Source organism: Pelophylax lessonae, assembly GCF_965119305.1.
Source record: "Pelophylax lessonae genome assembly, chromosome: 3".
Classification (NCBI taxonomy): Eukaryota; Metazoa; Chordata; class Amphibia; order Anura; family Ranidae; genus Pelophylax; species Pelophylax lessonae.
The window spans coordinates 456,071,562-456,215,740 of NC_138770.1; the positions used below are offsets into that span (position 1 = coordinate 456,071,562).

Sequence of the window (144,179 nt, forward strand, 5' to 3'; positions counted from 1 at the left end):
GTTTCAGCTATTTCTGATGGAATACCCTGTAACCTTAAAGTCTCTTGAACAGATACAATGAGTGCGTTTACCAACGCTTCCTCTCGGGCTATGGCAGATGCCGAAACATCCTCCTCACTGTCTGAAGAGACAGGACCCGAGACACCAATACCAGATGAAGTACCTGCAACTGCAGAAATAGGCTCAGAGTCTGAATCTGAGGTTTCAGATAATAAGGGGTTAGGCGGGGGTCGCTTTCTTGCGCCCTGTCCCTGACAAGCCACTTCCACCCGGGACACAAAAGTTTCCATAATGGCTGACAAAGATTCAATTGTCAATGGGGTGCTGGAGGATCCCGCAGACCCCTCGAGGGGATCCGGAGGAGATACATGAGTGGCAGGGTCCATGTTAATACAGGACACTTTTGCCAGCAATAAACAAAAAAACTTTTTTTTTTTTTTTTTTGTGTGTCTCCCCCTAGCGCAATAGCGCCCCTCAGAGTACCTGCTTCTCGATCCCAGAGAGAGAGAGAGGGACCCCCAAGGCTCACCAACCGATGCAGTGCAGTTTCCAACAAACTGCAGCCAGCGTCTGTCTTACACAGACTGGAAGGAGCTGTTTGCTTTTTCCCGGGCAGAAGGCGTGGCTCCGCCCCCTGTGTACGCCTTCCGGCGTTTCCAGCCCTCCACGAGGAAGCTGGGCTCACAAAACATGGCCGCCCCCATAGAAGAGACATAAGACTCCAAAAACATGGCGGCCGGCGTGACCTGAGGACATACATGCATTCGGTCTACGGCAAAATGGCGGCGGACCGCCGATATCGTCTTCCCAGCACATCCACCTGCACTCTGCTGAGAGGTGACATATGGATCTACAGAGATACACTGCACATAAGGTAGGATTATACCTCCTATGTTTGCTGTAATGTTACAGTCTGCTGGGTAGAGTGTTAGCTCTTGAACCAAGTCCACTTCCCACAAACACATGCTGTATTACAAGGGGGACTTGTAAGTGTCAGATATATACTGACCATATATGGAGGGGCCCATAATATATACTGCCTCATAAATGAGGAAAAAAGGGAACGTTTTACTCACCATACCGAACCGACAGGCACCCTCTCTTCATAATACCCTCTCCACCGAGGTGGGGGTTTGTGGACGCCTCGACTCTCTGGTCCTGGCGTCCAAGCGAGCTTTTAACTCGCAAAGTCAGTCCCTTTACTGGGACTCCGTCGCGGCCGACTCAGCGCACTGGTCTGCACGCGCTTTTAGGCAGAAACCGGGGTGACCACTGGATCTCACATCCAGCCCGTCGCCCGGCCCCGCATACTTACTTGAATATGTCGCGGCCGACCAAGCGCAATGCCTGGTCTGCACGCGCTCGTAGGCCGGCTGGGGTGACCACAAGTGTCGCCCAGTCCGGCATTTTTGCTTGAAGATCTCACAGGAAAAAAACACTGGAGAAAACTACCTAAAAAATGTCTTTTTCTTAAAGAAAAAAAGTCTTGCCAGGACCAAAAGATCCCAGCAAGGAACTTAGGTCCTTACTCCTGACTAGACAGAAAAAAACTGATTCCCTGTAGCAGAGAGAGGGAGGATATACCCTCAGGGACTGCCCCCTAGGGTGGAGCCAGAATGTTTTTGTCATTCTGCCTAGTCCTACTCCTGCGGAGACAACATAACCCAGCTCTTGAGAATCAAGAAGACTACGTCTGTCAATGAGCGATAGAGAAAATGCAAAATGCACCAATCACAACCTGCATAGGTGTGAACCAGGTCTTCCTCCTGGGCTCTCCCTCCTGTGTATTCCCAGTACACCTAAGGAAGAACGAGCATTTGTCACAGTTTGCAGAAGCATTTGGACAAAAAAATAAATCAGTGATAGATAATTATATGCCCAGTACGGGCATATAATTATATGCTGTTTTTGAATGTGTAGCAATGATGGTTTAACTTTTGTCTATTTAAACAAACATTTTAAAATAATGCAAATAAAAAAAAAATAGAAATTTGTATTAAAAAAATATATTACGTTAATATTTTTGGAAAAAATTATTACAATAAAAAGTTATATTATTGCATCCTCTTGGTTTTTACTCTTTACATTTTTTTAATTTTGTCGGGGATATAAATAACAACAAAAAGGGTTATAGAAAATAATTATTGTGTTGGCAATATATTGCTGGTGTGTTCTGCTGCTGTTAGTTTTTTTTTCTTGGTAACATTTATGAATGATCAGTCTTTTATATATAAAAGTTCATTCACACAAACTTTTACATTTCGGGTTAAAGTTTTATCAGATATACGCCGTACAAAAAGTTTGATTTTTAATGGCCAGGAAACACTTTAACCCCTTCAATTTATTGTTTGTTCAACAGAAATTTTTGAACCTGTGCCTTAAATTTGGCTCTCAAAAGTCACACTAATTTTCTATTTGTGTCTATTTGTGCCCATCAACTGAATGAAAAACGAACAAAAAGGTCCAAATGACATACTATGGAACAATGTTTTGTCTAGTGTATGTATATGGGCAATAAGTCTGTACAATAAAAGTTTAAAAAAATTACGTAAATACATTTTTGTTTCATATTGTCCTGTTACCCAACCTCCAGCAGACGCACACATACTACCACCACTACCACCCGTGGGACTATAGTTATTACTGTAGTCCAGTTGAAAAAAGCATTGATTGAGTTTATCCCATGGAAAATGAAAAATGTAATATCAAATACGTATTTGATAAGTATTTGATATTCAAATTTCCATTTTCCTGGCAGCTCCATGTCTACCACTGGGAATGAATTAGCTAACCAGGGTGGGGATAATACAGAAACAAAATAGGGTTAATTATGGCCTTTGACTAACAAGATAACCTTTTTGCCAAAATTAACAGTTGTCAAAAATGACCTATCTATGCGATAATAACAATGAGGTTGTGTATGGATGACCACGTTGTCGCCTTGCATATTGACTCTATTGAGACTCCACAGGCGGCTGCCCAGGAGGTTGAGATGCCACTTGTGGAGTGGGTCGTTATTCCTTCCAAAAGGGCCAAACCCCCTATATCCTTATATGCAGGGCTTTTTTTCATAGAAAATAGGTGCAGGAACTCAACCACGACCCCCCCCAAATTCCACCTCCCTCCCCACACCCTCTAGACCGCACCAAATAGTGGGTGTGGTCCAATTTCACTAACAGTGAGAGGGTATTAAAGGGGCATTAAATACCAGGAGTGCATTATGTGCAGAGTTTGGGGGTGTGCTACGTGCAGAGTTTGGGGTGTGCTGCGTGCAGATTTTGGGGATGCGCTACAAAAGGAATATAAAGTTCAGCCTTCTTCCACAGCTGCTTACCTCTGCATCCCCCATCCACATCTCACTTTCCCCCTTTTTCAGCTCTGACCTCTGCATGAAACCCCCCCTCCCACTGACCCCCCCCCCCCCCCCAAAGCTCCACTATCTTCCACGTCTTACTTTTGTTGCTGTATTAAGCTGAAGCATGCATCCGGTTCTAGTACCTCCCCGCACATCGTAGGGCCTGAGTTCCACCAAGTTCCAGCTGAAAAAAAGTCCTGCTTATATGAAAGGGAGATCTGGGAACCACAAACAAGCAATCTGATGATCTGAAAATCAGGGTAGCATAGATATATCTTCAGAGTCTTCCCAACATCCAAAGGGCTAACTTTTTGTCCATCTTCCAGATGAAAAGTAGGCAACACAATTTTTTGAGGCCACTTGTGAAATAGAATCCAGGATTGGGAGCGGAATTATTCTGTCTGCCAAGAAGGACTTATAGGGTTCTATATACCCTAGAGCCACCAATTCAGAAACCTTCCTAGCAGAGGCCACAGCTACCAGGAAACCGTCTTTAACCGCTTGCCGACCGGCCACTGCATATATACGGTGGCAAACTGGCGCTATTGCGCAAAACAATGTATCTGTACGCCATTTTTTCAATAGCCACTAAGGATGTCAATCAACGAGTCCAGCGGACTCAATCTCCACTGGCCACCCACGATCATCCCCGGGAGAGGCAGAGCGGCGATCTACCTATGTAAACAAGGCAGATCGCCATTCTGCAAGGGGACAAGATGGAGATCTTGTGATCCTGCTAAGCAGGAACCAGGATCTCTGTCTTTCCCCAGTCAGTAACATCCCCTAGGGACAAACTTAACCCTTTGATCACCCCTGATGTTAAACCTTTCTTGCCAGTGTCATTAGTGCAGTGACAGTGCATTTTGTTTAGCAATGATCACTCTATTAGTGTCACTGGTCCCCACAGTGTCAAAAGTGTCAGTTAGATGTCCGATTTGTCTGCCGCAATATTGCAGTCCTGCTAAAAATCGCTGATCACCGGCGCCATTACTAGTAAAAAATTCCATAAAAATATTGCATTGTTTGTAGACGCTATAACATTTGCAAAGCAAACCAATCAATATCCGCTTATTGGCATTTTCTTACCAAAATTTATGAAAAAATTTGATTAAAATTTTTTTTATTTGCTGTGTTTTTTAGCAGAAAGTAAAAAATAATGTTTTTCTTTTTTCAAATTTGACATTTTTTTTTGTTTATAGCACAAAAAATAAAAACCACAAAGGTGATCACATACCACCAAAAGAAATCGCTATTTGTGGGAAAAAAGGACATTCCTTTTTTTTTGGGTACAGCGTCGCACCACCGCGCAATTGTCAGTTAGAGTAACGCAGTGCTTTATCGCAAAAAATGGCCTGGTCATTAAGGGTGGTAAAACCTTCCGGTCCAGAAGTAGTTAAAGACAATTCCTAAAGCGACAACAGCATCATGGATTTTTGGAGCAGACAGGTAGTTGAGTATGTATCTGGTAGCGGACTACAACTATCTGACACTGCAGACCTATTCCCTGCTCTTTCAGACTGTCTCTGTGCTCCCCTAGTGTTGGTCTCGGATTTCATGCATCATACTCCTAAAACTGGAAAAAAGCATTGTGGGAACTGGAAAGATCTTACTGCATTGCTGAAGTATTTATGAACTACACCTCCCATCAGACTTTTGCTCCAGGGGAGAATTGTGGGAGAGACTATAAAGGGATCTGCTGACCAGGCCCAAGCTCTCTTGCTTCCTGGGATCCATCGTGTGTGCATCGGTCCGCTGCAGAGAGGGAGGACTGAGGCCTACTGCATGCCACACAGCTGTCTGCAGATTCTGCCTAGGCGAGACAGATGACACAAGCTACCTCATGGACATTCCTGCAGCATCGCTGATCGAATCGGAGTCAGTGGGACTCACTAAATCGGCAGAGCTTGTTCTTCCAGAAGTTCTAAGTCCAGTTATCAATTGCCACAGCTTGTCTTGAACACTGTACACAAACACCCTACACTTGGATCAGTTAGTGGATCATCATTAATCAGAACCAGTTAAGAATAATAATAATAATAATGTAGCTGCTGACTTCAAATAGAAGGACACTTACCTGTCCAGGGATCTTGCAATGTCAGCACCCCAGGCATTTTCTCGGGTTTTCGGGTGCTGCCGTTAGCCATTCCTTGTGAGGGAAACCAGCAGTGAAGCCTTGCGGCTTCATAGCCAGTTCCCTACTGCGCCTGCATGAATCGCGCTGCACACTGTGAATGGCCCAGCAGCAAGGGAAGGAGGGGGGCTGAACTTCTGGGGGACCAGTGTCTTCACTCGTGTTCCTCACCTGTGTTTACACTCATCAGATATCAGTCCCCTTTGCAGGGGTATCCAACTTTGTATATCTGCCTTAAGAGCACCTCCTCATACTCCTATTTTCTTCCCCTTGCATCCAGGTAGTACCAGTCTCTCCCCATAGATTACTGCCCTCTCCAGTCATCCAGGAAGTGCTGTGTCCAGGCCTCTCTGACTATTCCTCTACCCCTTCTCCCCTTCCAGATATGGGTAGTGTACAGACAGCTCTCCCTTCCCTCCTACAGCCAGAGACACCATTCCCGCTGTATCAAAAGCCTGTTCACACATTTGGATTCCTCCCACTGTCCAATATGCCTCCCTATTGGACCAGTGTGAAACACTCTGCAGACAGAGTTGCACTTGAGCAAAATGAGCAGACCTCAGTAACAGATCCTGCTATCTGGTAAGCAGAGAACAATATGTATTTACCTGCAGTCCTTCTGGTAAGCAGACAGGACCCAAAATTATACTTTCTCTCTAGCACCTACCGAGGAGGGTGCTACAGAAGGAAAACTGGACCTTGCCAGAATAGATGACTCTTGCACAAGAGGAGTTAAAACAACTCATTAAAGCCCCGTACACACGTACCGATCGTCGGCCGACCAATCGGCCGTCTTTTCGGGCTGTCCTTTCCGCTGAAAAGTGCAAAAGACTGCACACAAATTTTGTCCGCCGACTGCAGAAGTGATGTCATGTGATGGTTAACTTTCCCTGTGTTTTTTCTTTTCTGAGCATGCCCAGTCTTGCAAATCTGCTGTCTGTCGGCCGAATTCTGTACTGACTGGCGAACAATCGGCCGTTCTGGTGTCGGCATACAAAAATTTTAATGCTTGCACGACAGATTCTGTTCGGCCGAAAGTGCGCTGTCGGCTGTCGGAAGCATCATACTAACAAGCCGAAAATCGGCCGATCGGTCGTCGGCCGAATCTTTTCGGCCGACAATCGGTATGTGTGTACGGGCCTTTAGAGTGTTTTGACCACATGCTTGATGAATTGTGACAACCTTTTTGGTCCTCGTCAGCTTCATCACTGACTGCTTGAACCACATGTTTAATGATTGTGATAGCCTGTTATGTGGTGTCATCTTTATCCTTGGCTGCTTGAACCAGCAGGATTCATACAGTCATTTTCATCTCTTTGGAAGAGTCTGAAGAGGATTGTTTGCCTGGGGAGACTTGGAGACTGCTCATTGCTAGAATAGCTAATGCCCCGTACACACGTGCAGATTATCTGAAGACTTTTGTCTGCAGACTTACCAAAACCATAGAATATGAGGTCAAACCTAAACACTTTCAATTTGTATGCAATCCGGCAGGCCCTTGCACTACATAGAAAAGGTAAATCTGAAGACAAAAGTCTGCAGATAATCTGCACGTGTGTACGGGGCATAACCCCTGCACAGAGTGAGTGGAAACACTCCATTAGAGTGTATTGACGGCGTGCTTAAGGAATGTGACAGTGTTAAGTGTCATCACCTTTATCCTGGGCTGCTTGAACCAGCAGGATTCATACGGTCATATTCATCTGCATCTTCTCTTTGGAAGTCTGGAGAAGGTTTTTTTGCCCACATGGTAAGTGGAAACAACTCCTTTAAAGTGTATTGCCCACATACATGGCCCAATTTAGGTGGTGCATGGTGCCTGCCAATCCGGAGGAACTAAATGGCAAGAGCCCATAGTTCTCTTCCCATACACCTGAAAGAAAAAATCATTACCTGAACAGTGCTGCTAATGCCCCGTACACACGTACCGATTGTCGGCCGTAAATATTCGGCCGACGACCGATCTGCCGATTGTAGGCTTGTTAGTATGATGCTTCCGACAGCCGACAGTGCACTTTCGGCCGAACAGAATCTGTCGTGCAGGCATTAAAATTTTTGTTGGCCAACACCAGAACGGCCGATTGTTCGCCAGTCAGTACAGAATTCGGCCGACAATCAGCAGATTTGCAAGACTGGGCATGCTCAGAGAAGAAAAAACACAGGGAAAGTTAACCATCACATTACATCACTTCTGCAGTCGGCGGACAAAATTCTTGTGCAGTCTTTTGCACTTTTCAGCGGACAGGACAGCCCTGGACAAAAGACGGCCGATCGGTCGGCCGACGATCGGTACGTGTGTACGAGGCATTACCTTCTTTGCAAGGACTGGCTACTAGGATGAGGTGACATACAGGGAGGTAACAGCACACAGTTTTACTGCTTGCTTCACAAGGACTTGTCTCAGTAAAAATCAATCCCTGGCAAGCAGGGATACAGGGCAAGTCTAAAGAAGAAATTCACATGAATAATGTTATAACATGTACAATGCTAATCAAGTTATCGGGTAACTTAAGACGTTTAAAAGTTACCCACCTACTTCATATTACAGCCCTGCAGATTAATAAAGCAGTAAAAAACAAAAAAAACCAAATTAAATGCAATAGGACTTTGTTTGTTTGGTAATAACCCTCTAAGGGGTTGACTACTGTTTAAGGAAGGCTGATACTGCAGCTTCCAAGACCAGAGCTCAGATATTTCACCAGGTGATTAATTGATCAAACCCAGTCATGGCAGCAGCATGACAATGAAAAGGTTTTGTTCAGGACAGAAACAAAAAGGTACTACTCTGTAACCGATTATAATAATATTCTGCAATGTACACGGATTACCCAAGGGGATTCTAAATATCATCATTGCACATTTTAACAAAAGTGAAGTACACTTCAATATCCCACAAGCAGGTGCCTTTATTCAACCCAAAGCTGCTGCGGAGCTCAAAAAGCATCCCAGCGGCCATATGGTGATCCATTCAATCTAGAGAAACATCACTGAATGAAGTAAAATGCAGTATGTATCACAGAGTCAAATGAAAAGGCAAGAAATCAGGCATAATTACATACCAGATAACTGCACAGCCATGGTGTCACCCATGGGAAAAGCCATGCATTTAGTGGGGCATCTTTCCCAAATGCCATCCATACCACACACCCAAAAAGCTTGTTTAACCACTGCCTGGCCACCCGCCGCTGTGTTACTGCGGCAGGGTGGCTCTCCTGCGCAAACCGATGTAGACCTACCTGGAAGCTAGGGGGCGAGCGTGCGCTGCTGACAGCGCACTCCCGCCCCCACTCGGCAGTGGGGAAGCCGATGCACGGGTCAGGCGGCTCTGATTGCTGCCTGACACCCGCGATTGCTCCCCGCTGAGAGAGAAGGACGGTCGGCTGTTGTAAACACAGCTGACCGTTCTTCTCCCTGAAATGATCACAGAGCTCATTTGATCCTTCTATATAGGATCACATGTCTCCATGGTCATTTCACAAGCCACGCCCCCCACAGTTAGAATCACTCCCCTAGGCTCACATTTAACCCCTTCCCTGCCAGTGTCATTATTACAGTAACAGTGCATATGTTTAGCACTGATTACTGTAGTAATGTCACTGGTACCCCCAAAAGTGTCAAAAATATCAGTTAAGGCCCGTACACACGTGCAGATTGTCGGCCGAAAAGATTCGGCCGACGACCGATCGGCCGATTTTCGGCTTGTTAGTATGATGCTTCTGACAGCCGACAGCGCACTTTCGGCCGAACAGAATCTGTCGTGCAAGCATTAAAAATTTTTGTATGCCGACACCAGAACGGCCGATTGTTCGCAAGTCAGTACAGATTTCGGCCGACAGACAGCAGATTTGCAAGACTGGGCATGTTTAGAAAAGAAAAAACACAGGGAAAGTTAACCATCACATGACATCACTTCTGCAGTCGGCTGTTGTTGGTGGACAAAATTCGTGTGCAGTCTTTTGCACTTTTCAGCGGACACGACAGCCCGGGGACAAAAGACGGCCGATCGTTTGGCCGACAATCTGCACGTGTGTACGGGGCTTTAGAGGTCGATCTGTCTGCCGCAATGTCGCAGTCTCGCAAAAAATCGCAGATCGCCGCCATTACTAGTAAAAAAAAATAGTAGTTAGTAGACGGGATACCTTTTGTGCAAACCAATCTAAACAAGCTTATTGAGATTTTTTTTTACCAAAAATATGTAGCAGAAAACAAATTGGCCTAAATTTTTAAAAATTTTGATTTTTAATTTTTTTTTTTTTTGAGAATGTCATATAGCAGAATGTGAAAAATATTATTATTTTTTTTTTTTCAAAATTGTCGCTCTTTTTTTGTTTATAGCGCAAAAAAAATCGCACAGGTGATCACACGAGCGCGCAATTGTCCGTTAAATTAACGCAGTGCCGAATCCCAAAATAGGGCCTGGACATTAACCACTTAAGCCCCGGAAGATTTTACCCCCTTCCTGACAAGGGCCTATTTTGCAATTCGGCACTGCGTGACTTTAACGGACAATTGCGCGGTCGTGCGACGCTGTACCTAAACGAATTTGACGTCCTTTTTTCCCACAAACAGAGCTTTCTTTTGGTGATATTTGGTCACTTGTGCGATTTTTTGATCATGCGCTATAAACAAAAAAAGAGCGACAATTTTGCAAAAATAACAATATTTTTCACATTTTTTATATGAAATTCCCCAAAAAAAATGTAAAAATCAAAATTTTTGAACATTTTCTGCCAATTTGTTTTATGCTACATATGTATGCAAAAAGCGTATTTTGATTGGTTTGCGCGTTTACTAACAAAGGGAAAGATTTTTGTCATTTTTGTTGTTTTTTTTTTTTTAACGCGTAATGGCGGCGATCTGCGATTTTATTTATTTTTTTTTTTTTTTGCGGTACTGCGACATTGCGGCGGACAGATTGGACCCTTGACTGACATTTTTGAAACTTTTGGGGTTAGCAGTGACATTACTACAGTAATCAGTGCTATAAATATGCACTGTTACTGTAAAATTACACTGGCAGTGAAGGGGTTAACTTTTTTTGAGAGGGAGGGGTTATGTGTGTCCCTAGGGGCGTGATTCTAACTGTGATTGGCTGTGGTTTGAGGTGTAGGAACAGTGATCAACGGTCCTACATAGTAGAACCGTATGATCACTATTCCTACACAGGGGAGAATGACAGGCGGCTTGTTTACATTAGCCGCCTGCCTTTCTCCCTCTCCACCAACGATCGCGAGTGACCGGCGGACGATCGGGTCCACCGGTCACATGCGCGGTGGGTCCGTGACCGCGCGGGAGCGTGCCCGCTCCTGAGACCCTCACAGGCTAGCGACGTAGTACTACGTCGCTTTGCCTGTGAGGGGCTGACCGCCGCAGTAAATAGTCGTGCAGCGGTAGGCAAGCGGTTAAGGGGGCAAATCCTTCCGGTCTTAAAGTGGCTAAGGGTTCGTACAGCAGGATCTACACCTGGAGAGCAACAGGTGGACAGCCACAAGTTTATTGCAGCCAGGTAAGGGGTGCTGCTTGGTGTTAAGAGGATGAAAAAATAGAAACATCGGGAGGGAGTCGTATTTATAAGTTAGGTCCTGCAGGTGGCATACCCAGTGCTAGGCTGACATGGAGCTGTCAGGAAAAACAAAAGTTAAGCAAAAGGAAGAAGGAAGCAAAAAAAAACTGTTAGGGCTCTTTCACGTAGGCTTTCTCAATTAGGTTAATCTGTTGCCAGTTTTTCAGGCAGACCTGATCGGAAGCTCCATGCAGCTTTATGGGCAGGCAGACTTGTGTCCGGTTGCACTTATCCATCTAGTCTGTTCAGGTCCTGAAAGAAAACAGAAAAAGGACTGCATCCTTTTTAATTTTTTCCAGACCTAAACGTAATGTATTGGAGGTAACCTGATGTAAATGGACACAAGTCTGTGTACATCGGCCTGCACATAGAGCTATCATGGGTTCACCCGTGTCTGCTGGGTATGGATGGAAAAAAAAAACCTGACATCCATCCCTTTCAGCTTTGATTTAGCAGAGGATCCTCTCACAGATCCCCTGTTGAACAGACAGATTCCCTGTGAAAGAGCCCTTATACAGCAAGGTAACTGGATATTCCCTGGATGAAGAATATGGTACTATTGCTTTTAAATATTAATAGCCAGTGCATTAGGAAACACTCTCAGCTTTATTTAAAAAAATAAATAAAAATCTATGTTGGTTACAAATATCCTGGGTTTGGGTTTTACTGCAAGAAAGAAAACGTTGCTTGGTGCTGCATGCTATTGTGAAAAATTATTGTAGCACTGCCCCCTTGAGGACTGCTGGATAATACTCTCTCGGGTCCCCCTGGGTCACAGTTAGCAACATCGCCATTCACAGACTAACACTTTACATCTTTGGCTCAGTCAATGATCAGTTCAGGGGTATGTAGTAGTTTTTGTTGTTTTATTTTAAATAGGGATGGGAGAAGGGAAGAGTGGGATACTCCAAATTGAAATATTCACAATAGATGAGGACTCCTGTCTAGAAATGCAGTCAGGCTGCAGATTCACCTTGCCACTAGATGAATTTAGGTCAAGTCTCCTTTTCAGATGACTTAGTTGGGTAGATTATCTTCAGGATACCTGCCTAGTATCCCCATTCACTCCACAGACTGACACCGTCCCCTGACTATCCTACACCGGGGTGGCCCCGCTGAGGTCAGGCTCCTAGACACGATCCCCTGTACTCACGATACTGTTTTTGTGGGGCTCCCGGAGAAGGTTGAAGGCAGGTATCATCGAAAATTAGCCATTGGATACTTTTGATAAAGAAGCCTTTATGCCTTTATTTGCAGTGGAGAGCCCCACCAAAGCCTTGCCCCCAGGCCAGTTCTTGCCTGCCTTCTTTTCTATCATGAGAGAGAAAAAGTGCTACGTCTGGCGAGAGATACAATGGGGTGTTGGTATCATTTTATCCAGGCTGTTTGGCCGAGGTGCAATGTCAACGTGCCAAGTTTATGAATGCCAAGCAAAGATTGAGGCTCTTGGGGTTGCCATACGCCATGCTTTACCCAGCTCACTTGCGAGTTACAGCCAGTGGACGGGCACACATTTTTGGTACAGCCATTGAAGCAGTGTATTGGCTGGATGTTAATGAACCCACTCTGCGGATGCAGCCACGGGAGGATGCTGACAAATGAAAACTGCCTTTTTCCTGTTCTGGCTACCATGATGCTGTCCACTAAGTAGAGCAGCCATTATTGCAAGTTTACCCTGGCTAGGAACATGTTATAATTGCCTTATGGTTTTCAAGCTGCCCCTAAAACTTTGTTTTTCTTCTATGAGACCAAGTACATGCTTGTTGAGACTACAACACTCTACCACCGCCTTCTCAAGATTCAGAGGGTTCATGGCACTCAGGGAACTATCACCCTGGACCCATACGTTGGAAGAGAGGTGGTAGATTCAGGGGCAATAGGGGAAGAAGTAATGGGGTCAGAGGGGGTGCATATACCACCTCTGACCATGGTTGGTATCAGAGGAATAATGATTATGGTACAGATACCCATTACAAAAATGATAGACAAATAAACGATACCCCTGAGGTCCCTTATGAGAAAGTAAATAGGAATTATCACATGCCATCGACCAGTAACAGATTTCTTCCCCTGGCTGGTTATAACGAAAGAAATTAGGAAGGTTTTTTAGGAACCCGACCTTCCAAATGGAAGGTCCTTTTCAGTACACCCCGAGGGGAAAAAGAAGGGATCGAGAGGGACCCGAGCAGGAAGAAGGGTCCTGAGGAAAACGGCCATGGTAGGAGGAGGTGGTATTTATAACCTAAGTGGAGTTGAGTTATGCCCGGATGAGATTAAAGTACTGGACAGAGGCCTGAAGTTTGCACCAGTTCGTAATTTGAATAAATTTCAGACTTATGTCCATATTCAAAAATACGTAAGAACACTGAACATTAAAACATATTTTTTATCCAAACCCGGAGATAGGAACCCTCCCCCACCCATTGTGGCACATTCAAATTCTGAAGGAAAAAGTTCTCCCTTAATTGCTGTAGCCCATTCCAACTTACATAACAAATGGGTATTAATCCACTTATTAAAGATAACCGACATATGGAAGTGTTTAAGAATATGGTGCTAAAAGACATGGAAGATTTAAAAATTAAGAAAGTCTCTGATCCCTCCTATATCAAGAAAGGTATCCAATCTCTAGAGAAAAAAACATGAACTTGTAATCCATCCTGCGGATAAAGGAGGGGGGCTGGTTGTGATGTCCAAAGAATACTACAGGGGTGAAATGGCCAGGTTGTTTAATGATAAGTCAACCTATAAGATATTGAGATCAGACCCAGTTTTTGAGTTTAAGGAGGAGTTTCATTGTCTGGTAGAAAAAGGGAAGGAGTTGGGTGTTCTTAACAAAAAGGAGGCATTATATCTAGACCCCATCTCTTGTCGGACCCCCATTATATACTTCCTTCCTAAAATTCACAAAGACGCCACGAGACCACCAGGGAGGCCCATTGTCAAAGGGATTGGGTCCATCACAGCACGGGTGGGACAATATATAGATCATTTCCTTAAACCCCTGGTCTTTGAGACTAAGGCTGGCCATACACCATACAATTTTCTTATTCAATTTCCTTTAGATTTACCTTCAACTATGTAGTGCAAGGGCCTGCCTGATTGCATACAAATTGAAAGTGTTCAGGTTTGAACTTATATTATATGGTTTTGGTAAATCTAAAGGAAAGTTGAACAAGAAAATTGTATAGTGTATGGCCAGCCTAAGGCTTATCTCAGAGACACTAAGCACATTATCCAAGTCCTTGGTGAACTGGAGTGCTCACCAGGTAGTATTTTGATAACTGCAGACGTCAGCTCTCTTTACACAATAATAGGCCATCAGGATGCCTTATCATCTGTAAAATGGGCCCTTGAAAGATCTCAATTGTCCCATACTCATAAGAGATATTTGGTGAGTTGTTTGAAATTTTGCCCGAATCGGAATTATTTCTGGTACAACCATCAATTCTTTTTGCAAACCATGGGAGTTGCAATGGACGCTCGCTTCGCTCCCAGTGTTGCCAATCTCTTTATGGCACACTGGGAGGAGGAGACAGTTTTCCAAAAGCGCCCTGAACAGCTCACATTTTATCGAAGGTACATAGATGACCTGTTCATGGTCTGGGAAGGGGACTATGCCAGCTTACAAGGTTTCATGGACAAACCTAATAGTAACCAGAGGAACATTTCCCTTTCATGGAACATTGACAAGGAAAGGATGGTATTTCTGGACCTTGAAATTTCCAAGGAAAGGGGGACCTTCCATACACGTAATCATTTTAAACCCACCAATAGGAATGGGTACATTCTGTTAGAGAGTTGTCATCACGCCTCGTGGTTGGCCAATATCCCCAAGGGGCAGTTTATCCGCCTTAGGAGGAATTGCTCCACGGAGGCTGATTTCATCTCTCAATCCCAGATTCTTACTGAAAGGTTCATAGTAGTCTGGAGGCCGAAATGGAGAAAGTGAGAGATTTGGATTTGAATGTTCTTATTACGGATTCAAAAAAGGAAAAAGGGTCAGGTAAACACGAATTTAAAATCATCCTTGACTACAATATTCAACACAAAAAAGTTGAGAAGATCATCTCTGAACATTGGGGAATTCTTCTTAGGGATCGTACACTGGGGCCTGTTTTACCTCCACGCCCACAGTTTATCTATTGGCGAGCGCCAAACTTGAGGGATATTATCGCGCCAGGGGTGGTTGACCCTCCTGTCCAAAAGGAGAATAAACTTTTTCCTTTCCTCTCTGTTTTTTTTGCGTGTGGAAGATGTTCCGCATGCAAACAGGTTAAACATAATAATAAAAACGGAAGGAGTTCACTGCTTATAGTACAAGCAAACAATATAACATCAGAGACCTTATCACATGCAATACGGAAGGGGTCGTATACATGCTGGAATGCAATTGTGGCTTCCAGTATGTGGGTAGGACGTCAAGGGTCCTGCATGTGAGATCAATACACTTCCGTATTCATCACAACAGAGATCCCAGAGAATTAAAATTCTGGAGCATAGAACGGGTTAAAAAACACTGGAGAGGGGGTCATTTTATCAGGAGGCTTAGTCAGCGAGAACCCTTTTGGATCTTTGAAACTGGGGTGTTATCTCCATTGGGGTTGAATGTTGAATTCAACCTCAATTGTTTAATTTCGGATAGGTAAAATCTTCTTATTTGTTTTAGATATTTTATGTATTCATAAATTTATTATGTCTTTTGTTATCATTTTGTTGTAATATGTATCTTATGGTTTGTCATGTGGGTGCGGGATCTATGGGGATGACGGTGGGTGATTATGAAGATTATGCCTTTATAAGTCCAGTATAATCTGGTTTATGGAAAAAGAGCAGATTTTTTATATGCAATTATTGTATCAGCCAGTAGATGGCGATGTGAAACATTGCAGTCTCAGCAATGCTCGCAATAATGATTGCTTAGTGCTATTTAAGGAAGTGGGTGACAGCTCAACTCCACCCCCACACGTATGGGAGGTGGAGCCGCTCGTCACCCGCCGCCATCCTTCCGATCAGCTGTACTCAGGAGCCGCGCTTCATGCAGCAGCACCGTGTCTCTCCGGTTTGGAGAGACACGGTGCTGATGGAGAGAGTGTTATGCTATATTATGCTTTTACCTCAAGTTTTTATGTAAGTGCAATACTTTCTTTTATGTCTGGAATAAAGTGTGTTACAGAGAGAACTTGGAGTATTTCTTTTTTACATGGTATGCACATTGATGAGTCCGGATCTGAGCAGCTAATAGAATCCCTTGTCTGAGCCGTGATTAATAAGGAGCGTTCCTGGTGATAAGCCCTTTGGGGAAAGCGCTATTTAACTTACCTTTCAGGTGAGCGCGGTGTGTTCACTGGTGGAGGGGACTGATCTGTTTCCACATTTCCTGCACCACTTGAAATGGATTGGGATCTTGCTGTATAGGGACTATCCTTTTATCTTGCGCTGCACTTTATTGTTTATATAAAAATTTTTGAGATAGCAGGGATTTATCTTTTGTGTTCAGCTTGCATAATTTTATTTTATGTATATCATCTGTCTGCGCTGATTGATTTTTTTTATTTTGAACACTGCAGTAAGTGCAGCTTTCTGGGAGCTAGGTGGTGCTTTAAATGCTCTCCACCTGCATTATTGGTTAACTTAGTTTGTCCAGTTACTCGACTGTTTAAAACGTTTACAGGCACCGTTGTGCCGTACAAGTTTGGATAATGTTCTTCTGTCCTTTTTCTACTGGAGATGTCACGTACCTACAGTTCACCTCAAGAACTATTAGCATTGCCTTGTTTGAGGCCTTCCATTATGAGAAGGTCCACCCCCCTTATTTGCTCATTAGTGGGATGATGCACCCTCTTTAGTATATTTACTTTCAATCGATCATGGCTGATGTGCCAGTGGTAACATGGAACGTGAGGGGTCGGGGTACACCTTTGAATCGAGCAATGATGAACTAAATTCTATGAAAATATATAGGTTCCCAATCATAGGTTTCCAAGAAACAAATTTTATAGGGGACTCCCTGTGTTGTTTGAGATACTCTTGGGTAGCCTATGCATTCCACTCACCTCATACATCCTGTTCTAGTGGGGAGAGTATGCTGGTACACAGGGCCAGACTTGTATAAAGTACTCGAAATTTCTACTTGAGTAAAAGTACAAGTGCTCGATCAAAAAGTTACTTAAGTAGAAGTGGAAGTGCTCGCAGAAAAAGTTACTTAAGTAGAAGTACTAAAGTATTCAACATTTTTTTTACTTAAGTATTGCAAGTAGTTTTTTCAAAAAATTTGCTACTTAAGTACTAAAAGTAAAAAGTACCAGTAGTTTTGAAAAAAAAATTCTACTCAAGTACTGAAAGTAGAAGTACAAGTACTGTGTTATGTAGTTATTAAAGAAAGAAGTCAAAAGTTTGAACATCATATTGTTTTTTATTATTTCAAATGATTTATTCAAATGATTAACCTGTGTTTGTTAGTAGTTTCTTGATGCACTTTAAGCGCTGTAGCACCATTTATTTGTTTGTTTCATATTTTCTTTTTATTGGAAAGATTTGGTATAGCAGCTTTTATTATACACAGCCTTTATTTTCGTATGCGCTGATTTACAAATGACATTATACACATTTTTTTGAGCTTTATGCAACCTGCCATCTACTGTTCTGGCAGTGGTAATTTTTTTAAAAGTAACGAGTAACTATGCAGCACAAAAAAAAAATACTTGAGTAGAAGTATCGAAATCATCGAAAAAATGTAGTGAAGTAAAAGTAGAAGTAGGAGAAAAAAATTATACTCTAGGAAAGTACAGATACCGCATTTCGGTACTTAAGTACAGTACTTAAGTAGTTCTACTTCGTTACTATACATCTCTGCACAGGGCCCTAGATTTACAGGAGTTCCATAGTGGATGATAAGGGCCCCTTTGTGATGTAGATATCAGCTAGAGCATGAAATAACCTTTTAAGAGCCCCATGGCACTTAAATGCGTTTTGGCTGAAGTTATTCTCGAGGGATAATCCCATATCACAACACATAGAGCATTTTTTTTTGTGAAAATGATCATTATGAGGACAAATTAATCTGTTGGGATGCATTCAAATGTTATCTTAGAGGCATCTTCATCTCAACTATTAATTCCAATAAAACTGACACCAAGGCCCATGAATTGCAGCTTACCCTGCTTGTCTGTAGGTTGGAGGAGGAATATCTAATCAGCTCTTCAGAGCAATTTAAAGATTCCTGGTATCAGCTCAGGATGCCCTAAGTTCAAAGGCAAAGAAAAAACGTTTCTTTTCCAAGGTCACTTTCTATGAGGAGGAAGAGCAGACCGGCTGCCTTCTCGCCAAAATTGTAAACACTAGACCCCCTGGCTCCTGCTATTGGGGCTCTTATATTATCTAATGGACGACAGGTCAATACACCTGATGCTGTCATGGCTGAGCTGGTCTGTTTTTATACAGACCTTTATTTCTCCAAGGCCTCTAACATGCAGGAAGAACTTACCTGCTTCTTATAATCTGTTACACTACCACAATTATTGGGCTCTCAGCAATTCCGTCTAGAGGCCCCTCTTACTCTGGAGGCACTATGGGAGGTGGCCGGGACGTTCCCTACTTCCGAAGTCTGAGGGGACAATGGGCTGCCAATAGAAGTGTACCAAATGTACTCTGAACTACTACTGCTATCGTTACTAAAGGTAACTAATGAAGCTAGGTCTAGAGTAGGGAAAAGTTAGAATGCCTGTCAGCTTTTATTATTGTCTTTATCCCTAAATTCTTGCCTGGTGAAACCGTTTTCAAGTAAGTGAGAGGAAATCCTCCCCCAGGTAAAAGCACAAACCAGGCAGAAGTTCTAACTATTCCCCACTCTAAAAAAAAAAAAAGAAAAAAACTACTTTTGTGTGTACTTGGGTGTACTCAATACCCACTTATTTTTTTACCATGTCAAATATTTGTAATGATCCAGTTTTTTATAAAACTATATTTCATTTTTAAGATTTGGGTTTAGAGTTAATGTTTTAGCGTTGCTTTTTACAATATACCGTACTGTATTTTAATAATGTATTCATGGTTTGCTAGCAATTATTGATCTGCATTTCTTTCCAACATTTTATCATTGTGTTAAATTTGGTGCTTATAGAGGTGCCATCTTGTGGCCATTTAGGTGTATAATTTGAACATTCAAATAGCAGTTTTTACATCCCTTAGAGGAGGAGAGATTGTCCTGTGTCACTTTACCCTGTTAAAGACTTATTCTTGCAGTTATATTCCCTTGTTAGACACAATAAAGAGGAGATACAGGCAGAGATTTTTAGCCTTTTTTGGCGCTACATTTATTTCCACTTTGTGTAATTACCATCAGAATACTGTAGTTTAAATTTGGTATATTTTGCTGTTACACATCTTCCCTTTCTGTTCTGTTGCCCATATGATTTTCAGTTAATCAACCATGCTATTTTAATTTAAATGATAACACATCTCGTTTTTTATTGAGTGGGCTGAAAACATTTCTTTGGAATTTCAATGCACCAGAGCCAGTGTTGTCAGGTCACTACAGAAAGTTAGAAGCTCATTGGTTTTCTGTCAGGATCAAAAAACATTCAAATGTACATTTTTTTTTAATATATGTACTGCATATGTTTTTTTTTCTCCACACATACACTTTGAGTTAATCCACTGTTTCATTTTTTTTTTTCTTTTAATTATGTATCTGTGTTTTTTCTTCATATAAACTCCCATGGTCATCACCATAGCTTTAATCAGCAAAATGGAGAATAGTTCCTGTAGGCAACTAAATGAACTACAGCTCCCATATTTGAATATTTGCAGATGCCACAGAGGTAGCAATTATGACTGTGCAATGCAGAAACAGAAGCAGGCAGTACTAGCCTTCTCAGGGAGAGGATCGTTTACTGGGAATAGCTTCAGTGCGTTGCAGTGTAATTCAGGGCTGGATGCAAGCAGGTGACAACACTAAGGGAATATTCCCCCACCATGGATTAACACTGACACTTATCAAGGTAGGATCACCAAGTATATTCTCAATCAAAAGATATCTGAAAAATACTATTTATTGCACCCTGTGAACATGTTTTTCACATTGCTTATTACCTATTATATAGACGCTGAAAGATTTCCATGCTTCATCTGCAAAACTTTGGTAAAGTATTTCATTCATTAATTAGCATACTTCTATCACATGTTTCCTAATGAATATATTCATTGAGATATTGATTAAAATCATACTTTTCAAGGGGTGTACGGTGTACTTATTTATGCTGAGCACTGTATATATGTAGCACCTTCTAGTGTGTGCTAGATGTAAGATAGATTTTTGTAGTACAGGTTTGTTAGTGTAGGAAAATTTAGTTCCGCTCAGAACTAAACCTGAGCTGTGAATCTGAGTCAGGGTTCAGTAAGTCAGGGGTGGATGACTCTTTCTGACAGCTCCTCTGGTGCCCCCCTCTGTCTAGAAGTCTGTAGAAACTTCTAAAGCTGGTGGGTGGAGGTGAGGAGGGGCTGTGTGGAAAATTTGAGGGCCTCAGCCATCCCCCAGTAAGGGGCTGGCAGAGGGCAAGGCTTACCTCATATATAGGCATGAGCCCTACCAGCAGGGGCATCCAGGTGAAAGATAGATATACAGTGGGTACGGAAAGTATTCAGACCCCCTTAAATTTTTCACTCTTTGTTATATTGCAGCCATTTGCTAAAATCATTTAGGTTCATTCTTCTTCCTCATGAATGTACACATAGCACCCCATACTGACAGAAAAACACAGAATTGTTGACATTGTTGCAGATTTATTAAAAAAGAAAAACTGAAATATCACATGGTCCTAAGTATTCAGACCCTTTGCTGTGACACTCATATATTTAACTCTGGTGCTTTCCATTTCTTCTGATCATCCTTGAGATGGTTCTACACCTTCATTTGAGTCCAGCTGTGTTTGATTATACTGATTGGACTTGATTAGGAAAGCCACACACCTGTCTATATAAGACCTTCCAGACCACAATGCATGTCAGAGCAAATGAGAATCATGAGGTCAAAGGAACTGCCTGAAGAGCTCAGAGACAGAATTGTGGCAAGGCACAGATCTGGCCAAGGTTACAAAACGATTTCTGCTGCACTTAAGGTTCCTAAGAGCACAGTGGCCTCCATAATCCTCAAATGGAAGACGTTTGGGGCGACCAGAACCCTTCCTAGAGCTGGCCGTCCGGCCAAACTGAGCTATCGGGGGAGAAGAGCCTTGGTGAGAGAGGTAAAGAAGAACCCAAAGATCACTGTGGCTGAGCTCCAGAGATGCACTCAGGAGATGGGAGAAGGTTGTAGAAAGTCAACCATCATTGCAGCCCTCCACCAGTCGGGGCTTTATGGCAGAGTGGCCCGACGGAAGCCTCTCCTCAGTGTAAGACACATGAAAGCCCGCATGGAGTTTGCTAAAAAACACCTGAAGGACTCCAAGATGGTGAGAAATAAGATTCTCTGGTCTGATGAGACCAAAATAGAACTTTTTGGCCTTAATTCTAAGCGGTATGTGTGGAGAAAGCCAGGCACTGCTCATCACCTGTCCAATACAGTCCCAACAGTGAAGCATGGTGGTGGCAGCATCATGCTGTGGGGGTGTTTTTCAGCTGCAGCGACAGGACGACTGGTTGCAATCGAGGGAAAGATGAATGCGGCCAAGTACAGGGATATCCTGGACAAAAACCTTCTCCAGAGTGCTCTGGACCTCAGACTGGGCCGAAGGTTTACCTTCCAACAAGACAATGACCCTAAGCACACAACTGAAATAACGAAGGAGTGGCTTCACAACTCCATGACTGTTCTTGAATGGCCCAGCCAGAGCCCTGACTTAAACCCAATTGAGCATCTCTGGAGAGACCTAAAAATGGCTGTCCACCAACGTTTACCATCCAACCTGACAGAACTGGAGAGGATCTGCAAGGAGGAATGGCAGAGGATCCCCAAATCCAGGTGTGAAAGACTTGTTGCATCTTTCCCAAAAAGACTCCTGGCTGTATTAGATCAAAAGGGGGCTTCTACTAAATACTGAGCAAAGGGTCTGAATACTTAGGACCATGTGATATTTCAGTTTTTCTTTTTTAATAAATCTGCAACAATGTCAACAATTCTGTGTTTTTCTGTCAGTATGTGGTGCTATGTGTACATTCATGAGGAAGAAGAATGAACGTAAATGATTTTAGCAAATGGCTGCAATATAACAAAGAGTGAAAAATTTAAGGGGGTCTGAATACTTTCCGTACCCACTGTATAGTGCTGTGGAAAGATCATTTAATAACACACGGAGGAAGCCATTCCTGGAGGCACGGGAGCAAGTGTGAGGACAGAGTAAGTACAGCAGCACTACTGGGGACCTACAAAGCAGGGGGGAGGGGGAGACTGCCACTTGTAGCCAGTTCTCCCAGAACACCGTGCCAAGTCTTTATCTCTTCCCTGGAAGATCTCCTGCAGAGTCAGCCCGGTAGGCTGGTGTGAGACAGTCAGGTGGACTCTGGAGGAAAATTAACCCGGAGGACTAGTGAAAAGGCAGGTGCAGCCAGGTGGGTTTGCAGTGCCTGAGGCAGTGGTGCTGGGACCAGTAGCCACAGGAGGAGTAATACAAGCTGATCACTGTAATTTGCTTCACAACAATGGGCTTCAAGTTCCTGCCTGCAATGGGCCATTGCTAAAATCTGACTGTGCCTGTTAGATCTACAAACAGTGATTCAGCTGAAACTGCAAGCAAGTGAAGTGCTGGAGCAGTGTATGTAAACTGTATATAGACTGTGTATAGGAAAAATGTCTACAGAAGTTGTTGCCACATTGTTTCTGAAATAAAGTAGGCCTCCCATAACTTCCCATTCCCATCCAAGTTATTAACCCTCAATAAACTACAAAAACAAATCTGCGGACTGTTCTCTGTCTCTGGAGTGCCTGTGAAAATTCGGTGTGCCTGGCTGTACAGGGTGGGGGATACCAGTTCATCTGTGGCTCCCTAGGTGGTGCACTACATACGGAGGCTCGTCCGGGATATAGTCAACGGCAACCTGCATAGCCGTTGCTCCTAGCATCTGGATTTCATCGAGCCAGAGGACTGTGCTTTGCTTCCAGCACCACTGTGGAAGTTAAAAAAGGGGAGCTGATTTGGTTGCCCTGCCAAAATATGACTGTGTTGCCTAAAGTCAAGTGTCGTTGTCCATAGCAACTGGCGGGAGCTGCTGATGAGCCAATACTGCACCACAGTTTCCCGAACGGCGGTTGGGATGAACCCTGTGCTGATAACCTGTTGTTTAGTGAGAACTGTGTTATGTGCTATCACCCATGGCTGTCACGATGGCCGATCGCACCCATGGATTACAAAATGTCCACTGGTCTGCTTAAACCTGGAAAAGTGACTGGATGCTGCAATGTCCTGTTGAGAACAGTGATGAGTGAACTGGTGTGTCTGCTGTTGCCCATGGTAATCGGAGTAAGCCAGTAAGTGTCTGTAGGAAGGGGTCCATCAGTTGCTCAACCACCACTGATTTGAAGGACTTTCCTAACCCTGCTAAAAACAGTGTGATGTGTGTTACAGACTTTGCCATTGCTAATCGTAAATGCTTGCTATCATTTGCTCCCAGTTGCTCGGGCACAGTTGGGGCCGAGCGGCATGTCCTGTCAACATAAATGGGGTGTACTCACTTATGCTGAGCACTATATACTGTGCGTGTGTGTGAGTGTGTATATATATATATATATATATATGATGTGAAGAAAAAAGTGCGCTGGTCTGTGATATGCTGCTACCAGATGAAAATGATAAGTGATAAAATAATGGGTGGTGCGCTATATCAATATATTGAGTGTATATTCCAAACAATAACAATCAATACAAAAAACAACCTCAAATATAAACAAAATGTATAGGTGCAAAAAGATAAATGGTGAAAAAGTCCCAAGACACAACTGTGTCAATAGTAGGACCACCAACAGTGGTGTGTTGGTGACAGGTGAATATGTATTCCAAACAATACCAATCAATACATAAATAAAATATATATAGGTGCAAAATTATATAGTGTAAGAAGTCTCAAGACACAACTGTGTCAATAGTAGGACCACCGACAGTGGTGTGTTGGTGACAGGTGATAGTTAATTCAATTGGTGAGTTGAAGTTCCCTCCACCTGCTGGAATTCCTCCTTACCGGACGGAATGGAATAAGTGCTTTTCTATGGTGAAAATAAACAATCCTGGTGCCCAAACTGAACGAAGTGCTCCCCACCGTGCATTCACAAGAGCCCGTCAGGCCTCTTACCGGATAAATAGGGTTATCATGCACTGCTCACTGCTCTCAGATCCAACCGATATTGGCAGCCACAATGGATGTAGAAGTCATATACCACTCCACTGTTCACAGTCGGGTAGATTTCTATCTTCAGACAGTACTCATGGCCACTTGTTATAGGTGATTAAGAGGATCGTTTCGCTCCAACATTACATGTAAAAGTCTTTTACATGTATATATAAATATATATTGTGACAGGAAGTCAGGTAAATCTGGGGATGTAGTCACAGAGAGGAGACACATTCCCACCTGGTTTGGAAAGTTCACCAATTACTATAGGTTGTCGGCTGCCAAAGGCAGCAGGAAGGTGTAAAGAAGTTGAAAGGCCTTCAGCTGTTCGGAATGAGGAAATGAAGGCCTCTATAATTTGTCCAGAGGAAGTCTATGGATTGCTGCCTCCTGTCGCCGTGTGGGCTGGGAGAGGAGGACAGACAGATGTGTGCCTCCCGACGCTGAGGAAGCCTGGGAGAAGGACTGCTGCCTCCTGTCGCCGTGTAGGCTGGGAGAGGAGGACAGACAGATGAGTGCCTCCCGACAAGCTGGTGAGCATGGGAAAAGACCCCCTGAAGTGATGTGTGCTAAGGAGGGTAAACAAGTGTGAAGACTACTCGAAGTGAGGTCTTGGATCGTCTCAAGGTGAGAAGAGAAACTATTTCTATGTGGAAAGAAATAAATGCACTGCTTGCTATGTGGAGAGACAAGACAATGAACTGTGTTCAATGTGAAGAGTGTGAAGAGACAAAGGGACATGTTCCATATGAAGAGCAAAAGGGACATTTGTGCTGTGTGAAGAGATTATAAATGAACTATTGATGGTCTGCTGTATGACCAGCCAAGTCTGCCCAACAGTATGTTGGGGACAGACTTCATTAGATAGGTTCCAGTGTGTGAGAAGGTAGCCGCCCACAGTGGCAAGGATTTATTTTGTTTTATTTTATTTTGGCTGTTTTGAGGCTTGCAATTGTGTGAAGTAAATTGCATGAATAAATCAGTGTTGTTTGCAACCACTGCTCGGCTATCTCTCTGTGAAAACACACCCCCAAAGGGGTCATCCACGCCTACCACCAAGCTAATCCCTCACAATATATATATATATATATATATATATATATATATATATATATATATATAGTGAACCCACTTAAAGGCACATAGAACCAAGTCCTGTTATAGGCTGTGGAAAGAAAGCTCTTGGTTCTGCTAGGGGACAACATAGGAAAGAGGGGGAGGGAGAGAGATGGCAGGAAGAGAGGGAAGTAGGAGGGGGGAGAGTCCAGTCACAGTGTTTAGCTGCTCACTCACTTCAGTCACCGGGGGCTAAGTCAGTGGCTTCATATTTACAATGTGGCTGCCGGCTGCTTTCCCACCCACACATCCTCTTCACACACACACAGCACACAAGCTGCATGGAGTGTGGGAGGCCACAAGGAGAGAGGGGCGGGAGGAGGCAATGCAGATACAACCTCTCCCATTCGTGTGGGGGGGCTGTGCTGTCTGGGCTCAGTGAGCATGGAAAACAGTCACTCAGCCATGTGACAGATGCAGCCAATATCCCTATATTTACAGAGGGGTGGCAACACTGATGGGGCCCTTGGGCAGTGCCCAAATGGTGAGTCCGCCCCTGCTTTCTACTTGGTGTCACCCCTCTGGCAAGTGTCACCCCCCCATAGCAATGCCAATTTTGATTGACTCCACACCAGTCCCAGTATCACCAGACCAGTGCAGCCAGCAACAGTGCTCCTGATCACCCCCACACCAAGGCCGTGTTGCCTCTGTCTGCTGCCTGTATTGGCCCTGGCCTGTTTAATGACAACGTTTCCTCTTGCTGTCTGGATTAATCCTTTCCCTGTTTGCTAATCCTGTCTCTGCCTGCTGCCTGAACTCACCCATCTGCATATCCCATTGACTACATTCCAGTGAGACACCAGTACCAGTCCCTGAGGACAACTTCACTCTTGGAACCATAGGAACTATTTTGTTCTTTCTTTCCTCAGCCTCCTGTACTTCCTGGCCAATAAATATGGCATTCCTGGGGGCAGCCACGTACCAGTAAGGTAGGCTTGCTTGGTTTATAGAAAAGGGGACTGCTACAGGTCATACTACACTAAGTTAGAATCCCTGACCACTTGTAGAGAGGTGACTTACAGTACAGTAAACAATTGGTTGATTTTTGTGATTTTTGTCTAAACATTTAATACTTTTTGCAATTTTTTTTGCACACGTATAAAAAATAATTTTAGGACTGAAGATTACATAAAACCCCCAATCATTATATATTTTTTGAAAGCAGACTCTGTAGAGATAAAAATAGTTGTAGTTGCAATTTTTTTATGTCACTTGATGATAAAAGTAAAAACACACTAAAGTGATCTTTTGGGCAAAAAAATGCAATAAACTATCCCAATTTTTGGTAAAATATAAGACTAGGTTGCACCGAGTAAATAGATACCCAACATGTCAAAGCTTAAATGTGTGTGCGCCTGTGAAATGGCGACAAATTTCAGTACCCTATATTTTCTATAGGCGACACTTCAAAAGCCCCCTATAGGTCATCAGTTTAGTGTTACGGAGGAGGTCCTGTGCTAGAATTATTGCTCTCACTAATTCCACGGCAATATGTAACGTGTATCCCAATCGACATTTTCATGTGTAGGTGCCCCTGATGCGTGCGTTTACTTGCGTACATGTGGGGGATTTTATGTGCTCAAGTCTAACTTCACTTATTTTTGCTTAACTTTTTTTTTCATCACAAAAAGTGATGATTTTTAGGTGACATCCCTGCCCCAGCCGGGGACGCTGAGAGGCTGGCCCGGAAGTGATGTCATACACGTCACTTTCCGGGTCACAGCAAAAAAGGGAGGAGAGCAGATGTGTGTTTGCTCTTTTCCCTCTACTCCACCTACCATGACATTCTCGGGCCCGCAGGTGGGCAAGCAGAGCCCAGAATACATGGTGGTGAGGGGGAGGTGCCAGCATCGGGGGTGTGTGGAGGCAATTGGTAGTGCAGCCACCCAAATGCATCCACCTGAAAGGCAGGAGTCTGCCTGTCAGTTTTACACACAATCCCAGTGGCTGTAGCCATCGCATTGTGTGTAATATGCCCTGGTGTCAGGTCTGTAAAATGTAGACACCTGGCAGCGAAACGGTTAAAATGTCTCACACTTGTGATATGCCCATACTTGGGAGGAGTGACAGAATGTGTTTTGGCTTAAATTCTAAGTATGGCAATGCTGTTTGTGAAAAGATCCTCTTAAATTTACAACTTTGTGTAAGAAATCATTTTCATTTTCATTCTGCATTTTCCAAAGACTTGTGGCAAAAAAATCTTGCCTTGGGGTGTTTGCTTTCCAAAATGTGGGCATTTTGTGTGTGTTTCCACAGTTCTGGTGCTCCAGGGCCTCCAAAAGTGTGATACGTAGTCAGAAAATTTGATGCTTAATTTATGCCCTTAGAAAGCCTGAAGGTGCTCTATGTGGCTTGGCTGTGAATAAGCCTCACACATGTGGTATCACCATACTTGGGAGGAGTAGTAGAATGTGTTTTACAGTGTAATTCTCAGTATTCATATGCTGTACTTTAGAAATATCTTATTCATTGACAACTTTGTGTAAAAAATAATATATTTTCATTTGTATTCCACATTTTCCAAAAACTTGTGGCAAAAAAAAAAAGGCCTTTAAAAGACTCACCATGCATCTCAAAAAATACCTTGGTATGTTTTCTCTCCACAACATGGTCATTGTGTTTCCACTGTCCTGGTGCTCTAGGGCTTCTAATATTGTGATAGGTCATCAGGAAATCGGATGCTTAATTTGTGCCCCCAGGAATGCCTAAAGGTGCTCCTTGAAATTAGGGCTCTCCATGTGGCTAAGTCTCACACATGTGGTGTTCCTATACTCGAAAGGAGTAGCAGAATGTTTTTTTTTTTTTGTAACTTTGTGTACAAAACACTTTTTCGCTTTCTTTCTGCATTTCCCAAAAACTTGTGGAAAAAATAGCTTTCAGAAAATACCTTGGTGTGTTTGTGTTCCAAAATGTGGAAAGGAACAAGGAAGAAACCCCTCTGTGGGACTTTAAGGGCTCTGGTATAGCAATATCTGATATAGTCTCAATTGGCTAAAAAATATATAAATTGTATTTAACACATAAAATGAAAATGACACATACAATGTAGTACATAATAAAAACAATGTGGTTGTGACAGTGAAGGCACATACAGTATACTGTTACTTATAAATGCAACAATCACATGAAACCCAACCCCTAAGGGTAGGGGGTTGGCAAGGCCCGACGAGTTTTGAATAACAGGAGGATAGTTCAACCTTCTTAGGGGGGAACAGGTGATTATAGCCTATTCTGTAAGTATACATATAAGCAGTACGTTTAATACATTTTATACATAGTTTACAATAACAATAAAGATGAATCAATCTGGAGGTGACTGACCCCATGCACTGTATGCAAAAAGTGCACGCACAACCAAAGATAAAAGGTGATGACCTAAAATATCTTGTTGCACAACCCTCACGAAGAGCCAAGAAGGCACCCATCAGCAGGGACAAAAGGTACATGCGACCTCTGACACACAAAGTGTCCAAGCCCAAAAGGCAGTATCAATAGAGGGATGCTCCATGGATAAAGCCTAAGGGATGTAATAGAAATAGGAATTTAATATATGAGGTCAAGAAATATCTATGTAGACTCAATGTGACATAGAAATAAAATTCAATATATTTGAAAGAGAAATTCTTCCATATATGTATATGCACACACATATATAGATACCCACACATATATATACAGAGGACTAATATAGTCTCCTCCGTGGGGACAGATACCATTATATAGGAATCCCATTAGCATGTCAATATCCCTAATATAAAGCATATGGCATTCAATTAACAAGCCTATGATTATGTATTTAAGCTATATGAAGGATGCAGCGATCCCTTGAGAATGCCCATGGCCAAAATAAAAAACATGGTAAACATGTAGGGCACACACTTCCTAAATTCCAAGTTCAGCAGTTTTTAAAATGGGTGTAGTTAAGCACCATAGAGAAGTATGCAAACACACTCCAAAAAGGTGCAGACATAAACCAAAGAGTAAAATTAGTGTCTAATCCCAAAAGGGGGTATCAGGTGTAGAAAAAGGTTGTCAAAGCTTAAGCTAACCAGGAAAGGTTCCCCATAGAAAAACAAACAAACAGAGAATCAAAACTCTTTTTCGTTTTCTTTCTGCATTTCCCAAAAACTTGTGGAAAAAATAGCTTTCAGAAAATACCTTGGTGTGTTTGTGTTCCAAAATGTGGTCATTTTGTGGGTGTTTCTTCCGTCATGGCACTTTAGGGACTCATTAAATATGATAGGTATTCAGAAAATTAGATGCATAATTTATGCTCCTTAAAAGTCCAAAGGTGGTCCTTGGATTTGTGGCCCCTCTCTGCGTCTAGACCATTAAAAAATTTTACGTGGTATCCTTATACTCAGGAAGAGTAGCAAAATGAGTTTTGGGGTGTAACTGTTGATATGCCTATGCTGTGTGTGAGAAATAACGTATTACAACTTCGTGGGGGAAAAAAAATAATTTTGTTTCTTAATTTTTCAAAGAATTGTAGCAAAAAACTACAAATTCACAAAATTCACCATGCCTCTTAATAATACCTTTAAATGTCTAGAAATAGATCAAATTACGGACCATTGGGAGGCACAATGGACATCCACTAACCCTACCAATACACCAGTGCCTCGTCCCAAATTCAAACCTTTTTGTGGTTTAAATACCTTTAACTGTCTACTTTCTAAAAAAGGTTTATTTATGGGATATTTGTACTGTCCTGACACTTTAGGGCCTCAAGAAATGGGATAGGCAGTCAGCACATAGGATTGATCAATTTTCAAATATATGGTATATACCATGGTTTGTAAAAGCTATAACACAGACTAAATAATATACATATACTGTATATTTGTTCTCTTTTCCACCAAAGAAATGTAGCAGAATACATTTTGGTTTAAATTTATGAAGAAAGAATATTTTTTTGAAATGTTTTATAACAGAGATGAAAACCTTGCATAGAAAACTCTATCTATCTCTAATAAATATGAAATAAAGTGTATAGTGCCTCATACAGTACAGCACAGTGATATATTCCTCGTAATAAAAACATCTGAAGTGATCCTAATAACAAAGTGTCAATGAAAACATAATAAAGATAAAATTACAATGGCGTCCTGTGCTTATACTGTACAAGAACAAATCCAATAGTGATACAAAATGTTCAATAAACAAATGTGAGAAGACACAAAGTGTCCACTAATTTCTCTGTTCTGTAAACAAATATAGTTCATATTGCAACAAAAAACATTCCACCCTGTAATAAATATCCTCCTGTGCACTGCCCAGAACAGTCCACAGTGACCCCTTTCACCACATTGATCAGATCTGCACTCACCAGAATAAAATGCCTTTCATTCTCAAGAAGTGGCACACAAGCTGAAGCTTTCTCAAAAGGAATCCTCTAACAGCTTGGATGGCTGCTTGTGCTCGGGACTCCAGACAGCAGTGTCTCCCCTCCTCAATAGAGTGAAACCAGGCTCAAGCTGTCTCAAAGAATCCTTCTCTGCCTATGTGGATGGCTGTTACAGGTGCCAAAGGAGGATGATTTGGCCACAGAATAGAAAATTTCACATCAAGTAATAAATTCTTAAAAAGTAATTTATTAAAACAGCTATTATACTCACAAGTAGCAAGTGCATAAAAGCAGGCATCAAGGCATAAGTCCGGTCTGGCCCCCAGTAAACTCTTTGATGAAGTTGCCATAAAATGAGTTGAGGCACAGTGAAAATGTGGACATAAGTACACGGAGCCAGTTTCTAGGAGTCCCAGTACACACAGAGCAAGCCAACTGTTGATTCCTGTGTACACCATGCTTTTAGTTTACAGGGGGCTAGACTAGATTTGTGTCCTGATGCCTGCTTTTATTTACTTGGTACTTGTGGACAGGGTTGGGCGAACGGTTCGGTCCAAGCATGAGTTTGGGCTGAACATTGGCTGTTCGCCCGTTCGGCAAACACCCACATTTACAGGGCGTTCGACCATTTGTTTGGCCTGCCTAATGCCCCACAATGCACTGCATGCTGCATAGTGCAATAGAAGCCCTGATTGGCTAAAGCAGTGTTTCTCAACTCCGGTCCTCAGGACACACTAACAGGCCAGGTTTGCAAGAAAACTGAAATACATCACAGGTGATATCATTTGCTGCTAAGCGATTGCATTATTCTAGTCTGCATCTCCCCAAGGTAATACTTAAAATCTGGCATGTTAGTATGCCCTGAGGACCGGAGTTGAGAAACACTGGGCTAAACAATGAATGCTTTGCCCAATCAGGGCAGATAGCACTGTCAGAGCCATGATCGGACACAGTCATGATGACTCTCCACAGTCATGGCTGATTGCTTATAGTCCCACCCCACACCAAAAAGGGTTTCTTCACAGAGAAGCCATTTGCAGTGTGCTTTTGGAGTGCAGATAGATAGAACAGGGCTCTGTTCATTGCTATTAGCGAGTCAGTGTGCTATAGTGTACTATTTTGATTCTATTGTGTGTGTAAAGCATCAGGGTGGTGTGAATATAGTGATAGTGCAGCGTTACTGTAGTGCGACCATTCATTTTTACTGTAGTGTGAATTTAGTGTGTCAGAGCAGTTTTACTGTAGTATATTGTAGTGTTTCAGGGCAGTTTTACTGCAGTTTATTGAAGTGCATTATTGCACTTTTTCTGCAGTATATTGAAGTGCATTAGTGCACTTTTACTGCAGTATATTGAAGTGTGTTAGTGTACTTTTCCTGCAGTATATTGAAATGTGTTAGTGCATATTTACTGCAGTATATTAAAGTGCGTTAGAGAGGCAGATGTTCCCATGGCACTGTGATGGGGCCAGCAGCATACGTGTTCACAGGCACAGGGCACCATTTCCTCTTAGTGATGTTGCCTGTGCTATCTAGCCACAGCATGCAGAGGAAGTGGTGAACTGGCTTACTAAATCATCCTCATCATCCTCATCCTCTATCACCCAAGCAGAGACTAGTGGGCAGTCCACCGCAGCTGCCAGAGTGGCTTATTTTGCCTCCTTGTCCACAGCTACTCCTGCCATAGCCCCAGCATAATGCATGGAGGAGTTAGCTGTGTTTTATGAACACACGGTCAGCAGCTTTTTCCTTGAGGATGCACGGGCATTACTTGATTCATCAACAGTACCTCTATAGGTACTGTGTGAAGGCACCACCAACACCCAAAGCCCAATTTTTCTGCACCTGTTACTTCTATCCAAAGTCTGCAAAACAGACACCAGAATATACCCAAAACATCTCTAATCTTCTGAGTGCACTAAATTGTGGCCTCCTCATACAGACTGGCTCCCCAAGTCATTGTTTATAAAAAAAGAAAGCTTGCAGGGAACGTAATTTTTTTGCCTTTATAAATGTAATTTTTGCTGCAGCAGGTAGACACAGTACAGGTGTGCCACTTTACAGGCAGACTAAGGGGACTCTCCAGGCACTATATTTAAAGGAATTTTTCATCTTTATTGTTTAAGCATCAGTAAATCACTGCTCATTTAAAAATTATGTTTTTTACAAACTTTTTTTCAGTAATACATGTCCCCCAGGGCAGAACCCCACACCCTTTGTATGCCCAATAACTTGCATCTAACCTCTAAAATGGGCACTTTTGATTTTCAGTTCAGGTCCCATAGACTTCAATATGGTTTGTTTTTCTGCTCCGAACTCTCGCCATGTTCTGGCACAAACCGAACCAGGGGGGGGAGTTAGGGGGGGGGCTTTGGCCCATCTCTACTTGTGGACAAGTTGATATTTATCCCAGGCTGCAAAGTTTTTTTTTGCAAGATGGATGATATTTTTTCACAGAAGAGAGCAATGAAAGTTTAAAGTGAACACTTTGTTTCTTTCCACATTTGTCTATTGAACATTTTGCATCACTATTGCATTTGTTTTTGTATGTAAGCACAGGACATCACTGTAATTTACATCTTTATTCTTGTTTTCATTGGCAGGGTGTTATTAGGATCACTTTAAATGTTTTTTTTTTTTATTGTGAGGTACATAGTCATTATAGACTTAATTTATTTAATATTTTTCAGGGATATTAGTCACAGCAGCGATTTTGGTTGTTGGTGTTTCATGGAGTGGGTATTGTTTTCCTTTTATCCCAAAAAGATGATATGAAATACATGTGAATACAGTGTTGCATCACTCAGTAATTGTCATTTAAAGTGTGACAGGGCTGAAAACTGGAAAATGGCCTGGGCAGGAAGGGGGTGAAACAGTCCGGTCTTCAGGTGGGTTACCTAAAAAAATGACACATGAAATCAGCAATATCTGTCATTGCCTCCATTCACGAATAACACTTTCTGGATTATCGTGTTTCCCCGAAAATAAGACCTACCCTGAAAATAAGACCTACTGTTATTTTCGGGGAGGGCTGCAATATAAGCCTTACCTCGGAGATAAGCCCTAATTTAGTGTTTGTAAAATCCTAGAATCCACTCTATTACTGTTTTATATAATGTCCAGTGTGTTTCTGTAATATAATAGTGGGAAATACCTTCGGTACAGCACCGCTTGGCGCTCAGCTGATCTCCCGCTGCTCTCCTTCTCTTCTTATAGCTGTCAGCGGGGGATCTCAGGCCCTCCCCTCTGCAGAGCTCAGAGCGGGTCATGGTAGCGCCGAGTATTATATTATAATTCTGTGGAATACCTTTGTTACAGCGCCGCTCGGTGCTTCCGTGACCCCCAGCTGTCAGCGGGGGAGAAGAGAAGGAGAGCACAGGGAGATCAGCTGATCGCCGAGCGGCGCTGTACTTTAGGTATTTCACACAATTATAATATTATACTCAGCGCTTCCGTGACCCGCTCTGAACACTGCAGAGGGGAGGGGCTGAGATCCCCTGCTGACAGCTATGAGAAGAGAAGGAGAGCAGGGGGAGATCAGCTGAGTGCCGAGCGGCACTGTACTGAAGGTATTTCACAATATTATATTACAGAAACACACTGGACATTATATAAAACAGCAATAGAGTGCATTCTAGGATTTTACAACCACTTTTACTAGGTTCACACAAGGGATTCCTGCTAGACAGGGAGGGAGAGAAGACAGCACATTACACGATAAGACTTACCTTGAAAATAAGCTCTACTGTGTCTTTTGGTGCCAAAATGAATATAAGGTCCGGTCTTATTTTCGGGGAAACACGGTATGTGGACATCATTGATGCGTACTTACAATACATGTCCCCCATTGTTTTCAGCGCATCAGCGTTTCTTTTGCTTTGCTGTGGGACCGGACCCTTGCATTACCAACTTGTGGTCCTACTCTTCGGCCACTCATCTTACTCATCTTTATCTTGGAGCTTCACAAAAGTGCTTTCCCAGTACTAGTTCTGTTGTGCTCTTGCAACATTTCCGTTGTGAGATAAGTTGGCACATGCTCTTTTGTCTACACCCTACAGTGGTTTGGATGAATTCAGAACCCCCAGAAACTGTTGCTGGAATTAAATCATCATTTGGAGTATCTGAATTTAGTCCTAGACACAGAGCAGATTAGAGTGTTTCTTACACAGGAGACACTTTAAACACTTTAAACTCAGACTTGATCTTTCAAGTCTAGTATTTGTTCAACTCTTACTTTTGCATGAGAGTCTTGGATCTGATGGTAGCCCCCTTCGAGGCAGTCCCCTTGGCCAGTTCCAGACATCTATAATGCAGCATACTGTCATTTTGGGATGTCAGTCAAGTCCCTTCACAAACTGCTTTGTTTGGGTCCCTGGCTAGGTAAATGAAGAATCCAGCTCTGAAATTGGGGAAGTCCTTCTTTCCCATCTCTTGGAGGATATTCTTGACATATGCCAGCCTGTTGGACTAATGGAGAGTCTTGAGCAAATTGTGGTGTAGGGGCCTTGGTGGAGTTTTATCTCCCAATGAACATTCTGGAGCTTTGGGCCATTTGGCTGTCTTTGCAGCATTGTACCACCCTGCATGTTCTTGAATTAAAGCTGGAAACACACTATACAACTTTGTTGTTCGATTTCCTTTAGATTTACCTTCAACTATGTAGTGCAAGGCCCTGCCTGATTGGATACAAATTAACAGTGTTTAGGTTTGACCTCTTATTATATGGTTTTGTAAATCTAAAGGAAAAAATGTAAAAAAAATTGTATAGTGTGTATGCAGCTTTACTCAGACAACACTACAGCAGTGGGGTACATCATCCATCTGGGGGGAACAAGAAGTATCACAGCAGCAAAAGAAGTACAGTGGATCCTGTCCTTGACAGAACTTAATGTTACAGTCTTGTCAGCTGTGTACATTTTAGGCATGGACATGACTAACTTACCTTTCCCAGAAACAAAGACTGTAATAGCCCACATTAACAGGATGGAGCATGGGGATGTGTTCAATGCAGTACAGAGCACTGCAAGGGGCATGTTCTTGACATACTGGGGAGAGATAAAGTGGTTGGAAGAAACTGGGTGCCAATAACCCAGAAAATGAGATGGAGAAATTGGGCAGGACCTTTTAAGGGACTTTTTAAGCTACTCATTTTGAAAAGCAAAGTAAGTATAGCAATGAATGCACATTTTAGTTATCAGCATGGCAAAGTGATTGAGATTTCAACAACTGGTGTTATGATCCACTTACCTTCTGATACAATGAGGAGCTCACTTATATGGGAGAGTGTATATTCTCCAATAAATTTGCATTACTACATCACACTGCAGCCAGCCCATCTATAAAATGTGGACCATAGTAGGCACACTGTGGTATCCTACAGAGTTTTCTTTGCCTAATACAGACTTTGACAGGTCAAATGACTAAGCTCTCATCCCAGCCTTTTATTTCTCAGCTTCTATTGACTTTCAAAGTTTAAAAGTCTTTCAAAATTGAAATGCAAAGCTAGTTTGTGGAGTCCTGAAACCAGGGGAGCTGCAAGCACATTTCTGAAGCACATTTTGTGCTTATTCACCCTAGTGCGGCTTTGAAATTGTGATACTTCAGTGCAATTTCAAAACAGCAGATCAAAACAATTTGCACCTCTGATTTCATTGGGGCTTGCGACTTTGTTTAACAGAAGTCTTATCAAGTTGCAATGAAATCAGAAGTAGTGCGGAAGCCTTTTTCAAAGTTGGTGCGACAATGCGACTACTTAATTGAGGGGTCACATTCCTTAAGGTGAAGAGAAAATTACTGGGGGGGAGCACCAGTGTGGTGACATTTTGATTTATGCTTTTGGAGCACTACTGCACAGAAAATCCAGATCATGGAGACCAATTTGGATTTTTTTTGTTGATGGACTCATGCTTTCACAAACATATATGAACTGTTTATTTAATGCATGTGCATATATATTTTTTCACAGTAGTACTATTTGTAATTTGTTTGTATCTACAGATCTACTCATTCCACGTATTCACTGAGTATTCATTTTTTCTTTAATGGTATAGCGTGGCATTTTATTTGATTTGACTTCACTTAGCACACACATATGGGATTGTGAACAGTGTCCGCAGTTGGCCAATATTTGGTGAACATGCATGGTAGCTCACAAAATCTCCTTTGAATTTAGACTCACTCACAGTCGTTTACTGCCAAACCACTACTAGAGGGAAATCTAGCTGACTGGGGACACACAGGCATGCAATCCGGTGCACTCTAAGGGCTGTATAGCAGTTAGGTGATTCCAACAGGCATCTTCTGAAATGTCCCATTCTATATTGTGAATGCTACTATACTAAAAATCCTGGCTTGATCACCTTACTGTCTACACACACACAAATCGCTTCTGCTGGCACTGAGATATGTCCCTGTCTATCTGTCTATGGGAGCTATACCTTTCACACACTGGTACTAAACTGCCTCATTCTCTTTCAGCTACCCGCTGCAAAAACAACATACAGAAAACACGATGGTGCATCCACACATTGCAGTCTCACACAGATTAGCAGCAAACTTACAAACCAAGTGTAATTGGTAATACAATACAATGGCCCTTTGTGAAGTTGTGGATTCTTTAGAGCATTCAAAGCCCAGCTTTTTGACTTTAAACATATTATTCCTAGGCAGGCAGTGCATAGAAAGTTACAAAAATTACTAAAAGCAGAAGTTCAAAAAGCAAGACACATATAAGCAAACAGTATTGAAACATAAAAATTATACAATTGATAGAAAAGGTATTTTTCATGCTCTTGATGTTGGAAGAAAGACACAGACCATAGCCCCCAATATAGATGGGAAAACCCCTAGAAATCATCCAGATTTGATTGTGGATAATAACCAGAAGACCCTGTGTGTCACACGATTGGCCTAAATATTTCTGAAAATGTTAAGGATAAAATCAAGCATAAACTACATGCTGCTGGGGATGTTGTTCAGTGGAGCAAGGAGTGTGACTAGTGGGAGAATAGCAAGGGGTGTAACCAAGAGGTAGAATAGCCTATAACTTGGTTTTAAAGAAGGACTCATGGCACCACTAAGAATGACATAAAACATTTTTTTAGGTACTAATTAAAATCCATACATACCAAATGTCCTGGATTTAGCAGCACAGTCCCGCTTATTGGTCCATTGTCCCGCGATGTCTTTATTCCTGCCTGGGTCCCAATTTCCAGTGTATGCCTCTTTCCCTTGGTCACTATGGTTACTTGACTCTGAGGCCTCGGCATTAGGAGGGGTTGGCTTTCTGGGTAGAAGACCGCAGGCAGACCGATTGTAAGCTTTAACGAGCAGGTCCCTCTTATTCCTCCTGTATTGAATTGTATTGTAACTGTATTGTCTTCCCTCATATTCAGGGCTCGAGTCCTGCGGGAACGCATGGGAACGACGTTCCTGTACTTATTCTACAACAGGAACGCCGTTCCCGTTACCCCCGAGCGCCCGCCACCCCCTGCTCTGGGATGGCGGGTCGGTAAGCCCAGATTGCGGGTTCCCGACCCGCCATCCCCGAGCAAACTGAGCCAGCGGCACTACAGGAAGCGGAGCCGATGCTTCCTGTATAGCGCCGGCTTCTGTCACAGGCGCCTGTGACAGGACACAGGAGGAACGACTCTGCAGATGATGAGAGGGAGGTAAGGAGCAGGGCCGCCAGTGATGTCATGGCACCGCTCGGCGCCTTTTATGAGCACGGCATGAGAGGATCCTTTTCACTGGAGCTCCGGTCCAACTGTAGATCTTCCTGGCTGCAATACCGCCTGCATATGCTGCTCCATCCTCTGCCAGTCTGCCTGTCCCACTGTGACCTCCGGTGCAGTCTCCTCCCACCAGCCCGACTGGATGACATCCTGAGGAGACTAAACCGGAGGTCACAGCGGGACAGGCAGACTGGCAGAGGATGAAGCAGCATATGCAGGCGGTATTGCAGCCAGGAAGAAGACTGTCTCTGTGGTCTGACTCTGTATAAGCCCAATGTGGAGGGTCTGCTAACACTGCACCCCAATGATCTGTACAGGCCCAGATCTATGTGCAGATGTGACAACTCACCCAGGTTCTCCCTGCTTCTGCAATGTGACCAGCCTGGCAGTGGCACGGTGGAAAGACACGGCGCCGGCTCAGCACTGGCACAGAGGACATACCACACTAAGAAGATGGACACAGTGAGCAAACAGGGCAAGTCTGCTAAACTAGTCTGAAAATCTCCTGTTCTATGTCCGCAGTCTCTGACAATCTCTTCCGCCATGTCCTATACAATATGTCTCTGACCGTCTTCTGAAGTATGCCCGCAGGCTCTGACCATCTCCTGTAGTATGCCCGCTGTCTCTGACCGTCTTCTGTAGTATGCCCGCTGTCTCTAACCATCTTCTGTAGTATGCCCGCAGTCTCTGACCATCTTCTGTAGTATGCCCGCTGTCTATGACTGTCTTCTGTAGTATGCCCGCAGTCTCTGACCGTCTTCTGTAGTATGCCCGCAGTCTCTGACCATCTTCTGTAGTATGCCCGCTGTCTATGACCGTCTTCTGTAGTATGCCCACAGTCTCTGACCGTCTTCTGTAGTATGCCTGCTGTCTCTGACCATCTTCTGTAGTATGCCCGCTGTCTATGACCGTCTTCTGTAGTATGCCCGCAGTCTCTGACCGTCTTCTGTAGTATGCCCGCAGTCTCTGACCATCTTCTGTAGTATGCCCGCAGTCTCTGACCGTCTTCTGTAGTATGCCCGCAGTCTCTGACCATCTTCTGTAGTATGCCCGCTGTCTATGACCATCTTCTGTAGTATGCCCGCTGTCTCTGACCATCTTCTGTAGTATGCCTGCTGTCTCTGACCATCTTCTGTAGTATGCCTGCAGTCTCTGACTGTCTACTGTAGTATGTCTGCAGTCTCTGACTGTCTCCTGTAGTATGCCCGCTGTCTCTGTCCGTCTCCTGTAGTATATCTAATGGGATAGAGGCAACCCTACTCAGACATGGCAGGGAAAAGTTCTGTCAGGGGAGAGGGGGCTGAGGGGATAGAGGCTATGGGGAGATATGAGGGACAGAGACTGCCTGCGAAAAGATGGAAGCTCCTGAGGCGACATAGTTTTTGTAAAGCAGTGTGTCCTCCCCACAATATCCTCCTCTCTCTGAAGGTGAGTGCACTGAAGGACTCAGTGGGACAGCCAGAGGGCAGGCCCTGGGGAATGTTAGTGGTCAGCCCAGGGGGGCCCAGGCCTAAAGCTGTGTAAGGGGCCCCAAAATTTCTGATGGCTGCCCTGGTAAGGAGAGACATGAGAGGAGGGAGAGAGACATATGAGAGAGAGAGAGAGAGAGACATGAGAGAGAGAGACATGAGAGAGAGAGACGCATGAGAGAGACGCATGAGAGAGAGAGAGAGTCACATGAGAGAGACATATATGAGAGAGAGAGGCGCATAAGAGAGAGAGACACATGAGAGAGACACACATGAGAGAGAGAGACACATGAGAGAGATGCATGAGAGAGAGAAAGACACGAGAGACACATGAGAGAGAGAGAGACACATGAGTGAGAGACACATGAGTGAGATACATGAGAGAAAGAGACACATGAGAGAGAGACACATGAGAGAGAGAGACACACATGAGAGAGACACACACATGAGAGAGAGACACATGAGAGAGAGAGAGAGAGACACATGAGAGAGAGACACGTGAGAGAGAGACACATGAGAGAGAGACACATGAGAGAGAGAGACATGAGAGAGAGAGAGACACATGAGAGAGAGACACACATGAGAGAGACACACATGAGAGAGAGACACATGAGAGAGAGACACATGAGAGAGACACACATGAGAGAGAGACACGTGAGTAAGTGAGTGAGACACATGAGAGAGAGACACGTGAGTGAGAGACACATGAGAGAGAGAGACACATGAGAGAGAGAGACACATGAGAGAAGGAGAAACATGAGAGGAGGAGAAACATGAGAGGAGGGAGAGACAGAGACATATGAGAGAAACATATGAGAGAGACAGAAGGGAGAGACAGACATATGAGAGATAGAGATAGATGAGAGAAGGGAAGGAGAGACATGAGAGAGAGAGAGACAGAGAGGAGAGACATGAGAGAGAGGAGAGACATGAGAGAGAGAGAAAGAGAGGAGAGACATGAGAGAGAGGAGAGACATGAGAGAGAGAGAAAGAGAGGAGAGACATGAGAGAGACAGAGAGGTAAATATACACGAACACACACTTTTTTTTATTTTTGAGGTTGGGGATGGTAATCTTGGGTGAGTTCCCACACTTTATTTCCCAGGACTTGACCCCTGCTCATATTGTAACGCGCTGCGCAAACTGTTGATGCTATATAAATCCTGTGTAGTGCCTCGCATCTCCCGCGGCCATACCAAGCTGACCGAGGCTCTCACTGAAGGGAGAAAGTGCCTGCCAGCAGCTGGGATGGAATTTCCCCCCTCCCTCTCCTCCTCTCACTATGCAGTGAGTGAGAGGAATTCACAGACACTCAGTACCCTCCTCTGTTTCTCATTTGCAGTAGGGGCTAGCCAATCCAGGGAGGATTGAACAACTGCAAAGAACTCTGAGACATGTAGTTCCCAAAACAGGTGGCTCCATTCTAATCACTGGGGACAGGACTACAAACTCCAGCATTCTCTGGCAAATAAGGGATGAAGGACACCCTCTTGTCTGCAGAATTCAGTTACCATGAGGCAGGAGAAGAGACTGGACCCAGGGGAGAGGTGTTGCCTCCCGGGTCAGTCCACCCCATTGTTTCATGCATCCACCGCCAGTTGGGGACATCCAACCAGAGAGAGGGGGATCCCAGGTGCATATCCAGGTGCACCTGCTTCAATGGCCATGAAGCGTTCTAGTGTGAGTTGACCAGTCGGGCTACCAGAAGAGCCTGCCTGTTCGTTTGGGACTTGACCGCAGGATTGGGGAGAGGGCACTTGCCCATTTGCAGGAAACAAGGACACTGCACATAGACAGAGTTACTTCACTTTGCCCTCACTTGCCAGAACCTGGGTCTTCTTGAAGCCCCTTTAAGCAGTCACAGTGTCTACCTTGCTATCCAGATACTGTCAGCATACCACAGTTACACTTTGCCAAGCAGGAGTTCTAAGTGCACCAACTACAAGGCCTCATTCTTCTTCCAAGGGACTGAAGTTACTGGTGCTATATGGGCACGCACACGCATACTCAGGGCTCTATATATGTAGTGTATGTGCAGTGTAGTCTGACTTGGAAGTTGAGCCACTAAGCATTGAATTGGGTACAGTGTTTGTAGTTGGGCCTGTGGTGTCAGGGGAGAGAAGAGAGAGGTCTGACATAAGAGAAAGTCATTCTTCTGCTTTCCTTCTGTCACGTACCTGATAGGAGACTGAATTGACGAAGTTGGCCTCTCTTATATCTCCCGCCCTGGCCCCACTGAGGATAAGACAGAGGGTGACGAAGGACAGGAGGGACATGAGTGCCTGTGGGTGTTGATTGCAGAGCCAGCATCAGGGAATGCGACATCAAGGAGACCGTGGAACCAGAGAAGCAGAAACAGCAGTTATGTTCGGAAGACTGGTCCAAGTTAAAGGGGCACTCCGCTTATGCTGATAGTTCTGGATAGGCAGCTTGTCAGGATTCCAGAGGCTGGAACATACAACAGTATACAGAGCTGATGCAGCAGATGGCCAGGAAAGCACACGAGTAGAACCGAGGGCCAGGATCAGAGGCAGGAACTGAGTCTTAGGAATAGCCGGGGTCGTCAACAGGTGGGCAGCGAGGTACCAAGTCATGTGCAGAGCCAAAGTCAGGAATGGAGCACAGCTGAAGATCAGTCAGAAATGGGAATGGGATCCTTTTAAATAGCCCATTTGGCACCAAGAGTAATTGTGCGCGTGCACATGCGCGTTCGCAAATTTTTGTGCGCCTGTTAGCCATTCCTCGGGAAATACCCTGCGCATGTGCATATCTATGCACCAGGCATCTCACAGGGATTCTCTGACACCTACTGCCTGGACTCATAGCGCTAATTTAAGTAGAGGTAACCCAGCTTGTGTTAAATTGTTATATTGTGATTCATTGTTGTTTAAGTGCTTGCCTGTGCTTCTGGGGTAGTTTATGGATGTGGAATCCCCTCGAATCAGTCTGATATAATACATTAAGTTATATTGCTCTTAAACTCAGTGATTGCTAATTCATTCAAGAATATACTATTACTGTCTGTTATTTTTACACAGAAACCTTATGGTAAAGACATTTCTGTGTTTTATTATAACGTGTGTGTTTTCATTGGTCTTTGCACTTACACTATTGCCAGGTGTGCCAGAGGGGCGGAGCTCGTTCTTGGGGTTGAGAGGCTGAGTACGGAACCAATTATACTTAAGCAGCTCCTGAGGGGGTGGCGCTACACCTGCTTAAAAATTAATAACAGAGACAGACTCCAACAAGGCCCCTGCACAATACCATGCCCTGGCCCTGCCCACTCTTTAGTGGCACAGCATGCTTTGTTTTGTTTACATTTTATGCTGCTGTCAATACCAGCAGGGTGATACAGTTGCAGAAAGAAGATCTCGGCACTGTGAGCTGAGTCCCAAAGTTAATTCATTAAAGTGGCTGCATGTAATCAGGTACAGTCTATTTTCTCCACTGCAGATGAGGCTGCAGCGGCAATGCAGGTGGAGGAGGAAGTTAAGAGGAACCAAGTTCCTCTATGATCTCCTTGATCATAGAGAGGCAGCATCAGATTGGAAGTTGGCATCCCATGTGACTGTAATGGCCATATTGTGTCAGGCAGAGTCCATTAAAGACCCTGACTCCAGGGTTTGGGGCGGATTTTGCGTGTAACTAGAGTGAGGATAGGTCTCCTGTCTGTCAGGTGTCAGTGTTTAGCATCAAGGAGAGGTTCAGATGAGTTGGGAAAATGCAGGGACATGCTATCCTTCCTGAAAGCCTTCCTACTTGGGTACAGACCGGCAAGGCCGCATTCCACTTCTCGAGACAAACGCTGTCGGCAGACCTGATACCTACTGCTACTACTCATCGTTGTATATCCTGTATGTGTGTCCGGTCGAGTTGTCCTCCCATCAAGCTTGTTGAGCATTATTGAACTTTAATTTCAATAAAGTTCTGTTTTCTGCAACTGGACTCTGAGTGTTTCCTGCTGCCTCACCATGCTGCACCTACCCACAGGCTGTAATGTTCCGGTACCTTTGGTACCCTAAATTACACTTTCCACAAGTGTATGCGCCCTACCATTTACTTTTGGAAAGGTGCGCATACACCTTTAAGACTGGAGCTGTCATCACTCAGCGCCGGACTAGATGGCTATTTAAGGCGTCGGTTCTCACTCACATGTGTTCGTTCAAACACCCTTATCTGGATGCTAACCTTGCTTGAAGCTTCCATGCTTGCAAGCTTACTTCGCTGACGGAACCTCGCTGCGCTGATCCCTGTATCCCGCTACTGGATCATCCGCCTCTCCTGAACCACCCTTCGGCTGTATCACTAATAGTGCTAAGTACCCCGCAGGGGAATTCTCTATAAACTTATACTAAGCTTACACTATCTAGCTCTGCATAGTAAAGACTGTTTATTACATCTGCATAAACTAGATTGCTAGCTCTTGAGACTACTGCTACTTTTCTGCACTGGGTTGATCTCTTTTGTATGTCCACCTGCTATTCTATCATCTGCTATCATACAACATTGCTAAACCTTCCTGCATCCATCTGCTACTGTCTCACCTTCAAGTGTCTATCACCTATCACCTCCACTCAACCTATCCCTCAACCTTCATCATTGTGTTACCACATACATAAAGTCACTCTAGGAACCAGCTTGCTAATTGTGTGTATTTACTGGCTGAAATAAGACCTTCCACACATGATGAGTCATTGAGGTTGGGAATGGTATCTCAGCATATCTCTTACATGACTGCTGACGTGGAACTATTTCTGCAGCTGAAAATCCACACCATATAAGAAACGCAGGAGCGTTACAGATTGAACGAACCAAAAAATGGATTCAGCAGAAATAGCCACTCAGGTGACACAATTAAACCAGCAAGTATCTGCGTTAATACACGCACTTGCTGAATTAAAAGAAGACAATCAGGCTCTGTCGCAGCAGGTAATTAGACTGACACAACTTACCTCTGCTCAGTCCCCTGAACCCAAGATAAATCCCCCTTTGGTATTTACAGGCGATCGCAAAATAATTCGCGAATTTAAAAACGCATGTGAGTTACTTTTTTTGTTAAAACCTCGTACCTACCTTACTGATCACATTAAGGTTTGTACTATTATTTCTTACCTATCAAACGATCCTCGAGCCTGGGCAGATTCTCTTTTTGAGAAAAACGACCAGCTTCTCAACTCCTATGCCTTGTTCCTGGCAGAGCTCACTAGCCTATATGATGACCCCAATAGGCAGAGTACTGCTGATCTTCAGTTAAGATCCTTGAAACAAGGAGGGAGGCCTGTAGAAGACTTTGTCGCACAGTTCAAGAGATGGACCATTGATTCAGAATGGAATGATGCATCTCTGAAAACCCAATTTAGGCTTGGCCTATCAGAAGCCGTTAAGGACGAGCTCGCCCGAGCGGATCTGCCAAAAACCCTGGATGCACTAATACAACTCAGTATTACCATAGATAGAAGACTACGAGAAAGAAAGGCTGAAAAGATGAGAATGCCATTATCCGTTTCCTCTCGGAGTCTGGCCGTTGACCCCGCTCCTATGGAGATAGGAACCATACGCCCACCGCTATCAACTATGGAAAAAACCAAAAGACGAAATGAAAATCTCTGCTTGTACTGTGCATCCCCGGATCATAAGATAAACGTCTGTCCCCTAGTCAACAAAAAGAAGGGTGAGTGTTCACATGTCTCCCTAGGAGGATTGACAACTTCATTCACTAACCCTTACATTTCTGTTTTTTTGACATTACAGTGGGACCAGAACAGGATTACTACTAAGGCCATGATTGACACAGGATCTTGTGGAAATTATATGGATATATGTTTTGCTGCTTTAAATAAAATTCCTATTATTTCTAAACTCAAACCTGTCTCAGTAAGTCTTATTACCGGTGTTCCGTTATCCTCTGGTCCGATCACCGATCAGACACAAGCACTTCTAGTCACTATTAACGAGTCTCATAGGGAGACTTCTACCTTCGATTTAATACCATCACCCCACATTCCCATTGTGTTGGGACTTCCCTGGTTGCACACACACCAACCAACCTTAGATTGGAAGAAACGGTCCTTGACCTTCCTTTCTTGTTATTGCGAGGAAACGTGTAACCTCCCGTTTTCCGGGAAGATTCTGTCTATGGTGACAGATGAGATTGCACCACTATGTTATCAGGATCTTTCTGAGGTTTTTCTTGAGAAAAATGCTCAAGCATTACCTCCTCATCGAGACTATGATTGTAGCATTGATCTACTCCCAAATAGCAAATTGCCGTTCGGTCATGTTTATCCTCTTTCACAGGATGAACTTGCCCATCTCAAAACCTATTTGGATGAGAACTTGGAAAAAGGTTTTATTAGACCTTCCACTTCTTCCACAGCAGCAGGACTCTTTTTTGTTCGCAATAAAGATTCAAGTCTCAGACCTATCATCGACTACAGGAAATTGAATGCTATCACAATAAAAGATCGCTATCCTCTACCGCTTATGCCTGAGCTCATTGAGCAGGTGCGTGGAGCTACCTATTTTTCAAAATTAGACCTGAAAGGAGCATACAATCTCATTCGAATCCGTGATGGACACGAGTGGAAGACTGCATTCAGAACTAGATACGGATTGTTCAAATATCTTGTGATGCCATTCGGCCTATGCAATGCCCCTGCAGTTTTCCAACGATTTATAAACGATATTTTTAAAGACTTACTAGATGTCTGTGTTGTGGTATATCTGGACGATATACTTATATATTCACGGACCCTGTCTGAACACATAAGACATGTAAGACTTGTATTATCGAGATTGCTTGCACATAATCTTTATGTGAAGCTGAAGAAATGCTTGTTCCATAAAGATGAGGTACTCTTTCTAGGCTACATCCTATCCAAAACAGGAATCGAGATGGACATGAGTAAAATATCCTGCATTCAGGATTGGCCTACACCAACTACACGCAAGGCGCTACAGCGATTCCTGGGATTTTCAAATTTCTACAGGAAGTTCATAAAAAACTTTTCTGCTATTGTGAGACCCCTCACACAGCTCACTAGCATAAAAATACCATTTAAATGGTCAGAAGAAGCAAATAAGGCTTTCCACTTGTTAAAGACAAGGTTTACTTCTGCTCCCATATTACGCCATCCAGACCCATCCCTCCAATACATTCTGGAGGTAGATGCGTCAAACATGGCAGTAGGAGCAATACTCTCCCAACGACCTACCCACACTTCACCACTTCATCCAGTCGCCTTTTTTTCTAAATCCCTGAGCAGTCCCGAGATAAATTACCCCGTGGGTGAAAAGGAACTGCTTGCTATAAAATTGGCTCTGGAGAATTGGCGACATTTACTCGAAGGCACCCAACTACCAATAATTATATACACGGACCATAAAAACCTCCAATATCTTCAGACTAGCAAAACTCTCTCGCATCGACAGGTACGATGGTCACTATTCTTTCTAAGGTTTAACTTCCTAGTGACCTACACACCTGCAGATAAGAACAAAAAGGCGGATGCACTATCACGACTAACTGAAGAAAACTACTTTGAAATCCCTTCCGTTCCTATAATAGCTCACAAACGCATTATTGGAGTTGTCCGTTCCTTAAAGGAAGAGGTTCTGCATGGTATAAGTTTGGATTCACCCCCACCACAACTAAATACTGATGCAGAAGGCTTCCTCTACTACAACGACAAACTTTACATACCACCTACCCTACGCACCAAGATCTTGGAATTATCGCATGATGTGCCTATGGCAGGACATATGGGTATGACAAAGACTTTCAATTTGATTTCTCGACAATTCTGGTGGCCTGACATGAAAACATCTATACAAAAATTTGTCTCTTCATGCAATGTCTGTGCCAGGTCCAAAATTGACACTACGAGACCATCCGGTCTACTATGCAGTCTACCAATACCCCAAACTCCATGGGAGGTTTTGTCATTGGACTTCATCGTAGAATTGCCTCCTTCCAAAGGATTTAATACCATCTTGATGTCAGTGGACCATCTGACAAAGATGGCACATTTCATTGCTATTCGCAGACTACCTTCGTCCAAACAAACGGCAGAACTCCTGATGAAACATGTCTTCAGATTACATGGTATCCCAAAAACTCTTCTGTCTGACCGTGGATCCCAATTTATTTCTAAATTCTGGCAAGAACTATGTCACATACTACGGATTAAGCGGAAGCTCACTTCTCCTTACCATCCGCAGACCAACGGACAGACTGAAAGAGTCAACCAATGCATCGAGCAGTATTTACATTGTTACACTTCTTACCAACAGGATGATTGGTTGGATCTTCTCCCCCTGGCAGAATTTGCCTACAACAACGCAACTCACAGTACAACCAAGCAGAGTCCGTTCTACTTGAACTATGGGTTCCATCCCTCTATTCTCCCTCCACGCATCCTTCCTTCAAATAACCCAGTAGCCTCAGACTATCTTACCCAAATAAAGGATTCTCTGGGTTTACTAAATACTACCATTGCACACGCTCACAGTCAACAAAAGAAGTACTATGATCTTCGTAGAAGACCTTCTCCACAGTATACTATCGGGGACCTCGTTTGGCTCTCAACAAAAAACTTGAGACTGAAGATCCCTAGCAAAAAGCTTGGACCTCTGTTCTTGGGACCTTTCCCAATCAAGAAACTTATTGGAAAAGCTGCAGTGCAGCTTACATTGCCAATGGACCTAAAAATCCATCCCATTTTCCATGTGTCGCTACTGAAGCCCCATGTTCCGGACCACGGAATAAGGCCTAATATTCCACCTCCCCCTCCTGTACAAGTTGAAGGTGGAGAAGAATACGAGATAAAAGAGATTCTGGATTCTCGTATCTACAGAAGAAGACTTCAGTACTTGGTTAGATGGAAGAACTATGGGCCCCAAGACGACACCTGGCTAAACACCTCTGACATACATGCCCCTAGATTAATCCGCAATTTTCATGCGAGATACCCAGACAAACCAGCTCCAGAGGCCTTCAGGAGCAGGCCTTAAGGGGGGGGTATTGTAATGTTCTGGTACCTTTGGTACCCTAAATTACACTTTCCACAAGTGTATGCGCCCTACCATTTACTTTTGGAAAGGTGCGCATACACCTTTAAGACTGGAGCTGTCATCACTCAGCGCCGGACTAGATGGCTATTTAAGGCGTCGGTTCTCACTCACATGTGTTCGTTCAAACACCCTTATCTGGATGCTAACCTTGCTTGAAGCTTCCATGCTTGCAAGCTTACTTCGCTGACGGAACCTCGCTGCGCTGATCCCTGTATCCCGCTACTGGATCATCCGCCTCTCCTGAACCACCCTTCGGCTGTATCGCTAATAGTGCTAAGTACCCCGCAGGGGAATTCTCTATAAACTTATACTAAGCTTACACTATCTAGCTCTGCATAGTAAAGACTGTTTATTACATCTGCATAAACTAGATTGCTAGCTCTTGAGACTACTGCTACTTTTCTGCACTGGGTTGATCTCTTTTGTATGTCCACCTGCTATTCTATCATCTGCTATCATACAACATTGCTAAACCTTCCTGCATCCATCTGCTACTGTCTCACCTTCAAGTGTCTATCACCTATCACCTCCACTCAACCTATCCCTCAACCTTCATCATTGTGTTACCACATACATAAAGTCACTCTAGGAACCAGCTTGCTAATTGTGTGTATTTACTGGCTGAAATAAGACCTTCCACACATGATGAGTCATTGAGGTTGGGAATGGTATCTCAGCATATCTCTTACATGACTGCTGACGTGGAACTATTTCTGCAGCTGAAAATCCACACCATATAAGAAACGCAGGAGCGTTACACAGGCACAACACTAATACTACCTGGATGGTGGCAAAAATGTTTTATTGTCTTGGGGGGGGGGGATACAATGATGGCTGAGATGTGTTAGGGATCACTGAGATGTGAGGGAGATTGGTGGCAAAGGTATGCAGGGGTACAGGGGTATGCTTTTTTTTTAGTACGGGGGTGTCAGAGGTATGTTAGGGAGTACAGAGGTATGCAGGGGGGGGGGATTAGTGGTAGAGGTAGAGGTAGAGGTAGAGAATGTAAGTGCACTAGTGGCAGGGGGAAAGGGGGTGGCATAGGAGTGCTGGGGGGTGCAGTTGTAGCAGAGGTGTACAAAGGGGCTGCAGAGGTGTGTGAGGGGGTACATTGTGCAAAGGTGTTTGTGGGGGCAGTGGTTTGGTAAAGTGTATAGAGTTTTTCAGGGGGTGAGTTGCATGAATGATAGTTGTGTAAAATAGGGGTGTAGGTAGAGGTATGTCAGGGTGCAAAGGTGTGCAAAGGGGGTACAGTGGTGACAAAGTTGTGCAAAGGGATACAATGCTGTCAAAGGTGTGTGGGAGTGTAGTTGTAGCAGAAGTGTGCTCAAGGGGAACAGAGGTGTGTGAGATGGCTACAGTGGTGGCAGAGGTGTGCAGGGGAGACCAGTTGTGGCAGAGGTGTGTTGGGGGGTGCAGAGGTGTGTCTGAGGGCATAATAATGAAGAGGTGTGGGGCAGAAAAAGTGGTGGCAGAGGTGTGCAGGGACATTAGTAGTGGAAGAGGTGTGCAAAGGGTACATTTATTTTAGAGGTGCGTGGTGAGTGCTGTGGTGGAAAAGGTGTACAAAAGACTACAATAGTGGCAGAGGTGTGTAATGTGCATATAGTGGAGGCAGATAAATGCAGGGGGAGTCCAGTTGTGGCAGAGATGTGCAAGGAGTTGGAAAATGGAAGAGGTGTTTAAAGGTATACAGTGATGGAAGAGGTACGCAAAGGTGTACCGTGGTGGCATAGGTGTACGAAAGGGTACAGTAGTGGCAGAGATGTATGAAGGGGTAGAGTGGTGGCAGAGGTGTACAAAGGAGTACAGTAGTATCAGAGGTAAGCAGGGAGTAAAAAGGGGGAAGAGGAGTGCAACGGGGTACAGTGTTTAAAGGCGTACAGTGATGGAAGAGGTGTGCAAAGGTGTACAGTTGTGGCATAGGTGTACGAAAGGGTACAGTTGTGGCAGAGGTGTGTGAAGGTGTACAGTGGTGGTAGAGGTGTCCAGGGAGTTCAGTGGTGGAAGAGGTGCCCAGGGAATTCAGTGGTGGAAGAGGTGAGTGAGGAGTGCAGTGGTGGAAGAGAAGTGTGAAGGTGTACAGTGTGTCAGAGGTGTGCAGAGAGTGAAGAGGTATGTACAGGGCTGCTGTTAGAGCTCACGGGGCCCCGTACAGCCTACCTGACAGCCCCCCCCCCCCCTTTTTTGTTTTATATTTTTTTAACAGCCTTGTTTGGGGGGGGTTTGGTAAAATATCAGGGGTCTAAACAGACCCCAAATTTCAGGAAATGCAATGGTGGAAAAGGTATGTGAATTGATACAGTGGTGGCAGAGGTGGGCGACAGGGATAATGTGCTTAGGGTGCAATGATGAAAGAGGTGTGCAGGGGAAACAGTGGTGAAAGAGGTTTTCAGGGATGCTGGTAATGCAATGGTGGAAAAAGGGTGCAGAAACAATGCTGAAAGAAAGATACAGGGGCTTCTGACCTCTGCATTATGTATTCTGGGAGTTCAGCAGTCAGGAATGTGCTATCAAACTGCAACTTAGTGAAGCAGAAATTTAAGTCGTACTCTGTAGTGTCAAACCATAAGTATTATTCAAAAACTGAGACCTTGAGATTCTAGACACAGTTCCTGTCCTATGCCCCACTGATGTGTTTCACCAGGATCCGGCTTATTTTAAATAAATGTACATTCTCCACTTACAATGACTTTCTAGACGCACAGCAAAAAAGGTGTCCCTGGAAGTTTTTTCAAATGTTGGCAACTATAGGCATTGCTTAAAAGAAGAAAAACAAGCATACTCCCAAAAAGACATACAACATATTAAGGGTTACAAGAATAACAAGTATTTTTTGTGTGAAATTTGGCTTTAATACCTCATGATTTTGTATGTTTTATGGAGTATATTTAAGAATGTATTTAGGATGCATACTAGCCCATCTGCTTAAAGTGGAACTATATTAACCTTCGTTTAGGGTGACCAGACATCCCTGGTTTCCTGGATGCAGGACACTGTCCCCGGACCAAGTCTGTCCCCGGTTTTGTCCCCGGATTCAGGGCTGGATTAACGTAGACAGGGCATCCTGTGCTGGCTGAGAAACAGCCTGGTGGTTTGGATGCCGACGCCCCCTGCTGGACGATCTTACAGCCACTCCTGCTGCTATTCAGTGGAGGAGAGGCAAAGCCAAAAATTTACTGTGTGGAGGGCTAAGACTGGGAGGAGAGTGGGGGAGCAGGGGTCAGAGCTGATGCAGCTGCATGCAGAGATGGAAAGTTTAGCTGTTGTGGGGGAAGGGCTGAGAGAAGCCTGCAGATAATCTGTGAGAGAAGGGTGCCGAGGTTGAGTTAGTGTCCTCTGTGCTTTGCAAACCCCTAAACCCTGCAATCTATGCCTAACACCCTCATGTTTGTTTTGTAGTCCTGTACCCAGTGCTCTATGTATTATGTAGTCCTGAACCCAGCGCTCTATATATTATGTAGTCCTGTGCCCAGCACTCTGTGTATTATGTAGTCCTGTGCCCAGTGCTCTGTGTACTATGTAGTCCTGTGCCCAGTGCTCTGTGTATTATACAGCCCTGTGCCCAGTGCTCTGTGTATTTTGTAGTCCTGTGCCCAGCGCTCTGTGTATTATGTAGTCCTGTGCTCAGTGCTCTGTGTATTATGCAGTCCTGTGCCCAGTGCTTTGTGTAGCATGTAGTCCTGTGTCCAGTGCTTTGTGTATCATGTAGTCCTGTGCCCAGCGCTCTGTGTATTATGTAGTCCTGTGCTCAGTGCTCTGTGTACTATGTAGTCCTGTGCCCAGTGCTCTGTGTATTATACAGCCCTGTGCCCAGTGCTCTGTGTATTTTGTAGTCCTGTGCCCAGCGCTCTGTGTATTATGTAGTCTGTGCCCAGCGCTCTGTGTATTATGTAGTCCTGTGCTATTTGCTAATAAAAAAACAATATGTCCCCGGATTATAGAAATAATCTGAAATAAGATAAAAATAAGTAGGACAGGTCCTCTTTAATGTGAGATCTGGGGTCAAAAATACCTCAGATCTCACATCTATACTAAAAAGCAAAAAAAAAAAAATGGGCCCTTTAAGGCCATTGGGAGGAAGCGGCATATGACGTTGCTCCAGTCCTCCAAGGCCATAGAGTCCAGTGGGGGCCAGCTTCCCCTCACTCGACTTCCTGCCTAGGAGGGGAAAGGACCATATCTTTTTCACCACCACCGACGGCTCAGGTAAGTGTGGAAAACAACCGGGAAGCGGTCGGGGGGTGCACCTCTCCCGCCGCCCATAAAAGTGATCCCGCTGCAAATCGACTGCTGGGACCACTTTTATATGAAAGAGGGCTGCCTGCTCTGTAAAAAAATACCAGGGTTAGGGCAGCTATCTGCTGCCATAACCCCAGTATTTAACGTCAAACGAGCAACGTAAAACTGTGGCGGGCGGTCCGGAAGTGGTTAAAATCCTGCCTGTTTGCCCATTTTATAGTTCCACTTTATTAAATAATTTAACTTTATTATAATAAAAATTTCACTTTTGTGTTTGATCATTAAGGATATGTAAAACTTCTAGGTGTATTAAGGAGATTAAGCACCTGCATTCACCAGTTCTAGGAATGGCCCTTGAGCTAGTTTTACCATTTCCCTTCCTTGCTGGATGCAGCCTGCCTAAATGCATACCTGTAAACCGTACAAGTTTCTGCAGGGCTTGTCTTGGGATTTGAACTTTATCCCGGGTTCCACAGACCCATCCCCTATCTCAGCAACGGGTACCAGCATCTGGTGCCTATAAAAGACCAGACCTCTGACCAGCACAATGCTCAAGCAGGAGAGTGGTCTTCTATCATCTATCCCCACTTCCTGCTTCTGGTCATGTGACAAACCCATTATATGACAAAAAAGCTGCAAGGGAAGTCCAAAATAGACCTTTCAGGTACGGCAGTGGCATCTGTCTCAAATAGGGCATGAAAGCTTGAAAACCCCAGTCCTAGAGTGACCAGTCTGTAGAGAAGTTCTGTGCTCATGGTCCAGCTCTTTGAATGTTCATGATTAGTGTTGCTAGAGAGTGGCTAACAGATTAGCATGCATTTCAAGCTGCTGAACATACACTGGGAATGATGAGAATCAGGGAGGCAGGATGACTTAAATACCCTCTGCAAGCTGTCACTTGAATGAAGGAGTCAAGTAGGTGTTTTCTTACTGTGCACCAACCACAGGAGCCCAGCAGTTTGCCAACTTTTGAAGTGCATGGGGCGCTTCTGAGCACTCACTACAGTGAGGTAGATGATGGATCTCCAACTTGTCCTTGCACTAGCTTCCCTTCTTTACATTGTCAGATATAGTGCATGTATAACAATAGGGCTTACCTAGACAGTATAGCTGCATAAAGCATCATCACTGTGCAGTTTCTAATGGCACTTTTCCACTGCAAGTACCGGCTCGACTCTACTCGGCCCTGCTTGGCCCGGTTTGCTTTTCCACTGCTGGTACCGCATGGTACGGTGTTGGAACGGTTCAGTACGGTACGGTATGGTTTGCTTTTCCACTAAAGTAGTACTAAAGTTAAGTGGGTGGGATAACAACGGGGTGGGTGGGATACTCTGACCAATCAGTGGCTAGTAGTGACTGCATGCAAAGGATTGTGGGATATGGTACCGGGCATGGTACCTGTTGGAACCACAATCGAGTAGGTACTGTTTTTGAGAGCCGTACCGTTCGGTTCCATGCAGTTGGAAAGCGCCGTCGTACCGTACCGTACCGAACTGTTCCTACACTATACACCATGCGGTACCAGCAGTGGAAAAGCACAAAAGCGAGCCGAACCGTTCGGTTCCATGCAGTGGAAAAGCGCCATAGATGAGGTGCTGAGGTTCATTTGTAGGCATGACGCCTGAGGCAAGATAGCAGTGCTAAAGAGCAGCATGGATCATTTTTTTTTTTTTCTTTTAATAATTCATTCTGCAATTTGTGACTTATCTGCAGTGGATTATTACCTATGTCTAGAAAGAAGTAACACTTGCATCCCTACAGATACAAACGGTCAGTGAATGCCTTTTACTGGTTAGACATCCTATGTCCAATTAGCCTCGATTATTAAGGCACAGACTGTACTTGAAGGTGGAGCATCAATGACATCAGATAAAAGGAAGATTCCAACCAGGGTCCACTGGCTGACAACTTTTAAGAGATTATTGGCTTCTAACAGCAAAGGACCATTCTGCACACACATGAAAATGCATTTCAGTTTTTACTAATGCTGTGGAATTATTTCCAAAAGATGGTAAATCACTTGAAAGACCTTCAATAATATATTTCTCCTAAAGGCGATGTTCCCCTATATTTTAGCTATGGCTGTTCTATAAAATTGTTAACTTCTTCTAGTTTTTTGAATTAGGGCAGCTAATTCTATAATATCGGTGGTCTTTGGGTTTGAAGCCATAACTTGATCAACCTCTGCAATTGTATAAACACCACTTAACAAAGCATATATTTTTTTTCTCTGATTCAAATGAGTGTCTGTCAAAAGCCTACAATCATCCTTTAGCACTAAAGAGGAGCAGTCATTCCCAGTATAATGGACATGGTTCCAGGATGGTTTCATTATGGCTAAATGCTGTCGCTGAGTCATGTGATCATTTGGCTCCTTATAAATATCGTTCACACATTCAGGGTACAAAGAAGTGTCTATTCTCTGACAATGTGTATGCTTGCTGCTATTTTTCAAATGTCCGCTATGTTCATGTAAACAAAGCAATTGTCTTCTTCCCTGATGGTCATAGTAACCACTTTGTCTATGGATGTGTTGAGGAAGAGTCTCAGACAAAAAGTTACAAGGAAGGTAATGTTGTTTGATGCAAGTACAGTCCATGCTATGGGTGTGAGGAATGGGGAAGACGTCAGTATTAATGGAATTGCAGCTACAACAGTGATTTAGATCCGTCATTCTGTATTGCGGCTGTTCACCATCTCCCCGTGGATGAGTCCATTTGCACATATGTACTGTTGGAAATGTATGTCCAGTACTGCTCAATTCCCTATGCAGAATTGGATTTTGTCCTTCTAAGGTGTTTAAGGTTGATCCTAGATGGCAACAGCTGCCCATATCAGAGTATGCCAGCTGCCTTTCCTTTGGAATCTGCTTCATATTTAAACTTGGAGATTCTTCTTTGGTACTCACACATTGTTCTGACCACTTGTAGCAGCTTGGAAGGGATAAAACAGGGTTGAGCCTTGCATGACCTTTTGTCTGCAGCTCATTACAATGTTCAGACTCGATAGAGGCATGCTTTGTTTTGGCCCTTAGTTCATCTGCAACTGATAGCTGCTGCTGATTTAGTCTTTCTGGATGGGAAAATTTGCACTTGATGCCATAAGTGCATCTTTGTCCTGAATGGAGAAGAACAAATCATTTTAAGAATATTTTAGGAACATAATTTCAAAAACTGTGTTTAACCAGAGGCAATTAATATCTAAACTACAAATAAACCGCTACTTATTCTACTCTTGTAAAACTACCTATTTATTTTTGAACAGAAATAATGGGTTGTCTGCCTGTTCATTGACAAGATAAGTAAACTCTTAGCACTGAGCCTGGAGTAGAGATAGGCATTGAAAAATTGTCGAACTTGATTTCTCTGAAAAATTAGGTTTACATTTGTTGAAATTTTAGCAAAAGTGCCCTTCTTTTTGCCTTATGGCACTGCCAGGGAAAATCTGAAAAAAATGTAAGTAATTTATCCTAGCCATAATAGACAGGACGCTTTTTTTTTTTTTTAAGAAAAAAAAGGATAGCTTTGTGTACTAGACTTATTACTCATGTAGAAAGGTTCAGGCATTACCTGTTATTTTAAGATAATGGCAGTGCAATGTTAGCAGCAACATTGTCCCCCTGTCACTCTTGATGAAGCCTTTGTAAAATGGACAGAGGCTTCTCACTCTACAAAGGCTTCGAAAAATGGATTTTACTGCTTTCCAACCATCTCATTCATTGTGCTTGGTGTAAGATCACAATAGGTTTTCCCTATTTATGTTTTTAGAGTGTTTTTAATATGTTCCATATACAGTGGGTACGGAAAGTATTCAGACCCTCTTAAATGTTTCACTCTTTGTTATATTGCAGCCATTTGCTAAAATCATTTAAGTTCATTCTTCTTCCTCATGAATGTACACATAGCACCCCATACTGACAGAAAAACACAGAATTGTTGACATTGTTGCAGCTTTATTAAAAAAGAAAAACTGAAATATCACATGGTCCTAAGTATTCAGACCCTTTGCTCAGTATTTAGTAGAAGCCCCCTTTTGATCTAATACAGCCAGGAGTCTTTTTGGGAAAGATGCAACAAGTCTTTCACACCTGGATTTGGGGATCCTCTGCCATTCCTCCTTGCAGATCCTCTCCAGTTCTGTCAGGTTGGATGGTAAACGTTGGTGGACAGCCATGTTTAGGTCTCTCCAGAGATGCTCAATTGGGTTTAAGTCAGGGCTCTGGCTGGGCCATTCAAGAACAGTCACGGAGTTGTTGTGAAGCCACTCCTTCGTTATTTTAGCTGTGTGCTTAGGGTCATTGTCTTGTTGGAAGGTAAACCTTCGGCCCAGTCTGAGGTCCAGAGCACTCTGGAGAAGGTTTTTGTCCAGGATATCCCTGTACTTGGCCGCATTCATCTTTTCCTCGATTGCAACCAGTCGTCCTGTCCCTGCAGCTGAAAAACACCCCCACAGCATGATGCTGCCACCACCATGCTTCACTGTTGGGACTGTATTGGACAGGTGATGAGCAGTGCCTGGTTTTCTCCACACATACCGCTTAGAATTAAGGCCAAAAAGTTCTATTTTGGTCTCATCAGACCAGAGAATCTTATTTCTCACCATCTTGGAGTCCTTCAGGTGTTTTTTAGCAAACTCCATGCAGGCTTTCATGTGTCTTACACTGAGGAGAGGCTTCCGTCGGGCCACTTTGCCATAAAGCCCCGACTGGTGGAGGGCTGCAGTGATGGTTGACTTTCTACAACTTTCTCCCATCTCCTGACTGCATCTCTGGAGCTCAGCCACAGTGATCTTTGGGTTCTTCTTTACCTCTCTCACCAAGGCTCTTCTCCCCCGATAGCTCAGTTTGGCCGGACGGCCAGCTCTAGGAAGGGTTCTGGTTGTCCCAAACGTCTTCCATTTGAGGATTATGGAGGCCACTGTGCTCTTAGGAACCTTAAGTGCAGCAGAAATCTTTTTGTAACCTTGGCCAGATCTGTGCCTTGCCACAATTCTGTCTCTGAGCTCTTCAGGCAGTTCCTTTGACCTCATGATTCTCATTTGCTCTGACATGCATTGTGATCTGGTCTTATATAGACAGGTGTGTGGCTTTCCTAATCAAGTCCAATCAGTATAATCAAACACAGCTGGACTCAAATGAAGGTGTAGAACCATCTCAAGGATGATCAGAAGAAATGGAAAGCACCTGAGTTAAATATATGAGTGTCACAGCAAAGGGTCTGAATACTTAGGACCATGTGATATTTCAGTTTTTCTTTTTTAATAAATCTGCAACAATGTCAACAATTCTGTGTTTTTCTGTCAGTATGGGGTGCTATGTGTACATTCATGAGGAAGAAGAATGAACTTAAATGATTTTAGCAAATGGCTGCAATATAACAAAGAGTGAAAAATTTAAGGGGGTCTGAATACTTTCCGTACCCACTGTATATATATATTTTTTTTTATCAATGGAACCTCTTAATTAATGAGCTGTTCTATAAACAGATCTTGCAGTTTAGTAAGGTGTGTGTATTACAAGAATGGCCGACAAAACCTGACAAAGCCTTTGGTAAAAATAAATGCATTTTGTGTATGCTGTTAAATAAAACATACCATATGGACAAGGCTGTCTTTCTGGGTCAAATGTAGCATGTGTTTTCCTGAGGAAGTTGGAGAGTGTAGGTCCATGACGGCCTAATGGATCATCTGGAGGCATAAATCTAAATTAACATAAATACAGTATTAGCATTAAAAATATCTCCATAACAATAGCAAAGTAGAAGTCACCATTTTATTTAGTCATTGTTGTTACTGTTCACGCAGCAGGTCCAGAAATGATTCCAAGAATTAAGTCATCCAAGGACTATTTTACCACTTCCAATGAACTTAAATAGGTATAATTAAAGCTGATGTATGGCTTTGCCATTCCAGATGTAGTTCCCTTATTCGTAGAAGGTCCAATTACTATGCAGATACATTAGTGGATACATTGGTCGTGGGACTTTTGCATGAGGCAACTCACGAGGTAAACGTATTTACATATTTATTACATAATAGCAAAAACATATTATAATGATTCAATAAAATTCCAAACATACAAGAAATGATATGCTGATCCATAATCAATAAATAAAGTATAAAAGTTTAAATTCATAATTATCCCAATATTGGCATCCATAATGTTCACAGATAGGTAAAGATGCATGATGGCATAATGTATGGTAACCAAATCGATCCTTGACATCCTAAAACTCTATGCATTTCGTGGATCTAGTCCACTCATCAGGAGTACTGTAGATGCAAGAGATTATCTAAAAAAGTATACAAAAATGCCATAATAATGTCATATAATGAATGACAGAAGGGAGGGGAAGAAATAATAGACAACGGGGATATTTAGGTTGGGTATATAGCCTTATGACTTACAGGTCAGCTCAAAGGGAAATACTGTGTTTCTACCAAAATAAGACCTACTGTGATTTTTGGGGAGGGCTGCAATATAAGCCCTACCCCGAAAATAAGCCCTATTTTAAAGTGTTTGTAGAATCCTAGAAACCATTCTATTACTGTTTTATACAATGTCCAATGTGTGTGTTTCTGTATTATAATTGTGTCAAATACCTTCGGTACAGCACCACTCTGCGCTTAGCTGACCTCCCGGCGGGTCACGGAAGCACTGAGCAGCGCTGTACTGAAGGTATTTGACACAATTATAATACAGGAACACACACACATTGTACATGATATAATACTAAGAGAAGAGAACTCCGGTGGGTCACTGAAGCGCCGAGTGGGGCTGTAATGAAGGTATTTGGCACAAATCTAATACAGGAACACTCACATTAGACATGATATAGTACTAAGAGAAAAGAGCTCCGGCGGGTAACGAAGGTATTTGGCACAATTATAACACAGGAACACACACACACACATTGGACATGATATAATACTAATATTAGAGTGGATTCTAGGATTTTACAAAACACTTTTACTCGGTTCACACAGGGGATTCCTGACAGGCAGGGATGCAGAGGAAGAGAGAAGACAGCACATTACATGATAAGACCTACCCCGAAAATAAGCCCTACTGTGTCTTTTGGTGCCAAAATTATTATAAGAACCGGTCTTTTTTTCGGGGAAACACGGTATATAAAAAAGAGTAAACCCAGTAGCCGTGGAGCAAGGGATCTATATCTACTATAGGTTCACTATCTCTTGTACTATGCAGATACTACATACAAGTAATGCAAATCACAAGCAGGAATTTGTTAAAAGGTCAGTCTACACAAAGGTCAGCTATAGGTAGAGTTTTATGGGATACATTTCTTCATGGCTTTTTAAAGGGTCTGGCTGCCCTAAGTTGTTCTGTTTCAACACACTAGAGTTTTCTCTGTCATCCTCTTGTATTTTCCATTATATAAATTTAAACTTACAGCAAAATGTTACTTGTTGGGCAACACTTCATTATTTCTGCTTGCCATTTGTCAATGTATTTACTACAACACAACAAACTAGGACATTTTAGATGTATTATAATACATTTTCTGGGCTAGTAATTATCTGGCCTATAAACATTTTTTCTTATTGTATTTTTTCATTTACTGGCAAAAAATATATTAGTATATTGTAACTTACTTATCATTTACAAAGGAATACATTAGCAATCTTTTTTCAATGAAGCGCTTCCAGTCTACATTTTCACTTTGTAGGTCACGGTAATTATCATTGGATACAATAATGGCATCTTTTTCAAAGGCCAGTTTGACAATGTAGCGGTCATCATAGCAAACAATCCTTTTGCCATTAATGTTTCTAGATGGAGTGTAAACTAGAATCATTTTCTTTTCCAGATAATCGAGAATGTGTTTGTCTAAAAAAAACAAAAAAGTTTAAAATGTAAATTACTGAACACTATCTTGTATTTGGAAAATTTAGAACCAATGGGTTGTTATCAATTCATAGGGCTGTATGTATTATTTTAACTCCTCCTCCCCTCTTGCGAGTGCTCCGTGACGTTGGGAGCCATCTGTGGCCGCAGTTGGATTATCTGCATACAGTATCCCTTGAGGAGACCACTAGCGATACTTATCACATGTCATCTACTTTACCGTGACACACTCGTTTCTTTTGGGATGCCCTCTCATTGTTCCTTGCTGGGCCGCACATTGGCCTTCCACAGCTCCCGTCTAGACGTTACTCCCTGTTGGACCGACGCCCACAACATTCCATACTTGCATTATCATCATGGCTTGACATGGGATGCATCCGCTCCTGAAGAAGTGGAATCTACTCCACGAAACGCGTAGAGCTTGCTATGATGCAGTCCCTTCTGTATATCTATACGTTTTACTTATTTACCCCAGGGTTTTGTATATGCCCATTTTCAGCCAATGTCTCACCTGTTTAGGCCTTGTCAGCTTTATACGATTTTACATCTATGTTGTTTTAACTGTATTACTGTATACCATCACATGTATGTACCTATGCCAATTTTGGATATCTGTATGATTGATGACATACATCATTAAATTGTCTATACCGTTATCATATTGTGGACCCACTTATGTACCTAATATTAGTCATTTTATACACCCCAACCTTTTGTATGCACTTCATATAAAGTCCCACTTGTTCCCCCTTTTTATCCCTTGTCCCCCAGCTTTTTGGGATGCCAGGCAATCGGCTTTTTGTACTATATTAATACTATGTTGTGGAATTGCCCACACATTACTTGGTTTACCATATGTTACAGTTTATGCCGATTGCCTTTTGTACCTTTTTTTACTCCCCCCTCCCCCAATTTTTCTTATTTTTTATTTTATTGCATGATACATTTTTATCCAAACATTCAATCTCAGTTTTTGAAGATGACACAAAATTAAGCAGGGCAATAACTTCACATCATGATGCAGAAATCTTACAGAATGACCTGAACAAAATAACAGAGTGGGCAACTACATGGCAAATGAGGCTTAATGTTGAGAAGTGTAAGGTATTGCACTTGGGAATAAAAACATGAACACAAAATACGCTTTAGGAGGGGAACCTCTGGGGGAATCAAAAATGGAGAAAGATCTGGGAGTCTTAGTGGAAGATAGACTTAGCAATAGCATGCAATGTCAAGCTGCAGCTGCCAAAGCTGGTAGAATATTAGCATGCCTAAGGAAGGGGATATATTCCAGAGATAAAACTATAATCTTACCACTTTATAAAACTCTGGTCCAACCACATCTGGAGTATTCTGTCCAGTTCTGGTCGCAAGTCCTCAGAAGGGATGTATTGGAGCTGGAGAGAGTCCAGAGAAGGGCAACTAAACTGATTGGGGGATTGGAAACCTTAACCGCTTGCCGACTGCGCACAGTATATTTACTGCGGCAGTCAGCCCCGGCCAGGCAGAGTGACGTAGATCTACGTCGCTAGCCTGTCACCGGGTTTTGAGCCAATAGCGGGCGGGCGCACGCCCGCTGAGGCGCGCGCCCGCCTCGGCTCGTTTACAGAGGAGTCCAGGCATGTGACTGGCGGACCCGATGTCCGCCGGTCACACTACGATCGTCGGTACAGCGGGAGAAAGGCGGGCGGCTTATGTAAACAAGCCACCTGTCATTCTCCCCTGTGTAAAAATGGAGATCAGACGGTTCTACTATGTAGAACCGTTGATCTCTGTTTTTACAATAGGAGACCTGTCCCACTACAGTTAGAAACACGCCCCTAGGACACACTTAACCCCTCCCTGTCCAATACAGTTAACCCCTTCCCTGCCAGTGTCATTTTTACAGTAACAGTGCATATGTATAGCACTGATTACTGTAGTAATGTCACTGGTACCCCCAAAAGTGTCAAAAATGTCAGTCAAGGGTCCGTTCTGTCTGCCGCAATGTCGCAGTACCGCAAAAAAAATCGCAGATCGCCGCCATTACTCGTTAAAAAAAAAAACACCAAAAATTACAAAAATCTTTCCCTTTGTTAGTAAACGCGATAACTTTTGCGCAAACCAATCAAAATACGCTTTTTGCAAATTTTTTTACCAAACATATGTAACATAAAACAAATTGGCCGAAAATGTTAAAAAATTTAGATTTTTACATTTTTTTGGGGGGGAATTTCATATAAAAAAAGTGAAAAATATTGTTATATTGTTATTTTCGTTATATTGTTATTTGTTTATAGCGCATGATCAAAAAATCGCACAGGTGATCAAATACCACCAAAAGAAAGCTCTGTTTGTGGGAAAAAAAGGAAGTGAAATTTGTTTAGGTACAGCGTCGCACGACCGCGCAATTGTCCGTTAAAGTCATGCAGTAAAAAATCGCAAAAAAAACCCTGGTCAGGAAGGGGGCAAAATCTTCTGGGGCTTAAGTGGTTAATGCTGAAGAGCGCTTACAATCGCTTAATTTATTCTCCCTGTAGAAGAGACAACTGAGAGGGGACATGATAGAGATTTACAAATACCTCAACGATGATCTCAGCATAGAAAAAAAATATTCAGTCGCAAGGAGTGCAAGCGGACATGAGGCCATACAATGCGATTAGAGGAGAAGCGATTTAACCTAAGGCTAAGCAGGGTTTTTTTTTACAGTAAGGCAATAAGATTGTGGAACTCTATACCACAAATGGTAGTTACTGCAGGAAGTATGGCTACTTTTAAAAGAAACTTGGACGTACATCTCAAAGATCAAAACATTCAGGGGTATGGGAAATGAATATGTCCACACACCTACAGCAGTTGAACTGGATGGACTATTGTCTTTATTCAACCTCAACTACTATGTAACTATGTAACTCCCTTCACATGCAAAAATATCGCATACTGTAAGTGTGCAGTTGTTCTTTTGCATTCATTTGACCTGTAAAAGCCTTTCACAAGTTTTACAAGTATTCAGCTTTTTCAAGCTCACAATCAATGCCCATCTGGAGAATATCATGGAGTTATTGTTTCTTTTACCATGTTCCTGTAGAAAAACACAGTTTTTATTATCCCCTATGATATCATCACCACCCCTCTTACATTTTTGCAGGGACAGCTGCTGGAATCGAATTTCCTATTAATGTAGGCATGCCTCCAAAACTATATCTCCCAAAAGCACTTTTCCCACACCTGGTGGGTTTGGCAGTCAACGCTTGCTGTGAAATAAACCTATTTACGCATGTGGAGACAGAGGGGATGAGGACTGCTGCTTCAGATACCTACAGCATAGGCACTGTGTTGCAGCCCAAACAGGAAGTTAGGAGAACACTGGATTTCTGGCAAATGACAGTTATTTTTTTTAAAAAAAACATGGGAAATGTGTATCTACTGCAATTATATATTGAATAGGGTTTTTCTAGTTTTTTCCCCCGATAAACACTGGAACGGAAACTAGTATTTTAAATTGACTTTACACAGACAATCCTGCAATGTCCTGTAATTACAATTAAGTGAAAATTGCATGGAAAACAATTTTAGGGAATTGTGCTTCATTTTGTTGCTCTGCATTTTTAAATCAATCATATGTGCTAGGAATAAAAAAAACATTCAAAAGGGATTATAAAACAACAAAGTGCCAACACCTCAAGTAATATATATAGTATACTCTGTGTAATATTATGAGATCACTCACATAAATCCGGCAAGAGAAATAAACAGCATCCCATAGTGCAAAACTGATATCTTTAATGGTTTGTATACTGCATATCTACTCGCATCCCAATGCATGTAACAAGCGTAACAAAATTTATTCTCCACACCGCCATTCGCTCCGGTGGGCGTGATGACATCAGCACAGGCTCCTGGGAGTGTCCCCTGTAGCTTTCACTGGTTCTTTCTGCCACTCTTCAAGTCACTACTGTTTCCTTTAATTAGTGGAGGTCAGCAGGAGGAAGCGTGCGTTTCCCAATAAAGCTGTGTCCCTGTTACCAAGCAAAAGTGAAACTACTGGATGCTCCCTAACAAAGGAAAACCACATAGTTTTTTATACTCCTCCCTCTTTTTCTCTCACCCCCTTCTCTCTCACTCCTTTTTTTTCTCCCTCTTTTGCCTCACCCTTGCCACCCTCTTTGACTTATTGCTTCTTTCTCCTTCTTACTCTCCCTCTGTCTATCACAGGGTTGCTCAACCTCTTTTCAGTCAAGGCACTCTTTACAATTATGGACATTAAGGCACCCTCCAAAACTATGGACAGTGTTGAGTTGCCCCATTCTAAAATATATTAATAATAATTTTTACATAATGCAGCAACATCAATACACGTAGGACACCCAATGTTAGAGGGGATTTATTCTTCCAACGCAAATACACTTTTGAAAACTGGTACTGACTAGTATTCCAATGTTTCTCTTCTCCATCACTCAGATAATGTGACCCTAAAGCTGATGGAAAGAGGCAAGGATGCTATGCAGGAAACTAACATCCTCCTTATCATCTGATGATTTCATTGCTCGTTAGGACCTCGATGGCTAGAAGGTTGCAATAGTGTACAATGAAAACCTGTGGCTTTGTGTAATTAAAAGGCAGGCTTCATCCACACACTGGCTTGTATACAATTTTAAGACAATTTTTAGGCACACCCGAAGAAACCTTTAGGGCACCCTGGTTGAAAAAAGGCTGCTCTATCCTTTCTCTCCCCATTCCTGCCCTTTCCGTCCCTTTCTCTTTTCCACTCTTCCCTATGTAATAGCCCTGACTGATACACATAAACTTTGCTGTGCTTTACATATTTTCTTTACTATGTGTTCATTGTCTCAGTAGTTGCTGGTTTTAATGAAGTTCTACTTCAAGTGCAGCTCAGACAAAGTGATATTTTTTTTGTGTGCTGAAAAACAGATGTAATGGAACAGTTTACTTTTTTAAGTGATCCATTGCCCTGAGGTTTTTGTATGTCTGAGAATGTCACTTGTGGCACATTAATTAGGACTATTTTGTGGGTACAAACATTTGTGGGGACTGCTTCATTTGTGTGCAGCGCATAAAGCAAATATATTTAATCATCTCCCTTTTAAGTTACTCCCACTGTTTGGCACAATCTTGCCATAGCCACCGTTTTCCACTGGATGCGTCATAAGCTGCAGGACGTGTTCCTGAACTCTGTCCCAGGGTATCCAAGACCTTTCATAATCCTAGCCATGCTCACATTTTGTCACAGTGTTTTGATTTTCTAACTGCAAAGCAAGGAAGGTTTACCTTATGTTTATGTTGTTTGGGGATTTTTTGGTGCCTCAAACCAAGTAGAACGTGGGACTTTGTGGGCAAGTAGATGCAATTATTGGTATATGAATATACATTATATACAAAATATATACAAAAAATAATAAAAAAAAAAATATATATTATTACTCAAAGGATAAAAAATCAAAACAAAAATTTATTAACAAAATAATTTTTCGGTATTTGTTAATAGCATAATGGTGAGTATTGTGCTTGGGGTAAGGAGCCCAAGTGTGAAAAAGTAAGAAAGAAGTTGATTCCAAGGAATCAGTGACAATGGTGCAAAGGTGACAAATCTTGAGGATTTTTTGGGCTGTTTTCCAGTAGATGTTAAAGGGACTTAGGTCCCCCCCCAAAAAAAAATCCCAGTTTCTGACGCGTTTCGGCTCACAGGCCTTTTTCAAAGCTTTAAGTCACTCAGTGCTTGTTCTATGAAGAAGAAAGTATATTTAAGCCTATTTGGGTCCTTAATATTAACATCAGGTATGATACAATTAATAGGTAGGAAAACAGTTCCACATACATTAATGTAGCTAGCGGCTATTGCATCAGGGTCCCCTGTCCTTGTTGCAGTCACAGTGGGATCATGTTCTGCGCAAGGCCTGGGGTGGTATTAGTAAAAGAAAGGGCAGTTTGAGAAGGTTTGACCACCCCAAAATAAGGAACATCATAGCCAAACATTGGCAGATCCTAAGGGAGGACTCCATGATACAACCTTTTATACCAGAAAATCCTCAGATCACATATAGAAAAGCGGGATCCATGAAACAGTTGCTCACACATAGTGAGTATAAGGAAACAAGGAAAGACCCCTGCAAACAGAAGGGCACATTCCCCTGTGGAAATTGTGGACAATGTAACGTCATTATGAGATGTATAAACTTAACACTCCCCAATGGAGATCTTTTTACACCCCGACATTTTGTCAACTGTCGGACAAGAGGGGTGGTCTATATCATGAGATGCCAATGCAAATCTTATTACATAGGTAAGACCAAACAGGAATTTGGCAAACGCGTAAGCCAGCACATCAACAGCATGCAGATGTGTAATTTTTACGTACCTCTGGGCAGACACGTTGCACAATATCATAAAAACATAATGCCAAAAGTAACATTCACAGCCCTGGAAAGGATACACATACCGTGCAGAGGGGGGGACTGGAACAAACGGTTGCTACAAATGGAAATGAGGTGGATAAGATGCCTCCAAGCCACAAAACCACCCGGACTAAACGAGAACGAGAGTTTTCATCCTTTTTTGGAGGGCTTCTCGTCAGGAAAGACGGATTAAAAACCGATTAAAAACCAACAAAACTTTCCTCATTTTCATAAACAATCAATTTCAATAACTTCTGGACAAACAGCTACTAATATACATCTTTATACCCTGGGTCCTTATTCACATCTTCCCTATAGTCTCTGTATTGACTATGGGAATCACCCATAAGATTATATCTCTTTAGGGACGGTGGCAACACCTACTTACCTTGTGCACAAAAAGAAAAAACTTCCCCCCCCTTCATGTTTATGTTGTTAACATTTTCATCTTGCTTATACTGTTTAAATATTGAATGAAATGGGTGCGCAATTTTACAGATGTAGTTAAAAGTGGGCAAGGTCAGTGGAGTATCCCCAAATTTCAGTTTGAAAATGTAGTCACCTTATGTATTGTTTGCACCTTTTAATACTCCTACCTATTGTTTTCAGATCCCTGTGCACTATTAAGGGGAGCATGTGTTATCAGTACCTGTGCAAACACCTGCCGGTAATTCAAACCCTAAACGGCCAGTTAATACCTTTTTAGTATAGGTAAATATATCATGTAATTCATTATCTATGCATGCCTAGTAAAGTCTGCAGAAGTATGCAAATAGCAGTAATTAGCTTCAATGCTATACTTAGATCGGAAATGTACTAAAAATATAGTTTTAAAGATAATAGGAAATCCATAGTGGGATTACATGGGGGGGGGGGGCTATATGATACCCAATGTATAAAGAGTAAAACAAGAAAAGGAAAAAGAAGGAATAACTGTAAAATAAAAATTATATAAACTTTTTTCATACCAAAAAGGCCGTAAAATAGACAATCATAAGTAAGTGCATACTAAAAACAATGCAAACACATCAAAGACTGTAAATACATGAGGTAAAGCCAAGTTTACAAGATACAGTAGAGGGATGTGGACAGGAAACCCCAATGGGTTTCAACAAATAGTCTTCTTGGGGGGGGGGGGAAGATGTCCACTAAATAATCATCTATTTAACCAGTCAGACATGCAAAAATGTGTAAGCAAAGCACAAGAAAAAACAGTCTGTATGTCAAAGGTTCAAAGACGACCCCTTACAGGTAAAGGCCAAAGTCCCCAGGTAACACTCAAAGGATCGAATGATAAACAGGGGATTAAATCCAAAATCTGCCCTGTTGCCAATTGTAGTGTGTCAAACCGGAAATGACTCTTCCCCAGAGTGGGAAAGAATTTTTTACCTGCAAAGCAAGGAAGGTTTACCTTATGTTAATGCCGTTAACATTTACATCTTGCTTATACTGTTTAAATAATAAATTAAATGGGTGCGCAATTTTACAGGTGTAGTTAAAAGTGGGCAGTGGAGTATCCCCAAATTTCAGTTTTAAAATGTGCTCACCTTATATATTGTTTGCACCTTTTAATATTCCTAACTATTGTTTTCCGATCATTGTACACTATTAAGGGGAACGTGTGCTATTAGTACCTGTGCAAACACCTGCCGATAATTCAAACCCTAAACAGACAGTTGGTACCTTTTTAGTATAGGTAAATATATCATATAATGCATTATCTATGCATGCCTAGTAAAGTCTGCAGAAGTATACAAATAGCAGTAATTAGCTTCAATGCTATTCTTAGATCAGAAATTGACTAAGAATATAGTTTTAGAGGTCAATTTAAAGGGAACATGCAGAAAGCAAATATGGAGACAGCAGACAGCAGAGTAACATTTATCCTCTTTCAGCCTTAGAGCATTACCATGGATTGAGCATGTGTTAAGAAAAGGATCCTCTTCTTTACAAGGTCCCTACTTAAGGCATGGGATGGCCCAATCAGTGCTCTGGCCATCTCTTCTTACCTAGTGTTATTTTATTTCTTGATTTATTTATTTATTTATTTAATACAGGTACTTATATAGCGCTGTTCCTCTGATATCCCTCTTTGACAAATATGCCTACCCCCTTGCCAAGCATTGTTCCATTTTGGAGGTATGGAACAACTCTCCTTACCAAATGGTACAAATTCTATCAAGGGGAAAACTACCCCCACTATTCCCAAACCAACTAAGACATTCACACATGCTATCTTAATGGCTGGCTCATCAACAGGTTACGTCTGTCACTCCTTTACTGCAGTCATTTGCTGTCTCAGCCCACTGCTTTTAAAGCCCTTTTTCTACATGACGTTCCACGACCCATGCAGTCTTTCAACTATGCAATATTCTTTTACATTCCACACTCCCACATTACATTGAAATGTGGTCAAAGGAATAGGGCGCGCCCATTGATCCAGAGGATTGGGAAGGGAAAGCTTTCATATTCTCACCTAAGCTGTTACCAGTAAAGCCCAAGAGAAAAAAACCTAAAGATGTACCGCTCTTCCTCACAATCTGTACTCCTCCATCTCTAACACACATTGACCATGCCAAAAGGACATAGGTACCTTGACACACATCTGGTGGGCATGCCCTCCCATTCAGAGATTATGAAAATTAATTCTATCTCTATACCACAAAGTAACAGGGTCACGGATCGGATAGTACTCCTCAAACTACCCTAATATCTATCCTACCTGCGACCATCAGATCTTTAAAAAATACATTACCTTTTACTTCCTTACAGGGCCAGGGCAGTCAATCCTAACCACTGGCAAACCCATCATACGCTATCTTTAGTAAAATGGGTTCCGCAACCCCCTTCCCACCAGGATCCTACCAATACCCCCAGCCCCACCCGTCATCCAAGTGACCTTCCTACCCCCCAACCCTTTTATTTGATAAGCTGCCATCTTTCCCAACATACCAATGAGACATATGACATAATCTTGTTCTTCTAAAACAGACAGCACTACCTCCACTATAAATAGTTACCTTTCTTTGTTCTCCATAATACCGTGTTTCAGACCTCAAAATACATCTGAAGTCCAGTAGATGCACAATAAAAAAATTTTAAAAGAGAAAGCAAGCTTGAAAGCTGTTATGGTTTACATCACACTGATCTAATTACTGTGATTATAATATGTAAATTATAGGTACTCTGACTTTTTAATACACGTGCTTATCCAAGCCAGTGACTGAAAAAGTAGTAAAACCAGAGACAGTTGGGTTAGTAATGGCGTTCCCAATATTTTTCTAAGTATGGTTTTGTTTCATCTGATATTTATGAATAGTTCAGCTTATCAATGTCAAAGTGTATCTTTAGCTGCAAACAGAGTATGCCATGTAAGTTCTGTCTAAAACCTACCTGTGTAATTATTCTCAGCTTTTTAATTTGCTGCTGAGTCTCTGCAAGATCAATTCACTGTTTTGCACCTGAGTCCCATGCTTGATTCCTGTTCATCTGTGCAACCACTTTCCAACTCCCAAAAAAACCTGCCCTGGGTTTTTTCCAGTCTGTGTGTGGCTGGAAACTTCCTCTGAGGCAAAGACCTTTCTGAGTGTCTGTTCCCAGACTCTCTGTTTGAGTTCTAATAGTTTTTTGTGACCTGTGATCTGTGATTTTTGTTATCCCTTATGTCCTGACTTTTTTCCCCTTCCTTAACAATTCCTATTATCTGCCTGCCCCCCCCCTTTCCTCTGTTTGACTATGATCTTGTCTGCTGATATTGTACAATGCTTCATTTCTGCCTGCTGTCAGCTGTTGATACTCTAAGTGTAGCACCCTCCTAGGTAGGTGCTAGAGAGTGCATCGTTTTTGGGTTTCCCTGCTTACTGGGCAAATTTAAGTACTATCTGCCTAACAGGGAGCAGTGATCCATTGATAGGGTCTGTTCAGTGTGATCAGATGCTGCTCATGTTGTCTGCCTGTTTCACACTGGTCTAATAGGACAGGGCATATTGGACAGTAGGAGGAAACCTGACAAATGGGAGCATGGGTATAGATACAGCCCTGGCCATAGGCAGAGGAAAGTGCCTCGAGCCATGCTGGGTAATGGTATTTATACAAAGAGAGCACGAGTGCACGGTGTCTTTGGCTGGAGAGCGCAGTCTTGGAGGGAGGGAGGGGGCTGCTGCCCCTCCTCTGTACAGGCTGCCATGCGGCCTCAGGTGGACGACTTGAGGACCTGAGTTACAGAAGCTGCAACCCAGATGTCCTGCAGAGCTGACTGAGAGGGGTATATATCTGGAAGGATCTGTTCCTGGCTACTGTCAGTACAGATCCCCATCGCTATCCCTTCAAGCAAGTGAAGTCAGTGGACGGGTGCCAGCTAAAGAGGATACTGGTTAGTGTCCTGAAGAGTCAGTATTAATTGAGTCTGCTGCCAGAGAGAGCAATTGACTTTTTCTTTCAAACAAATAACATAGTTACATAGTTAGTGAGGTTGAAAAAAGACATCAGTCCATCCAGTTCAACCTAGGATGTGTGTGTGTGTTTGCTGTTAACCATACATTGTATAACCCTGTATGTTGTGGTCTTTAAGGTGCCCATCTAATAGTTTTTTGAAACTATATTGATGCTCCCTGCTGATACGACTGTTTGCGGAAGAGAATTCCACATCCTTACTGCTCTGACAGTAAAGAACCCCCTACGTACTTTAAGGTTAAACCGCCTTTCCTCTAGTTTTAGCCACGTGTCTTATTGTATTCCCTTTCTCTGAATAGTTTGTTTCTTATGCTAGGGTCGCCAGTACAGTATTTGTACATTGATATCATATCCCCCCTTAATCGTCTCTTCTCCAGAGAGAATAAGTTCAGTGCTTGTAGTCTTTCCTCATAGCTGATGTCCTCCATTCCCCTAATTATTTTTGTTGCCCTTCTCTGGACTCTTTCCAGTTCTAGCACATCCTTCCTGAGGACCGGTGCCCAGAACTGGACAGCATACTCCAAATGTGGCCAGACCAGAGTCTTGTAGAGAGGGAGAATAATCTCTTTATTTCTGGAGTGAATCCCCTTTTTTATACATCTAAGTATTCTGTTGGCTTTGCTTGCAGCGGCTTGGCATTGCATGCCACTGCCAAGCCTGACGTCTACCAGTACCCCCAGGTCCTTTTCCATCTTAGATTCACCCAGAGGTTCCCCCCCTAGTGAGTAGCTTGCTTTCTGGTTTCTGGCACCCAAGTGCATTACTTTACATTTTTCAACATTAAACCTCATCTGCCATGTAGTTGCCCACCACATTATTTTGTTTAGGTCCGCTTGTAAGGTTTCCACGTCCTGCATAGAAGATATTGGCATGCTTAGTTTAGTATCATCCGCAAATACTGAGATTGTACTAGATATCCCCTCCTCTAGATCATTTATGAATAAATTAAAAAACAGGATTGGTCTCAGGACAGAACCCTGGGGGACCCCACTTTCCACACCCGCCCAATCCGAGTACTCCCCATTAATCACTACCCTTTGCACTCTCCCCTGGAGCCAGTTCTCTATCCAGGTACTCACCTTATGGTCCATACCTACACCTTCCTTAGTTTGAACAGTAAGCCTTTGTCTGGAACTGTGTGAAAGGCCTTTGTAAAGTCCAGATACACCACATCCACAGGCTTACCTTTATCTAGGTGGCAGCTCACTTCATCGTAGAAGGTTAATAGATTGGTTTGGCAAGAACGATTTTTCATGAATCCATGCTGATTACTACTAATAATACCATTTTTATTACTAAAGTCTTGTATGTGGTCCCTTAACATCCCCTCCAAAATCTTGCAGACTACTGATGCTAGGCTGACTGGCCTTTAGTTACCCGGGATATATCTCGGCCCTTTTTTAAATATTGGTACCACGTTGGCTTTTTTCCAATCAGGTGGCACCATACCCGTCTGTAAACTATCCTTAAAAATCATGAATAATGGTCTGGCAATCACCTGGCTGAGCTCTTTAAGAACCCTCGGGTGCAAGCCATCCGGTCCCGGTGATTTATTTATATTAAGTTTCTCTAGTTTAGTTCTGAGTCTATCTTCTGTTAGCCATGGCAGTACTTCCTGAGGTGTGTTGTTTAGTTTGGCCCTACAAGCTGGGTTAGTGTAGCCCCCCAATTCTTTTGGGAAGACTGAAGAGAAGAAATTATTTAACACTACCGCCTTTTCCCTGTCGTCTGTGGCCAAATCTCCCTTGTCATCTTTTAGGGGGCCAATGTGTTCTGGCCTCGCTTTCTTACTATTTATATACTTAAAGAATTTCTTGGGGTTCTTTTTACTCTCTTCCGCTATATGTCTCTCGTGTTCTATTTTAGCCGCCCTGATTTCATCTTTACATTTCTTATTACACTCTTTGTAATGTTTGAATGCTGCCAATGACCCCTCAGGCTTGTATTTTTTGAAGGCCTTTTCTTTAGCATTAATATGCATTTTTAAGTTGGAGTTTAGCCACCCAGGGTTTAGTTTTGCTCTTTTAAATTTATTTCCCTTTGGAATGCACTGGTCAATCCCTTTGTTTAGTATGCTTTTGAAGCACTCCCATTTCTCCTCCGTGTTCTTTGTTCCCCGGGTTCTGTCCCATTTGATATTTTCTAGCAGAGAGCACAGTTTTGAGAAATTGGCTCTTTTGAAATTCAGTGTCCTTATATTACCCTTATGTTTCCTATTACTATGATTAATACTGAAACTAATTGACCTATGGTCACTGTTTCCTAAGTTGCCCCGCATTTCTATATCCGTGAGCAGGTCTGTATTGTTGGTAATCAATAGGTCAAGTACTGCATTATTTCTTGTCGGTGCATTCACCATCTGACCCATGAAATTGTCCTGCAAAACATTTAGGAACTGCCGAGCCTTGGCTGAATGCGAGGTTCCTTGTGCCCAGTCTATATCTGGATAATTAAAGTCCCCCATCACCAAGTTTAAAAGCCCCTCTAACTTTTCGGCCATCTTCTCACCCAGTACGGCTGCACCCTCCCCATTTAGGTGCAATCCTTTCCTACCATAGAGCTGGTGGCCGACTGAGAAGTCGGCCCAGTTCTCCAGGAACCCAAAACCCTCCTTACTACAGCTCCTCAGCCACTTGTTAACTTCCCTAATCTCCCGCTGCCTCTCTGGTGTGGCTCGAGGTACAGGTAGTATTTCTGAAAATACTACCTTGGAGGTCCTACTCCTCAACTTAGCGCCTAAGTCCCTGAAATCGTTTAGGACTCTCCATCTTCCTCTACCTATGTCATTGGTACCCACGTGTACCATGACAGCTGGGTCTTCCCCAGCCCCACCCAGTAATCTGTCCACCCGATCCGTGATGTGCCGAACCCGAGCGCCCAGTAAACAAAAGACTGTTCGGCGCCCACGGTCTTTGAAACAAATGCAATATGGTTCAGCAAGAGGGTCTGCTATCAAGTTCAACCAAGTGAGGCCAAGTGAGAGTTGTCCTCCTCTGTGCATAGTTAAAGTTGGAGTATCCCACCAATCCCTTCTCCTATCCAAGTTCTACCAATAAAAACAAAAAACAAATCCTCTAGACTGGTCATTGGATAACAAGCGGATGAGTGTGCATATGGCTGTATGCAAATACCCAAGCAACTGGTTGAAGGATAATCAGAGGGAGACCCTGGGAAATCTATACCCAGCGTCCCATATGGGACAATGCTACACAAGTAAACTGTGGGTTATAACTTGGAAGCTGGCTGCAGCAAAGCCCATCATTCCTTGAAGCCGCATGGCTGAACACCTCCTGGTTTCTTAGACACTGGGACTCGACCCACTTTAGAGAATACATTTGTCTGGTGATACAGAGGGTCCCCTATCTCTGTGGCAATAACATACCACTTCATACAGTGTTTCTGAGCCAAGATCTAGTTAGTATACACTGACTTGGTATAGTAGGAGTTGGTGCAAAACCTGTCATTTTAAGAAATGAACCTCCTAACCGCCAATGTTTTTTCAGTCATGCCTGTTATACAATATTCTATTCATCTTACAAGAAGAATGTTTTAGTCAACATAGTCAAACATTTGTTTCTATACACAGAAGGAGATTAACTTTAAGACTTCTTTTCATTCATGATATCCTTTAACAAATCGTTCATTTGTTCTGTTTTGTTTTGGTAAGCAGACACACAAGTACCTGATATGGGGGAATCAGTTCTTGGCTGTTCTTTCCTCCAGGAAGGCACAAACACCTTAATGTAGTCATGTCCTCTCTTTCTAAACCAGTCCACCGCAATTTCTATGCCTCTGCATGAGAAAACTGTCTTGAATCCATGACTGTGAGTATAAATAAAATTACAATATCAGTTACATCCTGATATAAATATGTTTGTATTAAAATTTATCTGGATATAGCAGCATATAAATTGTCACTTTAACTAAAAAAAAAGTTGCTTATGGGTATAAGGGCTACGCACTTAGCCCATCAGTATAGCCTTACCCTCCTATAGGAATGTGTGGTAGGTATGTGGATTCTGGCGAACTTCAGTACTACCAGGAAGAGCCACAGCTTTGCCTGATCAGGAAAGCCCAAAATTCAGACAGAGCAGTGACACTAAAAGCTGCTTTAGTTATGTGCAGTCACCTCTTGTTGTCCGTAGTATAAACCTATCAGTGGCTTTTGTTTAAAATAGTTCTTCAGGCTAAGCAATCAACTGCAAAATGACAACAATAAATGTGTTTTTACATAATGGGGTCTATTTAAAAAAAAAAATTGCATAGCTATTCATCCAGAAGAATTGCATGTATATCCATTTACATGTACATCCACTGTTGTACAAATCAGCTAAGTTCTACAATGCTGAAAAGGACACATAAGGGGGTATCTATCCCAAACGGGTAATAGGAAATCCACAGTGGGATCACATAGGGAAAAAATGGGACTATACGATACCCAACGTATAAAGAGTAAAACAAGAAAAGAAAAAAGCACCTGGGGACTTTGGCCTTTGCCTGTGAGTTGTCGTCTTTGAGCCTTTGACATACAGCCGGTTCTTCCTTGTGCTTTGCTTACTTATTTTTGCATGTCTGGTTAAATAGATGATTATTTAGTGGACATCTTTTCCCCCATAAGAAGACTATTTGTTGAAACGCATTGGGATTTCCTGTCCACATACCTCCACTGTATCTTGTAAACTCGGCTTTACATCATGTGTTTACAGTCTTTCATGTGTTTGCATTGTTTTAGTATGCACTTAATTATGATTGTCTATTTTAGGGCCTTTTTGGCTTTTTATGTACAAATAAAGTTCATATAATTTTCTTTTCTTGTTTTACTCTTTATACATTGGGTATCGTATAGTCCCGCTTTTTCCCCATGTGATCCCACTGTGGATTTCCTACATCCACTGTTGATTACATTTATTTGCTAATTCCCTTTAGTGCTCTGTAGAATTGTTACTTTGTATATCTTGTTACAAAGACGTATGTATTTCCTATGCTCCTCAGCTCCATCTAGTGGAGAGAAAATAGATTAAAGAACGAATGTACATGCAGATTCACTGGATTAATTGTATGCAAATATTTGATAAATAAACCCTGATGTGCCATTAAGCCCCCGTTCACACTTAGGCGACCTGTGAGGCGACCTGGTCGCCTCACAGGTCGCCGCAGGTCGCCTTCCATAGGGAAGCTGCGGACCCGTTCTAATAGGAGCGACACAAGTCGCTCCGACTTAGAAAAAGGGTTCGGAGCTTCTTTGGGGCGACCAGGAGGCGACCGCCATAGGCTTCAAGGTTATGAAGTCCGTGGCTGCTCGCACCGCGACCTCGGAGTTCGCCCCTGGAAGTAGCGTCGCCTGCATGTGAACGGGGACTAACAAGCTTTATTTACTTTCCTATCAGTCCATCTGTAATAACAATCATTGCTCTGAACTGGAGAGGATCTGCAAGGAGGAATGGCAGAGGATCCCCAAATCCAGGTGTGAAAGACTTGTTGCATCTTTCCCAAAAAGACTCCTGGCTGTATTAGATCAAAAGGGGGCTTCTACTAAATACTGAGCAAAGGGTCTGAATACTTAGGACCATGTGATATTTCAGTTTTTCTTTTTTAATAAATCTGCAACAATGTCAACAATTCTGTGTTTTTCTGTCAGTATGGGGTGCTATGTGTACATTCATGAGGAAGAAGAATGAACCTAAATGATTTTAGCAAATGGCTGCAATATAACAAAGAGTGAAAAATTTAAGGGGGTCTGAATACTTTCCGTACCCACTGTAATTTATACATACTGGCCCGGGTGTACTGAAGGAGTAAAGCGTGTAAGCATGTTCACTTTAAAGTCATTTTTATTTTAAAAAGTGAATTTTCACTTATCCTAGTGAATGAGGTAAAACAAAATAAAAATTCAGCCAAGGCAATTTAATCACTTTCACTAAGCTAAGAGAAAGTTCACTTTGCAAAGAGAAAAGTTTCTTAGCTTAATAAAAGGGTTAAAGGAGTTGTAAAGTCAGAAGGTTTTTATCTTAATGCATTGAATGCATTAAGATAAAAAGCCTTCTGTATGTAGCAGCCTCCCCAGCACCCCCTAATACTTACCTGAGCCCCATCTCTGTCCAGCGATGTCTACGAGTCCCTTAGCTGTCCCAGGACTCTCCCTCCTGATTGGCTGAGACACAGCAGTGGCACCAATGGCTCCTGAGGCTGTCAATTAAAGTTAGTTAGCCAATCAGGCGAGAGAGAGAGGGAGCGTGGATGAATGTCAGTTCCGTGTCTGAATGGACACACGGAGCTGCAGTTCGGCTCAGATGCCCCCCAAGCAAGCTAAAAGGGACCCAAGAAGAGGAGGATCCTGGCTGCCTTGTGCAAAACCAACTGCACATATAAAGTAAGTATAACATGTTTGTTATTTAAAATAAAATAAAATAAAAAAAATGAGAATTTACAATCACTTTAAAGCTGTGCTGGGTGCACAAATCTTGTTTTTTCATTTTCCTTGTTCATGACTGTTTTTTTTTTTTTTGTAAAAAGAGAATTTTCACTTTGTTCCACCTCATTTACTAAAATAAGTGAAAATTCAGATTGAAAGCGAACATGTTCTGCTTCTTTAGTAAACACACCCCATAGTATATATGTTTTTATGTAAGGTTTAGGTTCACACTGGGGCGGCTTCAAAGTTGCCTGCTTCTGAAACCAGCGCGACTTTAGCACGGCTTGCAAACTACTTTTTTAATAGGAGTCATAGCAAGCCGCTCCGAAGTCAACCCAAAGAAGTGCAGGAACCTTTTTCTAAGTTGGAGCAACTTGAGTCGCCCTGATTAGAACGGTTCCATTGCACTTATTGGAGAGTGACTTGTCAGGGGACTAAGTCATCTGACAAGTCACCCGAATGTGTTTTTTTTTTATTTTTTATTTTTTTTAGTAGACCTCATGCTTTGCCTTTGTACGTATTTTTGTTAAATTATATACATTGTTTCTCTACAAAGGTAAAACAATACAAGGATAGAGTCATCCATTAGATATTTAAATTTTGGTTCAGTAGTTGAAGGCAGGGTTCACATATGTGCAGGTGTGGGTTCGTGCCTGGGGTCCAGTGCATGTCTGTTCACCGGTTCAGGTGCGATTCAGGTCCAAATTTTTGCCCGAATTTGCACCTGAATTGGACCCAAACACACACATAGGACCCTTTTGCAATCTGCTCAGTAACTGCCCTGGACCTGTGTGAACCGACTCCACTGAGAGCCGTCAAACTCGCATGTCATGCGAATTGGATGCGGGACACCTAAAGCATTGACCTAAAGCAAATTAAGTTTTAGCCTCATACCTAAGGTATTTTAATAGTAAGTTTGTATTTGGCACTAGCACTTAGCATGCTAAGTAATGATACCCAGAATTTTTCCTAAACCTCAACCAACCTCTTAAATTGAAATCTAAAGCTGGCCATAGACTGATCGAAATGTGGCCAGTTCAGCAGGGACCGGTCAAATTTTGATCAGTGTGTGGGCTTTCCCACTTGACAGAAATAGATTGTTTACTCAAATTCTGTTAAAGACACATGTTGGAAAATCTTCCATCAATCAGCAGCAGACGCTGATCAGTGTATTCTGACAGCTATGGTTGCTCTCAAAATACAATGTCCTGTTGGGCGCTGGCTGAACAAAAACAATAACGGTGTATGGTCAGCTTAACTCCTGGCTCAAGCAGTCATCCTAACCCTTAGAACCATTACATCCCACTTGCTTGACAAAGCATACACTAAACATTTGTAAAGCTATTGGATCGTTGGTCAATCCTTTCTGCCACTTTGGGGTGTTTTACTTCAACTTTAAAATTATTCTTTATATGATGTTCATTGTGAAACCCATTGGGCTAGATCCACCATTTTCAAACAGGGTCTCCAGGAACCCTTGAGTGCCTTCAGGTATCTTCAGGAGTGCATTGACAAAATGCCTAAAAATTGCCAAAAAACAGAATACAAGCCAGCGGGTGGATTACGCCTGCCTTTCAGTTACACAAAGTCACAGGTTTTCATTGTGCACCATTACAACCTTCTATCCGGTGGCGTTCTAACAACCAATGACGTCATCAGTTGGTAAGAGGGATGTCGGGGTGCCTACACAGCATCCTAGTTTGCCCATCTCCATCAGAACTGGGATCACTTTATCTGAATGAAGGAGACAAACTGAGGGGAAAGGGAAACGCTGGAATACTAGTCAGTACCAGTGTGCCCCACAACGTTGGGTGTCCTACGTGTGCTGATGTTATTATGTTATGCAAAACTACAACAACCCCTGGCAAAAAGTATGGAATCCCCACTCTTGGAAAATGTTTATTCAATTGTTTAATTGTGTCGAAAAAAAACTAATCACAGACATGCCTCAAAACTTTTTTAATTTAACATTCCAACCTTCTGGCTTTAAGAAACACTTAAAAAAAGAAAGCAATAAAGAAAACTGTAGTCAATTGCAACTGTTTTTGCAGATAAAGCAGTGAAAAAAATATGGAATCACTAAATTCTGAGAAAAATACTATGGAATTATGAAAAAAAAAACACTGCAGTACACCACTAGTACTTTGGCTCTGGCCTTTATAGCAGCTTAAATTCTCTGAGGCATGGATTTAACTATCGACAAACAGTATTCTTCATCAATCCAACTCTAACTTTCTCTTATTGCAGTTGCCAGATCAACTTTGCAGGTTGGAGCCTTGTCATGGACCATTTCCTTTCATTTCCACCATAGATTTTTCAATTGGATTGAGGTCTGGACTATTTGCAGGCCATGCCATTGACATTATATGTCTTTCTTGAAGGAAACTTTTCACGGCTTTTGCCCTATGACAAGATGCATTATCATCCTGAAAAATGACGTCATCGTCACTCGAAAAATCCTTTCACTTGATGGAATAAAAAAAGTGTCCAAAATCTAAATATAAACTTGTGTATTAATTAAAGATTTAATGACTATCATCTCCCCCGTACCTTAACCTGCCATGCAACCCCATATCATCAATGATTGTGTAAATTTGCATGTTTTCTTCAGTCGTCGTCCTCATACATTTCATTGGAATGGCACCAAACAAAATTTATAGCATCATGACCCTGCCCAATGCAGATTTCATGATTCATCATTGAATATCACTTTCATCCAGTCATCTACAGTCAATGATTGCTTTTCTTTAGCCCACTGTAACCTTGTTTTTTTCTGTTAGGGTGATAATGATGGTTTTCGTTTGGCTTTTCTGTATGTAAATCCTATTTCCTTTAGGCAATGTCTTACAGTTTGGTTACAGACATTGACTTCAGTTTCTGACCATTTGTTCCTCATTTGTTTTGTTGTGTATTTTCTGTTTTCAATGCATATTTCTTTACGTTTTCTATCTTGGTGCTTTGATGTCTTCCTTGGTCTACCAGTACACTACCTTTTAACAACCTCTCCATTTGATTTGTACTTGGTCCAGATTTTAGACACAGCTGACTGGGAACAACCAACATCTTTTGCAACATTCCGTGATGATTTACCTTCTTGAAGAAGTTTTATAATCCTCTCCTTTGTTTCAACTGACATTTCTCTCGTGTTGGAGCCATGATTCATGTCAATCAGGTTCGTGCAACAGCTCACCAAGGTGTGTAAGCACTCTTTATTAAACTGCAGAATCATTAGCAGATATAATCTGATGCAGATGTTGGTTTTAGGACTGCAAAGTACATTTGCGATTCCATAATATTTTAGTCAAAAATTGATTCCATATTTTTTTCCTCTGCTTGATCTGCAAAACCAGTTGCAATTGACTATAGTTTTCTTTCTTTTTTACTTTAGTGTTTTTTAAAGCCAGAAGGTTGGAATGTTAAAAGAAAATAGTTTTGAGGCATGTCTGTGATTGTTTTTTATACACAATAACCACTTCAGCTCCGGAAGGTTTTACCCCCTTAATGACCAGGCCATTTTTTGCAATTCGGCAATATGTTACTTTAACAATTGTGTGGTCGTACGATGCTGTACCCAAATACAATTGATGTCCTTTTTTTCCCACAAATAGAGCTTTCATTTGGGGGTATTTGATCACCTCTGCGGTTTTTAAATTTTGCCCTATAAACAAAAAAAGAGTAACAATTTTGAAAAACACACTTTCTGCTATAAAATATTCCTAATAAAAAAATTTTAAAAATCAAATGTATTTATCAGTTTAGGCCAATTTCTATTCAGCTACATATTTTTGGTAAAAAAAAAGTCCCAAATAGTGTATTTTAATGGGTTTGCGCAAAAGTTATAGCGTTTACAAACTATTGGATAGATTTTTGGACTTTTTATTTATTTATTTTAATTATAATTAGTAATGGTGGCAATCAGTGAATTTTAGTCGGACTGCGACATTGTGGAGGACAGATAGGACCCCTAACTGACATTTTTGACACTTTTTTGGGGACCAGTGACATTACTACAGTAATCAGTGCTAAATAATATGCACTGTTACTGTATAAAGGACACTGACAGGGAAGGGTTTAATTAGGAATCGACCGATTATCGGCAAAGCCGATATATCGAGGGCCGATATGTGCTTTTCCCGATATATCGGAATCGGCCCCGGAGGTTACCGATATTGCCGATATTTCGGGAAAGTGCATGTACCGGAGTGATGCCTGCAGCTAGAGGCATCACCCGGTACCAGCGTCCATACCTGACGGTCGGCTGTCTTGTAATGATAATTGTTGCGGCTAAAAAACGTTCGGCTGTCATTACAAGGAGCGAGAGACCCGGGCAACCAGCCTGCACAGCCACCGAAGACCCGATCAAAGCAGCATTTAGCTCTGATCTGGTCTCCATGTAAAAACCCAGGAGTGATGAGTCATGAGTGACATCACTTCCAGGTACTGTCTGGTGCAAGATTAAAAAAAATTACAGCATTCAAAACAGCCAAACTTGGCGTTATGAATGCTTTTAAGTGCAGAGGAGGGGTTTTGGTTCCTTTTAGACCCCCAGATCCCTCCACAAAAGCACCAGTCAAAAAAAAAAAAAATGTTTTTAAATGTAAAAAATATCGGCCGATACCAATATGCATTGGTCAAAATATCGGTATCGGCAACGAAAAACCGAGATCGGTCGATCACTAGGTTTAATACTGGGGGGTGATCAAGGGGTTAAATGTAAGCCTAAAGGTGCTTGCTAACTGTGGGGGGGAGGGCTCTGTGAGAGGCAGACAGAGATCTGTGTTTTTAGCTTAGCTGAGACACACAATCTCACTGTGCCTGTCCGACAGGAGAGCCGCCTGCTTTGTTTACATAGGCAGGCGGCTCTCCTGTCAGTTTCCCCAAAGATCGCGGGAGGCCGGCGGCGATCAAGCCCGGTTCTCCTACGCTCTGGCTCCAGCAGCTCCAGCGGCACGTGCGCCGCCGAGACCGCGTGCACATAATCACGTAGATCTATGCAGCCAAGCTGCCCTGCCGCAGTAAATCTGCGTGAGGCAGTGGGCAAGTGGTTAAACAATTGAATGAACATTTTGTGACAATTTTGTGATTGTGAATAGTGGTGATTCCATGCTTTTTGCCAGGGGTTGCAGTTTAGCTTTTTACATTGTAAAATGGGGTGCCTTATGCATAATTTTAAAGGGTGCCTTGACTGAAAAAAGGTTGAGAAACACTGAGCTAGATCCACTAAGGGCTTTTGCACATGGCCGTGTTTAAGGCATATGGGCATACAGAATAAATTATGGCTGCTGCTGTGGCACCTGGATAGCACAGCTGCAGCATATTTTTGCCCCTAGCTAGTTTTTCAAAGCGTAAAGGTTTACATAAAAACATATTTTTTTTTTTTAACATAAAAGTAAATGTTCAATTGTTCAGCCTTATTTTCCCATAAATCATTCTGTTCATTTCACAACGTGTTGTCTTATTACCACCTCAAACAGCCCCTAATTTCTTCTTTCCTTAACAGACACCCACTGAATCTCCAGGTTATCACCAGACTGAAGTAAATGTTGTCTCAAGAAATGATAACCTACTGTGGTAGTCTTTGTAAAATTACTTTTACATTCATTTTGTTTTAGGAGCAAAAAAAAAAACATGGATAGACACTGTTATTTTAGCACAAGTGGAGATAAAATACTACTACTATTACAAAGCAAGTAAAGCATAATTTGTACCTTAACGAGATTTGAGTTAGACAAGGTGCAGGATTGAGAAAATACCAGCCGAACAAGAGAAAGAAAGTTTTGTGAACTAATTGGGATTGATTTACTTTGCATGGGTTTTTTTCATTTTGCAAGTGAAGCTCTGCTTGTTTCTATTATCCAATCATGTGCAAGCAAAAATACTGTTTTTTTTTTTTTTAACCTTTGGACTTGATTGAGTATTCTTTACAAAGTTACTTTTCACCACATTCACTTAAGAGAAAATTTGTTTGCAAAAAAGTAAACATCCTATTTGACTACAGTAAATCAACACAACTGTCTTTAATTTTGTAACCCCTATCATTATTTCTGCCCTTCAACTAATCCCTATCATCATAACCCATAAGTCTAGCTTTGTCAACTTAACAGAAAATCTAACCATAAAAAAGCCATAATCTTTGTTCGAAAATGACTTTTGTAGCAAAGCATACCAAAGTAGAAATTTTAGAATCTAGTTTCAGCTATTCATCATAATAAGTAGTTTTTTGGAGTGCACTTGTATGTGTGAGTGTCTTGTACTACTCTTGTATAGGGTTGAGCGAACACCTAGATGTCCGTGTTCGACGGGTTCGGCCGAACTTTAAAAAAAAGTCCGGGTCCGTGTCCCGGACTTTTACCGAACTTTTCCCGGACACCGAACCCCATTGAAGTCAATGGGGACCCGAACTTTAAGGCACTAAAATGGCTCTAAAACACCAAAGGAAAGGGCTAGAGTGCTGCAAATGGCAGCAAAACGTAATTAAGAGCATGGCAAGTGCTCTGCAAACAAATGTGGATAGGGAAATAACTTAAAACAACAAAAAAAAAACAGAAAAATAAAACAATGTTCTTCTTCATCTCTGAAGGACGAGGCCCATATGGAGTAGGAGGGAGGTTGAGGTGGTGGTGGATGTGGCGGTGACATAGGCGTGCGCACAGGGTGTGCTGGGTGTGCCTGGGCACACCCTAATCACCTAGGGCACATAGCATTGCCAGTGAGGAGATGGGAAAGATCTCCCTGGGACCTGCTCTGCTCTATTTCTCCTTGCCTACAGGTACATGGCCCCGATACATTACTCTCCCTGCTGGCAAACACATGCATGTGTATTTCAACTTTGGGGTGCACACCTTAATGCAATAGGCTGCGCACACCTATGGGCGGTGTAGGTGGAAGCGGCGGTGGAGGAGGACCAGGGCCGGATTAACAGCATCATGGGCTTGGTGCTGAGGATTTTGAAGGGCCTTAAGGGCCGTGCCTTGCCATGCACCCAGAGGAGGAAGGGTGCAGCCATGCATGCCTAATTCAACATGGGATGCTGTCTCTGAAGCCCATAAACACATCCATGCATCGCCAACTGTCCCTCCTTGTCCGGCCTTCACGCTGTGTGGGGAGGTTCTGAGGGTGCTGCCTGGGGAAGCGAGCATAGAAGCCAGACTTCTGTGTTTACAAGTGACAGAAGAGCGGTAACAGTGAATATGGCCAACCCGGGGCCTATATAAAAGGTAGGGGCCTGGAGCTGCAGCTCCAATAGCCCCTACATTAATCTGGCCCTGAGGAGGAGGACGAGGTAGCCAACACTGCTTCTTTTCAAAAATTTTAAATGAGGGTACACCCCAAAAGAGTGAGAAAGAGCAAAAATGGAACAATGGGTGGGTAAGGTCGGTATCCATTGCTATTCTGCATAAGGTACGGAAAAGTCCCGTGGGATCCATGCCTGGTTCATTTTAATGAACGTGAGCTTGTCCACATTGTCTCTGGACAGGCGGCTGCGCTTGTCTGTTATAACGCCCCCAGCCGTGCTAAATACCCGTTCAGATAATACACTGGCTGCAGGGCACGCCAGCACCTCCAAGGCGTAAAGGGCAAGCTCAAGCCATGTGCCCAATTTGGAGACCCAGAAGTTGAAGGGGGCAGACCCGTCATTCACTACATGTAGGCGTGTGCACACATACTGCTCCACCATGTTGGTAAAATGCTGCCTCCTGCTAAGACGTTCCATCTGAGCTGCTGGTGCTGCTGTTTGTTGTGGCGTGCTGACAAAGCTTTTCCACATTTCGGCCATGCTAACCCTGCCTTCTGAGGTGCTGGCGGTGCCCTGGTTGCGTTGGCGACCTCCTCCTCCTCTACCTTGTGCTTCCACTGTGGCCCCGCTGTCAGATGGGAATGCCAGCAGCATGGCGTCTACCAGCGTGCGCTTGTACTCGCGCATCTTGCGATCGCGCTCCAGTGAGTGAATTAAGGACGGTACGTTGTCCTTGTAACGGGGATCCAGCAGCGTGGCCACCCAGTAATCAGCACAAGTTAGAATGTGGGCAACTCGGCGGTCGTTGTGGAGACACTGCAGCATGTAATCGCTCATGTGTGCCAGGCTGCCCAGAGGCAACGAAAGGCTGTCCTCTGTGGGAGGTGTATCGTCCGTGTCCTCTGTATCCCCCCAGCCACGCACCAGTGATGGCCATGAGCTGGCCTGGGTGCCACCCTGCTGTGAACATGGTTCCATCTCCTCCTCCAGCTCCTCCTCCTCCTCATCCTCCTCATCCTCCAGAACTGTGCCCCTGCTGGACAATTGCGTCCCTGGCGTTTGCGTGTGCAGGAACCCACCCTCGGAGCCCCTTGCGAATGACTGCCCTGAAAGCCTTGGAAATGTTACCTCTTCATCCTCCTCCTCCTCCTCATCCTGTGCCACATCCTCTTCCATCATCGCCCGAATTGTTTTTTCAAGGAGGCATAGAAGTGGGATAGTTAAGCTGAGAACGGCGTCATTGCCACTGGCCATGTTGGTGGAGTACTCAAAACAGCGCAACAAGGCACACAGGTCTCGCATGGAGGCCCAGTTAAATTAAATAGCGGAATAGAAAATATGATCCAAAAAAAGTGTATGTATATCACACGTACACAACCACACTGGGCCCCAATTACTATTGTTTGTACCCCTAAAAGGCTAGATGAGGAGTAGGGGGAGTATGGAACAGGCAGCACCCTCAAACCTTCAGAAGTATGAGATGAACCCCAACAACTTGGAAAGGTGGATCTCTCTCACACGTACCGACACAGACTATCCCGCAATTCAATTGATCCTCAAAGGTTTTTATTGAATAGCGGAATAGGAAATATGATCAAAAAAAGTGTATGTATCTCGCACGTACACAACCACACTAGGCCCCAATTACTATTGTTTGTACCCCTAAAAGGCTAGATGAGGAGTAGGGGGGGTATGGAACAGGCAGCACCCTCAAACCTTCAGAAGTATGAGATGAACCCCAACAACTTGGAAAGGTGGATCTCTCTCACACGTACCGACACAGACTATCCCCCAATTTAACTGATCCCCAAAGGTTTTTGATTAAATAGCGGAATAGAAAATATGATCCAAAAAAAGTGTATGTATATCACACGTACACAACCACACTAGGCCCCAATTACTATTGTTTGTACCCCTAAAAGGCTAGATGAGGAGTAGGGGGGGTATGGAACAGGCAGCACCCTCAAACCTTCAGAAGTATGAGATGAACCCCAACAACTTGGAAAGGTGGATCTCTCTCACACGTACCGACACAGACTATCCCCCAATTTAACTGATCCCCAAAGGTTTTTGATTAAATAGCGGAATAGAAAATATGATCCCAAAAAAGTGTATGTATATCACACGTACACAACCACACTGGGCCCCAATTACTATTGTTTGTACCCCTAAAAGGCTAGATGAGGAGTAGGGGGAGTATGGAACAGGCAGCACCCTCAAACCTTCAGAAGTATGAGATGAACCCCAACAACTTGGAAAGGTGGATCTCTCTCACACGTACCAACACAGACTATCCCCCAATTTAACTGATCCCCAAAGGTTTTTGATTAAATAGCGGAATAGAAAATATGATCCAAAAAAAGTGTATGTATATCACACGTACACAACCACACTAGGCCCCAATTACTATTGTTTGTACCCCTAAAAGGCTAGATGAGGAGTAGGGGGAGTATGGAACAGGCAGCACCCTCAAACCTTCAGAAGTATGAGATGAACCCCAACAACTTGGAAAGGTGGATCTCTCTCACACGTACCGACACAGACTATCCCGCAATTCAATTGATCCTCAAAGGTTTTTATTGAATAGCGGAATAGGAAATATGATCAAAAAAAGTGTATGTATCTCGCACGTACACAACCACACTAGGCCCCAATTACTATTGTTTGTACCCCTAAAAGGCTAGATGAGGAGTAGGGGGGGTATGGAACAGGCAGCACCCTCAAACCTTCAGAAGTATGAGATGAACCCCAACAACTTGGAAAGGTGGATCTCTCTCACACGTACCGACACAGACTATCCCCCAATTTAACTGATCCCCAAAGGTTTTTGATTAAATAGCGGAATAGAAAATATGATCCCAAAAAAGTGTATGTATATCACACGTACACAACCACACTAGGCCCCAATTACTATTGTTTGTACCCCTAAAAGGCTAGATGAGGAGTAGGGGGGGTATGGAACAGGCAGCACCCTCAAACCTTCAGAAGTATGAGATGAACCCCAACAACTTGGAAAGGTGGATCTCTCTCACACGTACCGACACAGACTATCCCCCAATTTAACTGATCCCCAAAGGTTTTTGATTAAATAGCGGAATAGAAAATATGATCCCAAAAAAGTGTATGTATATCACACGTACACAACCACACTGGGCCCCAATTACTATTGTTTGTACCCCTAAAAGGCTAGATGAGGAGTAGGGGGAGTATGGAACAGGCAGCACCCTCAAACCTTCAGAAGTATGAGATGAACCCCAACAACTTGGAAAGGTGGATCTCTCTCACACGTACCAACACAGACTATCCCCCAATTTAACTGATCCCCAAAGGTTTTTGATTAAATAGCGGAATAGAAAATATGATCCAAAAAAAGTGTATGTATATCACACGTACACAACCACACTAGGCCCCAATTACTATTGTTTGTACCCCTAAAAGGCTAGATGAGGAGTAGGGGGAGTATGGAACAGGCAGCACCCTCAAACCTTCAGAAGTATGAGATGAACCCCAACAACTTGGAAAGGTGGATCTCTCTCACACGTACCGACACAGACTATCCCGCAATTCAATTGATCCTCAAAGGTTTTTATTGAATAGCGGAATAGGAAATATGATCAAAAAAAGTGTATATATCTCGCACGTACACAACCACACTAGGCCCCAATTACTATTGTTTGTACCCCTAAAAGGCTAGATGAGGAGTAGGGGGGGTATGGAACAGGCAGCACCCTCAAACCTTCAGAAGTATGAGATGAACCCCAACAACTTGGAAAGGTGGATCTCTCTCACACGTACCGACACAGACTATCCCCCAATTTAACTGATCCCCAAAGGTTTTTGATTAAATAGCGGAATAGAAAATATGATCCCAAAAAAGTGTATGTATATCACACGTACACAACCACACTGGGCCCCAATTACTATTGTTTGTACCCCTAAAAGGCTAGATGAGGAGTAGGGGGAGTATGGAACAGGCAGCACCCTCAAACCTTCAGAAGTATGAGATGAACCCCAACAACTTGGAAAGGTGGATCTCTCTCACACGTACCAACACAGACTATCCCCCAATTTAACTGATCCCCAAAGGTTTTTGATTAAATAGCGGAATAGAAAATATGATCCAAAAAAAGTGTATGTATATCACACGTACACAACCACACTAGGCCCCAATTACTATTGTTTGTACCCCTAAAAGGCTAGATGAGGAGTAGGGGGAGTATGGAACAGGCAGCACCCTCAAACCTTCAGAAGTATGAGATGAACCCCAACAACTTGGAAAGGTGGATCTCTCTCACACGTACCGACACAGACTATCCCGCAATTCAATTGATCCTCAAAGGTTTTTATTGAATAGCGGAATAGGAAATATGATCAAAAAAAGTGTATGTATCTCGCACGTACACAACCACACTAGGCCCCAATTACTATTGTTTGTACCCCTAAAAGGCTAGATGAGGAGTAGGGGGGGTATGGAACAGGCAGCACCCTCAAACCTTCAGAAGTATGAGATGAACCCCAACAACTTGGAAAGGTGGATCTCTCTCACACGTACCGACACAGACTATCCCCCAATTTAACTGATCCCCAAAGGTTTTTGATTAAATAGCGGAATAGAAAATATGATCCCAAAAAAGTGTATGTATATCACACGTACACAACCACACTGGGCCCCAATTACTATTGTTTGTACCCCTAAAAGGCTAGATGAGGAGTAGGGGGAGTATGGAACAGGCAGCACCCTCAAACCTTCAGAAGTATGAGATGAACCCCAACAACTTGGAAAGGTGGATCTCTCTCACACGTACCAACACAGACTATCCCCCAATTTAACTGATCCCCAAAGGTTTTTGATTAAATAGCGGAATAGAAAATATGATCCAAAAAAAGTGTATGTATATCACACGTACACAACCACACTAGGCCCCAATTACTATTGTTTGTACCCCTAAAAGGCTAGATGAGGAGTAGGGGGAGTATGGAACAGGCAGCACCCTCAAACCTTCAGAAGTATGAGATGAACCCCAACAACTTGGAAAGGTGGATCTCTCTCACACGTACCGACACAGACTATCCCGCAATTCAATTGATCCTCAAAGGTTTTTATTGAATAGCGGAATAGGAAATATGATCAAAAAAAGTGTATGTATCTCGCACGTACACAACCACACTAGGCCCCAATTACTATTGTTTGTACCCCTAAAAGGCTAGATGAGGAGTAGGGGGGGTATGGAACAGGCAGCACCCTCAAACCTTCAGAAGTATGAGATGAACCCCAACAACTTGGAAAGGTGGATCTCTCTCACACGTACCGACACAGACTATCCCCCAATTTAACTGATCCCCAAAGGTTTTTGATTAAATAGCGGAATAGAAAATATGATCCCAAAAAAGTGTATGTATATCACACGTACACAACCACACTAGGCCCCAATTACTATTGTTTGTACCCCTAAAAGGCTAGATGAGGAGTAGGGGGGGTATGGAACAGGCAGCACCCTCAAACCTTCAGAAGTATGAGATGAACCCCAACAACTTGGAAAGGTGGATCTCTCTCACACGTACCGACACAGACTATCCCCCAATTTAACTGATCCCCAAAGGTTTTTGATTAAATAGCGGAATAGAAAATATGATCCCAAAAAAGTGTATGTATATCACACGTACACAACCACACTGGGCCCCAATTACTATTGTTTGTACCCCTAAAAGGCTAGATGAGGAGTAGGGGGAGTATGGAACAGGCAGCACCCTCAAACCTTCAGAAGTATGAGATGAACCCCAACAACTTGGAAAGGTGGATCTCTCTCACACGTACCAACACAGACTATCCCCCAATTTAACTGATCCCCAAAGGTTTTTGATTAAATAGCGGAATAGAAAATATGATCCAAAAAAAGTGTATGTATATCACACGTACACAACCACACTAGGCCCCAATTACTATTGTTTGTACCCCTAAAAGGCTAGATGAGGAGTAGGGGGAGTATGGAACAGGCAGCACCCTCAAACCTTCAGAAGTATGAGATGAACCCCAACAACTTGGAAAGGTGGATCTCTCTCACACGTACCGACACAGACTATCCCGCAATTCAATTGATCCTCAAAGGTTTTTATTGAATAGCGGAATAGGAAATATGATCAAAAAAAGTGTATGTATCTCGCACGTACACAACCACACTAGGCCCCAATTACTATTGTTTGTACCCCTAAAAGGCTAGATGAGGAGTAGGGGGGGTATGGAACAGGCAGCACCCTCAAACCTTCAGAAGTATGAGATGAACCCCAACAACTTGGAAAGGTGGATCTCTCTCACACGTACCGACACAGACTATCCCCCAATTTAACTGATCCCCAAAGGTTTTTGATTAAATAGCGGAATAGAAAATATGATCCCAAAAAAGTGTATGTATATCACACGTACACAACCACACTGGGCCCCAATTACTATTGTTTGTACCCCTAAAAGGCTAGATGAGGAGTAGGGGGAGTATGGAACAGGCAGCACCCTCAAACCTTCAGAAGTATGAGATGAACCCCAACAACTTGGAAAGGTGGATCTCTCTCACACGTACCAACACAGACTATCCCCCAATTTAACTGATCCCCAAAGGTTTTTGATTAAATAGCGGAATAGAAAATATGATCCAAAAAAAGTGTATGTATATCACACGTACACAACCACACTAGGCCCCAATTACTATTGTTTGTACCCCTAAAAGGCTAGATGAGGAGTAGGGGGAGTATGGAACAGGCAGCACCCTCAAACCTTCAGAAGTATGAGATGAACCCCAACAACTTGGAAAGGTGGATCTCTCTCACACGTACCGACACAGACTATCCCGCAATTCAATTGATCCTCAAAGGTTTTTATTGAATAGCGGAATAGGAAATATGATCAAAAAAAGTGTATGTATCTCGCACGTACACAACCACACTAGGCCCCAATTACTATTGTTTGTACCCCTAAAAGGCTAGATGAGGAGTAGGGGGGGTATGGAACAGGCAGCACCCTCAAACCTTCAGAAGTATGAGATGAACCCCAACAACTTGGAAAGGTGGATCTCTCTCACACGTACCGACACAGACTATCCCCCAATTTAACTGATCCCCAAAGGTTTTTGATTAAATAGCGGAATAGAAAATATGATCCCAAAAAAGTGTATGTATATCACACGTACACAACCACACTGGGCCCCAATTACTATTGTTTGTACCCCTAAAAGGCTAGATGAGGAGTAGGGGGAGTATGGAACAGGCAGCACCCTCAAACCTTCAGAAGTATGAGATGAACCCCAACAACTTGGAAAGGTGGATCTCTCTCACACGTACCAACACAGACTATCCCCCAATTTAACTGATCCCCAAAGGTTTTTGATTAAATAGCGGAATAGAAAATATGATCCAAAAAAAGTGTATGTATATCACACGTACACAACCACACTAGGCCCCAATTACTATTGTTTGTACCCCTAAAAGGCTAGATGAGGAGTAGGGGGAGTATGGAACAGGCAGCACCCTCAAACCTTCAGAAGTATGAGATGAACCCCAACAACTTGGAAAGGTGGATCTCTCTCACACGTACCGACACAGACTATCCCGCAATTCAATTGATCCTCAAAGGTTTTTATTGAATAGCGGAATAGGAAATATGATCAAAAAAAGTGTATGTATCTCGCACGTACACAACCACACTAGGCCCCAATTACTATTGTTTGTACCCCTAAAAGGCTAGATGAGGAGTAGGGGGGGTATGGAACAGGCAGCACCCTCAAACCTTCAGAAGTATGAGATGAACCCCAACAACTTGGAAAGGTGGATCTCTCTCACACGTACCGACACAGACTATCCCCCAATTTAACTGATCCCCAAAGGTTTTTGATTAAATAGCGAAATAGAAAATATGATCCAAAAAAAGTGTATGTATATCACACGTACACAACCACACTGGGCCCCAATTACTATTGTTTGTACCCCTAAAAGGCTAGATGAGGAGTAGGGGGAGTATGGAACAGGCAGCACCCTCAAACCTTCAGAAGTATGAGATGAACCCCAACAACTTGGAAAGGTGGATCTCTCTCACACGTACCGACACAGACTATCCCGCAATTCAATTGATCCTCAAAGGTTTTTATTGAATAGCGGAATAGGAAATATGATCAAAAAAAGTGTATGTATATCACACGTACACAACCACACTAGGCCCCAATTACTATTGTTTGTACCCCTAAAAGGCTAGATGAGGAGTAGGGGGAGTATGGAACAGGCAGCACCCTCAAACCTTCAGAAGTATGAGATGAACCCCAACAACTTGGAAAGGTGGATCTCTCTCACACGTACCGACACAGACTATCCCGCAATTCAATTGATCCTCAAAGGTTTTTATTGAATAGCGGAATAGGAAATAAGATCAAAAAAAGTGTATGTATCTCGCACGTACACAACCACACTAGGCCCCAATTACTATTGTTTGTACCCCTAAAAGGCTAGATGAGGAGTAGGGGGGGTATGGAACAGGCAGCACCCTCAAACCTTCAGAAGTATGAGATGAACCCCAACAACTTGGAAAGGTGGATCTCTCTCACACGTACCGACACAGACTATCCCCCAATTTAACTGATCCCCAAAGGTTTTTGATTAAATAGCGAAATAGAAAATATGATCCAAAAAAAGTGTATGTATATCACACGTACACAACCACACTGGGCCCCAATTACTATTGTTTGTACCCCTAAAAGGCTAGATGAGGAGTAGGGGGAGTATGGAACAGGCAGCACCCTCAAACCTTCAGAAGTATGAGATGAACCCCAACAACTTGGAAAGGTGGATCTCTCTCACACGTACCGACACAGACTATCCCGCAATTCAATTGATCCTCAAAGGTTTTTATTGAATAGCGGAATAGGAAATATGATCAAAAAAAGTGTATGTATCTCGCACGTACACAACCACACTAGGCCCCAATTACTATTGTTTGTACCCCTAAAAGGCTAGATGAGGAGTAGGGGGGGTATGGAACAGGCAGCACCCTCAAACCTTCAGAAGTATGAGATGAACCCCAACAACTTGGAAAGGTGGATCTCTCTCACACGTACCGACACAGACTATCCCCCAATTTAACTGATCCCCAAAGGTTTTTGATTAAATAGCGGAATAGAAAATATGATCCCAAAAAAGTGTATGTATATCACACGTACACAACCACACTGGGCCCCAATTACTATTGTTTGTACCCCTAAAAGGCTAGATGAGGAGTAGGGGGAGTATGGAACAGGCAGCACCCTCAAACCTTCAGAAGTATGAGATGAACCCCAACAACTTGGAAAGGTGGATCTCTCTCACACGTACCAACACAGACTATCCCCCAATTTAACTGATCCCCAAAGGTTTTTGATTAAATAGCGGAATAGAAAATATGATCCAAAAAAAGTGTATGTATATCACACGTACACAACCACACTAGGCCCCAATTACTATTGTTTGTACCCCTAAAAGGCTAGGAGTAGGGGGAGTATGGAACAGGCAGCACCCTCAAACCTTCAGAAGTATGAGATGAACCCCAACAACTTGGAAAGGTGGATCTCTCTCACACGTACCAACACAGACTATCCCCCAATTTAACTGATCCCCAAAGGTTTTTGATTAAATAGCGGAATAGAAAATATGATCCCAAAAAAGTGTATGTATATCACACGTACACAACCACACTAGGCCCCAATTACTATTGTTTGTACCCCTAAAAGGCTAGGAGTAGGGGGAGTATGGAACAGGCAGCACCCTCAAACCTTCAGAAGTATGAGATGAACCCCAACAACTTGGAAAGGTGGATCTCTCTCACACGTACCAACACAGACTATCCCCCAATTTAACTGATCCCCAAAGGTTTTTGATTAAATAGCGGAATAGAAAATATGATCCCAAAAAAGTGTATGTATATCACACGTACACAACCACACTAGGCCCCAATTACTATTGTTTGTACCCCTAAAAGGCTAGGAGTAGGGGGAGTATGGAACAGGCAGCACCCTCAAACCTTCAGAAGTATGAGATGAACCCCAACAACTTGGAAAGGTGGATCTCTCTCACACGTACCAACACAGACTATCCCCCAATTTAACTGATCCCCAAAGGTTTTTGATTAAATAGCGGAATAGAAAATATGATCCAAAAAAAGTGTATGTATATCACACGTACACAACCACACTAGGCCCCAATTACTATTGTTTGTACCCCTAAAAGGCTAGGAGTAGGGGGAGTATGGAACAGGCAGCACCCTCAAACCTTCAGAAGTATGAGATGAACCCCAACAACTTGGAAAGGTGGATCTCTCTCACACGTACCAACACAGACTATCCCCCAATTTAACTGATCCCCAAAGGTTTTTGATTAAATAGCGGAATAGAAAATATGATCCCAAAAAAGTGTATGTATATCACACGTACACAACCACACTAGGCCCCAATTACTATTGTTTGTACCCCTAAAAGGCTAGGAGTAGGGGGAGTATGGAACAGGCAGCACCCTCAAACCTTCAGAAGTATGAGATGAACCCCAACAACTTGGAAAGGTGGATCTCTCTCACACGTACCAACACAGACTATCCCCCAATTTAACTGATCCCCAAAGGTTTTTGATTAAATAGCGGAATAGAAAATATGATCCCAAAAAAGTGTATGTATATCACACGTACACAACCACACTAGGCCCCAATTACTATTGTTTGTACCCCTAAAAGGCTAGATGAGGAGTAGGGGGAGTATGGAACAGGCAGCACCCTCAAACCTTCAGAAGTATGAGATTGTGTTCACTGTACCCCACAAAGATTGAGTTCACTGCACCCCACAATGATTGTGTTCACTGCACCCCACAAAGATTGTGTTCACTGCACCTCACAAAGATTGTGTTCACTGTACCCCCCAAAGATTGTGTTCACTGCACCCCACAAAGATTCTGTTCACTGTACCCCACAAAGATTGTGTTCACTGCACCCCAAAAAGATTGTGTTCACTGCACCCCAAAAAGGATGTTGTTCACTGCACCCCAAAAAGGATGTTGTTCACTCCACCCCAAAAAGATTGTGTTCACTGCACCCCACAAAGATTGTGTTCACTGCACCCCAAAAAGATTGTGTTCACTGCACCCCAAAAATGATTTTGTTCACTGCACCCCAAAAAGGATTTTGTTCACTGCACCCCAAAAAGGATGTTGTTCACTCCACCCCAAAAAGATTGTGTTCACTGCACCCCACAAAGGATTTTGTTCACTGCACCCCAAAAAGATTGTGTTCACTGCACCCCAAAAAGGATGTTGTTCACTGCACCCCAAAAAGGATTTTGTTCACTGCACCCCAAAAAGATTGTGTTCACTGCACCCCACAAAGGATTTTGTTCACTGCACCCCACAAAGATTGTGTTCACTGCACACCAAAAAGGATTGTGTTCACTGCACCCCAAAAAGATTTTGTTCACTGCACCCCAAAAAGATTGTGTTCACTGCAGCCCAAAAAGATTGTGTTCACTGCAGCCCAAAAAGATTGTGTTCACTGCAGCCCAAAAAGATTGTGTTCACTGCAGCCCAAAAAGATTGTGTTCACTGCAGCTCACACACAGAAAAATGGATGTGGATCACTGACACCTGCCTATCTCCAATCCCACACCACACAGCAATATCGATTGTAGTTTGTAGAACACAGTTTCCCTAAAATTCAGCAGACTCTGTCCCTAACAGGATTGAGAAGAGATCGTAGATCAGGATTGAGTGCAGATTCACCCCACCCCCCACACAGCAATATCGATTGTAGTTTGTAGAAGACACTGACCCTATAATTCAGCAGACTCTATCCCTAAAATGCCTACAACTCGCCCTGCCTAAACACTCCGACCTGTCCCTCAATTCTATCCGGACACAAATGGTTTTTTCCTGCCTATCTTTCCCTAATCAGCAGCCAGCACGTTGATGTGTGCTCTGTCCCTGAATCTAAGCAGCATAATGACGCCGCTGCGGCTGCCTCGAACTTATAAAGACTTGGTCACATGCTTCAGACGGCCAATCACAGCTACTGAGACATTTGCAGGCATGGCTGGGATGGCTTAAGGCACACCAGTTAAACGATTGTTGATTGGCTGTTGAAAGCCCGCCATGAAAAGAGCGCCAAAGCATGCAAAACCCGGAAATAAAACGACCGAACACGGATTTTTACCCGAACATACAGTAAAGTGTCCGTGTCCGTGTTCGGGTACAAAAAATCCAATTATTCGGTACGAACACGAATAATACAGTCCGTGTTCGCTCAACACTACTCTTGTACTATCATTTCTATTGACTGTTACTTTTTATAGCTTTCAGCACTAAATTTCACTGCCTGTATGTCACGTATTCAGCCTTCAGCTCCTGGTATAGAAACATTTCCAAAAGACCAATTATGACATGTTATACAGTATCTCACAAAAGTGAGTACACCCCTCACATTTTTATAAATATTTTATTATACCTTTTCATGTGACAACACTGAAGAAATGACACATTGCTACAATGTAAAGTAGTGAGTGTACAGCTTGTATAACAGTGTAAACTTGCTGTCCCCTCAAAATAGCTCAACACACAGCCATTAATGTCTAAACCACTAGCAACAAAAGTGAGTACACCCCCAAGTGACAATGTCCAAATTCGGCCTAATTAGCCACTTTCCCTCCCCGGTGTCATGTAACTCATTAGTGTTACAACAAGGCCTCAGGCGTGAATGGGGGTAGATGTGTTAAATTTGGTGTTTTTGCTCTCACTCTCTCATACTGGTCACTGGAAGTTCAACATGGGACCTCATGGCAAAGAACTCTCTGAGGATTTGAAAAAAAAGAATGGTGCTGGAAAATAATGGTGGTCACACAAAATATTGACACTTTAGCCCAATTTGGACATTTCCACTTAGGGGTGTACTCACTTTTGTTGCCAGCAGTTTAGACATTAATGGCTGTGTGTTGAGTTATTTTGAGGGGACAAAAAATGTACACTGTTATACAAGCTGTACACTTACTACTTTACATTATAGCCAAGTGTCATTTCTTCAGTGTTGTCACATGAAAAGAATATTTACAAAAATGTGAGGGGTGTACTCACTTTTGTGAGATACTGTATATTGAAGCACTACCAAGGATTCTGATATGCTTCAGATATCTGAACTATGTACAAAATAATGCTATGGTTATTATATAGTTGTAGGATCCAAAATATTTTAGTGACTCCTTACAGGAATTGTATAGTATATCATGAACACACACAGTTGTTAAATTTTAGTTAGACAGCCAATTGTAATTTTTTTAAGCATGCCAAGACCTTGTTTCATTTGCAATATTCAAGGAATATGCATGCCAAAGTAAACCGGTATCTAGCAAAAGCATAAATAGGAACCCTTGCATATGAAGAACATTAGAGATGACCTTTTGAAGCCGGGCAAGATAGACCGTTCGTTAATTTCTACACTGGTATCTTTTCAGCTGGGCAATAACCATAGGAGTTTATGCACATATAACAATATTAGGATAGTAAAAAAATAAAATTTTTAATAATATAACATTCCAGCTGTGATTATAAGAATATAATATCCACCATCAGTATAAAGTAATGTAAGTGAGATATTGATTATATTTTTTTAACTTTACACGTTATTTACAAGTTATTGGTTTGAAGATTGTGTGTGTTTTTTTCTCTTAATGTAGAGCTAACTGCAAAACTTTTTTTTTTAGTTTTGGATAGAATGCAGAGGGATTAGAACGCTTGTCAGCTTTTATTGCAGTCTGTGCCCCCGTTAAGGTGATTTATCCTCTCTATTTGTTCTGTTTATCATTATCATTGATGGTGAAAGTAAAAGAAAATCCCAAATTTTGGAATTGCCTTCATTTTAAGGGAATTCCTCTAACTTCCTGTTTGGCTATGGACAAGAAGTGAAGGTAACTCTCCGCAACGAGGCACAGATGGTAAAAAATATTTTTTTTTTACAGGGGTTATAAGAGCCGGTTCACATTAGCGCGACTTGTCAGGCGACTTGTCCATTGACCGCTACAGGACCCGTTCTAATAGGACCGACACAAAAAGGGTCCTGTACTATTTCGGGGTGACCTCGGAGTGACTTGCATAGACTTCCATTATGTGAAGTCCCTGCAAGTCACTCCGAAGTCGTGGTGCAATGTAATGCACAAGTCGCCCCCGAAGTAGTAAGGATTCGTGACGCGCTAATGTGAACCGGCTCTAACTCTCCCTTGTTCTATCTAACATGGGAAACAAAAACAACAAAAAGTTTTGCCTATAGTTCTACTTTATTAGCTTTAAATCTGCTCAGCCATCACATTTTTGACCTATGATACACTTTTATTTTTAATTTAGGATTGGGTAGAGATGAGTCAATATCGCTTGGCTTTAGATACACTTAAAGATTATGATTAGTGTTGAGCGAACACGGACTGTATTATTCGTGTTCGTACCGAATAATTGGATTTTTTGTACCCGAACACGGACACGGACACTTTACTGTATGTTCGGGTAAAAATCCGTGTTCGGTCGTTTTATTTCCGGGTTTTGCATGCTTTGGCGCTCTTTTCATGGCGGGCTTTCAACAGCCAATCAACAATCGTTTAACTGGTGTGCCTTAAGCCATCCCAGCCATGCCTGCAAATGTCTCAGTAGCTGTGATTGGCCGTCTGAAGCATGTGACCAAGTCTTTATAAGTTCGAGGCAGCCGCAGCGGCGTCATTATGCTGCTTAGATTCAGGGACAGAGCACACATCAACGTGCTGGCTGCTGATTAGGGAAAGATAGGCAGGAAAAAACCATTTGTGTCCGGATAGAATTGAGGGACAGGTCGGAGTGTTTAGGCAGGGCGAGTTGTAGGCATTTTAGGGATAGAGTCTGCTGAATTATAGGGTCAGTGTCTTCTACAAACTACAATCGATATTGCTGTGTGGGGGGTGGGGTGAATCTGCACTCAATCCTGATCTACGATCTCTTCTCAATCCTGTTAGGGACAGAGTCTGCTGAATTTTAGGGAAACTGTGTTCTACAAACTACAATCGATATTGCTGTGTGGTGTGGGATTGGAGATAGGCAGGTGTCAGTGATCCACATCCATTTTTCTGTGTGTGAGCTGCAGTGAACACAATCTTTTTGGGCTGCAGTGAACACAATCTTTTTGGGCTGCAGTGAACACAATCTTTTTGGGCTGCAGTGAACACAATCTTTTTGGGCTGCAGTGAACACAATCTTTTTGGGCTGCAGTGAACACAATCTTTTTGGGGTGCAGTGAACAAAATCTTTTTGGGGTGCAGTGAACACAATCCTTTTTGGTGTGCAGTGAACACAATCTTTGTGGGGTGCAGTGAACAAAATCCTTTGTGGGGTGCAGTGAACACAATCTTTTTGGGGTGCAGTGAACAAAATCCTTTTTGGGGTGCAGTGAACAACATCCTTTTTGGGGTGCAGTGAACACAATCTTTTTGGGGTGCAGTGAACAAAATCCTTTGTGGGGTGCAGTGAACACAATCTTTTTGGGGTGGAGTGAACAACATCCTTTTTGGGGTGCAGTGAACAAAATCCTTTTTGGGGTGCAGTGAACAAAATCATTTTTGGGGTGCAGTGAACACAATCTTTTTGGGGTGCAGTGAACACAATCTTTGTGGGGTGCAGTGAACACAATCTTTTTGGGGTGGAGTGAACAACATCCTTTTTGGGGTGCAGTGAACAACATCCTTTTTGGGGTGCAGTGAACACAATCTTTTTGGGGTGCAGTGAACACAATCTTTGTGGGGTACAGTGAACAGAATCTTTGTGGGGTGCAGTGAACACAATCTTTGGGGGGTACAGTGAACACAATCTTTGTGAGGTGCAGTGAACACAATCTTTGTGGGGTGCAGTGAACACAATCATTGTGGGGTGCAGTGAACTCAATCTTTGTGGGGTACAGTGAACACAATCTCATACTTCTGAAGGTTTGAGGGTGCTGCCTGTTCCATACTCCCCCTACTCCTCATCTAGCCTTTTAGGGGTACAAACAATAGTAATTGGGGCCTAGTGTGGTTGTGTACGTGTGATATACATACACTTTTTTGGGATCATATTTTCTATTCCGCTATTTAATCAAAAACCTTTGGGGATCAGTTAAATTGGGGGATAGTCTGTGTTGGTACGTGTGAGAGAGATCCACCTTTCCAAGTTGTTGGGGTTCATCTCATACTTCTGAAGGTTTGAGGGTGCTGCCTGTTCCATACTCCCCCTACTCCTAGCCTTTTAGGGGTACAAACAATAGTAATTGGGGCCTAGTGTGGTTGTGTACGTGTGATATACATACACTTTTTTGGGATCATATTTTCTATTCCGCTATTTAATCAAAAACCTTTGGGGATCAGTTAAATTGGGGGATAGTCTGTGTTGGTACGTGTGAGAGAGATCCACCTTTCCAAGTTGTTGGGGTTCATCTCATACTTCTGAAGGTTTGAGGGTGCTGCCTGTTCCATACTCCCCCTACTCCTAGCCTTTTAGGGGTACAAACAATAGTAATTGGGGCCTAGTGTGGTTGTGTACGTGTGATATACATACACTTTTTTGGGATCATATTTTCTATTCCGCTATTTAATCAAAAACCTTTGGGGATCAGTTAAATTGGGGGATAGTCTGTGTTGGTACGTGTGAGAGAGATCCACCTTTCCAAGTTGTTGGGGTTCATCTCATACTTCTGAAGGTTTGAGGGTGCTGCCTGTTCCATACTCCCCCTACTCCTAGCCTTTTAGGGGTACAAACAATAGTAATTGGGGCCTAGTGTGGTTGTGTACGTGTGATATACATACACTTTTTTGGGATCATATTTTCTATTCCGCTATTTAATCAAAAACCTTTGGGGATCAGTTAAATTGGGGGATAGTCTGTGTTGGTACGTGTGAGAGAGATCCACCTTTCCAAGTTGTTGGGGTTCATCTCATACTTCTGAAGGTTTGAGGGTGCTGCCTGTTCCATACTCCCCCTACTCCTAGCCTTTTAGGGGTACAAACAATAGTAATTGGGGCCTAGTGTGGTTGTGTACGTGTGATATACATACACTTTTTTTGGATCATATTTTCTATTCCGCTATTTAATCAAAAACCTTTGGGGATCAGTTAAATTGGGGGATAGTCTGTGTTGGTACGTGTGAGAGAGATCCACCTTTCCAAGTTGTTGGGGTTCATCTCATACTTCTGAAGGTTTGAGGGTGCTGCCTGTTCCATACTCCCCCTACTCCTCATCTAGCCTTTTAGGGGTACAAACAATAGTAATTGGGGCCCAGTGTGGTTGTGTACGTGTGATATACATACACTTTTTTGGGATCATATTTTCTATTCCGCTATTTAATCAAAAACCTTTGGGGATCAGTTAAATTGGGGGATAGTCTGTGTCGGTACGTGTGAGAGAGATCCACCTTTCCAAGTTGTTGGGGTTCATCTCATACTTCTGAAGGTTTGAGGGTGCTGCCTGTTCCATACCCCCCCTACTCCTCATCTAGCCTTTTAGGGGTACAAACAATAGTAATTGGGGCCTAGTGTGGTTGTGTACGTGCGAGATACATACACTTTTTTTGATCATATTTCCTATTCCGCTATTCAATAAAAACCTTTGAGGATCAATTGAATTGCGGGATAGTCTGTGTCGGTACGTGTGAGAGAGATCCACCTTTCCAAGTTGTTGGGGTTCATCTCATACTTCTGAAGGTTTGAGGGTGCTGCCTGTTCCATACTCCCCCTACTCCTCATCTAGCCTTTTAGGGGTACAAACAATAGTAATTGGGGCCCAGTGTGGTTGTGTACGTGTGATATACATACACTTTTTTTGGATCATATTTTCTATTCCGCTATTTAATCAAAAACCTTTGGGGATCAGTTAAATTGGGGGATAGTCTGTGTCGGTACGTGTGAGAGAGATCCACCTTTCCAAGTTGTTGGGGTTCATCTCATACTTCTGAAGGTTTGAGGGTGCTGCCTGTTCCATACCCCCCCTACTCCTCATCTAGCCTTTTAGGGGTACAAACAATAGTAATTGGGGCCTAGTGTGGTTGTGTACGTGCGAGATACATACACTTTTTTTGATCATATTTCCTATTCCGCTATTCAATAAAAACCTTTGAGGATCAATTGAATTGCGGGATAGTCTGTGTCGGTACGTGTGAGAGAGATCCACCTTTCCAAGTTGTTGGGGTTCATCTCATACTTCTGAAGGTTTGAGGGTGCTGCCTGTTCCATACTCCCCCTACTCCTCATCTAGCCTTTTAGGGGTACAAACAATAGTAATTGGGGCCTAGTGTGGTTGTGTACGTGTGATATACATACACTTTTTTTGGATCATATTTTCTATTCCGCTATTTAATCAAAAACCTTTGGGGATCAGTTAAATTGGGGGATAGTCTGTGTTGGTACGTGTGAGAGAGATCCACCTTTCCAAGTTGTTGGGGTTCATCTCATACTTCTGAAGGTTTGAGGGTGCTGCCTGTTCCATACTCCCCCTACTCCTCATCTAGCCTTTTAGGGGTACAAACAATAGTAATTGGGGCCCAGTGTGGTTGTGTACGTGTGATATACATACACTTTTTTGGGATCATATTTTCTATTCCGCTATTTAATCAAAAACCTTTGGGGATCAGTTAAATTGGGGGATAGTCTGTGTCGGTACGTGTGAGAGAGATCCACCTTTCCAAGTTGTTGGGGTTCATCTCATACTTCTGAAGGTTTGAGGGTGCTGCCTGTTCCATACCCCCCCTACTCCTCATCTAGCCTTTTAGGGGTACAAACAATAGTAATTGGGGCCTAGTGTGGTTGTGTACGTGCGAGATACATACACTTTTTTTGATCATATTTCCTATTCCGCTATTCAATAAAAACCTTTGAGGATCAATTGAATTGCGGGATAGTCTGTGTCGGTACGTGTGAGAGAGATCCACCTTTCCAAGTTGTTGGGGTTCATCTCATACTTCTGAAGGTTTGAGGGTGCTGCCTGTTCCATACTCCCCCTACTCCTCATCTAGCCTTTTAGGGGTACAAACAATAGTAATTGGGGCCTAGTGTGGTTGTGTACGTGTGATATACATACACTTTTTTTGGATCATATTTTCTATTCCGCTATTTAATCAAAAACCTTTGGGGATCAGTTAAATTGGGGGATAGTCTGTGTTGGTACGTGTGAGAGAGATCCACCTTTCCAAGTTGTTGGGGTTCATCTCATACTTCTGAAGGTTTGAGGGTGCTGCCTGTTCCATACTCCCCCTACTCCTCATCTAGCCTTTTAGGGGTACAAACAATAGTAATTGGGGCCCAGTGTGGTTGTGTACGTGTGATATACATACACTTTTTTGGGATCATATTTTCTATTCCGCTATTTAATCAAAAACCTTTGGGGATCAGTTAAATTGGGGGATAGTCTGTGTCGGTACGTGTGAGAGAGATCCACCTTTCCAAGTTGTTGGGGTTCATCTCATACTTCTGAAGGTTTGAGGGTGCTGCCTGTTCCATACCCCCCCTACTCCTCATCTAGCCTTTTAGGGGTACAAACAATAGTAATTGGGGCCTAGTGTGGTTGTGTACGTGCGAGATACATACACTTTTTTTGATCATATTTCCTATTCCGCTATTCAATAAAAACCTTTGAGGATCAATTGAATTGCGGGATAGTCTGTGTCGGTACGTGTGAGAGAGATCCACCTTTCCAAGTTGTTGGGGTTCATCTCATACTTCTGAAGGTTTGAGGGTGCTGCCTGTTCCATACTCCCCCTACTCCTCATCTAGCCTTTTAGGGGTACAAACAATAGTAATTGGGGCCTAGTGTGGTTGTGTACGTGTGATATACATACACTTTTTTTGGATCATATTTTCTATTCCGCTATTTAATCAAAAACCTTTGGGGATCAGTTAAATTGGGGGATAGTCTGTGTTGGTACGTGTGAGAGAGATCCACCTTTCCAAGTTGTTGGGGTTCATCTCATACTTCTGAAGGTTTGAGGGTGCTGCCTGTTCCATACTCCCCCTACTCCTCATCTAGCCTTTTAGGGGTACAAACAATAGTAATTGGGGCCCAGTGTGGTTGTGTACGTGTGATATACATACACTTTTTTGGGATCATATTTTCTATTCCGCTATTTAATCAAAAACCTTTGGGGATCAGTTAAATTGGGGGATAGTCTGTGTCGGTACGTGTGAGAGAGATCCACCTTTCCAAGTTGTTGGGGTTCATCTCATACTTCTGAAGGTTTGAGGGTGCTGCCTGTTCCATACCCCCCCTACTCCTCATCTAGCCTTTTAGGGGTACAAACAATAGTAATTGGGGCCTAGTGTGGTTGTGTACGTGTGATATACATACACTTTTTTGGGATCATATTTTCTATTCCGCTATTTAATCAAAAACCTTTGGGGATCAGTTAAATTGGGGGATAGTCTGTGTCGGTACGTGTGAGAGAGATCCACCTTTCCAAGTTGTTGGGGTTCATCTCATACTTCTGAAGGTTTGAGGGTGCTGCCTGTTCCATACCCCCCCTACTCCTCATCTAGCCTTTTAGGGGTACAAACAATAGTAATTGGGGCCTAGTGTGGTTGTGTACGTGCGAGATACATACACTTTTTTTGATCATATTTCCTATTCCGCTATTCAATAAAAACCTTTGAGGATCAATTGAATTGCGGGATAGTCTGTGTCGGTACGTGTGAGAGAGATCCACCTTTCCAAGTTGTTGGGGTTCATCTCATACTTCTGAAGGTTTGAGGGTGCTGCCTGTTCCATACTCCCCCTACTCCTCATCTAGCCTTTTAGGGGTACAAACAATAGTAATTGGGGCCTAGTGTGGTTGTGTACGTGTGATATACATACACTTTTTTTGGATCATATTTTCTATTCCGCTATTTAATCAAAAACCTTTGGGGATCAGTTAAATTGGGGGATAGTCTGTGTTGGTACGTGTGAGAGAGATCCACCTTTCCAAGTTGTTGGGGTTCATCTCATACTTCTGAAGGTTTGAGGGTGCTGCCTGTTCCATACTCCCCCTACTCCTCATCTAGCCTTTTAGGGGTACAAACAATAGTAATTGGGGCCCAGTGTGGTTGTGTACGTGTGATATACATACACTTTTTTGGGATCATATTTTCTATTCCGCTATTTAATCAAAAACCTTTGGGGATCAGTTAAATTGGGGGATAGTCTGTGTCGGTACGTGTGAGAGAGATCCACCTTTCCAAGTTGTTGGGGTTCATCTCATACTTCTGAAGGTTTGAGGGTGCTGCCTGTTCCATACCCCCCCTACTCCTCATCTAGCCTTTTAGGGGTACAAACAATAGTAATTGGGGCCTAGTGTGGTTGTGTACGTGTGATATACATACACTTTTTTTGGATCATATTTTCTATTCCGCTATTTAATCAAAAACCTTTGGGGATCAGTTAAATTGGGGGATAGTCTGTGTCGGTACGTGTGAGAGAGATCCACCTTTCCAAGTTGTTGGGGTTCATCTCATACTTCTGAAGGTTTGAGGGTGCTGCCTGTTCCATACCCCCCCTACTCCTCATCTAGCCTTTTAGGGGTACAAACAATAGTAATTGGGGCCTAGTGTGGTTGTGTACGTGCGAGATACATACACTTTTTTTGATCATATTTCCTATTCCGCTATTCAATAAAAACCTTTGAGGATCAATTGAATTGCGGGATAGTCTGTGTCGGTACGTGTGAGAGAGATCCACCTTTCCAAGTTGTTGGGGTTCATCTCATACTTCTGAAGGTTTGAGGGTGCTGCCTGTTCCATACTCCCCCTACTCCTCATCTAGCCTTTTAGGGGTACAAACAATAGTAATTGGGGCCCAGTGTGGTTGTGTACGTGTGATATACATACACTTTTTTTGGATCATATTTTCTATTCCGCTATTTAATTTAACTGGGCCTCCATGCGAGACCTGTGTGCCTTGTTGCGCTGTTTTGAGTACTCCACCAACATGGCCAGTGGCAATGACGCCGTTCTCAGCTTAACTATCCCACTTCTATGCCTCCTTGAAAAAACAATTCGGGCGATGATGGAAGAGGATGTGGCACAGGATGAGGAGGAGGAGGAGGATGAAGAGGTAACATTTCCAAGGCTTTCAGGGCAGTCATTCGCAAGGGGCTCCGAGGGTGGGTTCCTGCACACGCAAACGCCAGGGACGCAATTGTCCAGCAGGGGCACAGTTCTGGAGGATGAGGAGGATGAGGAGGAGGAGGAGCTGGAGGAGGAGATGGAACCATGTTCACAGCAGGGTGGCACCCAGGCCAGCTCATGGCCATCACTGGTGCGTGGCTGGGGGGATACAGAGGACACGGACGATACACCTCCCACAGAGGACAGCCTTTCGTTGCCTCTGGGCAGCCTGGCACACATGAGCGATTACATGCTGCAGTGTCTCCACAACGACCGCCGAGTTGCCCACATTCTAACTTGTGCTGATTACTGGGTGGCCACGCTGCTGGATCCCCGTTACAAGGACAACGTACCGTCCTTAATTCACTCACTGGAGCGCGATCGCAAGATGCGCGAGTACAAGCGCACGCTGGTAGACGCCATGCTGCTGGCATTCCCATCTGACAGCGGGGCCACAGTGGAAGCACAAGGCAGAGGAGGAGGAGGAGGAGGTCGCCAACGCAACCAGGGCACCGCCAGCACCTCAGAAGGCAGGGTTAGCATGGCCGAAATGTGGAAAAGCTTTGTCAGCACGCCACAACAAACAGCAGCACCAGCAGCTCAGATGGAACGTCTTAGCAGGAGGCAGCATTTTACCAACATGGTGGAGCAGTATGTGTGCACACGCCTACATGTAGTGAATGACGGGTCTGCCCCCTTCAACTTCTGGGTCTCCAAATTGGGCACATGGCTTGAGCTTGCCCTTTACGCCTTGGAGGTGCTGGCGTGCCCTGCAGCCAGTGTATTATCTGAACGGGTATTTAGCACGGCTGGGGGCGTTATAACAGACAAGCGCAGCCGCCTGTCCAGAGACAATGTGGACAAGCTCACGTTCATTAAAATGAACCAGGCATGGATCCCACGGGACTTTTCCGTACCTTATGCAGAATAGCAATGGATACCGACCTTACCCACCCATTGTTCCATTTTTGCTCTTTCTCACTCTTTTGGGGTGTACCCTCATTTAAAATTTTTGAAAAGAAGCAGTGTTGGCTACCTCGTCCTCCTCCTCAGGGCCAGATTAATGTAGGGGCTATTGGAGCTGCAGCTCCAGGCCCCTACCTTTTATATAGGCCCCGGGTTGGCCATATTCACTGTTACCGCTCTTCTGTCACTTGTAAACACAGAAGTCTGGCTTCTATGCTCGCTTCCCCAGGCAGCACCCTCAGAACCTCCCCACACAGCGTGAAGGCCGGACAAGGAGGGACAGTTGGCGATGCATGGATGTGTTTATGGGCTTCAGAGACAGCATCCCATGTTGAATTAGGCATGCATGGCTGCACCCTTCCTCCTCTGGGTGCATGGCAAGGCACGGCCCTTAAGGCCCTTCAAAATCCTCAGCACCAAGCCCATGATGCTGTTAATCCGGCCCTGGTCCTCCTCCACCGCCGCTTCCACCTACACCGCCCATAGGTGTGCGCAGCCTATTGCATTAAGGTGTGCACCCCAAAGTTGAAATACACATGCATGTGTTTGCCAGCAGGGAGAGTAATGTATCGGGGCCATGTACCTGTAGGCAAGGAGAAATAGAGCAGAGCAGGTCCCAGGGAGATCTTTCCCATCTCCTCACTGGCAATGCTATGTGCCCTAGGTGATTAGGGTGTGCCCAGGCACACCCAGCACACCCTGTGCGCACGCCTATGTCACCGCCACATCCACCACCACCTCAACCTCCCTCCTACTCCATATGGGCCTCGTCCTTCAGAGATGAAGAAGAACATTGTTTTATTTTTCTGTTTTTTTTTTGTTGTTTTAAGTTATTTCCCTATCCACATTTGTTTGCAGAGCACTTGCCATGCTCTTAATTACGTTTTGCTGCCATTTGCAGCACTCTAGCCCTTTCCTTTGGTGTTTTAGAGCCATTTTAGTGCCTTAAAGTTCGGGTCCCCATTGACTTCAATGGGGTTCGGTGTCCGGGAAAAGTTCGGTAAAAGTCCGGGACACGGACCCGGACTTTTTTTTAAAGTTCGGCCGAACCCGTCGAACACGGACATCTAGGTGTTCGCTCAACCCTAATTATGATGTACAAGACTTATAAAAAAAATTGAGAACAGATTAATCCCTACCTCATTGCTACATTGCTACCATCTATGACTATAGCTCTTAAATTGTTGGAAGTATGGTTGCTGTCCTCGGTATGATTTCTTAGTTCAGTGTCTTCTGTGTCGATGCACCCACGAGCCACCAGCCTTGGCATGAATGTTTTTGGCGACGCTGCATCTCTGCCAGCTTGCGCTATGTTTCCTGTAATTATAAGCTCCTGTAAAACATCGTTATCCAGTGCCTTCTCACCCAGCTTCTCCAATGCTTTCTTTATATCTTCTTCTGCATAGCCAAGTTTTTGAAACCAAACTAGTTTTCTGTCTTGTCCATTCATGTTGTTGAGTTGGGCTCAGTAGAATAGTTTTTATTTGCTTTTCTCATTTGCTTTTACAAATCAGATGGGTCCAAAGGATTTCCAGGAAAGCACTGAATGTGTTTTTTTTCCAGCTACATTCTGCTTTGGTGAGCACTTGGCGTGGCAGTGAATGAAAGTAAATGTAACTGTTCCAGATCAGAGAAAAAGAAAGAGAATGTCAGTGAACTTTAATAAGAACAATGAAACAAGCCGCATCACATGGTTTTACATTTTTTTTTTATAATTTTGGGTCAGGAAGTCATGTTACAAATAACTAGGGGATTTTCTATTAGTCATAGCTGTCTAGCAGCCAAATGTTGCTGTTTTCACTGCTGTGTAGCAATGTGAAAACATGACTAATGAAAATTAGCACACTAAAGTAATTACTGATTTTTATGAACCCAACGCACTGGTAAGTTTGATTTTTTTTTTTCTTACTTTTTCTAAATTCTTTGCCCATTCCTCATTAAAGCCCACCAACCTTTTTATTTTATTTTTTTGGGCAGAGCAGGGAAGTTTTCTTCCTCTAAGGTTTTTTTTATTTTTGTGGGTTTCCATATTTTCCTATTCCCTCAATTTCTGTTGGGATAGGAAGTTATGGGACACAGACAAAAAACTTTTAGTAGAGTTAGAAAAGGTTGTAAAGTCTGACAATGTTTTCATTACTGCCAGTGCCTCCCTGTAACCATAGACAACTTTACCCCCTATTTCTTGTATAGGTGTCATAGGGAAAACCTCTCCAGTGGGGCCTATCCCCAGGAACGAAAACCACCACAGTGGGGCCACAATCAGAAATAAAAGAATGACATAAAATGTCATTCTTCTCACTTTATCTAAAACTAAAAACATTGCCTGGAGTTAGGCTTTTAAACTTTTTGGCATGCAAAATATTTCTCTTTCTACGCCAGAAATGTTTGTTTGCTGACAGTCACCTAAACTAATGCTGGCCATACACGTACAGGAATTTCGGCCGTTTGCAGACTGAACGATTATTCTTCGGATCGAAAGCGAATTGGCCACTAACTTACAGAATAAACTCTTTTACATAATCGTTTTCACGATCATAATGATCGTTTGATAACATGCACAATATGAGTCCGAATATTATTTTCGTTTCAATTTTACCATACACATAAAAACTTTCGTAGAAACGATAAAAGTTTTTGCTATGGACCCATCGACATTAGCAGGGGACACGATCAAAATCGTCGGTAAACTTGTGTTCACTAACGTCCTGATTTTCGAACGATCGTTCCTAAAACGACCATTTTCGGCCGAAATTCTGTGCGTGTATGGCCAGCTTAAGAATCCTCTTGATCAAAGCAGAACTTAACTGTATCTGAGCACCACAAACTGAAAATGCTATTTAACAATTTTTTTTACCACTTTGAATAGGTATGTGATTTTGTGCAGGGGTGCTCAGGGGTGCACGCGTACCGCCGGTGCGCCGCTCCTGCTGTGATTAGACACGGCGGGAGCCAATCAGCGAGTCCAGCAGCCACGATGGCTACTGGCTGCCGGCCACCCGCGATCGTGCAGGAGAATGACAGAGCGGCCATCTGCCTATGTAAACAAGACAGACGGCTGTTCTGTCACAGAGGAAGAGTGAGATCTTGTGTTTCAGCTAAGCTGAAACCCAGATCTCTCTTTTCCTCTAGCACATATATCCCCCCATACAGTTAGAAAGCATTCCCTAGGAGCATGTTTAACCCCTTGTCAGTGTCATTTATACAGTAACAGTGCATTTTTTTAACACTGTATTGGTGTCACTGGTCCAGAAAAAGTGTCACTAGGTGTCAGATTTGTCCACCGCAATGTCGCAGTCCAGCTAAAAATCACTGATCGCTGCCATTACTAGTAAAAACAATAAGAAAAAATAAAAATGCCATAAAATCTATCCCATAGTTTGTAGACGCTATAGGTCTTTGCGCAAACCAATCAAAATACACTTATTAGGATTTTGTTTTACCAAAAATATGTAGCAGAATACATATTGGCCTAAAAAATTCATGAAAAAATTTGATTTTTTAAATTTTTTTATTGGAAATGTTTTATAGCAGAAAGTATAAAATATAGTTTTTTTGTTTTTTTCAAAATTCATATAAAAAAATGTGAAAAATATTGTTACAGTAAAACCTTGGATTGCGAGCATAATTTGTTCCGGAAACATGCTTTTAATCCAAAGCACTCTTATATCAAAGCGAATTTCCCCATAGGAAATAATGGAAACTCAGATTATTCGTTCCACAACCATTTATTCATAAATCCTTCAATTTATAGTCCATATAAAAAGATTATAGCATTGCGATAGGTTGTGTAACAATAAAATGTCCATCCACAAATAGCCGCTTCCACAAGGGGATTAGAAGTAAAATCCAGCAGGAGCTACAGGGTATCAAAGAGAAGAGAGGTGCCTCTAAGTGTAGCAATATGGTTCCATTTAATGAAGGTACAACATTTAGCAACTCACATGGTTGATGTATAAAAGAGGCACATCTAAGTATGCAGGCATCCGGGGTAAAGCTGTCCACATAAACCATCTTCTGCACTGCCGGCTGTCAGTCTGTAATCCTGAAGACCACCCTGCAGTAAAGCGATCTGAACGCGAGGGGCAGCATGGAAAGGATGACGTAGATGACGGTGCGGAGGATGGTCTATGTGGACAGCTTTACCCCTGATGCCTGTATCCTTAGATGTGCCCCTTTTAATCATCAACCATGTGAGTTGCTAAATGTTGTACCTTTATTAAATTTATCCATATTGCTGCACTTAGAGGCGCCTCTCTTCTCTTTTATACTCAGCTGTGACTTGAGGCTACTTGTATATCAAGACATCGCTTGTATATCAAGTCAAAATTTATTTGAAAATTTTGCTTGTCTTGCAAAGCGCTCTTAAACCAAGTTACTCTCAAACCAAGGTTTTACTGTATTTTTTTTAAATTGTTGCTCTTTTTTTGTTTATAGTGCAAAAAATAAAAATCGCACAGTTGATCAAATACCACCAAAAGAAAGCTATATTTGTGGGAAAAAAAAGTCAATTTTATTTAGGTACAGCGTCACCCGACCGCACAATTGTCAGTTAAAGCAAGGCAGTGTTGTATCGCAAAAAATGGCCTGGGTAAAGGAGGTAAAAAAACTTTCCAGAGCTGAAGTGGTTAATATTCAAAGCAAACTCGCCCATGCATCCCTGTCTCCATGCTTAATTTTGTTGAGAAATCATTTTAAAAAATACCCCATAGCAATTTTAGCTGCGCCCATCTTTAGTACGAGCAGATAATTCATGTAACATTGTTTTTATGGAATCCATCTGCCCTTAGCCCAGGCATGCAGCCAGGAGGGTGTGCTTAGCTGAGAAAGCCCCTCCCCATTTCCATGACAAGGGGTTTAGAGACAGTTCTGTGATATTGGCCAACATCCCTAAATGACTAGCAAAAATTTAAAGCCCATCCTCCCCATCTCCAGGTGAAAGAGAAAAAATGCCCATAAAGATTCCTTGATGTATGACATAATTTTGGCCTCGGACAGAAACCAGGAAGCAACTGAAATGTAAAAAAAAAAAACAAGTAAATATAATATACATTCCTCTATACAACTACATACAACATACATCTATTTGCTAATGCTAGTAGCATAAGGATTAAAAATTGTTAAAGTAGCAGAAAAGGCAGTATCTTTATTTTTGCCTACAAGTAAGCTTATATTAAAGCTTACCTGTGGGGTAAATGAATTGCTCCTAAATGTGCACTGTATATATTCTAGACAGCAACACGTCACAGGCGCATGGGTTCTGAAGGAACCGCATACCTGTGCTGTTCCTTCACAGCCCGGTGCCACAGGTGTGACTTCTGTATGCATGTGCGGGAGTGACGTCATTGCGGCTCGACCATTCAAGCCGTCGCAGCCCGCATCCTGTCAACCCAGAAGGAAGGCCGAGTTAAGATAGAAGCTTCTGCAGCGGTGATAGCGTGCCACTGGAGGGCTTCAATTTAAGGTAAGTCTTTCATAATGCGTACATGCAATTTCGTATGCAATGCATACTAGCACATTATGCCTTTGCCTTGCATTGGTTGTTTTTTAGTTTTTTCCTTTCTAAACCTTTACGAATACTAACAATATGTACCAGAGGAGACAACCTAAGCTGAAAGAAAACACAATAGTTTTTTGGCAGTATTTCGGGTTGTGTAGGTGCGTACTGCTACAAGTGATCCATCCACACCAAAAAACGATATGAATATCAACAGGCAGCATCACCATCTATTACAAAAGTAGAAAAGTTTTATTTCCTTTATAGTAGATAGTCAAATTTAAAACAGCGCTGGCATATACAAAATAACAAGCAGTAATAATGATTATAAATATAATGAACAAATTGATATAAAACATTTCAAAGATAAATAAATAAATAATAAGTCCTTTTAAAAGTGATTAAAATCCCAAAAAAAGTGCTTGAGTGCAGATATTCTATTCAAGGTGCTCAAAGGTGACAGGTGGCCCCTCTTGGTTCCCTACTCACCGCCACAATTGATATATATCGCTTGAAATATCAATAAAGATGTTGCAACCAGGCTCCTTCTGAGGATATCACAAGACCGCTAATATCTCCTATATGGGACTGGTCCAAGTCTCCTCCGTGGACCCCAAGTGAAAAGACAAAAGGACCGCATATAGTGTAGTATGTTTATAAAATGTATTGCCCCAATATAATAAAAAACATACTCACAAACAAAAAGTAAATAGATCGCAGTGTATGAGAAAATGGTGGTGGACGCCGCTGGTAGCGTGCGTTCCACTGCCGATCCAGGAAGTAAACCGGAAGTGACGATGCGTCCGAGCAGCACCGGAAGTGCGTCAACGCGTTTCGCCCGCCTATTTGGGCGTTTTCCTTTATATACTTACAGTATATTTGGCCTCCTCAAAAACACTTTCTAAGGCAAGCAATCAGGGTTGTCATTAACACAGGGCAAAAGGGGCAGCTGCCCTGGGCCCAGTCATTGTTATGAGGCCCAAGGCAGCTTCCCCTTGAGCCCGCACTGCTCTCAAATAGTTGATAAGTGGATTCGGGAGGGCCCAAAAAAAAGTTTGCCCAGGGTCCAATCAATATTAAAGACGGCCCTGCAAGCAACACACATATAATATAAATCAAAGTTTCTCAACCATTTCTCAGTCACGGCACTCTTTAAAAGTATGCAAAATCTCAATGCACCTCAGTCTAAAATGTCTAGTCTAAAAACCATAAATGTTAGGTATCAACAGGAGGCCTGAGCCTGGGGCAATTGCACACAGATGGTTCAATGAATTGAAACATACATCAGAAGCCCCTTTCACATCAGGGGTTCCCCATCACATTAGAGGTTCCTCATCACATCCGAGCACCCCTCTATATCACAGTACAGCCTTCACATTGAAGTCCCCCATCAGAGAAACCTGAATCATACAGTTACCCGTCATCTCCATTGCGGGATCTTATGGTCTGGTAAGCAGCCTGTTTGCCCTTACAAGCATGGTGGTGACACAGAAGCACTTAATTTAAAGTTGTTTTTAGTACAAGAGCACTTTTCTTGCACCTGGATAGACTTTGTTTAGATTTTCATTTTTTATTTTGATGTATGTGTAGCACGACCCCCCCACAGGGGCTGCGAAGTATGTTCACTTCCTCCGCACTCCCCTGACTCTGAGGCCCCTCCAACCTGCTGGGCACTATTGGTTCTGACATAGTAACTCAGAGAAACAACAATGACACTTAAATATCAGTGTATCAATTTACTGATGTAATAAAGGAATGAACAGATAAACAGTTACAGTCTCAACACAACAGGAAATATTAGCAGGCAAATTTGAGATTCTGAAGCTCTGGGTCCCAGAACCACTGTGAAGCCCAAGACTCAGAATCTCATGCAACAATAATGTAGCTATGAATAGATATAGCAATATCTAACTGTAGCAAGGTTTCCAGGCCTGTGGCCTGATGTGGGTCTGCCATTAGTACCGGAATCCTCTCCAGCCCATGTGAGCTGAGACCCAGGGTGTGACAACTGAAGCAGCGACAACTCCGGCATCTTTGTTTGTGGTTTTTATTAGAATTAGGGGATATTCCTTGAGGCTTAACTAATTACAATTGGGACTTTACTTCCAAAATGCCCATTGGCGCTTTCTTGATGCCAGCCGCTGCCAGCCAACGCTCACTGATACTGAGAAAACTCTGTTGAACAAAGAAGTGCTGAATCCTCGACTTATAGTCCAGAAGACCCAAGACTGAGAACTGTAGAATTCCTGACACTGTTGTACTGTGGACATCACTGAATACTTTCCCCGCCGGACACAGCTTGAGGTAGTATAAGCAGAACTCTGCATAGCTGTCACTTTAACTGGCACACTGGTCCACTGACTATGTACCCCTTCTGTAGCTTCAGGGTACTCAACCTAGGTACCCCTTTTACAACTAGCTGGCACTGGATCCTAAAACCTCTTCCGGAGTGGTCCCCTCTAACTTCAGGCAGACCCCCAGGGGCAATCCACAGTACTCACGACCTGTGTAGGCTTTCCTCGGGGTTGGACCCCTCTCTCTCTCCGCAGGCTCTCGGCACACCGGATCCCCTCAGCTCACTCAGCATGCTCTGAACACTCAGGCGACACCCTGAGACATCCACCTTCCTCAGACAGGAGGAGAGACAGCCGCACTCTCCTTCCTGGGACTCTGCTCCCGCCAAAGACATTGTGTCATGTGCCACCCCCAAACTTATACCCACTCCCAGAATCCCTTGCAGCACAATCTGCCTTCTGGGGTAGTTACAAGCCTGGATGTGTCCCCTGATTGGGTTTCCTCCACCGCCCTATGATAAACCTCTCACAGGAGCCAGTGAGGAGACTCCCCCTTCAGCAGACACACCTGGAAACCATCACACCCTGACTATTAAATCACAGCCCCGCTGTTAGGCAGACAAGGCCCACTATACCTTTACCTAGTACCTACCTGTAGGGTGCTACATAACTAAAGAGGCATGTAGATATACAGTGGGTACGGAAAGTATTCAGACCCCCTTAAATTTTTCAACTCTTTGTTATATTGCAGCCATTTGCTAAAATCATTTAAGTTAATTCTTCTTCCTCATGAATGTATACATAGCACCCCATACTGACAGAAAAACACAGAATTGTTGACATTGTTGCAGATTTATTAAAAAAGAAAAACTGAAATATCACATGGTCCTAAGTATTCAGACCCTTTGCTGTGACACTCATATTTAACTCAGGTGCTTTCCATTTCTTCTGATCATCCTTGAGATGGTTCTACACCTTCATTTGAGTCCAGCTGTGTTTGATTATACTGATTGGACTTGATTAGGAAAGCCACACACCTGTCTATATAAGACCTTCCAGATCACAATGCATGTCAGAGCAGATGAGAATCATGAGGTCAAAGGAACTGCCTGAAGAGCTCAGAGACAGAATTGTGGCAAGGCACAGATCTGGCCAAGGTTACAAAAAGATTTCTGCTGCACTTAAGGTTCCTAAGAGCACAGTGGCCTCCATAATCCTCAAATGGAAGACGTTTGGGAAAAGTCTGAATACTTTCCGTACCCACTGTAACTGTAATGCAACTTATTCTATGAACCTGTGAGAGTGACAATCAAATGTTTAAATCTATATTATCTATAGATAAATAGTCAGATCTAACTAACTCAGCTGAATAGATATATCTATCTCAATAGAATAACTTTCAACCTTGCATATGAACTGAAAGAGTGCACTCTATCACCTATAGGGGGCCCCCCTTAACTATGAATTACGTGAGTCTCTTCCTAGCAAGGCCTTGCAAATCTTCGCCGGCAGCAAGAGCTCTAATCATTCACATTAATGACATTAGTGGGCGGCACAGTGGTGTAGTGGTTAGCACTTTCACCTAGCAGCAAGAGGGTCCCTGGTTCGAATCCCAACCACAACACTACCTGCCTGGAGTTTGCATGTTCTCCCTGTGCCTGTGTGGGTTTCCTCCGGGTACTCCAGTTTCCTCCCACACTCCAAAGACATGCTGGTAGGTTAATTGGATCCTGTATAAAATTGGCCCTACTATGTATGTATGAATGTGAGTTAGGGACCTTAGATTGTAAGCTCCTGGAGGGCAGGGACTGATGTGAATGTGCAATGTATATGTAAAGTGCTGCATAAATTGATATATTGATATAAAATTATATAAGAGCCTGAAATAAAATAAATAAATAATAAAATTAGTAATCCAAATAGAAAAGGGGGTATTTGTAATCAAGATTCTGCTTGAAATTAAGTCAGAATAAATCACTGTATGTGTGTATAAGCGGCCTTCACCACGCACTGCCAAAGCTCAGGAGGGTCCTTTGGCAACTGCTCCAATTATATCAAAGTTCTCGCTGTGTCTGTGCTGCGTCACAGGCTCTCTCCCTCTCTCGCTGTCAGTGAGCTACTGCCTCACTACCATTAGGTCTCTCTCACCCAATCCTCCGACACTCCTCTCCGGCCAGTCTCCACACCAGGTCAGTCACTTCCCTGTGACATCTGCTACCTCCACACTAGGCCGCAGCCTCCGCTCGCTCTGCTCTCTGCAGCGGTCCTCCTGCTCTTCCCGACTCACCGCACCTCACACGGTCCCCGAAGCAAGAGAGCATACGTCTGGCCTCACCCCTTATTTGTAGACTCTCCTATAATCCTGTGCGGAACCCTTAGCTCCCTGGGAGTATAGTTCAATCCTGCCCGCTTTACACAGTCTTCATCCTTCTTCAGACTATATCTACCACAATCCAACACTCTGCTCTCCCAGGAGAACCCGCAATAAGCACCAGACTTATAGAAACAGTACTCAATTATACTGGATATAATTTCTTCACTTGGCTACATATGAATTATTGATCAATTAATATGGTCGGAAACGGTTATTATATGAAGTATTTGCACATCATTTTTCACTTCAAAAATTTGTTTTTTTTATATGGTAGTGGATATTTGATATGGTGGGATATATTTGAATGCCATGTGATATTCACATTCATTCAATACTTATTTTTTGAGATAGCGTAATAATAATATTTCTATAGAATGGAGTGAAACATGTTTGGGTGTCTGCTGCCAAGCCAAGTAAATTATTAATCAATAACAGTCAATATGTCAATATTTAGAGAATTCAATACATTTGTACAAGGTTTTTAAACAGCGAAGGGGCTTCCCCTTCTCTTTGGGAGTATTTCGGATGAATTCCCTGGAGCAGCCAATGACTGCCAGGAGCCAGCATTCTGAGTCAGAAGAGGTGTGCCTGTAATGGAATATTATTTATTGCATTATATAACTTCAGTTGCCGTTTAGATGCTGCCCCTCTAAGGGTAGGGTTTTAGTAGTAGGTCCCCTATCATAAAATAAAAGTGTATGTTGTTGCGCCTATACCCTTAATAGTGTCTGTTATTCATGGTGAAAAATCAAACAAGCATCAACTTAACTAAAGTATTCCTCAAAATCCTTAAATCATATCTGATGAAAGTGGTATATTCTTCTTTGTGATAAAAAGTACAAATAAAAGGTAATTACATTATACAGTGCCTTGCAAAAGTATTCGGCCCCCTAGAACTTTGCGACCTTTTGCCACATTTCAGGCTTCAAACATAAAGATATAAAACTGTCATTTTTTGTGAAGAATCAACAAGTGGGACACAATCATGAAGTGGAACGAAATTTATTGGATATTTCAAACTTTTTTTAACAAATAAAAAACTGAAAAATTGGGCGTGCAAAATTATTCAGCACGCCCAATAGTTAATACTTAATACTTTGTAGCGCCACCTTTTGCTGCGATTACAGCTGTAAGTCGCTTGGGGTATGTCTCTATCAGTTTTGCACATCGAGAGACTGAAATTTTTGCCCATTCCTCCTTGCAAAACAGCTCGAGCTCAGTGAGGTTGGATGGAGAGCGTTTGTGAACAGCAGTTTTCAGTTCTTTCCACAGATTCTCGATTGGATTCAGGTCTAGACTTTGACTTGGCCATTCTAACACCTGGATATGTTTATTTGTGAACCATTCCATTGTAGATTTTGCTTTATGTTTTGGATCATTGTCTTGTTGGAAGACAAATCTCCGTCCCAGTCTCAGGTCTTTTGCAGACTCCATCAGGTTTTCTTCCAGAATGGTCCTGTATTTGGCTCCATCCATCTTCCCATCAATTTTAACCATCTTCCCTGTCCCTGCTGAAGAAAAGCAGGCCCAAACCATGATGCTGCCACCACCATGTTTGACAGTGGGGATGGTGTGTTCAGAGTGATGAGCTGTGTTGCTTTTACGCCAAACATAATGTTTTGCATTGTTGCCAAAAAGTTTGATTTTGGTTTCATCCAACCAGAGCACCTTCTTCCACATGTTTGGTGTGTCTCCCAGGTGGCCTGTGGCAAACTTTAAACAACACTTTTTATGGATATCTTTAAGAAATGGCTTTCTTCTTGCCACTCTTCCATAAAGGCCAGATTTGTGCAGTATACGGCTGATTGTTGTCCTATGGACAGAGTCTCCCACCTCAGCTGTAGATCTCTGCAGTTCATCCAGAGTGATCATGGGCCTCTTGGCTGCATCTCTAATCAGTGTTCTCCTTGTATGAGCTGAAAATTTAGAGGGACGGCCAGGTCTTCGTAGATTTGCAGTGGTCTGATACTCCTTCCATTTCAATATTATCGCTTGCACAGTGCTCCTTGGGATGTTTAAAGCTTGGGAAATCTTTTTGTATCCAAATACGGCTTTAAACTTCTCCACAACATTATCTCGGACCTGCTTGGTGTGTTCCTTGTTCTTCATGATGCTCTCTGCGCTTTAAACGGACCTCTGAGACTATCACAGTGCAGGTGCATTTATACGGAGACTTGATTACACACAGGTGGATTCTATTTATCATCATTAGTCATTTAGGTCAACATTGGATCATTCAGAGATCCTCACTGAACTTCTGGAAAGAGTTTGCAGCACTAAAAGTAAAGGGGCTGAATAATTTTGCACGCCCAATTTTTCAGTTTTTTATTTGTTAACAAAGTTTGAAATATCCAATAAATTTTGTTCCACTTCATGATTGTGTCCCACTTGCTGTTGATTCTTCCCAAAAAATTACAGTTTTATATCTTTATGTTTGAAGTCTGAAATGTGGCAACAAGTGGAACACAATCATGAAGTGGAATTACAAGCTCCTGCATTCAATGGTGGCCTGCCACCATCACCTGCATTTGTAGCCTCTCCTGCTTTTTTTTTTATAAATAAGCTCCTGCACTGTAAAGGTGCCACACATATAATGTTTCTGTAGTTTGGTCTCAACTACGAAATTTCTCATGCTTGCTGCAGGGCAAATCATGCTCCTAAAAATATTTGTGGCTATTATCTTTATGAAATATTACAATACACTGTTATTTTAACCCCTTCCTGTCAACCGTGCGCAGATATGCGGCCTCATAGAAGTGGGTCTTTATCTGTGTACATCTCTTTGTGCTGGGAGTGCACCACAGCACGCTGGCAGCACAACAGTGGCGGAACAAGGTCATCCAGTGCCCAGGGCAAGGATGCCAAACTGCGCCCCCCCTCCCTTAGGGTTAGGGTCAAGGCACCCCCCCCCCATTCCTCGATTAAACCATTGCGCCCAGGGCAACCCTCCCTCCTACCCACCCCTTGTCCCGGCCCTGCAGCACAAAGACCCGGGTCTCGTACTAATGACCGGGACCAGTTCCAGGTCACCTGATCGTTGTGATAGCCTTTGATTGGCACAGTCAGTCAGTGATCAGTCACTGTGTAGCCCGTCACTGTGTTTCCTTTCCTTCTGAATGGAGGTAAAGATATAAACAAACACTCTTGTGTTAAAAATAATAAAAAATAAAGAAAAAATAGCAAGATCAAGTTTTGATCTAGGTCAATGCCATGATTAGTGTTAGGGTCAAGGACAGGGTCAAAGGTCAGGGTAAAATACTTGGGTCAATGATCAAGATCAGTATATTTTGGGTATGATTTTTTTTTTTATGAAAAGCATTTTTTGAATTAGTGTCAGTGTGTTTTACATAGGATAAAAAAAAAGCAAAATGTGCACTATTGTTTCTGGGCCCTACAACGGGTACAAACAACATACACATATCTGGTATCCCTGTGATCGTAAAGAGCAGCAGAATTTATTTTGAGTTGTTCTTTATTGGTAAGTTATGGTAATAACAAGAAATATACAACTAAATATTTGAAAAAATAATTATTTTTTACTTTTTTTGGGCCAATTTCCTTTGATGATAAAAAAAATAATCAGGAGATATCCATTAACATTTACACCAAATGAAAATTAAATTTGGCCTGAAAAAAAAAAACAAGGTATATTTTACCTGGATACACAAAATCGTTGATGATATGTACAGTTCAAACTAAATCATGTCAAAGTTGCAAAATTGCGTTCAGGCATTAGCATTAGTTTTACTCTCAGTCACTAAGGGGTTAAGATAAAAAGGGCTTTGTCTTCTATATTTAAATTGCAGACTAATGAAGCTGCTTGCTTACACCCCTGTGGCTGTGTAATATTTGTGGCTACGGTCTCTGAAATATTACACTCAAATGTTTATTTCGTGACCAAACCTGCCTCATCTCCGCTTTTTACATTACTGCCAAATAAAGCTGCTCATGTACTGTGCATCAACTGTACAATATTTCACACACCTGGCCATGGAACAGGTGAGCAGCCGATTGTCCCATTACATTTGGTCCCTTAAAAAGTGGGAGGCACATATACAAACTGTTGTAATTCCTACCCTGTTCACCTGATTTGGATGTAAATACCCTCAAGTTAAACTTGAAAGTTTGCAGTTAAAGCACATCTTGTTTGTTTCATTTCAAATCCATTGTGGCGGTGTATAGAGCCAAAAAGATTAGAATATGTCCCAATATTTATGGACCTGACTGTATATATCATACCACTGTATCTTGTTTTAAATCTTCTACCTAATTCCTGTGGCACTGTTGTGTGGTCACATGATCTTTCCTTTTCTTTGGCATCTGCACAAAAAATCCTTGGGAGGGGCTTGTATTACTCTGCTGATGTATGATCTCTACAGTATGAGTCTGCATTTGCACAGCACAAATAATACACTCTAATTTTTATTTTATAATAAAAGTTTCCTCATCTGCCCCTCTTAACCACTTGCCGACCGCCCACAGTATATTTACTGCGGCGGTCAGCCCCGTTAACGCAAAGTGGCGTAGTACTACGTCGCTAGCCTGAGAGCCTCTAGGGGGCGAGCGCGCGCCGCCGGGGGCGCGCTCCCGCCCCCGCTCGCTCCCTAACATGTCCGCGCGTGTGACCGGCGGACCCGATGTCCGCCGGTCACTCGCGATCTCCCGCTGGAGAGGGAGAAAGGCAGGCGGCTGATGTAAACAAAGCCGCCTGTCATTCTCCCTGATTTAAATGCAGAGATCACATGATCCTGCTATGTAGGATCGTATGTCTCTGTGGTTACATCACTAGCCACACCCCTTTACAGTTAGAATCACGCCCCTAGGGACACACTTAACCCCTGCATCACCAATAAAGTTAACCCCTTCCCTGCCAGTGTCATTTTTACAGTAACAGTGCATATGTATAGCACTTATTACTGTAGTAATGTCACTGGTATCCCCAAAAGTGTCAAAAATGTCAGTCAAGGGTCCGATCTGTCCGCCGCAATGTCGCAGTCCCGCAAAAAAAATCGCAGATCACCGCTATTACTCGTTAAAAAAAAAAACAATAAAAATGACAGAAATCTTTCCCTTAGTTAGTAAACGCAATAACTTTTACGCAAACCAATCAAAATACGCTTATTGCGATTCTTTTTTACCAAACATAGGTAGCAGAAAACAAATTGGCCTAAAATGTTAACAAATTTAGATTTTTACTTTTTTTGGGGGGAATTTCATATAAAAAAATTTGAAAAATATTGTTATTTTTGCAAAATTGTCGCGCTTTTTTTGTTTATAGCACAAAAAGTAAAAATCGCACAGGTGATCAAATACCACCAAAAGAAAGCTCTGTTTGTGGGAAAAAAAAGGATGTCAATTTCCTTTGGTTACAGCGTCGCACGACCGTGCAATTGTCCGTTAAAGTCACGCAGTGCCGAATCGCAAAATAGGGCCTGGTGAGGAAGGGGGTAAAGTCTTTCGGGGCTTAAGTGGTTAAAATTCAAGCCTTTGCAAGCTCCGCACTCTGTGCAGCAAGTGTACAATACTTATATATTTTTTTTCTGTAAAATAATACTCTCTAATTTGTACCAGACACAAAGTTCCCATTTGCAACTGTCAGGGTGTACTTTTTAAAGCTCTATTTAGCTTATAGGTTCATGTCTTAATACATGTGAGTGGCTTTCTATTTTTATGCTTTAAAAAAAAAACAAAAAAAAAACAATGGGCACTATGTCTTTTAAAATTGTAAATACACACTGAATCATCCATCCACCCACCTGAGCTGCTGGGGATCTCCAAGAGTCTGAGTCCTTGATGATTACCTTCTTTAGTCCTGGACACTTTCACTCCATTCCTGCCCAGGCCAATTTTTAGCTTTCAGCTCTGTCACAGTGTGAATGACAATTGCACGGTCATGCAACACTGTACCCATATGAAATTTTTATCATTTATTTTCACACAAATAGTCATTTATTTTGGTGGTATTTAACCACTTAAGCCCCGGAGGATTTGGCTGCTAAACGACCAGGGGGTATTTTGCGATTCGGCACTGCGTGACTTTAACGGACAATTGCGCGGTCGTGCGAAGCTGTACCTAAACTAATTTGGCGTCCTTTTTTTCCCACAAACAGAGCTTTCTTTTGGCGGTATTTGATCACCTGTGCGATTTTTTTATCACGCGCTATAAACAAAAAAATAGCGTAAATTTTGCAAAAATAGCAATATTTTTCCCTTTTTTTTATATGAAATTCCCCCCAAAAAAATGTCAAAATCTAGATTTTTTAACATTTTCGGCCAATTTGTTTTCTGCTACATATGTTTGGTAAAAAAAATCGCAAAAAGCGTATTTTGATTGGTTTGCGCAAAAGTTATTGCGTTTACTAACTAAGGGAAAGATTTTTGTCATTTTTGTTGTTTTTTTTTAACGCGTAATGGCGGCGATCTGCGATTTTTTTTTGCGGTACTGCGGCATTGCGGCGGACAGATCGGACCCTTGACTGACATTTTTGACACTTTTGGGGTTACCAGTGACATTTCTACAGTAATCAGTGCTATATATATGCACTGTTACTGTAAAAATACACTGGTAGTGAAGGGGTTAACTTTATTTGAGAGGGAGGGGCTGTGTGTGTCCCTAGGTGCGTGATTCTAACTGTGATTGGCTGTGGCTTCAGCTGTATGCAGAGTGATCAACGGATCTACATAGTAGATCCATATGATCATCTCTCATACAGAGGGGAGAATGACAGGCAGCTTGTTTACACAAGCTGCCTGACTTTCTCCCTCTCCCCCGCCGATCGCAGAGTGGCCGGCGGACATCGGGTCCGCCGGTCACACGCGCGGGGGGGTCCGTGACCACGCGGGAGCGGGAGCGGGAGCGCGCCTCCGGCGGCGCGCGCTCGCTCCCTAGACCCTCACAAGCTAGTGACGTAGCCCTATGTCACTTTGCTTGTGAGGGGCTGACCGCCGTCGTAGATAGTCGTGCGGCGGTCGGCAAGTGGTTAATCACCACTAGGTTTTTTTTATTTTTTGCTAAATAAACTAAAAAATACTGAAAATTTTTATTCATTTTTCTTTGTTTCTGTTATAAAATGTAGCAAATAAATAATCTTTCTCCATACATTTAGGGCTATTTCACACAGGCGGACCGTTCAGATCCGCCTGTCAGTTTTTTTGGCGGATCTGAACGGTCCCCCCATGCATCTCTATGGGGCATCGGATGTCAGCGGAGACATGTCCACTGAAATCCGATCCATCAAATCTGGACAGGGGGGGAAACCCTGACCCTCCTGCTCAGCGGGGGATCGGCGAATCGATCCCCCGTTGAGATAAAAACGGAGTCCGTACAACGGACGGACTGTGTGAAAGGGGCCTAAGGCCACAAGGTATACTGCTACATTTCTTTGGTGAAATTAACCCAAATCAGTGTATATAATTTAGTCTGTAGGAAACTTATGGTATATACTGTATATCTGAAAATCAATCAATCCTGATGTACTGAGGCCCTATCTAATTTCTTGAGGCCCAAAAATGCCAGGACAGTACAAATATCACCCAAATTACCCCTATTTTTAAAGTAGACAATCCAAGATATTTAGTAGGAGGCATGATGAGTTTTTTGAATTTGTATTCTTTTGTCATAATTTTTGGGAAAAAGAAGAAATTTTAAAAAGTGTTTTTTTCACAATTGTTTTTAAAAACAGTCACAAACTGTCACCAGTGCAGTACAATGTCATCATATTATCATATTACTGGTGTGGTGGTGAGCACGGACACTGAATGGTGACAGTATGTAAATAAATGAGTCAATTTTTGTTTACAATTTTTTTTTAATATACTGTGACCAGATCAATACAGTGTTACTATAGTTATGTTACTATTCTGGGGAGGGGATCAGGATTTATTTATTTATTTTTTTACACACTATGATTACTTATAACACAGAATTTTCGCCGTTGAAAGCAACCATTTTTTCTAAAGGAAATGCACTTCCATTCAGTGTTTACTACTGTGATTTAGTTGTGATTGGCCACAGCTAATCACATGGTACAGATGGGCTGTGATTGGTCCTGTCTGTACCATGTGATCACTGTGACCAATCAAGTGAGCAGCACAAATGTACACATTGAATGGCATTAATGGAAGCCATCCATTGTGTACAATTTTCATGTGTTCTGCTGTGATTGGTCACAGCAAGCACATTGTGCCAGCAGCAGGCCGGTATACTTATTTGTCATCAGCTGTGTCCAGTGCCTGTGGGGCCTGCACAAGGCATGTTCTGGGGAGGATGTCATATGATGTCCACCCAGCCCATCCGTCATTTGTCTATAGGCCAGGTAGAAAGCAATTAAGAAAGAAGGAGTTCATCTAGTGTTGGAGCACATATTGACCTTTGTTGTGAAGGTCAATACAGAAAGGTGGGAGTTTGCTCATAAGGGACCGTGGAAGTTTTTTCTACTTGCACATTCTGGCAAGATGATGATTGCTGAAAATGCATACATCAGATTATAGACATTGGTTATTACTCACAGATAAACTATTGGTAATAGCACAGCATTCGTTCTTTTATGTACATTCAAGTGTGATGATGTCACAAACAGGCACTGCCCTTGCATTACATCCAGTCAGGGACTTCTTTAGAGGGAGTCAAAATTATGGAAGCTAGGTACCTGCCAACTGAGGTGTAACATATGCCACAAAATAAATGCACATTAGTAGTAAAAAAAAAAAAATGGCTACTATGCTCCCCTGATATATGTGTGCACTTAAGGAAGAAGAGGAAAATGGGGCATTGGGAGCCCAAAAATGGTTGATATGCACTCTTGAGGAGGATAAAAATGGGACATTAGCATTCAAGTTGATGCTCTGCACTTGGGGCTAAGTAAAAAAAATGGCTCAACAGACACTTCACTACCTTCTGTGCCATTCATCATGGCTCCCCATCCCCATTCCTCATGGGGTGAAATAACAGCTCCTCCAAACCTCTCCACACTACCTCTCTTCGATGTACAACCAAAAAGGAAGATTGAGGAATGGTGGGCAGCTTGTGGCATAGGTTTCAACACCTAACTTTTTGCTTCTGGCTTCTGTAGAATTTCCCTCATCCAGTGGCTTCTGTGCTGTTTGCCCTTTTTTTATTTTTGGATAGTGGTAAAGTAGTGTATAGTACCCAGATAGCAGTCCTCCAAAATGTGCCCTTGACGAGGGGGGAAGAAAGGGGGCCATTTCCTCCTCCTCCTCCTCCTTCTCCTCCTGTAGGGTGCATAGCAGCCAGTTTCTTTTTTTTTTTTTTTAGAGTGCTGCCAATGTCCCTTTTCTTTACTATGGTGACGCTGTACTACACTAGTGACAGTATGTAAACAAAAATTGTAAACAAAAAATGTATTTAATTTCTTAATTTTCCCAAAAAATGTGACAAAAATATACAACCTCAAAAAAAATGCCATGCCTTTTGCTAAATACCTTGGGCGGTCTACTTCCCAAAAAGTTGTAATTTGTGGGGTATTTGTACTGTCCTGGCATTTTAGGCCTGAAGAAATAAGATAGGCCATCAGTACATCGGGATAGATGAATTTTCAAATATATATCATAGTTTGTAGACTCCATTACTGTCACACAGACTAAATAATATACACTGATTTGGGTTATTTTTACCAAACAAATGTAGCTGACGACATTTTGGTCTAAATTTATGAAGAAATATTATTCATTTGCAATATTTTATAACAGAAACTAAGAAAATGTGCTTTATTTCAAAATTTTCAGTTTTGTTTTAATTATATAGCAAAAAAAACAAAAAAAAAAACAGTTGTAATTAAATCCCACCAACAGAAAGCTCTAGTTGTGTCCAAAAAATGATATAAATTTAATTTCTATATATATTACAGTATTGCATGACCAAGCAATTGCCAGTAAAAATAGCAAAGTGCTTAATGGAATAATAAAAAAATGCCCTGGTCATGAAGGGGGCAAAATCTTTTAAAGGACAAGGGGTTAATATATACCTAATATTTTTGTGCTTCTTCTTAGGCAAACATGCCCCAAAGGAAATATAACAGCAGGAATACGAACGACAGTTATCAACAGCAATCAATCTGTTATCAGTCTTATAAATCCATTATCTCTAGATTGCCGAGGCTTGAATTATGTTACTTTAACCATTTAAAGCGGAGTTCCACCCATTTTTAATACGTTGGATTACATAGATGTGCGTAATCCCCTTTAAAACGACTTTTACGAATGGAACCTTTTTTTTTTTGCTAGTAAATACCTTATTTTCTTGTTTATTCCTCCTCTCCTCACTTCCGGGTCCGATCGGCGATGACGTCATTCGGCGATTTGCAGGGGGTGCTGGGATGTATTCCATGCCAGAAATCTCGCAGTATTACACAGGAGCTGAGCTGTGCTGTGTGTATTGAGGCCGTGACCTGCCCCGCCTCCGCCCCGCCTCCTCTCAGTGAGTTGTACTGTATGTATTGTATTCAGGCCGTGCTCTGCCCCGCCTCCACCCCGCCTCCTCTCAGTGAGCTCAGTGAGGATATAATGCTTTTAGTCCTCGCTCACTGAGAGGAGGCGGGGCGGAGGCGAGGCAGAGCACGGCCTGAACACAATACATACAGTACAACTCACTGAGAGGAGGCGGAGGCGGAGACGGGGCAGGTCACGGCCTCAATACACACAGTACAGCTCAGCTCCTGTGTAATACTGCGAGATTTCTGGCATGGAATACATCCCAGCACCCCCTGCGAATCGCCGAATGACGTCATCGCCGATCGGACCAGGAAGTGAGGAGAGGAGGAATAAACAAGAAAATAAGGTATTTACTAGCAAAAAAAAAAAAAAAAGTTTCCATTGGTAAAAGTCGTATTACATACAATGGGTACGGAAAGTATTCAGACCCCCTTAAATGTTTCACTCTTTGTTATATTGCAGCCATTTGCTAAAATCATTTAAGTTCATTCTTCTTCCTCATGAATGTACACATAGCACCCCATACTGACAGAAAAACACAGAATTGCTGACATTGTTGCAGATTTATTAAAAAAGAAAAACTGAAATATCACATGGTCCTAAGTATTCAGACCCTTTGATCTAATACAGCCAGGAGTCTTTTTGGGAAAGATGCAACAAGTCTTTCACACCTGGATTTGGGGATCCTCTGCCATTCCTCCTTGCAGATCCTCTCCAGTTCTGTCAGGTTGGATGGTAAACGTTTGTGGACAGCCATTTTTAGGTCTCTCCAGAGATGCTCAATTGGGTTTAAGTCAGGGCTCTGGCTGGGCCATTCAAGAACAGTCATGGAGTTGTTGTGAAGCCACTCCTTCGTTATTTTAGCTGTGTGCTTAGGGTCATTGTCTTGTTGGAAGGTAAACCTTCGGCCCAGTCTGAGGTCCAGAGCACTCTGGAGAAGGTTTTTGTCCAGGATATCCCTGTACTTGGCCGCATTCATCTTTCCCTCGATTGCAACCAGTCGTCCTGTCCCTGCAGCTGAAAAACACCCCCACAGCGTAATGCTGCCACCAACATGCTTCTTTGTTGGGACTGTATTGGACAGGTGATGAGCAGTGCCTGGTTTTCTCCACACATACCGCTTAGAATTAAGGCCAAAAAGTTCTATTTTGGTCTCATCAGACCAGAGAATCTTATTTCTCACCATCTTGGAGTCCTTCAGGTGTTTTTTAGCAAACTCCATGCGGGCTTTCATGTGTCTTACACTGAGGAGAGGCTTCCGTCTGGCCACTCTACCATAAAGCCCCGACTGGTGGAGGGCTGCAGTGATGGTTGACTTTCTACAACTTTCTCCCATCTCCTGACTGCATCTCTGGAGCTCAGCCACAGTGATCTTTGGGTTCTTCTTTACCTCTCTCACCAAGGCTCTTCTCCCCCGATAGCTCAGTTTGGCCAGACGGCCAGCTCTAGGAAGGGTTCTGGTCGTCCCAAACGTCTTCCATTTGAGGATTATGAAGGCCACTGTGCTCTTAGGAACCTTAAGTACAGCAGAAATCTTTTTGTAACCTTGGCCATATCTGTGCCTTGCCACAATTCTGTCTCTGAGCTCTTCAGGCAGTTCCTTTGACCTCATGATTCTCATTTGCTCTGACATGCATTGTGATCTGGAAGGTCTTATATAGACAGGTGTGTGGCTTTCCTAATCAAGTCCAATCAGTATAATCAAACACAGCTGGACTCAAATGAAGGTGTAGAACCATCTCAAGGATGATCAGAAGAAATGGAAAGCACCTGAGTTAAATATATGAGTGTCACAGCAAAGGGTCTGAATACTTAGGACCATGTGATATTTCAGTTTTTCTTTTTTAATAAATCTGCAACAATGTCAACAATTCTGTGTTTTTCTGTCAGTATGGGGTGCTATGTGTACATTCATGAGGAAGAAGAATGAACTTAAATGATTTTAGCAAATGGCTGCAATATAACAAAGAGTGAAAAATTTAAGGGGGTCTGAATACTTTCCGTACCCACTGTATATCTAAAGTTACGAAAATGGGTGGAATTCCACTTTAAGCCCCGGAGGATTTGGCTGCTCAAAGACCAGGGCCCTTCTTTCAACTTGGCACTGCGTGACTTTAACTGACAATTGCGCGGTCAAGCAATGCTGTACCCAAACGAAATTTATGTCCTTTTTTTCCCACAAACAGAGCTTTCTTTTGGTGGTATTAATGAGAAAATATGACATTTTCAAATTGTCTTTTAAAAAATATCCAATATACTCAATTTATGTCATATATTTTGGCCAAAATGTATTTAGCTACATGTCTTTGACAAAAAAAAATCTCAATGAGCGTTTTTTTATTGGTTTGCGCAAAAGTTATAGCGTCTACAAACTATGGTGTAAATACTGGAATTTACGTAGCTTTAATTTCTGACTGCCTATCTCATTTTCATGAAGTGCTAAAATGGCAGGGCAGTAAACCCCCCCCCCCCAAATTACCACTTTTTGGTAAGTAGACATCCTAAGGAATGTTCTGAGAGGCATGTTGAGCTCATTTAATATTTCATTTTTTTGAAAAATGACTAAAAAAAAATATAAAACAATTTTTTTTCTTAACACAAAGTTGTCACTAAAAGATACATTTCTCACACATGACATGGGTATATGTGGAATGACACCCCAAAATACATTCTGCTGCATCTCCTGAGTATGGGGATACCCCATGTGTTAGACTTTTTGGGAGCTTAGCTGTGTACGGGACCCCAAATATCAATCACCATCTTCAGGTTTTCTAATGCTGTAAATGTTTGATTTTACACCTCACTACCCATCACAGTTTCGGAGGCCTTGAAATTTCAAGATAGCACACAACCCCCCCCAAATGACCCCATTTTGGAAAGTAGACACCCCAAGCTATTTGCTGAGAGGCATGGTGAGTCCATGGAATATTTTATATTTTGCCACAAGTTCCAGGATATATATATATATATATTTTATTTTTGTTTTTTGTTTTATACAAAGTTGTCACTAAATGATATATTGCTCACACATGCCATGGGTATATAAATAAAATATATTCTGATGCTTTTCTGAGTACAGGGATACTCCATGTGTGAGACTTGTTTGCAGGCTAGCCAAGTACAGGACCCTGAAAACCAATCACCACTTTCAGGCTTTCCAAGGGCGTAAATTGTTGATTTCACTCCTGACTACCTATCACAGTATCGGAGGCCATGAAATGCCAAGACAGCACAAAACCCCCCCAAATTACCCCTTTTTGGAAAGAAGACACCCTAAGCTATTTGCAAAGAGGCATGTTGAGTGTTTTGCAGATCTCACTTTTTGTCACAAAGTTTTGGAAATTGAAAAAAGAGGGAAAAAAATGCATTTTCCTGTTTTTCTTCATTTTCCCAAAAAAAAATGAGAGCTGCAAAATACTCACCATGCCTCTCAGCAAATAGCTTGGAGTGTCTACTTTCCAAAATGGGGTAATTTGGGGGGGGGGGTTTGTGCCATCTTGGCATTTCATGGCCTTAAAAAGTGTGATAGGTAGTAAGGAGTGAAATCAACAATTTACGCCCTTAGAAAGCCTGAAGGTGGGGATTGGATTCGGGGTCCTGTACGCGGCTAGACTGCCAAAAAGTCTCACACATGGGGTATTCCTGTACTCAGGAGAAGCAACAGAATGTATTTTGGGGTGTCATTCCACATATACCCATGGCATGTGTGAGCAATATATCATTTAGTGACAACTTTGTGTAAAAAAACAAAAAAAAATAATAATAATTTTCTCGAAACTTGTGGCAAAATATAAACTATTCCATGGACTCATCATGCCTCTCAGCTAATAGCTTGGAATGTCTACTTTGCAAAATGGGGTCATTTGAGGGGGTTTTGTGCTATCTTGAAATTTCAGGGCCTCTGAAACTGTGACGGGTAGTGCGGAGGTAAAAAACACAGTTTACGCCATTAGAAAACCTGAAGGTGGGGATTGGTTTTCGGGGTACCGTAAGCAGCTAGGCTCCCAAAAAGTCTCCCACATGTGTTATCCCTGTACTCAGGAGAAGCAGCAGAATGTATTTTGGGGTGTCATTTTACATATACCCATGGCATGTGTGAGCAATATATCATTTAGTGACAACATTGTGTAAAAAAAAAAAAAAGCAAAAAAAAAAATAATTGTCACCTTCCCGAAACTTAGGGCAAAATATAAAATTCTCCATGGACTCAATATGCCTCTCAACAAATAGCTTTGGGTGTCTACTTTTCAAAAAGGGGTAATTTGGGGGGTGCTTGAACTGTCCCGGCATTTTATGCTCAATCTTAGCCACACATCACCCACTCTTCTAACCACTTAAAAACCAAGCCTTTTCTGTGACTCTTTGTTTACATGAAAAAATATTTTTTTTTTTACTAGAAAATTACTTTGAACCCCCAAACATTATATATTTCTTTAAAGCAGAGGCCCTACAGAACAATATGGTTGATGTTGCAAATTTTTTTGTCACACGGTATTTGCACACAGATTTTCCAAACGCAATTTTTGCGAAACAAATAAATTTTTTAAAAATTTAATACACAAATACACTATACAATTCCAAATTGTTTGGTAAAATTTAAAAGATGATCTTGTGCCGAGTATATAGATACCAAACATGACATGCTTTACAAATTGCGCACGCCTGTGCAGCGGCAACAAACTACGTACATTTTTAAAAGCCTTTAAAAGTCTTTACAGGTTACCACTTTAGACTTACAGAGGAGGTCTACTGCAAGAATTACTGCCCTCGACCTGGCATTCGCGGCGATTCCTCACATGCATGCTGCAATTGCGGTTTACATATGACATTAGACCAACGCACGGGGGGACAGGGGGAGCTTGATTTTTATTTTTTTTAATTTATTTTGCTTTTTTATGTTATTTTGACACCTTTCCTTTCTTTTTTTTTTTTTTTTTTTTATAATTTTTATTGTTATCACAGTGAATTTAAATATCCCCTATGATAGCAATCTGTAGTGACAGGTACTCTTTTTTTTAAAAATGGGGGTCTTTTAGACTCTAGATCTCTCCTCTGACCTTAACGCATCTGACCACACCAAAATCGGTGTGATAAGATGCTTTCCCAATTTCTCAATGGCGAAACAGAAGTCGTGAAATGCTCGTAGCTTCCGGTATATTAGGCCATAGGGATGATTGGAGCCATTCTCATCTCCAATCAGCTCTATGGTTAGATAATTGAACCACCGGCTGCACTCTCGGGTTAACCAGTGGGACAGGAGAGCCCGAGGACAACCACAGAAGGCGGCGGGAGGAGGGGGGAGTCCCCTCCCACTGCATGTAAAAGCAGTCTAGTGGCCAATTATCCACTAGGATTGCTTTTACATGTAAGCCGACTGCTGGCTGTAAAAAACGATACCAAGGGGATGCCTAAATCTGCAGGCATCATCCTGGTATAACCACTCAAAGTCCAGCAACGTACCAGTACATTGCTGGTCCTTGTTTGGCATATAGTGTAGGTTTTTTTTTTTTTCATGCAGCCTGTGGGCTAAAAAGAAAAAAAGAGAACCTAACAGAAATCAACACAGGAATATTGTGTAGTATTACACACCATTAACCGCCCAACAACCAAACCCACTGATTTAATGGTGGGTATACATGACAATTTTCCACGTATACCTAAATGTATTTTAACTGCAGTGGTGAAATCAACCTACCACAGCTGCTGCCATCAGAGGTATCCATATATGCTGAGCCCAAACGCTGTTTGTGTCAGAATATATAAAATCAGTGTGGCAGCCGACAGGTACCTGCAAGAGAAACAGGTTAACAAAAGAATGAAAAACAAAGTACAGTAAAAGTACAGTAGGAAGAGTAGAAGAACATAAAAATAACTGACACGACAACTTTTTATTTTATATTTTTTTTGTATTTTTTTTTAACACTTTTTTTTGTGAACTGCAATTTTCCAGCTTTGGTCTCTCAAAATGTCGATAGCCATCAAACATCTTTCGAGACCCTGCGTTTGTGTGCACTACACTATGTCGTGCTTTACCCTACACTAATACTCTACTAGTGTGTGGTAGCGTTCGAAACATTCCCCGATGCAGAGACCAGGTTGGTCAGGACATTTGGGACAATAATAGCGGGTGTCACGCCTACATCCACGCCTGCTACAGACATGACATCTTCTTTGGGGCATCTTTGGGTAGGGGTACTCGGGAGGACATGTGATAAATGCCTCTCATGCAGACGGCTCACTGCATCTGGAAGGGGAAGTTGGACAGGAACACCTCCTGGGTACAGGTAGGCATTGATGATCGCTTCCTGGAATTATAGGAAGGATCCGGTTCGTCCTGACGCCCTGTATAGGACAAAGGCGTTCAGCATAGCCAATTGGAATAAATAAACAGACACTTTTTTGTACCAGCGTCTGGCTTTACGGGCAACTAAATACGGCGCCAAAAGCTGGTCGTTAAGGTCCACCCCTCCCATATTAAGGTTGTAGTTGTGGACACAGAGGGGTTTCTCCATAACGCCAGCTGCCGTAGTAATTTGGACCGTCGTGTCTGCGTGAAGGGAGGACAGAACGAAAACATCCCGTGTATCCCTCCACTTCACTGCAAGCAATTTGTCCGTTTTCGAGCAGGCTCTCTCCCCCCAACTAAGAAGGGAATTTACAAGCCGTTGGGGGAAGCCCCAGCAATTAGGTCGAACGGTGCCACATTGAAGTGGTCTACGAGGGGCCGAATTTTGTGGAGCCGACCATATTCAGGGTCTCCCCGAGGACGACAGATTTCATTGTCGTTTAAATGCATAAATCGCAGAATTTGCTCGTATCTCTCCCTGGACATGGAGGCAGAGTACACGCGCATATGGTGAATTGGGCTAGTGGACCAATATAGCCGCAATTCACTCTTTTTGGTTATGCCCATGTTCAGGGAAAGGCCCAGAAAGATTTTAAAATTGGGAACCGTTAAAGGTTTCTAGCTGGATGGTCTGGCAAGTGGTCGAATTTGGGTTGGTGGCGATGAATTGACGTGCATATAAATTTGATTGATCCACAATAGATCTGAAAAGATCTTCCATGAAGAACAGCTCATAAAAATCCAGGGGCGTAAAATTGGCTGTTTCCACGTGGATTCCAGGTTGGGCAGTGAATGGGGGAAGTACTGGCGCTGTAGTATCAGTGGGTTGCCAATTGGGATATGCCAGCGCATCAGGGAGGGCACTATGGGCTCTATGGGCCTGTCTTCGAATACGCGGCGGCTGCGGGCCACTACTCCTGCTAGCCACCGCACCAGCTTCAATTGCAATTATGGGACTATGGGACTCGCCACGTCACCAAGTGATACTGCACTGCTGGTTGTTCTAGGTCCAGGGTGTACTAGGCCGCTGGTGCTTGCCAGGCCACCAGAAGGATGAGCGGCACTAGTACCGACACTCTGCTCCATACGAGCATGCTGCAATTCCTGCATCTCAGCAACTCCAGAATGGGGTCGGGTACGCCTGGTTCTAACAGGGACCCATCCGTCGTCGGAGCTATCTGTCAGGGAGCCGCTGCTGTCATCAGGTTCGTATACTGGCCCCGATTCTGCCCATCGCTCTTATCTGACATGGTCAGTATACTGTAAGCCTCTGCACTACTGTACCACCGTTTGGTCATTTTAGTAACTAAATTTACCGGTACAGTAGTGTGACTCACAGGTAAAAAAAGCACCTGGTTGCCAAGGACTATTTCAACCGCTACCAAAAAAAACTGCTAATGCTAGCAGAGATCAGGCCTGACTCTGCTAACACAGCGGTTTTGTGTGTTGTGTTTTTTGTAAGTGACAGTAATCTATTGATTGCTACACTTGCCTGGGCGGGGTGGGGTGGGCTGGGCTGGGCAGAGGGGTTAAACGCAGGTACTGGCAGGAATCATGCAAACACCGCGTTTTGGGAACCCTAAACTATGGGGACGCTAGTATAGTTCTGATCAGATCAGATCTTGATCTGTTCAAACACTATACTAGTAATGGAAGTGTGTGTGTGTGTGTGTGTGTGTGTGTGTGTGTGTGGTAATCAAGGGGTTAGTTCTAACTATGCACCGGGGATCTGCGCTAAACCTACTTGGGACAGAAAATAATTTGCGAGCGCTAACTCAAGTCACAATCACACTAATACAAAAATACAGTAAACCACTATATTACGTGTGTATAGTGTGCAATGTGACAGGGGGGAAGGGGTTAACTGGGGTTGATAAGGGGGGGATCAGGGGGTTAAATCTTTATTGGGGGGGTGGCGGGACCCTAAACCTAAAAGGAACGGCCGCAAATGCTAAACCTGGTCACAAGTCACACTGATACAGGTATATAGGAAACTGCTATATACTGTATGCAGTGTGTGTTGTGACAGGGGGTTTAGAGGTTAACTGGGGGTTATCAGGGGGTTAAATCTTTATTGGGGGGTGGTGGGGACCCTAAACCTCCTTGGGACAGAAACTAACTCACTAGCGCTAACTCAAGTCACAATCACACTAATACAAAATACAGTAAAACACTATATTACGTGTATATTAGTGTGCAATGTGACAGGGGGGGAAGAGGTTAACTAGGGGGGATCAGGGGGTTAAATCTTTATTGGGGGATTGGCGGGTATCCTAAGTATAAAAGGAACGGCCGCAAGCGTTAAACCTGGTCACAAGTCACAATTATACGGTATATAGGAAAATGCTATATACTGTATACAGTGTGTGTTGTGACAGGGGGTGTAGGGGTGATAAGGGGGGGATCAGGGGGTTAAATCTTTATCGGGGGGTGGCGGGGACCCTAAACCTCCTTGGGGACAGAAACTAACTCGCTAGCGCTAACTCAAGTCACAATCACACTAATGCAAAATACAGTAAAACACTATATTACGTGTGTATTAGTGTGCAATGTGACAGGGGGGAAGGGGTTAACTGGGGATGGTCAGGGGGGGATCAGGGGGTTAAATCTTTATTGGGGGGTGGTGGGTATCCTAAGTGAAAAAGGAACGGCCGCAAGCGCTAAACCTGGTCACAAGTCACATTTATACGGGTATATAGGAAAATGCTATATACTGTATACAGTGTGTGTTGTGACAGGGGGTGTAGGGGTTAACTGGGGGGCGATCGGGGGTGAAATGTGCCTATCTAAGTGTGTGTGGGTGTGCTTGGTGCAGTACTCATAGTTTAGATCTGCTCTCTACTCTCAATGAATCCAAAAAGGATCATGGAAGGGGAGAGCGGGTCTTTTCTGTGCCTGTGTTTACATTTCACAGGCACAGAACAGAATCTGATTGGGCCGGGCCGGGCCGATCAACAGGTCCAGGCCAAAGATCATTGGCCTGGACCTGATGACTGATCGGTTCTGAACCCAATCAGGTCATCAGCGGGGCCGGGGAGCGGCGGGAACGAGCGACGTACCGATACGTCGCTTTGGCTGCACGGGTCTGACTGCCGCAGTATATGTACTGCCGGCGGTCGGCAAGTGGTTAAACTTTCAGAATATAATGAGCAGGATCAGATTTCTATTATGCATTCTTTGGCCCTCAAAGCAACACACCTTTTCTAAAGTATCTGCATTTACACATAACATTTCCTTGTTTTACTTCTCCTAATCTGGCTCTCCATTGTATTACAATACGAAAATAGGCTATTAGAGGACTGATAAATGGGGAAAATTAAAGATATGTGAATGATATCTATATGAGGAAAAGTCATTTTTTTGTCTCTGCCATGTACAGTCTAGTGGTGGCCATACAAACTTCAAAATATGATCAATTTCTTTTCCAATCAATTTCCTCCATTAGAAATAACTGATCTATAGGCGACAACATGTTCAAACTATATGCCACACATGGAAAAGTACATTAGATCGATGGTCAAGATACTTGGCAGACGATGAAGAATGAATAAACCAAAAATGACTGGTTAAACCCAAAAGTACAAATTCTCCACCACTACTTTTCATTCATACTGTTTTCAAAAGTAATAGATGCAACTGGTAGTTGAATAATACATTTTTAATAGACACCCATAAGTCAGACAAAAAAAAGAACCACTGGGTACTCTGGTCTCCTCCCACACTTTAAAAACATGCTGGTAGGTAATTGGCTCCTGTCTAAATTGACCCTTGTATATGTATGAATTTAAGGGACTTAAGATTGTAAGCTTCTTGAGGGCTAGGGACTGATGTTAATGGTTTTCCAGATTTTGCTGTTTGGAAACTGAATAGTCAGAAATGTTAGTGGAGAGAGAAGAGGAGAGGAGTTGAAAACAGGAGATGATAATAGGAGTCTTCAAACCTGTAACTAACATCTAAAATTTCCTGTAAGTGATATCATTATTGTAACTGGGAATATGAGTGCTAGCAAGATTGAAGGTTTTGTGCAGTACACAGTGTGCCGCATGTATACAGTAAAGGAGCAACAGCTCCAGGATGGATACCGCTGCAACAGATGTGAGCAGGTTACCTTCTAGAAGCTCACATTAGAGATCTGGAGGAGCAAGTTGCAACACTGGGCAGAACTGACAAACCTTGAAAGGGGACCTCTGCTCACACGGGTTCATACATCTGTGGCACTAATACATGTTTTTTTTGTGACAAGCACTCCAAATGGCACAGGAGTGTTGTTTCTTGTGCAACCGGGAAATAATTTTCAATCTGAGAATATATAAACTGTAGCACAAGCAATGTCGTCTATGCTGTAGCGTGTAAACTCTGTAAAAAACAATATGTGGGGTGTACATTAAGATCTTTGAGAACCAAAGTGAGTGAACATTTCCATGGGGCTTCATACAGTAGTGATAAAAATGTATCCAATGTTTCCATGCATTTCAAGTACGTGCATTGTGGCAATATGACATCTTTAACCTTTTTGGGTTTAGAAAGAATTAAGTTGTTTTCTCGTGGAGGGGATATCCACCGTAAACCCCTATACTTCTAATTACTGGAGGTATGGTGGATATTTAACCTTGAGAAAACGAGAATGCTTCTGGGAATAAATCATCGTTATGATGTGGATCTTTTTCTTAAGTAGTTTGGTGTAGGTTTGTTTTTTTTCTAGTCTTCTCGTGTATTTTTAATTTATTGTATATTATGGTGTCTTTTTCTGTGATTATCCATGTTCTTAGCTATTTTATATTAGCACTAATGAAACGTTTCTTCCATTTTCCCAGTATTACGTTTGCTGTCAGGTTGTTGGTAATTGATACAACACCTGTTTGTTTGAATAATTGGTTTATTGATAAGGAGGTGGAGACTACTTTTGTGTCTCCATGGCAGCTAATGCGCTGAAATGCATTAGCCACCATTTTTTTATTCATTCACTAGGATGTGACAATAAAGAAATTGAAAGAATACGGTGTTGCCGGCTGTCCTTATAGTTTTGAATCAATGTCTTATGGTGTTAGAGATAACACCTCAGCATGAACACCCAGAATACAGCTTCCATCTACACCCAATGGCTCCACTGTTGCGAGCGATACACTTTCTTTGTTTCGAGCTAGTAGGGTTAATGGCGAGGGTGGAGGGGTAAGTCAGGATTATCAGGTAGGAAGATAGGTTAATGTAGGTAGAGGGAGTGATAGGAACTAACAGAAAATGAAGGACAGCCCTTGGTTTGAGCACCCTAGCAGATTTGCCAAGTTGGGTGAAGATGTGGGGGTGGCAAGCTCAGAGGTGACAGCCCTAGATGTCACTGCTACTCCTAACAGCCTGGAGAGCAGCCCATCTTGTAGGGGTGGTAAGGGTAGTGCAGCTAGGCCTAGACAGTTGGTAGTAATAGGGGATTCTATAATCAGAAGGACTGATAGAATAATGTGTCACCAGTATTGTCTCAATCGAATGGTTTGCTGTCTCCCAGGTGAAAGGGTCCAGCATGTGGTTGACTGGGTTGATAAATTACTGGGAGGGGCTGGGAATGACCCAGCTGTCCTGGTCCATGTTGGAACCAATGACAGAATATATGGAAGGTGGAGGCTCCTTAAGAACCAATTTAAAGTACTGGGCTGCAAGTTGAAGGAAAGGACCTCAAAGGTGAAATCCTCTCAAATATTGCCTGTGCCATGCGCAACGCAGGAAAGACTGGGAGAGATTAGAGAACTGAATGCATGGCTAAAGACCTGGTGTAAAAAGAAGGATTTTCGTTTTTTAAAGCACTGGGCTGAGGGGCTAGGATTGAGGGGGAAGGGTGAATTAGATTATAATGGATCAAACAGGTCAGACAGGGGTCAGCCCCTATGGATGGGTGGAAGGGGGAATGATTGGGGTAGGGCTATGGCAGGTGATATGAAGGTTCCCATGTTACAAACAACCATTGGAAACTGTACTATTTTTACTAAAATAAAAAATATACAGAATAAGTGTGCAAAATGTGACAATGAATGAAAGAGTTTGTTCACCAATGCCAGAAGTCTGCCAAACAAAATAGGGGAGTTGGAAGCTCTGATGCACAAGGAGAAATATGATTTATTTGGTATTGCTGAATCTTTTCTTCATTCTTCACATGACTGGGATATTAATATTCCTGGCTATGTTCTCTTTCAGAAGGACAGGGTAAAACGCAGAGGGGTGGTGTCTGTCTCTGTGGGAAGTGATCTCAAAGCGAGTGTGAAAGAGGACCTAGTTTATGGGTGGAACTGTACATGGGTGTGCATACTACAAAGGTTATTATTGAAGTTTGTTAAAGCGGAGTTCCGGCCACAAAATCGACATAGCCGATTTTGGGCCATCCGCTTGCTTTTGGTCACCTGTAAAATAAATGTATAGTTACGATTTTTTTTTGTTTACTTACCATGTTATTGAAGAAAAATATACTCACCTTTCTTCCACTTCCTCCCTCTGCGGTCGCGACCCGCGCCATCACTTCCTCTTTGCATTGATTCCTGGGAGCTGAACGTCATCGCTCCCAGGAATCAATGCACCTGCACCGGCCCCGCTCGTCAGTTCCGGTGCGGGTGCCTCATTCCCTGCTAAACAGCTTCTGGGCATGCCCAGAAGCTGTGGAGGGATGACGCGCCCGCACCGGAAGTGACAAGCGGGGCCGGTGCAGGCGCATTCTGGGAGAAGAGAACACGGAAGAGGACGCAGAAGAGGACGCACTGGCTTCAGCTGCCCACATCCGAGATGGCAGCGCTGGAGAATAAATCTTCAAGGTAAGTATTGCTTCTAAAAGGTAAGTGCGACTCGGGACAGTACAGAGGCTATCCATTGTGGAATGTACTAGCCCTGACTGTCCAGGGGGTATTTTTATTGAAAAACATTTTTTCGTGGCCGGAACTCCGCTTTAAAGACTTCCCAGTGTTAATGAGGAAGTGGAGACTCAGCTCCTCCTAGAAAGGGCTGCAAGGGCTGGGACAGTGATAATAATGGGGAATATTAACTACCTGGAAATTGACTGAAGTAATGGCACTGCTGGAACAGTTAAAGGGCAAAAATCTATAAACCTATTACAAGACAATTTTATGGTCCAGTTTATTGAGGCCCCTGACTAGGAATGATACTCTGCTGGACCTGGTAATCTCCAGTCATGCAGAGCTTATTACCAATGTTCATATACAGTATCTCACAAAAAGTGAGTACACCCTCACATTTTACAGCTTTCATAACAGTGTAAAATTGCTGTCCTCTCAAAATAACTCAACACACAGCCATTAATGTCTAAACCACTGGCAACAAAAGTGATTACACCCGTAAGTGACAATGTGGGCCCAATTAGCCATTTTCCCTCCCCGGTGTCATGTGACTCGTTATGGTTACAATGTTTTAGGTGTGAATGGGGAGCAGGTGTGTTAAATGTGGTGTTATTGCTCTCATTTTCTCATACTGGTCACTGGAAGTTCAACATAGCACCTCATGGCAAAGAACTCTCTGAGGATCTGAAAAAAAAAATTTTGTTGCTCTACATAAAGATGGCCTAGGCTATAAGAAGATTGCAAGGACCCTAAAACTGAGCTGCAGCACGGTGGCCAAGACCATACAGTGATTTAACAGGACAGGGTCCACTCAGAATAGGCCTCGCCATGGTCGACCAAAGTAGTTGAGTGCACATGCTTAGCATCATATCCACAGGTTGTCTTTAGGACATAGACGTATGAGTGCTGCCAGCATTGCTGCAGAGGTTGAAGGGGTGGGAGGTCAGCCTGTCAGTGCTCAGATCATACGCCACACACTGCATCAAATTGGTCTGCATGGCTGTCATTCTAGAAGGAAGCCTCTTTCAAAGATGATGCACAAGAAAGCCTGCAAACAGTTTTCTGAAGACAAGAAGAATAAGGACATGGATTACTAGAACCATGTCCTGCGATCTGACGTGACCAAGATAAACTTACTTGGTTTTGATGGTGTCAAGCGTGTGTGATGGAGTGCAAAGACAAGTGTATCTTGCCTACAGTCAAGTATGGTGATGGGAGTGTCATGGTCTGGGGCTGCATGAGTGCTATCGGCACTGGGGAGCTACAGTTCATTGAGGGAACCATGAATGTTAACATGTACTGTGACATACTGAAGCAGAGCATGATCCCATCCATTTGGAGACTGGGCCGCAGGGCAGTATTCAAACATGATAACGACCCCAAACACACCTCCAAGACAACCACTGCCTTGCTAAAGAAGCTGAGGGTATAGGTGATGGACTGGCCAAGCATGTCTCCAGACCTAAACCCTATTGAGTATCTGTTGGGCATCCTCAAATGGAGGAGTGCAAGGTCTCTAACATCCACCAGCTCCGTGATGTCATCATGGAGGAGTGGAAGAGGACTCCAGTG

General features: G+C 42.8%; 1 protein-coding gene across 1 annotated transcript; it reads right to left on the bottom strand.

The window, feature by feature from the left end:
* Nucleotides 1-55,317: 55,317 nt before the first annotated feature.
* Nucleotides 55,318-110,371, bottom strand: ZC3H12D (zinc finger CCCH-type containing 12D). Its single transcript, XM_082249363.1, has 5 exons — nucleotides 109,960-110,371; nucleotides 75,740-75,879; nucleotides 60,961-61,195; nucleotides 58,939-59,045; nucleotides 55,318-56,463 (listed from the first exon to the last, which is right to left on the bottom strand). The coding sequence occupies exons 1-5, from the start codon at nucleotides 110,268-110,270 to the stop codon at nucleotides 55,445-55,447; spliced, it is 1,812 nt and encodes a 603-aa protein (XP_082105489.1). The 5' UTR covers nucleotides 110,271-110,371; the 3' UTR covers nucleotides 55,318-55,444.
* Nucleotides 110,372-144,179: the final 33,808 nt, after the last annotated feature.

Excerpts from the sequence above, each read along its gene's own strand:
- ZC3H12D (XM_082249363.1), bottom strand. The coding sequence starts at position 110,270 with ATGAATGGACAAGACAGAAAACTAGTTTGGTTTCAAAAACTTGGCTAT. Across the intron at positions 75,880-109,959 it reads GGTAGCAATGTAGCAATGAG|TCATGGATTCAAGACAGTTT; the intron begins GTAGGGATTAAT and ends TTATACTCACAG. Across the intron at positions 59,046-60,960 it reads TATTCCTTTGTAAATGATAA|ATTTATGCCTCCAGATGATC; the intron begins GTAAGTTACAAT and ends ATGTTAATTTAG.